General features: G+C 38.3%; 20 protein-coding genes across 29 annotated transcripts; 14 read left to right on the forward strand and 6 right to left on the reverse strand.

Annotated features, from left to right (window-relative positions):
• Positions 1-2,734: 2,734 nt before the first annotated feature.
• Positions 2,735-8,130, reverse strand: LOC126785883 (nuclear transcription factor Y subunit A-7). Its single transcript, XM_050511551.1, has 6 exons — positions 7,999-8,130; positions 6,713-6,779; positions 6,195-6,337; positions 3,711-3,812; positions 3,464-3,628; positions 2,735-3,368 (listed from the first exon to the last, which is right to left on the reverse strand). Exons 2-6 carry the CDS (start codon positions 6,738-6,740, stop codon positions 3,192-3,194), a joined length of 615 nt encoding a protein of 204 aa, XP_050367508.1. The 5' UTR covers positions 6,741-6,779; positions 7,999-8,130; the 3' UTR covers positions 2,735-3,191.
• A 10,632-nt stretch (positions 8,131-18,762) lies between these two features.
• On the forward strand, positions 18,763-21,944 carry LOC126786065 (ferredoxin--NADP reductase, root isozyme, chloroplastic). The gene is made up of 5 exons (XM_050511771.1): positions 18,763-18,989; positions 19,147-19,209; positions 19,919-20,251; positions 20,541-20,760; positions 21,172-21,944. Exons 1-5 carry the CDS (start codon positions 18,975-18,977, stop codon positions 21,669-21,671), a joined length of 1,131 nt encoding a protein of 376 aa, XP_050367728.1. The 5' UTR covers positions 18,763-18,974; the 3' UTR covers positions 21,672-21,944.
• A 4,918-nt stretch (positions 21,945-26,862) lies between these two features.
• On the forward strand, positions 26,863-31,369 carry LOC126786067 (ADP-ribosylation factor GTPase-activating protein AGD12-like). Its single transcript, XM_050511772.1, has 9 exons — positions 26,863-27,041; positions 27,797-27,901; positions 28,109-28,190; positions 28,410-28,485; positions 29,244-29,407; positions 29,499-29,646; positions 29,873-29,989; positions 30,271-30,366; positions 30,912-31,369. The coding sequence occupies exons 2-9, from the start codon at positions 27,850-27,852 to the stop codon at positions 31,191-31,193; spliced, it is 1,017 nt and encodes a 338-aa protein (XP_050367729.1). The 5' UTR covers positions 26,863-27,041; positions 27,797-27,849; the 3' UTR covers positions 31,194-31,369.
• Positions 31,370-32,282: 913 nt separating this feature from the next.
• Positions 32,283-33,143, reverse strand: LOC126788680 (uncharacterized). Its single transcript, XM_050514691.1, has one exon. It carries the CDS (start codon positions 32,955-32,957, stop codon positions 32,541-32,543), a length of 417 nt encoding a protein of 138 aa, XP_050370648.1. The 5' UTR covers positions 32,958-33,143; the 3' UTR covers positions 32,283-32,540.
• Positions 33,144-35,435: 2,292 nt separating this feature from the next.
• Positions 35,436-38,448, forward strand: LOC126787617 (2-succinylbenzoate--CoA ligase, chloroplastic/peroxisomal). 3 transcript variants are annotated; one of them, XM_050513483.1, is made up of 10 exons: positions 35,436-35,779; positions 35,877-35,949; positions 36,029-36,200; positions 36,317-36,415; positions 36,755-36,852; positions 37,017-37,210; positions 37,290-37,417; positions 37,491-37,849; positions 38,000-38,214; positions 38,312-38,448. In XM_050513483.1, the coding sequence occupies exons 1-10, from the start codon at positions 35,580-35,582 to the stop codon at positions 38,439-38,441; spliced, it is 1,668 nt and encodes a 555-aa protein (XP_050369440.1). In that variant the 5' UTR covers positions 35,436-35,579; the 3' UTR covers positions 38,442-38,448. The 3 variants fall into 3 exon arrangements, with proteins under 3 accessions (XP_050369440.1, XP_050369441.1, XP_050369443.1); XM_050513484.1 differs by having other exon boundaries at positions 37,500-37,849; XM_050513486.1 differs by having other exon boundaries at positions 35,714-35,779; positions 36,045-36,200.
• Positions 38,449-38,729: 281 nt separating this feature from the next.
• On the reverse strand, positions 38,730-44,153 carry LOC126787616 (WPP domain-associated protein). Of its 3 annotated transcripts, none has more exons than XM_050513481.1 (6): positions 43,968-44,153; positions 41,020-43,533; positions 40,367-40,493; positions 39,531-39,632; positions 38,955-39,030; positions 38,730-38,873 (listed from the first exon to the last, which is right to left on the reverse strand). In XM_050513481.1, exons 2-5 carry the CDS (start codon positions 43,521-43,523, stop codon positions 38,971-38,973), a joined length of 2,793 nt encoding a protein of 930 aa, XP_050369438.1. In that variant the 5' UTR covers positions 43,524-43,533; positions 43,968-44,153; the 3' UTR covers positions 38,730-38,873; positions 38,955-38,970. The 3 variants fall into 3 exon arrangements, with proteins under 3 accessions (XP_050369438.1, XP_050369439.1, XP_050369437.1); XM_050513482.1 differs by having other exon boundaries at positions 41,020-43,536; XM_050513480.1 differs by having other exon boundaries at positions 41,020-43,593.
• A 4,412-nt stretch (positions 44,154-48,565) lies between these two features.
• LOC126786890 (uncharacterized) lies at positions 48,566-51,145 on the forward strand. The gene is made up of 3 exons (XM_050512854.1): positions 48,566-49,399; positions 49,646-50,032; positions 50,981-51,145. The coding sequence occupies exons 1-3, from the start codon at positions 48,566-48,568 to the stop codon at positions 51,143-51,145; spliced, it is 1,386 nt and encodes a 461-aa protein (XP_050368811.1).
• Positions 51,146-56,274: 5,129 nt separating this feature from the next.
• LOC126789268 (probable receptor-like protein kinase At1g30570) lies at positions 56,275-59,298 on the forward strand. Its single transcript, XM_050515391.1, has one exon. It carries the CDS (start codon positions 56,617-56,619, stop codon positions 59,170-59,172), a length of 2,556 nt encoding a protein of 851 aa, XP_050371348.1. The 5' UTR covers positions 56,275-56,616; the 3' UTR covers positions 59,173-59,298.
• Positions 59,299-59,555: 257 nt separating this feature from the next.
• LOC126788099 (GDP-L-galactose phosphorylase 1-like) lies at positions 59,556-61,991 on the reverse strand. The gene is made up of 7 exons (XM_050514063.1): positions 61,548-61,991; positions 61,367-61,467; positions 61,220-61,279; positions 60,910-61,131; positions 60,438-60,614; positions 60,073-60,321; positions 59,556-59,938 (listed from the first exon to the last, which is right to left on the reverse strand). The coding sequence occupies exons 1-7, from the start codon at positions 61,597-61,599 to the stop codon at positions 59,741-59,743; spliced, it is 1,059 nt and encodes a 352-aa protein (XP_050370020.1). The 5' UTR covers positions 61,600-61,991; the 3' UTR covers positions 59,556-59,740.
• Positions 61,992-62,733: 742 nt separating this feature from the next.
• LOC126786244 (obg-like ATPase 1) lies at positions 62,734-68,592 on the forward strand. The gene is made up of 12 exons (XM_050512011.1): positions 62,734-62,928; positions 63,195-63,362; positions 63,820-63,943; positions 64,215-64,306; positions 64,541-64,639; positions 65,209-65,322; positions 65,602-65,666; positions 66,023-66,139; positions 66,319-66,394; positions 67,004-67,096; positions 67,637-67,687; positions 68,266-68,592. Exons 1-12 carry the CDS (start codon positions 62,842-62,844, stop codon positions 68,362-68,364), a joined length of 1,185 nt encoding a protein of 394 aa, XP_050367968.1. The 5' UTR covers positions 62,734-62,841; the 3' UTR covers positions 68,365-68,592.
• A 1,079-nt stretch (positions 68,593-69,671) lies between these two features.
• Positions 69,672-74,343, forward strand: LOC126786256 (LRR receptor-like serine/threonine-protein kinase GHR1). 3 transcript variants are annotated; one of them, XM_050512028.1, is made up of 5 exons: positions 69,672-69,703; positions 69,848-69,943; positions 70,312-71,564; positions 71,710-73,251; positions 73,474-74,343. In XM_050512028.1, the coding sequence occupies exons 3-5, from the start codon at positions 70,502-70,504 to the stop codon at positions 74,055-74,057; spliced, it is 3,189 nt and encodes a 1,062-aa protein (XP_050367985.1). In that variant the 5' UTR covers positions 69,672-69,703; positions 69,848-69,943; positions 70,312-70,501; the 3' UTR covers positions 74,058-74,343. The 3 variants fall into 3 exon arrangements, with proteins under 3 accessions (XP_050367985.1, XP_050367984.1, XP_050367983.1); XM_050512027.1 differs by lacking the exon at positions 69,672-69,703 and having other exon boundaries at positions 69,838-69,943; positions 70,285-71,564; XM_050512026.1 differs by lacking the exons at positions 69,672-69,703; positions 69,848-69,943 and having other exon boundaries at positions 70,182-71,564.
• A 414-nt stretch (positions 74,344-74,757) lies between these two features.
• Positions 74,758-78,028, forward strand: LOC126788124 (probable 3-hydroxyisobutyrate dehydrogenase, mitochondrial). Its single transcript, XM_050514090.1, has 10 exons — positions 74,758-74,960; positions 75,255-75,343; positions 75,532-75,646; positions 75,920-76,073; positions 76,250-76,332; positions 76,510-76,605; positions 76,736-76,878; positions 77,056-77,140; positions 77,391-77,470; positions 77,747-78,028. Exons 1-10 carry the CDS (start codon positions 74,853-74,855, stop codon positions 77,832-77,834), a joined length of 1,041 nt encoding a protein of 346 aa, XP_050370047.1. The 5' UTR covers positions 74,758-74,852; the 3' UTR covers positions 77,835-78,028.
• A 1,699-nt stretch (positions 78,029-79,727) lies between these two features.
• On the forward strand, positions 79,728-85,980 carry LOC126786238 (small RNA 2'-O-methyltransferase-like). Its single transcript, XM_050512002.1, has 10 exons — positions 79,728-80,059; positions 80,910-81,197; positions 81,381-81,470; positions 81,552-82,021; positions 82,125-82,367; positions 82,533-83,479; positions 83,895-84,046; positions 84,127-84,243; positions 84,675-84,812; positions 85,363-85,980. Exons 2-10 carry the CDS (start codon positions 80,925-80,927, stop codon positions 85,798-85,800), a joined length of 2,868 nt encoding a protein of 955 aa, XP_050367959.1. The 5' UTR covers positions 79,728-80,059; positions 80,910-80,924; the 3' UTR covers positions 85,801-85,980.
• Positions 85,981-86,809: 829 nt separating this feature from the next.
• LOC126786200 (putative germin-like protein 2-1) lies at positions 86,810-87,813 on the forward strand. Of its 3 annotated transcripts, none has more exons than XM_050511952.1 (2): positions 86,810-86,937; positions 87,097-87,813. In XM_050511952.1, exons 1-2 carry the CDS (start codon positions 86,817-86,819, stop codon positions 87,633-87,635), a joined length of 660 nt encoding a protein of 219 aa, XP_050367909.1. In that variant the 5' UTR covers positions 86,810-86,816; the 3' UTR covers positions 87,636-87,813. The 3 variants fall into 3 exon arrangements, with proteins under 3 accessions (XP_050367909.1, XP_050367911.1, XP_050367912.1); XM_050511954.1 differs by having other exon boundaries at positions 86,813-86,937; positions 87,106-87,813; XM_050511955.1 differs by having other exon boundaries at positions 86,813-86,937; positions 87,166-87,813.
• A 9,480-nt stretch (positions 87,814-97,293) lies between these two features.
• On the forward strand, positions 97,294-99,178 carry LOC126786891 (F-box protein At3g07870-like). The gene is made up of 2 exons (XM_050512855.1): positions 97,294-98,377; positions 99,096-99,178. Exons 1-2 carry the CDS (start codon positions 97,294-97,296, stop codon positions 99,176-99,178), a joined length of 1,167 nt encoding a protein of 388 aa, XP_050368812.1.
• Positions 99,179-100,337: 1,159 nt separating this feature from the next.
• Positions 100,338-104,052, forward strand: LOC126788133 (uncharacterized). Its single transcript, XM_050514101.1, has 5 exons — positions 100,338-100,622; positions 100,996-101,208; positions 102,147-102,295; positions 102,384-102,452; positions 102,564-104,052. The coding sequence occupies exons 1-5, from the start codon at positions 100,437-100,439 to the stop codon at positions 103,948-103,950; spliced, it is 2,004 nt and encodes a 667-aa protein (XP_050370058.1). The 5' UTR covers positions 100,338-100,436; the 3' UTR covers positions 103,951-104,052.
• A 583-nt stretch (positions 104,053-104,635) lies between these two features.
• On the forward strand, positions 104,636-108,619 carry LOC126786262 (histidinol dehydrogenase, chloroplastic). Of its 2 annotated transcripts, none has more exons than XM_050512034.1 (15): positions 104,636-104,707; positions 104,799-104,931; positions 105,239-105,360; positions 105,474-105,526; positions 105,627-105,699; positions 105,818-105,923; positions 106,013-106,110; positions 106,233-106,304; positions 106,382-106,444; positions 106,524-106,565; positions 106,831-106,890; positions 107,010-107,120; positions 107,473-107,643; positions 107,883-107,973; positions 108,136-108,619. In XM_050512034.1, the coding sequence occupies exons 2-15, from the start codon at positions 104,805-104,807 to the stop codon at positions 108,417-108,419; spliced, it is 1,473 nt and encodes a 490-aa protein (XP_050367991.1). In that variant the 5' UTR covers positions 104,636-104,707; positions 104,799-104,804; the 3' UTR covers positions 108,420-108,619. The 2 variants fall into 2 exon arrangements, with proteins under 2 accessions (XP_050367991.1, XP_050367992.1); XM_050512035.1 differs by having other exon boundaries at positions 104,799-104,907.
• A 919-nt stretch (positions 108,620-109,538) lies between these two features.
• On the forward strand, positions 109,539-114,694 carry LOC126786612 (coatomer subunit alpha-1-like). The gene is made up of 4 exons (XM_050512477.1): positions 109,539-109,694; positions 109,806-110,013; positions 110,325-110,819; positions 111,446-114,694. Exons 2-4 carry the CDS (start codon positions 109,806-109,808, stop codon positions 114,400-114,402), a joined length of 3,660 nt encoding a protein of 1,219 aa, XP_050368434.1. The 5' UTR covers positions 109,539-109,694; the 3' UTR covers positions 114,403-114,694.
• An 89-nt stretch (positions 114,695-114,783) lies between these two features.
• Positions 114,784-117,448, reverse strand: LOC126787794 (wall-associated receptor kinase 2-like). The gene is made up of 3 exons (XM_050513694.1): positions 116,360-117,448; positions 116,089-116,271; positions 114,784-116,006 (listed from the first exon to the last, which is right to left on the reverse strand). Exons 1-3 carry the CDS (start codon positions 117,243-117,245, stop codon positions 114,784-114,786), a joined length of 2,292 nt encoding a protein of 763 aa, XP_050369651.1. The 5' UTR covers positions 117,246-117,448.
• A 973-nt stretch (positions 117,449-118,421) lies between these two features.
• LOC126786096 (wall-associated receptor kinase 2-like) lies at positions 118,422-121,513 on the reverse strand. Its single transcript, XM_050511808.1, has 3 exons — positions 120,099-121,513; positions 119,775-119,957; positions 118,422-119,614 (listed from the first exon to the last, which is right to left on the reverse strand). Exons 1-3 carry the CDS (start codon positions 120,982-120,984, stop codon positions 118,422-118,424), a joined length of 2,262 nt encoding a protein of 753 aa, XP_050367765.1. The 5' UTR covers positions 120,985-121,513.
• Between the last annotated feature and the right edge of the window lie 6,194 nt (positions 121,514-127,707).

Genomic DNA, 127,707 nt, shown 5'->3' on the forward strand with positions numbered 1-127,707 from the left:
ATTATCTTTTTGTATTCATATTTACTATTAAAATGAGCTAACTTAAATTTGATATGCACTTTAATCTAGTGTGATTGAGGTATCATATAAGAGAGGAACCCATTTCGTTTTACGTCAATTACTGCTAGTATTCCATCCCGACCCCATCATCATCATGCAACCCAAGCACAGCAAGATTGAACTAGCTAGCTGGATTGATCTCCATCTCTATCATTGCCAAGTGCGAGTCAATGGTCTAAATATCGCTTATCGGTATCGTATCGGTTGATGGGTAAAACGATATATCGGTTTTATCGGATTTGCTTATTTTCAATAAAAGTTATAAAATTATACTTTAATATGTACCAAATAAACTAAAAAAATGGTACTAAGTAAACTAAAAAAAATAAATACTTGATTAGTTGATTTTGTGACAATTAAAGTACACGAACGACACATAATAATAAAAAATAGGTATTTAAGAATGATTATTTAGACTTGAAATTCATCATATATGAAAAAATGAAAAAAAATATGTAATTTTTTCAAAAAAAAGAGAGGAAATAAATATTTAAAAATTAAATAAAAATTGAAAAATAAAATAAAAATTAAAATTTGACCGATATTTGACCGTTGACCGATATAGTCAACCGATATGGCGATATCGTATCGTTTTCTAAATATCGCCGATATATCGGCCGATATTTAGAATACTTGTGCGAGATGGATTGCCGGATTGGATGTATTGGATACATTGATGGAAGTATGATGTATTATGTATAGCAGATTAAGTAAACGATTAGCAGATCATAATTAGTCGTCTAATTAACTAATTAACTTTGCTTTTCAATGACAAGCTTTACTTTCTACCAAACATTTAGAAGGAAGGAAGAACATGTCATGCGTTTCCCGATGTAAATGATGAAACTTTCTTTGTTGCAAATGCTGAGAAATCGATCAACAGTTTGATTTGATCGAAATTAACGGTAATCAGTGGATAAAGTTAACCAGTGTTTGAACCGAAATTAACTACTTTTTGTCTTTTAAAGATGTGTATCGATTGATCAAAAACCAAGGAACTCAGCAAAGATCATAAAAGTTTTCTGTTACAATTTTATTTCTGAACAAATCGCTTGACACGAGACATTCTCCTACAGTTTTTTGCATGACATATAACTATATAAGCATGACACGAGTATATGTAACTGTACAAGAACAACGAAAACTAAGTCCATATCCAACTAACCATACTTGCAATGAGAGGTGAACAAAATCTTGCAATTACACAAGACAATTTAAAAGGGAGAAGGACTAGACAATAAATTGAAATGCTTTTGTGGTAGAAACCATTGGGGGAATCAGAACGTATAAAACAAAACAAGGCAACAGTGATGGCGTTGAATATTAGAGAAGCCTCTTTGACGAACGGATAGTTGAATCATACTGTTTGAATGTCCATATCATTAACAAGGGTCAACATGGTAGAATCCTTTTCTTCATTGCATTTTCTCATATTTTCAATGATTTTCAACCAAGCTAATGATCGAGATACAACAAAGCGACATTGTTTTCCTTTGGGGCCATAATAAAATGAGCATATTAATCAAGTATGATTCCTTCAGTGGGATATCAGCATGAGAAACTGAAATCAGAATTGAAATAGACACTTGCTTTGATCAATCTGAATCTCTTGTATACACGACGTGTACAAGAACCGCTATTGGCGGCTTTAAGTCTTCACTTTGGGATTGAGTCAATCTGTAACTACACGATGCAATCTCAGTCGTTTATATGTTCACTATCATGCATTGTTTTTAAATTCATCAATTTAAACCATTTAAATTGCTTTGTATGAGTACACGCCGTTTACTAAATTCTCTATGTTGATCACTTACACTCTAATTGGTGACTTCATGCTAGAATTTATGTCAACTCCGTTATAAATCATTGTAAATAATGGCTATGGAATGAGAAAAACCGAGGAGTAATTATTCTGTGTACCCCGCCACACCACGTGGTATTGTCATGTTGTGTACCCAGCCAGTTATATTATGTCATGGTATAATTAACATGCACGTGGTAAAAATGACAAAAGTTTATTTACATATAAGAACCAATCAGAAACAATCATAATAAAAAATGAACCAATAACATTAAGAGGTACGCCACGTACGATATGTGGCGGGTATATACCTTCGTAATCACCGCATGTCAAACAGATAAAACTGAGTTCTATTTGGGTGGAGTTTTTTTTCAAGTTTCTCCAACTGATGACTTTGTTGTTTGAAAGTTTTTTTGTGCAAAATTCTCAAAAAAAGAAAAAAGTTATTATGTGCATACATTTTGGTGAGAAATTAAGAACGTGTGATTTTAACAAAAATCATGTGATATAGTCCACCACAATATTGAGTAAAATTATGGCATACAAATTACCAAGTAGAAAGTAACATATTTACCATTAGAGCTTTTAGACGACACCCCTATAGCTAACATTTTGTAATGTTACATGAAACATCAATGTCGTGTAGTCACAATTTGGCAAATTACTGTCACCGCTTGTTTCCAATTTTCGATTTATAATGCAATGCGTTGTACAAAGTTTCGACACTTTAGACGAAGAAAGTAAAGTAACAAAAGTTTCTCCCGAGTTTATGGACAGATTTCATTTTTACAGCAGATCGATCATTTTCTTCAAGACAAAAGATGTGGCAAGTAGCACCTTTCGCCTGATCCAAACACAATATGGTATTGTAAGTCTAATGTACACCAATCTCATTAACCATTAAATTTATTCTTCTGTTCATTAATCCAGCAAAACTACAAACATATAACAGCACTCAACCTAAATTTTTGCAATCTATTCAAACATTAACAACCAAACAACAGGGAGTCTAAATTCTGTCAGATACGTACTTAAGCTCTCATCAGGTTTATCTTTGCACTTATGCCCCCCACACAGCACACATAACCATCACTCACTTCGGGTTAAAAAGAAACCCGCCATAGAGTCAGCTACAGGACTACCTGATCTGTCTATTGCAACATCCCTACATTACTACTGAAGAGACTATACATGCTAAACCAGCTTTAACTGTAGAGACAAAATGAAGCACTACTCGGACTAAAGTATTGGTCCCTCAATTTTCTTGTGGTTGCCAGAGAATAAATACTTTATGCGGCCACTTGAATGAGTTGCAACTGCTTCCAAAGTATTAGGATGTTCTGTCTGAGGAAGAACGCTCACTTTTATCAGAGTTCAAGTTGATAATTGCCTGTGGATTGTCTCCTTCACTCTGTTCATTCTCATCTTTTTTGGCATTTAGAAACCGCCCTCCACATCCTCTAGCTCTTCTCAGTGCATGCAGGTGTCGAGACTCATGCAAGTAAGGCTGCTAGGAATAGTTTGAATTGGCAACGAACAAAGAAAGTCACATCTTTTCACTAAGCAAGAGATGTAAAAGGGTTTTATGGAGAAAAATCTCACCTTGCGATTTTTTAAAGCTTTGTTTTCAGATTCTGCCTTAGCACGAGACTGCCGACGTCGCAAGATGCCATGATATTGTTTTGCATTTACAAACACAGGTTCCTCAACTGCATCTGTTGGCAATGGAACTCCTGCTTGCTGAATTCCCATTAACTGAAGATGGACCTGAAAAGAACGTAGAAACATGTAATCTCAACTACCAGATTTATGCAACCAATTTATATAGAATAATTAGGGGAACAAATACCGTTGGTTGCCCCCCATACGGTTGTGGAGGATATGGTTGTGTGTCATAAGGAGCAAAGATGCTTCTGTAGTAAGGGTCCGGATATGGGTAGGCTCCTGGTGCCTTCAGTTACACAAGAAAATTTACATCAGGTACATAAGATAAACAATTTTTGCTATCTACCCCTCTTCATTGTAATTTTTTTGGGTAAACTAAAGCAGAACATACAAGCAACAAGAAGTCAGGTCATTCAGAAAGAGCCCTTCACTGTGACCAATTTGTCCAAAAAAGGCCAATAATTAATTATCAGTGCATAAATTGAAATAAATTAGCCAATCCAGAAAAAGCCCAACTAAAGATTGTTGGATGTTAAATCATACAGGAAAACAAAGGGAGAGAAAGTTGTACTGTTATAGGATCTGATTTTTTGGAGAAAGATTTAATTCTATAACTTACAGAAAAGAGTAAAAATCCTACTAAAGATCTTTATGGGCCTGGGATACACATAAAATGCCTAAATATTTGAATATCATTAACTTTATATGTGTAAATTTGACTGCATCTAACCTCCCTGAAGGAAAACTGACTTATAACTATTCAGCTACTCTGAGATCTGTAATCTCTAAAAAATAATGATATCAATATTAGCAAGATTAATCCCACTTTTAGCACAGCCATCAATCTAACCACATAACATAAAACTGAATAGTTCTACATACTCCTAGTGCGAGTAATAAAAATATTAAAAGCTTTATCCCCACATTACACTGATAGAGCAGAACTTTCCCCAACGATGCCTTAGTTTTCGAGGTCAGCCAGACCATGAACAAAATAACGATCAAAACTTAACAAAATCTGGAGTAAAATTCAGTGCATATAATGGGTGACAGTGATAAGTGGAGTAAAATCTGGAGTAAAAGGGAGGAAATAAAAGGGGATCAAAGAACGAACACAATCCCTGCTTAAGACAGTGCAAAATATCATGCACATCACTGGCAATACTATGACACCGCTTCAAAAGAAAATGCACTGCAGTTTCAACATGGTACAAATCTGTCTTGCTTTACACTACAGAAATGAAGGTGGGGAAGGAAAAGGAAGAGTAAATACTAGAGCTTCTTTGATTAAATTCCATGTGTATAAATGCACTGGTAAGCCATATATATTATTTCAATACAGTCAGAAGAAAGCAAACACCCATCACCACAAGTCCACACCACTGCAGTTTCAACATGGTACAAATCTGTCTTGCTTTACACTACAGAAATGAAGGTGGGGAAGGAAAAGGAAGAGTAAATACTAGAGCTTCTTTGATTAAATTCCATGTGTATAAATGCACTGGTAAGCCATATATATTATTTCAATACAGTCAGAAGAAAGCAAACACCCATCACCACAAGTCCACACCAAGACTTGCATAAATAATGCTAGTATATAATAATAAGCACCCTCAACAAAGAAGTAATCACCCAGACCCAGAGACACATTGTCCATTGCAACATGTCACTACTAATAAGCCACTGGTGTGATCACCAGTAGTTAGATCTGTACTAAAAAATACTCGCAGCATAGCTATGAAGACCTGAAAAACTACAGCAAAACCATGTCCCTAAAACAACTTATTCAGCTTCCACATGCCATCACCAGTAAGCATCTGCTACTCTCTCCATTAAATTAAAAAATAAATAAAGAACTTACACTCAACAATAGCAGAAGTTGTGCCTTAGACCCCTATAAACTCTTCATTACTAAATCACATGCTGGCAGAACTGCTCACATGAGCGCATTCTCTCCCACACAAAAGTGATTAATACTAACAGTTTGTTGCACAACAAAACGCACCATAAGCAGTTCTAATTTTATTCAAGAACTACGTACAATACGGCTTACCCTTCTCACAGTACACAGATCAATCTTTAGTTTCCAGTTCCAGCCAACAGGTGAATTATCCAATAATGTTTCAGGCTAAAGATCATCCTGACCTCACTCTTGCCCTATGACTGCCAATTACTTACAGGTCAAAGTCTCTAATTCATAAGCTCTCACATTTAGCCTTTTTTTTTTATTGCTCTTCTTCAAAGGTGTGTTTTGAAAGATTAATCTCCTTTCTCTTCCCACTATATCCACTTTGTGTCTTTGTATCCAGGTACATGTGCTTTCACATTTATTCTATGCAGTTATTCCCTTGAGCCAACTTTGAAAGCAAGCAACACATCTTCGAAAGTCATTTAAAACTAAGTTTTATGGTATATACATGCTTCGAGCAGTCCAAGTAAATATAAACATGATTTGTAAGATCACATCAACATTCAATCCTTTTTCCTACTACCTGGACAGATCAATAACTGGTGTTTGTTGCTCATCTTAACGAAGGCAATGTCTTTCCAATTATTACTTGACTAGGACTCTCCATATTCAGAAGTGTATATTACACATGAATACACACCCAACAAAACACGAAAAAAAGGGGTGAATGTTGAAAAAGTCTAAGTTCGAAGATAGTACCACCGCATGTGCTGCTCCAATCTGCGAAGGAGGTACATACTGCATAGGGCCTGGCATTCCAGGATGAGACATTCCAGGTGCAGTTGAGGAAGAAATCATCGGCGATTCTGAATGCTTTTGCCGATCATCAGATTCACTGTTATCTGTGTAACAAATTTAGTAAAGAGATTATAATTTTGCATTAGATAGAAAGTTTTATTGCATGAGTGATATGAAATAACAGGAAACTTGCAATGCCAGACTTTAAACACCAAATTGAATAAATATACTCTTATAATAAACTTAAGCACCAAATGCCAGACTTCATTTCTATCAAACCTTATAGTGCCTCCTCATCACCACTTACTTTTTACAGTAGCAAAGGAGTAACATATAAGAAACTGGAACATCATGAAGCTACATTACTTTGAGACATCTTAACAGTTTTTATAACAACCACCATTATCCAAGGACCAATTTTCTCAACTAGCTTCCATATCATTAATTCTTAAGACTGCAACCTCTTACAATAACTATACCTGAATGATCGTGAACAGAAGAAGTCATGAGGACGTCAAGAAGGCAGAGAGCCCCAAAACAATGTGGCTGCAAAATAAATATCAATTAGATCATTGACATTCCAAAAAAAAAAGCTAATTCGATCACAGTTAAAATAAAGTTGACAAGGTCAAAGAAGAAAGGTCACTTGATTGAGAACAATTCAATTACTTCAATATAATTCAAACATAACTGAACCTATTTGATATCCACTTGGCATGAAACAACATATCAAGAGGAAGCATCTTAATTAGATATGATGCTGCAAAAGTTACATAAACAGGAACATATTAAAAAGGCGTGGTTCAGAGCAGAGGGCTGTGGTTCCATCCAGTACAGAGTCACTGAGGATGATCAGAATTACAAAGCTTTTGACCCCGTTTACAAAGACAAAATTGCGAACCACCAAGACATGATGCGCAAACTTATCGTCACAACAATGCTAGAAATAACTTGATAAATGGACAGTATTAGAAAAGAAATGTTATATAATCTACATCCTTGCCACAACATAACTAAAAGTAATACTTAAATGATGGCCTACGAAATTATCACCAACACTGCAGTAAACACCAGACAAGTAGCATCCTTTTCTTCTCAAAACAATCAAATAGATTCTCAATTCAATTCTCTTGTTCACTACCGACGAATTAGTCTAAATCGGTTTCTCTCATCATCTACACACTTTACTAATATTTGATCCAGTCTTGCACGATCAAACTGATCAATACTAACGGCAACCAAAAATCGAAACACTCCGCGCTACAATTTAGACCATCTGATTGAACTTAATCCAACGCAACGATTCGAAAGATAACAATCACACCTATATTGCAGTAAAAAGCTACAACTCTTGCATCAAACCTACAGACTCACTAGACCGATATCCAGATTCAACTCGTCTTTCACCTAATCGCAGAGTAAACAAAACAGAAAAACTGAACACAAAACAGTTTGAATCAACCTCAAACCAGCAGTAAATTCATCCACAAATCCAATTCGAACCAAACAAAGCTCAGAAACGACATCAATTAACTCTATTTCACCTCCAGATTAAGCTCAAAAACTCAAAAAAAAAATCAGCAAAAAAGAAAAACGAAAACAGCTCGCGAACAGAAAAATCAAACAAAACCGAAACACTCGCACTCCAATACATTATTTCCTCCCTCCAAACAAAAAAAAACCGATCGGGTTCATCAAAATTTCGGAGTTGAAAAATAAAAAAGGAAAAAAGAAATTAGGGGTTTGAGAGGCTCGAAAAACTCACCTTTTTCTAAGTTCTGACGATACTTCCTTATTGTTGCTACTAAAATTGGTAAAATTCCTTTTAATTCTCGTCTGACGTTTTTTTGGGGAACTCAACCCTCTCTCTTTCTATTCACACACACACTCTCTGCAATTCCCTTTTTCTTTTTTATATATGTTTTTTTCTGGGGAGATTTTAAAATGGAGGTGTTAAGTTTCGAGCATGTTGGGGGTGGAGGTGAGGCGATCTGGGCCGCAGGATTGGGCGGGCCCGGGTGGGCTTGTGGTTATGGCATTGACGGGAGGGTTAATATGGACAAGGAATTTCTCTGTGGGGCCTACATGGCCTACAGGTGGTGAGTTACTGAGTCGGGCAAGAAAACTGAGAGCGACTTTGTGGTGCCGTCAGTTGCTGTATGCCCGCCACCGCACCACCTCCGCGGGGCCCACTCTTTTGGAATTTGGGATTTAATTATTGGGATCTCACTTTATTTTATTTTTTATTTTTTTAAATTCCCGGTAAAAAAAAATTCTGATTTTATTTTAGATTGTACATAGGGCGAACGCTACGGAGATTTTACCATTATAATAGGTCGTTTTCGGTTTGAATCTCAAATTTGTGAAAAACATCATTTGAGCGACATCTATATATATCTGAATTGCTCCAATGTACCGTAGTGGTAACTCATCAGGCTACAATTCATTTCTTTGTAATTGAAAAGAATATTAGGTCTAGACGGTCTAGTCAGAAAAAAAAAACAATTCGTTGTCAAATGATAAATGCGCTACTAGCTAGTTAACTCGAAACGAATTTGAGTTCACGAAAGTCTATACCATAGAAAATACTTCCGTCTTCATATGCAATTTATTATTACATTCAGCATGCAACTGTGAAACAATATCATGTAAATAAGAGATGACTCAGATGAGAGACCTTCGTTGTTGTTGGACGTGCCCCACAACCGAATCACCTCAATATATATTGACTTGCTTTGAGGAAACATATGCTCATTGATCCAAGTCATCCAACACATTGAAGTAGGCAACTTGGCATTGCTGATTGAATGATTTGGAAGTGATTAAGAACATGATAAAATTCTTTATCAGCAAACATATTGGTATGAAAGATATGTTTACCTAATTAATTAGCTAGCATAAATAAGAGCACAAGGGGATTAGGCACTCATGACCAGTAGGTATTAGATATCCAAAAATCTGGAGTCCATTTACTGTACTCAATGGTCTAAATAGCGGTTATCAGCATCGTATCGGTTTTGTAAAATAATGATATAACGGAGATATATCGAGATATATCAGATTTATCATTTTTGCTAATTTTTAATTAAATTTAATATATTTATAAACATATACATCAAAATATACCAAATAAACTTGAAAAATTAAAACTTATAAAAATAAATGTACTAAATAAACTTCATAAAAAAATATTTGATTGTTTTGACAATTAAAATATATAAATAATATTAATTAATAAAAATAGAGGTGATCATTTATCATAAACTCTCTTTTTATCGAATGCTATCGACGAAACTTTCATTTTCTTTAAATTATTTTTTTCAAAACGATGTAGTTTAAAAAAAAACACCGATATATCGGATCAAACTCAGTTTGACCCGATATATCATCATTTGATTTGATTTTTCGGGTTGACCGATATAATAGACCGATAAGCAACTTATCGTGTCGTTTTCTTAATATCGGGGATATATCAAAAATATATCAAGGATATATCGGGATATTTAGAACATTGACTGTACTGCATTCAAATCATATATACGAGAAGAACATGTACCCTTGCAAACATAGCATTGTGAATTTCGTTTATATAATCCTTGTTTCCCATGCTCTCATAATTGTTCGTTATTGCATGTATGTATAATGCCCTCTCCGATAACTCACAATTAATTTTTTGACAATAGCTAGGCCATGATCGAGCCCTTTCTTCCAAGTTTCGATCAATACGTTGTAAGTTTTCATTCTCATGCGCCAGAATGACATGTCTCAGAGAGGGCAGGAACAAGGAAAGATTCTCAAAGATCATCGATGAGCAATTATTTGTCTATTCTTTTCTTTCCAAGATCAAAATGAATATCACTGCGAGAATCTTCATCACGCACAACAATGTATAAATAAATTAAGCTATGAGGAATGACATTGCCAATAACATGATTATGTATTGCTAGTGTGATCTTATTTGGATGAACTTACAATTGCAATATGCAGTTAAGCCATCAAGGGAAAGGGCAGCCTCAAAATTTTGATCTTCTCCACCGTTCTTTTTCTCAAATCCTCTCTTACGCCTCTATGATTTTCAAAGAAGACAAAAAGCCAAATCAAGTGACTCAAGATGAGGACAACAATCAAGAATTTCCTTGATGACGTCATCAGTCAGATCAAACCATGCAAGAGAGAGGTGCTGTAAACCATGCATCGTTTCTGCTATAGCCCTTGCATATTGAACATCCGGTTCTAAACCATCACCTTTGTATTTGTTCCATTTGAATGATTTCAAAAGAGGGCATGATTGATAGGAGCACTTTGTGCGACGTTCTTAACATGTTTTTACCTCAATTTGTACTTTGCTTAGCCCTTATTGTTGTACTATTGAGTCATTGAGTCGTAGTAAGAGTCTTGAGCAGTATTGGATGCATTTTTGTGCTTACATGAGTTTAAAACGCATAATTGGTTTATATTCCTAGTTTGACTAGGAATCCTTGTTAGGTTTTGAAACTAATTATCTCTTACTTATGATTTTATTTTCTTATTTTCAGATTGGATTGAAGAGATAATTAAAAAAAAAAGATGGAGCCAAGTCATGCAACAATTAAATAGAAGATGATCATTAAAGGCATAAAACATGACATGTTTTAGGGAATAAAACATAACATCTTTTAGGGATTAAAGCATTCCATGTTTTAGGGAATACAACTTTCCATGTTTTAGGGATTAAAGCATGACATTATTATAGGAAGAAAGAAGCAATTTTAAACCCTCCATCTTTCCTCTATATATACATGGCTTCACCTCTCAAATATCATCACTTCTCATTTGCATTCAAGAGTCAAACCTCTACCAAAATACTACCTCAAACATCCTTTACCAAAACAGCAAGCCATTCTCCCCATATACAAATTCCATCTCCATCGAAATCACCATTGAAGACACACCTCCAAGGTTCGTACAACGTGTGATTTTCGCAACTCTTCTCCACGGGTTTGTTCGTTTTTGATTTTTTACAATACTTTGTCTATGAAGATTGTAGTATGATGTTTGTGTGGGATTATTGTTTTGTATTAAGAATCGAAATTTTCAGATTGTTTTATTGGATTTTTGGTTCTTTGCCAAATTATTGGTTTCCTATAATTAATGAGTTTGTATTTCTATTGTTGTGTTCTAATCATCTTTCTCATACTTTTAGATAATTTTCAGATATGTGCATATGAATTTAGTGCTTGGATGTAGTCCCTAAGATTGTGTTTGAGTGCTAGATTCATCAACCATATTGACACAAATCGAATCATGCCCTAAGTAGGTTCGGTTTGTGTTGATTAAAAGTGGTAAAAATTCTGGAAATTTGCATGTAAAACCATGGTGGGTGACGCCATACATGAAACATGTCTCCAACAAAGATTTGGTGCTTAAATGTAATTGAATTTGATTTATACTCTAAGTGTTATTGAATTTGATTGCATGCAAATTTAGATTAGGCCCTAAGTCAATCTAAATGTTAATTGAAATCTTGCATGATTAGATGATCCCCTAAGGCTCTAATTGTATTGGTGTCTAAAAAGTATGTAATTGGTTGAATTAGAATGCATGATAGGTTCGAACTTGTAATTATGTGGTGTAATGGTAAATTTGGTTTAAGTTTGTTAAAGAGAAGTCGATCATGTAAATAATAATTTAGGTTTTATTTTAGTAGTTAATAATCAATCTCAAACCCCCCATTCCCTTCAATTCCCCGGAAAGAACGATCCATGCTTATTCTATACTAACGATGATGTTTTACAGGGTTTATTATAGACGTTTTAACAAAACGCTTTATCAATGATCGCCCAATCAGTCTCAGAGTTTCAGGCGAGAGTGTTAAACCTTCAAACTTGAGGTCGAGCTCCTCCAGTAGCGGAAACTTGGAAGCTACTTCTTTGAGTCCTTTATCTGTTATATGATTGGACCTGATATAATGCATCATCATGTTAAGATCCATACTTAGCCGTCTGATACCATTGCATCTGTCAGTCATGTACTTAAGGAGATGATCGCTGCCGGATGCGCAATTGAACCTGATATCCGGCCACCAACTAACCAGAGCTTCGATCAATGGCGTTGCGGCACATCTTCTCCATGTCCATCTCCTCCCTCCATTGTACGTCAATGGTGTGCCATAGAGGAGGGAAGTTGCACAGGGATCTGTGCCATGTCTTGCATACCATCTGATGCTTGGTTAGGATATCAAACGCTCCGGGATTAGCCAGTAGTAGTATTGTCGCCATAACGTCATCCGGGAGTTCCGTCCAGTCTCGGCGGCCCTGGTTTGTTGTGAAAGAAGACTCTGATCCCATTAGGGTTTGCTGATTTGACCAAATTCCCTTCTCTAATTCAAAACCCTCTTACCCAGCTAAGTTTATGCGTTGTAATTTGTTTTCCTTAAATTCGCATTGCTTTTAGGATCTCGATCGATCATCTCATCACAGCCATAGCTAGGTTGCTAACATACGACTGTATATACTGTATAGCGATACAGTTTTCTTTTAGGTTAAAACAAGCCACTCATATGCGGCCGGTTGGTGTAAAGATTGGGATTTCTGTGGGGTTTATATATTCACTACAAAAAAACTTAGCAAAAAGGCACGTTGAAGTCTTATGCTAAGTTTTTTTTGTAGTGATTTGCCGGCTTGTTCTGAAAGAGAAAACGGAAAACTACACTAGCGTAGTCCTTTGGAATTAAGGAAAATCTCATGTTGGATGAAAATAACAAGTCCAATAAGGCAATAACAAAAACGACCGATTCAATACAATGGCTTGACTGTCGATCACCTTTGATTAGTTCTATCACTAGTGCTGAATCCAAGTAATTAAAAAAAAAAAAGGAAAAGAGAGAACAAGCTTGCTGTGCTAGCACGAGGCTAAGCATACTCATCTATTTCTGAAGTGGGCTGACTAATGATCAATTGGTACTTATGACCAATAATTTAGAGTTTGTTCCGGTAGAATTATTATTCTATAATTTTGTGTATTAGTTTATTTATGTTTTTTTATTAGAGTAGATTATGCTTTACATAATAGATATAAATTCATGATTCATCGAGATACTCCGTATGTAATGCATATATATATATATATGCCTCATTATTAATCAATAAAGAATTACATTATGTTTCATTACGTTGTTATTATTGTCGTTTTATTATCCTGCAACACGTTATCAACACTTTTGTTCTTAAGTGTCTGAGCGACGAGGCCACTACTAGAAAAATAAAACTCTAGTCCTAAAATCTTTCCCCCGGCAACCTACTTACGTGTATTGCCGGAAAATTAGATTAGAAACTAACAAATTATCGTCGAAAAAAAAAAATTCAGATATCGAATCTGCTATGAGCACCCAGTTTTCTTCTCTGGGCACCCTTTGACCTGCAACAGCACCCCGTGCTGGCAACCCGTTATTGTTGCTGCTCCTACGTACGTCTTGTTGTCTCTGACGCCTTGTCCTTGGGATCCAAAGTCAACATAGCTCCTTCAAACCGAAGCAACCCAGCGCGTCTTGTTGGACCCGGAATCGTCACCACCATCAAGCAGACCGATGATGCCCGTTTCTGGCATCCTCCCCAGTCGTCTCCCTCTGTCAACGGTCGTCCTTGTATACTAACGTCGTTTTTGATGTCACACAGCCTCAATGACTTTTCTGCCCCAAAGTCGACTTAGTCTTCCCAATAGCAACTTGCACCGGACGACGCCAGCGACGACCTCCGTATGTAGCATCTAAAGATCCGCGTCTGCACTGCCCCAACCCAAATCGTTTCCTCGACCCGAATTTTTAAGATCTGCCTTGAGACTGAACCCGACCCCGCCCAGCAACCTTTTGGGCATCAAGACCTCAGAACCATATAGCCTCTCCTGGCTCTTTTTTCTTTTTTCTTTTCCTATTTATTTATTTGTTTCTATCATGTTTTACCTACGTTTCCGGCTGTTTTGGCCACCTTCCGGTTCATTTCCGACGTTCCCGGAAACACTGCCCGGTTCTTGCCGGCGATTCCTATCGGATATGAAGTCCGGTCTCCTAATCGGCCAGATTACGGCTGCCGGCGGCTGATTTTCGATCACCGACGCCACTGGTTTTCCATAGAGTTTTCTGGCGATTCTTCGCCGTTTTGTTTTTGTTTTTCCGGCATATTTCCAACATTCTTTGTTGAACTGTTTTCTCGCCAAAGTTTTATTCGGTTTTGAGTTATTTGGACATGGTTATCTGGTTTTCTTCAAGTCGTTTCATAGTTCAAACAATTTTATTATTATTGGTGATCACCCGCACCAATTGGATGGTTTTTACCACCCTCATTGTTTAATATTCAACTGCTCCAATACCATATTTTTCCAACTCTTAAGTTGAAGAATGTAATTCTATTGCCATGTGATAAATTCGATATGGTTATACTATTTGTTTTCAATCCTCTTTCTGACAATGTCCTATGGGGTATTGCTTGGAATTGTTCCCCGTGTCGCTGACTCTCTTAATTTATTTTGATGATGTTCTGCGGCGAAGTCGAGTGTCTTGCTGATTGTGTAACCACCCACACTGTTCCACGGGAGAGGTAGTTGTTTTACGAATCTCGTGCGGAGATTGTATTTTATATTTTCGTGTCTTGCTAAGTTTTAAAGGCCATACATGCCAATAATTTTCATCTGCATATGTATTTTGAAAATGGAGAGGAATATCTTTGTTAAAAATTCAGAAATTGGTTGCACGCAACCCGGCAGCTGCTCCCACAGCAGCCCTTGTAGCTGCCCGCAAGCTCCCCTGCACGGCCTCCTGACAAAACATACTTAATTGATGACTCTTATTGTCAATTTTCTCACGTGAAGACTCCAATTGAGCATATTTCATTCTTACAACGTATTTAAGATGTCATTTATGGACTTATTCAACCAAGAATGCGGACCTTCTAAGTATTTTAGGGTATTGGTTGATGCAACGACGCGTTGGTCACACGTCGCTTTGCTCTCAACAAGGAATGATGCATTTGCTAAGTTTTTAGCTATGATCATCATACTAAGGGCTCACCACTCTTCTTATTCTCTCAAATCTATTCGATTGGATACCGTTAGAGAGTTTACCTCCAAGACTTTTGATGATTTCGTTTTGCATATCTACTGGGATCATCGTTGAACATATAATTCCTCATGTTCATTCACATAACGATCTAGTAGAGGTTCGGCCTTGGTTATGGGTACTAACCTACCGGTCTTTGCATGTGGATATGTAATGATGTTGCATGCAGCGACACTTATTCGTGTCAAGACCCACAACTCAACAAGCGTTTAGTGCGTATCAGATGGTTACTGGATACGGTCTCAACATTCTTTTCACTAACGCCTATTTGGTGACGTTGTTTATGTGCCTCCATTTTAATATCTCAAATGGGTCTACATGAGACGATTAAGTATTTTGGTTGGTTATGAATCACCAACATTTGTTTGTTATTTCCAATGTATAACCGTGGATCTCTATCCTGTGATATTAGCAAACGGTCATTTTGATGAGACATACTTCTCGTCGTTAGAGGAAGATATAGAATGCTCACATTCCGGTTTAACGTCAGGAATTGACGTGGTGTGGCACTATGTCTCATTAAGATCCCGCACTACTCTAAATTAGCAAGAAGTGCAACACATTATCGTCCTCCATAAAGTCAAAGATTCGATGCTCGATGACTTTACCGATATTACGAAAATGACGAGATCACACATGAATGTTGTGATGTGTTGGTAAGATTGGAACGCTCAGAATATGAAAGATTTTCATATGACCTGGTCCTAGCACTGTTGGCACCATCTCTGACAGTGGGAATGAAGTCGGCGATGACACCGTTGTACGATGGGGTGTTGTCGACGCCCGTGGTATTGCACCACAAAACTAGGGTGACAAATACAAATATGGACTAATAAGGGTCATAACTTCGGTCTTGGCTCCTACCTAGATGAGGGGGAGACCATCAAATTTTTTAGGATTAAAACTAGAAAGAAGCGAGGTGCGTAGGCACAAGTATTTCGCCAATCATCAAGAGATATTCTCTAAACATGTGTATCAACTAAGTTTATGTGGGACGCTACAAACTCCTTTTGTTGATGTTAGAGAAGAATATAAATCTCTCAAATTGATCGTATAAGCGTGCACGTGTGTTTAATGGATTGATCTTCCATGATTAATGATGTATTCTCTTATGCTCTTATTCCGTTGTAAAGTAACAACAATGAGCATCTTGACCGAAGTGGAAAGAATCAATACATGCTGAACTAGACTTGTTATGTTAGTCTTTATTCGTAAGTGTAATGAGAAGATGAAGTCATGCGATATTTGCAGGACTTATGGTGCAAATATTGTCTCATTATCCTATTATTAATTACGATGAGTTATATTCTCTCGTAATAGACATGATTTTTTTTCGTTACTTAATCAGTAGTAGTATCCATGAAAACTGATTTACAGCATATAATAGTGATCATAGCATATCTATAAAAATGGATCTTGACACAAATATAAAAGTGCATGTAGGACCTTAATTGCTTAATTAAATGCCTCCAGACCACGGAGAGCTTATGCAGCCAGATTGTTACGTTCGAGTGAACGTAGTACAATCGGTTATAAGAACTTTTACCCATACATGTTCATATGGAAGCCAATTCTAGACTCTCTATTCCGTCTAAGTAAAGATGATGAAGAGATTCAATGAGCTATATATTCATACATGTAAGTGTTGTTGGGACACTATTGCTTTCATCATGATGTGATTAACTACGCGTTAGTGTTATTGTTGACACTGGTAGCGTATAGGATATGTATGATTCCGTTTCAGACCAATATCAGTCATTCATTGGTCAATTCCCCCATTCCTTTATGAAAAACACATTGAATGTGACAAATCATAATCTGTCCAGTTTCGTAGGTCAACTTCATCGAAACCTACAGAATAACTCACTCAATGAAATATGGTAAACTTGGTACTGTTGAAAAGGTCTATGTGTCTACTTTCTAGGCACACCAACCATTCGTTCATAGTTATCATATTGAGTGAGTTATGGACTTTTTAGAAAAGTATGACAATTCTGTCCGAGAATTTGCAAGTCAGTCAATTTCGACAAAGCACTGTGAACTGCTCCGATCGAATTAGGTTGTGAATGTTTTTGGAAAGTCACGGGTGTCTACTTTCCAGAACATTTTACGGTTCATTGATACCTATTGTGACGAAGAAGTTATGGTTGTTTAAGTGAGTGAATGTCAGCACATAATCTGATTTTCATTGCAAACTTTTGTTTTGAGTTGTTATGCAATCTTGTTTCCTAAGATATAAGTTTGGCTCAGTATAACATGTATGATCTAAGGATATATGGCTAGATAAATGATTAATCATTAGTCCAAGACTACTTTTAAGAAGCATGTAATGAACGTTGTATGCGTTGTTCTTTGTACTCCAAGATTATGACATTAATCAGGGGGAGTTGTTTCGTAGACTTTAGGGAGAGTTTACCTCACATGATGCTATCAAATGTCGATGGTGCGTTGTGCTCTTTTTCTCCTTCGATCAACCTTTTGTTTTTCACCCAAGATGTTTTTATTTTTCCTGACAAGGTTTTTACCAAGGCAACGTTATGTGCACCATGAAACCTAGACATGCGACACAAATGGGAGTGTTACGGGATAATTATTATTCTACCCTTGTGTGTGTCTTAGCCTATTTAGGTTTTCTTATTGAAGTAGATTATGCTATATGTAATAGATATGAATCCATGATTCATTGGGATACTCTGTAAGTAATGTCTATATATATGCCACATTATCAATCAATAAAAGAGTTACGTTATGTTCAATTACGTTGTTATTATTCTCGTTTCATTATCCTACAACAGAGTTGATATTGTCACATTCAAATGTAATAAGATTATCTTTGCCTGCATTGCAATCTGAAAAAAAAGATCGATTATCAACCATTACGTACGTACATATGAAAATCAAATTGGTGCACATGCAACAAGCAAACTTCACTACAACAATCTTCCTCAATATCACCCCCTTATTAACTACTAATGTTTATCAGTGTCTATAAGCTTCTTGACCTCGGTAGATGTGATGTACAAGGAAATTAACGTATAGTACACTCCAAGTCCCCAGCTTCACCGACTCTATAAGAGGTAGCATAAATCTTCTATTTTTTTGGTGTTAAAGAGTGTGCTTTATAAATTGAACATTCTATCAGCTTCCATCTAATTTATCTTATTCATTTAACCCTCCATTACCAAAGGTGTTCATTCGACGCAATTCTTAGTTGATTGAATGAATCGACTAATGACACTCTCATTTTGTTCTATCATTAAATCTCTTCCCACATAGAGTTTTTTGTTTGTTGCTTGTATGATTTTTCGAGCAAGAAAATTGAAGGGGGAATATCAAATATGTACACTTGTATACAACACTTGCCGAAGGGTCACTGGCTTGTGCAGAGAATCAATCATTTAATTATTCCAAAATGGTCAGCTCTAGACTCGTGAGAGACCTTCACAAAGTTCAGTGTAAGAGAGTCCGAGGAGCCAAACCCAAACTCCAAACCCGTCCTTTCGACCACTCCGAAGGATCACTCAAACACCCATTTCGTCAACAACTCGTCTCCTTCGATTTTGCATGATCTAAGTTCCACCCCCAACTCCTCCTTATATTAACTCCTTGTTGGTCACCCAATACCATTCTTGATCCAATCATTGTCTCATTTGATGGCTCTCTCTCAGGTAAAGTCAGCCCCTATGTTTCAGATTTTTGGGTTTTGATTGATTGTGCTTTTTGATGATAAAGGTTGAGGCTTTGAATGATTTTTTGCTTACCCAGTTGGCAATAAGATTGATTATGGTGGTTCTGATGTTGGGTTTGTATTGAGTTTGGTTGCAGGTTTCACTTGGTGCTACTGTTCCTGTCGGAAGTGATTTATCTCTTAGAAGATCTGTGTTCAAGGTTTGATTTTTCTCTTTTGTTGGGTGTTTGTGATCAACTAGAGCTGTTTGTTAATTTCTGATTGTGCTAAACATTGAGGCTTTTTTGTGTTTCAATTGCTATGAACTGTGAAGTTGGAATCTTGAGGCTTGTCAATGTGGTGTTAATTGTGAAGGTTTTTCACTTTGTATAGTTTCATTTGTGGACATAATTTTTGGGTTATCACTTATCAGCAGATTTGGAATGCTGCATACTGCTTCTTGGTTTCTCAGCTGGAAACATGAAAGCTCTGTTATAGATTTCTGGGTGCCCAGACTTTATTTGTCTTCAGCTGTTAATTTGCTCTTTTGTCTCACAATCTCAAGTGTGCTGTAGCATAAATTTCATAGTTTCCCAAGTGTAAAACCAATTGCAGATGTTGCTTTCGACTGTGATGTTAATGCTCTCTTGGGTGCTTTTAGCTGTCACTTTCAAAGTGCTTGTTTGAAATACATTAATTGCTTAAGATATCTTTTTTGTAATACTTATGGATGACATTTCTATTGAATTAGAAAGTTTCATTAAGTTTTTATCACACAGCTTGCATTCTGATGCTTATTTTGAACCAAGGTTTATAGTTCTTGTTTGTATGTTATTACAGTTTACCTGAAAATTGAGTTCCAATTTATCACGTGTTGTGGTTTACTCAGGTATTGGTTATTCTCTAAATCTGCTTGTAATTTCATTGCAGGCACAAAGCGTAAACTTTAGTGATAAATCATGGGCACCTGTTTTACCATTGGACTTGAAAACAAAGAGTGGGAGTCTACGAAACCAGCGCATAATATGCATGTCAGTGCAACAAGCAAGTGCACCAAAAGTTGCTGTGTCTCCCTTAGAACTTGACAATGCTACAGAACCCCCGCTGAATTTATACAAGCCTAGAGAACCTTATACCGCAACCATTGTTTCTGTGGAGAGAATTGTAGGCTCGAAGGCTCCTGGAGAAACTTGCCATATAGTGATCGATCATGGTGGTAATGTTCCCTACTGGGAAGGACAAAGTTATGGTGTAATTCCTCCTGTAAGTAACTAATTGCATAACACTTATGGCTTAATACAATCAAACATTTTGGAAAAATTTAATTGAGAAAGATTTAGTTATGTTGCTTTCGTAAACCAACTTAGTTAGGTGATCTGGTGATGAAATGTAATACTGCCCTTCTCCTGTTCCATTCCCTTGCCTCTGGATCTTCAGTTCAGTTATGATTTGAAATATAAAGGCTGTTGGTAGAATTTCAGCCCCATCGACAGATGGGACTACACCAAATACCGTGCTTTGTAGTGTCTAATTGTTTTAACTTGAATAACAGGGTGAAAACCCAAAGAAACCTGGGGCTCCACACAATGTCCGTCTTTACTCAATTGCATCGACAAGGTATGGAGACTATTTTGATGGCAAGACAACTAGTCTGTGTGTCCGTCGTGCTGTTTACTATGACCCAGAGACAGGGAAGGAGGATCCCTCCAAAAATGGAGTATGCAGCAATTATCTATGCAACTCTAAACCCGGAGATAAAATTAAGATCACAGGTAAGAACCTGATCATTAGAGATAAATTGGACTATTATTACTCTTTGCATGTGAAAAAGAGCCTCTGGCATTGCTAGTATAGATGTCAGATTTGGCTTCATCAGTAACTGTGGTGTGAGTGTTAATTTATGTATATTGCTTATTTTCTGAATAAGTAATTAAGATAACCAAATTGAAGATTTAGAATGATTATATCCTTTTTCTCTTTATTCCCTGATTAGGCAGAGTTATCCCTGGAGTTTGTTATTGTCCTAAACTAATATTCTGTGTTCCGTTAATTATTGATCTGAACATCAAAGAATTCATTTGGTGTGTTCCTTACCTTTGATGAATTTAACACTGTTAAGTGTTATTGTTACTCTAGAGGCACTCACTTAATAATTTTAATAACTGTAAAACTGTATATGGCAGGTCCTGCTGGCAAGATCATGCTCCTTCCTGAAGACAACCCAAATGCCACCCACATTATGATTGCCACCGGCACCGGTGTTGCTCCATACAGAGGTTACCTTCGTCGTATGTTCATGGAAGCTGTACCTACATTCAAATTTGGTGGCCTTGCATGGCTGTTCCTTGGAGTGGCCAATACTGACGCCCTCCTTTATGATGAAGAGTTCAGCAAGTATCTCAAGGACTACCCTGATAATTTCCGGTACGATATAGCACTTAGTAGAGAACAAAAGAACAAGAGAGGAGGAAAGATGTATGTTCAGGATAAAATTGAAGAATACAGTGATGAGATCTTCAAACTCTTGGATGGTGGGGCACATATTTACTTCTGTGGGCTCAAGGGTATGATGCCTGGGATTCAAGAAACCTTGAAGAGGGTTGCAGAAGAAAGAGGGGAAAGTTGGGAGGAGAAGCTTTCGCAACTGAAAAAGAACAAGCAGTGGCATGTTGAAGTTTACTGATGAATTGAAACTGCAATACTTCATTTGTGTATGTCTCAAGGAAAATGTTATAGGCTCCTCTATTAGACGATGTGTTTCTCTTTTCTTTTGTTGTTTTATGTTTTATTGGAGATTTGGGTTCACCCATTCCTTAGCTTTAGATAGGGAACTTGAGGTAGCTATAGGTATTCATCTGTAACCTGAGCCATTTACTGGTTGCTTGATGTTTCATCCTCTGTCTATGTGGCATTTAAACATTTTCCATTGAATAAACGAAAAGATCTTTTACTTTTACATATAAATTCTGTGCCCCTTGTCCTGTCAACCATGGAATCGCATTTGCTGTTAGGTGGTTTAAACTTGTACATGCCAGACAACATTGTTCTGAATCAAATGATTCTGTTCTCCTAACTTAGCCTTTCGTTGCATTAAATTTCTGTTAAACCATAAATGGGAAGAATACCAAAATTTTCAGGTCACCATCTTCTGCGTCTCATAAATACTCCCTCAGTCCCTCTTGCTTACCATCGTCTTCTGAAGTCTCAAACAAATTGGCATCTGAAATTTCAACCGTGCCATCTGGAAATAAAGAATTTGCAACCCATTGCTTCACACTCATCTCTCCACCAATTTATTAAATTTTTCTACCAGTATACTACCGAAGCTGTAGACATCCTCTCTTCTTGAAACTATAATTTTCTATTCCATACTCTGCAATTTATAGAACTAAAGATAAAAGAGTAAAAAGACCTATATTGAAATTATTGTGGACGACACACATAATCTTTAGACATGGATTGAGCAATAGTGTATCACCTGGAGCCATATAACCAAGGGTGGCTAGGCTAGGTCTGAGTCATAAAAATGTAGAATGTCCACCACCTAAGAGCATTGCCATGCAACTCATCAACCAAAAAAAAAAAGAGCATTGCTATGCCAAAATCAGCAACATGTGAAACCATACCATCATCTAATATTGTGTTGCTTGGCTTCAAATCAGTGGCTGATATGCCTTCCATGACCATGATGAAGGCACTCCAATGCTGACGCAACATCGATCACTATATTCAACTACTGCAGGATGTTTAAGAAAACGTTATCGGAATACAACCATTTTACAAGACTCTCACATGTAATTCAGTACCACCAAATCATATAGAGAACTTCCCATCCGACAACATGCCTACATATACTGTGCCAAAAGCCCAAAACCCCCCGAGCCAACTAACTTGCTTTGACTGTTCCCATTTGTTGCCCTCAGATATTCCAATTGTGAAACTTGTCACCAAAGAGGATTAGTTAATTTCTGTTGTAGCTTCCACATTCCATTTTCTAAGTAGCATCCTCATCGATCCGATGCCTACTACGGGTACTATTGCAGAAAAGATGCCTATGATAATTAATATACTTTGAGAAAGATCTTCCAGGTGCTTTAGTTGTGCAAGCTTGCACCACAGACTGCACCATTTAGGATGAACGAATTGGAAGAGAAGTTTGCAAAAGGTCCTCCAGTTAAAATTCCTCCCTGGAGTTTGTTGATAGACATGCAAATTCAGGAGATTGGAGATGCGAGAAAGCTTCTAGCTAGAGACTTCGGAACGACTGAAAGATTGTTGTTGGATAAATCCAGAAATTATAGCCTTCAGGAGTTCCCAAATGAACTAGGAAGGTTGCCTATAAATTTGTTGTTTGCCAAGGGGAGTGACTGAGTGAGACCAAATTTTGAAGACCCCCAAAGCTGCTCGGCATAGAACCTGTTAAATGATTAACTGTTTGATAACCCTATATCTGCCAGAACTTCCTACTTGCCAACATTTTTTTGGGAGAGTTCACTTAAACTATTGGATGAGATCCTTTACAACAAGATGTATTTAGGTTCCCACAAGGAAGAAGGTACTCAAGGTAGTGTGGAAATCAACATATTAGCCTTTTGGGTATACACACAGATGATCTCTGTACAATAGATTAATGTGACAATATATATACCTAACAAAAAAAGATAATTCAACAAAATAGGAGTGAGACTCTTAGAAAGTTGGCATAAAAAAGCTCCCAAAATATCGGAGCAATTTTCTCTAGGTTTTTTTGAGTAGGGCGGCAATGGCTTTCGTCCTCGTCACTAGGCGGACTCTCTCCCGTGGGCAGGCGGGGCTATGGTGGTTTTGTGTTCCTTTCCTCCAAATCGGAAGCGGCGGAGTTTGATCCTTTTGTTATCCTGCACAGCGACATTGTTTGGGTTGGAGGTGAGTCTTCTAGGCTACTCTCTTGTACCCTAATCGCACCTTGTTTATGCTGGCATTGGAGGCTGGTTTCAATTTGCCCAGATCTCCCGTCCTCTGTTTCCAAGAAGCGGTGACTCACTTCTCAAGGACCTTGGGGAACGCTGATCAATTTGCATCGACTGGTTTGGTGATAGGCGGTGATTCCGCTCAATGGTGGAGGGTCGGGTTAGACCACCGGTGATGGTTAGCGGAGAATTTCTCTGTTAGGCCATATGGCTGGCTTAGGTGGTTGGGTGGGCTTAAGATGTGGGCTAATCGGTTGGGGTGTATTGTCCCCTTGTTTGGCCATTTCCTTTGTTTCATCTATTTCACTTGGGCCATGTACGACTTAAGTCACTCACAGTCATAATTTGAAGTTGCTTGTGGAGAATAAAGGTTGTGCGGTTCTATTGTCTGCATTTAGTATTCTAGCTTTGTTAGGAAGATCCTCCTCTAAACCTAGCGTTCTCGAATTAAGCATGGTCGAGTACACAATTGATGTTCGGCTTGGCATTTTGTTTTGATTCGTAAGACATGTTTAGTGGAGTTTATTTAAGCTTTGTTGTTTTTTGAAATATTTAGTTTGTGTATGTGTTACGTGTGCCGTTATTTCCTTTTTTAGATAAGTAGCTTGGGGTGGTTTGTCACCCTATTGCTTGACCCTTGTGGTCGCATGACATTGTCGCCAATGAATTCGATTCATTTCCCTAAAAAAGTAATAATAATTCAACAAGAACAAGATACCTCACGACATGAAACACTTACTAAATTAAGATTTTTTTTATAAGTTAAAAGGGTAGATTAGACTTATACAAAAATGAAAATTAATAATAATAGATGATTTTTGGTGTAGAATGAAAGAGAAAATAAGTGTGGACTTAGATTCAAAGAAGTGTTTTTTATTGGGTTTAACTCTAATTTTCTCGTGTATTTATATATATGGAGATTCTATTCATACCTCCTAAAATGGTACTTAGACCTTCTTTTGTTCCTAGATAGTTTTGACTTTGTCAATGCATATGAAATTACCAAAAAATAATTCTTAACTTATCTATTCTAAATTACAAATGTATATAATTATCCTTTTATATTTATTGCTAGAAAATCCCAAAATGAGATATCAAATTGCATAAAAAGATTTAATTGATTACCTTCTTTTTTGATAAACATCATAAGTCAAAAATTAAATGTAGATGATTAACATCAAATTGAATGTAGACGATTTAATGTATAAACTACATGAGTTATAAACTTTGATTTGAGTCAAAGAACAAAATTCGTTCATTAGAAGTTAAAATATTTCACATACGTTGATATTAATTCTTGGTGAGTTGCATATATATATATATATATATGTGTGTGTGTGTGTGTGTGTGTGTGTGTGTGTATATATCAGTGAATGAAAAAAATTAGTCTACCAATTTTATTATGAATTTATAAAATGAGTGAAAAAGTGAAATAATTTGAGAAGATAGTTTGTGTGATTATTATATATTTTCCAAGTTGTATATAATAAATGAATTTGAAATAGAATAGGAAAGAAATTAATTGATAATAATCTGATTTAATATACCAAATTAGATATTGGGCATTTTAAGAGAACTATAGAAGTCTAAATATCATTTTAGGTATTTATAAAAACAAAATGGAAGTCCACTGAGTAAGGTCTAAATACCAGTTTTAAAGGTATGAATTGAAACTCTCTTATATATAAGCATACATACACAAGGTATATGCTACTACTGATTGAAGAGTCAAGTGCTTAGTATAGAAATTAGAAAATATATTGAAGATTTAATGTGCATCTTCTTTTATGTCAATAGTCAATACGATTTGATCAATTGTACTTTTGATGCTATGTCTAATATAATGCCGTCTACGTCTACGGTACCTTTATGCGTAATTCTTGTTTTTATTTGTTTAACTAGCCGATAAAAATAAAATCTTCAAACGTAGTGAAATTTTTGGATCAACAAATAAACCTGCATGTGTGTGGATTCAGTATATTTTCTTAAATCTTCAAATAAGTTTTAGAGATGAGATATATTGTTACTATATATATTATGTTACGAACTACAATTGGAATAGGGTGGATGCATATGTTATCCTTCTCTCTCATCTAGGTTGGCAATGAATTTCTTAAACTTATCAGTCTTGTCCTCAACTCTCTAATGATGGTGATTGGGGCTGTAAACCCATTATTTGATTCCTTATATTTCATGAGTCTGTTTGCCACATTCATCCATTTAGTGCAAGGGTGTCACTATGATTGATTGCACCCTTGAATTTCAAAAGCTAATGCAAGCCGTTTCATCCAATGTAAGTTTTTAAGGCTTGGCCAGCTTGGAGAAAAGAAAAACCGTGTAATAGGGATACAACTAATAGGTGGATAAAATCTATTTCAATAGTGGTAGAGCTATGTGAAACTGTGAATAAACTTTGTCAACATAGGCAACCACCACCCTGCTTTCAGGCTGGAATTTATAGATCTTTTTTTTTGAAGCACACAAATTGAAAGCAGCATTGTTTTACACTTTATTTCATCAATGAAGCATTGACATTTCCTCTAGATAAACAAAGAAACAGGAAGGAAGAAACATATTTAATCAATTAGAGATTTGAAAATGTTTCTTATAATGTCTATCATTTACAGAATTCCTAGAAGGTCAATGGTATACATTAACATCATGATATGAATAAACTTTGGGATGACCAAGTAAAATGTTTCAGAAAAATCACACCTTCTATTTCGAAATGAGGACATTTACAGTTAGAAGAAACTTCTTCTCACATGTTTTTGTAGTTGGCAGTTGGAAGCAACAGTGTTTTCATAACATCAGAACTGAGAAGAAGAAAGGTACGGTCTTATTTGGACCGCGTTTAATTATGCGCGACGTGGATGTCCTTCCATGTCATCATTTATCAATTCCAATTTTAGAGAAAATAATTAAAAGTAAAACAAGACGCGCAGTTGTAATTTGTATCATCAAAGCATTCAACAATCATCTCCCACCTCTCTCTCTCTCTCTCTCTCTCTCTCTCTCTCTCTCTCTCTCTCTTCATAGCAAGTTTGTTATATCATCTCCCATTCATTTCCATAAAGGGCCTTTATCATTTCCTCAATCCACTGGTAAGAATGTTTTATCTTTCTTTCATTGTTTATCCAATCCAGATATTAGTTTCATTGTCAGGTTAGATTTTTCTGTTGAGTTTGCCTCTGTCTTTCACTTTCTGTTTCTGTTTGGTCCTGCGCGTGTCTGCTCGTACAAACCTTGGATTGAGCCAAGTTCTGTCCTTTAACTGGTTTTGAATGAACCCATCATTGAAAAACAATCGTTTGTTGATGAAATCGTTAAATTTGGTTTTGTCGATGTTTTATGAAGCTTTCATTTTGCAACTTGCATGTCTATGATTATTTGATCCCCTCATTCTGTTTTAATTTGGGTAGCCAATAGTATTAGGCAAAAGTAAAATTTTTGGAATTTATCTATATGTCAAGTGTTCAGAATTTTTTGGTTTACCCATACAGCTGATGTATATTGTGCCCCACTACCTATGGATTTAGTTGAAATTTGATGTGGGTGTTGTGATAATTAAACAGCCATGAATGGTGATTGCATCATATGCATGTTTCTAGTGCTTTTGGAAAATTCATTGTTTTCTCACTGAACTTGTAACCACATATATGTGGCAATTTGCTTAATATGAGCTTACATAATTAACTTGTCAGGATATACGTACAGAAACTGGCATTTGTCTTTGGTTTTTTTGGGTTGATAGCATATACTTAATCGTGTAAAGTTTGAATCTTTTATTTGGCTGACTAGCTTTTCTCTTTTAGCATCATTGATGCGCAGAAGGGTTGTTTAACGTTTCCTTTTGCAGGGGTCATTTTGTATAGACTGGAAGGGAATTCCTTCGCTGGATGATAGTAGCTTATGAGTAGAAATATGAATCACCGTCCAATGGAACTTGGGAGGCCTGCCTCAGGTATGCTTGTAAGTTGTAATACTGGTAAAAGAAAAGGAGGGGAAGAAAACACCGGAAAAGGCATTGTCAGTACTTTCTAGTGCATCTTTGTGTGGATAATTTGCTGAAGATACTCTTTTCTTCTGCTTCCTGGAAAATTATGTACATTTGCAATCTAATAAAAGCGACACTGTACTAGAACTGAGTGATATATTTGTTGCTCTACAGGTAAAAGAAAGTTGAAGGATTTATTGCTGCAAAAAGATAATCGCTCTTGTGCTGATTGTGGTGCTGCTGATCCTAAATGGGCGTAAGTTGTTTCCTCTTGTTACCGTAGTGCTTATATACTCTGTGTCAGTGTTTGTAAATTCCTATGTCTACTGTCCAAGAGATGCCTGTTTTATTTCTGTTTAAGATTAAGAGTTTAAAGATGAGTAGGTTCTGCAAATTCAATACTTATTCCGGAAAATTGTAGTTTACCCCTCTCACTACTATGATATAAAGATTGTGTTTGTAACTGCATTTGCAGGTCAGCAAATATTGGAGTTTTTATATGCTTAAAATGTTGTGGCGTGCACAGGAGCCTTGGTACACACATATCAAAGGTAAGTGTTTTTCTAATTTCTGGATGCCATCAATTTAATTCTTATAACAGATACAGAAAATTAACATTTATGTTGCAACATGTACTTGCAAATCATGTGCTAACAGAAAATATATCAGAAAGATATGACAAATGACATGTTTGTTGGACATAGAATTCTTTTGGCCATAGCAAAAGATAGTTGGTGTTTTTCGTCAGTACCCATTCCCCCGGCTTCTTTCAAAAATAGTTCTAAGAACTTACTGACCAGTAAACTTCTCATTGTAAATGTAAATTAATATTCAGAACCATGGATATCATTTACAAAATATGCAAGACTTAATTGTCAAGGCACAGAAACGACACATGTGCATAGTTTTGACTTGTTCTTTGGAGTATGACAAGCTTTTTTCATCTCTAGTTACATGTTTCCATATAAAATGAAAACTGTACTTCATGAACAAGATGTCAATAACATTGATTGATTCCATCTGCTTTTAAAATAGTTCATTAAAAGTTTGCTACAACATTCCTCTTTTTGTAGTTTGATTTGCAAGAATTTATTCCAAATTTAAGGAAATTGAGGAAGTTATTTATTTTTATTCACCACGAATATTTCTATCAGACCAAAAAAAATTCTCTAGTCGTAGCATGGTATAAATTGAGACTATTCAGTCTGACCATGAGCTAGGCTCAACTTTGTTAGCACATAGCAGATGCATAAGCTTGGCTCAATGAACTTCATATGTATTATATGTCTCAGCATAATTTCAATGTCAGGTTTTGTCCGTGACACTGGATGAATGGTCTGATGATGAAATAGAAGCTATGACTGAAGTGGGAGGGAATTCTTCTGCTAACTCAATCTATGAGGCTTTTCTTCCAGAAGGATATTCAAAGCCTGGACCAGATGCTGGTCATGAGGAACGTTCAAAGTTCATCCGGTCAGTTATGACACAGAACTTAGCTTGAGCATTTTAAGGTTTGTCTCATCAGTCAGATTATTAAAGCTGTTGTATGATATTTCATACGTAGGTCAAAGTATGAGCTCCAAGAATTTCTGAAACCTAGCTTGCGGATTAACTCTTCGAATAAACCTCAAGAAACTCCAAAGATCTCAGTCCAAACAAGTTTTTCTAGAAAGATCATTGATAGTTTTCGTTCAAATTCGTCAAAACCAACGGTAAATTCTTTCATTCCTTGTGTTTTTCCTTCAAATTATGCAGTCATGCTGAAAATACGTATGAGTGAGGAGAGTGGGATAGACTTTTGTTTCTTAACATATGTGGCATCTGTCCATGTTTATTTTGGAATTAATACAACACAATTACTTCATATGAGTGCCATTTGCGTTGGGACTTTCAAGTAGTATCACAATCTTGCTTCAATTTATTTGAAATGTGTTACAGGATGGCATGGTCGAGTTTATTGGATTATTGAAGGTAAAGGTGATCAAAGGGACAAATTTAGCTATCAGAGATATGATGACAAGTGATCCTTATGTTATTCTTACTCTTGGCCGTCAGGTTAGCCATTTTCACATTTGCTTTTCCTTCATACCAATCCTTTAGAGTCCTGTTGTCTATTCCATGCATGAAAAAGTAATGAAGTTTATGTTCTTACTATCTTCCTGTCTCTAGATGTTACATCTTGCTACTCTTTGAAAGTGGCATCACTTCAATACATCAGTGGTTGTCTTAAAGTTCTTATAGACTGAACTGATATATTAATCAATTGATTTAAGCTGCGATGCACATCAGGCTGACAATTTTTTTTTGTTACCATGACAATGTTGGTGATGATGTAGACTCTTCAGACCACTGTAGTAAAGAGTAACTTGAATCCGGTCTGGAATGAGGAGCTCATGTTGTCTGTTCCTCAGCGATATGGCCCTTTACAGTTGGTAAGGATATCTATGCCTTTACAAATGGCTCATTTTTCAGTCCACGACAGAAATACTGGAAAGATATGGAAACCCATGTATTACTGAGTTGGCATCTTGTTACCCTACATTTTGTTTTATATTGTACCCACAAAATGATCTACAATGATCTTGTAGGCTCATCAGTCCTAGTTTCCAGATGGTTCTACAACTGGATAGTTTATAAAACTGTGAAAGCACTTCATATCCATCCCCTTTTATTCCTATGTTAACATGAAGTTCATATCTTTCTGGAGATTAGTGTTAATGAAAGCTTGTGTCAAGATTACAATATATACACCTACTCTAAAAAGCATCAGACCTTTTTAATTCTTTTTTTTTCCGAAAGATGCATAGAAGTTTACATACGCGCAACTAGTTCAAAGATATGCTAAGTGAATGCCTTGTGTACGTATCTGCAGACAGTGTCTTTCTTCTCGTTTTCTTTTCACTTGTAAACATGAGAACATATCGCTTATTTTGTGTAGTTGAGAAGGAAGTGCCTAATATTATTTCTCACATTACAGCGAGTGTTTGATCATGACTTGTTCTCGGCCGATGACATAATGGGAGAAGCAGAGATTGATCTTCAGCCATTGATAACATCTGCAATGGCGTTTGGGGATGCAGGAATGTTTGGGAACATGCAGATCGGAAAATGGCTCAAGTCAAATGACAATGCGCTCCTAGATGATAGCACTGTCAACATTGTTGATGGTAAGGTAAAACAGGCGGTGTTCCTTAAGCTGCAGAACGTGGAATGTGGAGAACTAGAGTTAGAACTAGAGTGGATGCCTCTTGAGCAATAGGTAAATATATTCATCATCATTCGCCATTTTTCTTTATAGGAGCTGTAATTTTGGTTGAGCTGTTGGTTTGGAATGACACCATAGAATTGTGTCTCCATTCTCTCCTGTGTTTGTTTATATAAATGATTCGTCCTCCATTTGATTGACAAAGTTGAAAGCACAAGCCTCCTTGTACACATAGCATTTTCTTGGTTCCCATGACTGTTGTAATGCATGATTGAACAGAAACGTATTTTTCAAACTCAGGACTTCTCACTTGTATAGAAGAAACTGTCATGTGAGTTTTTGCTAAATGAGAAATGGTGGAAAGGATTGTTTAACTGTTGTTGTGCTTTAGGAGCAGTGAATCCGATTCTTGTTCGAAGATTCAAAGCTATCAACCATTTCTGTTTTCGTTCTTTTTCGTTCTTTGGTTCTTCAATCTATCATTTATGTGCATGCAAAGGACCCCATCATCAAGAAGTTTATGGATTAAGTTCGTCTTTAAGCACTGTACGTTAGACTGGTCCAGAATCTAATGCGTCAACAATGTGAGCTGGATTTAAACAATTATTGTGTGATTTAAGAATCATATCCTAGCTTACATATAACTAGCACTTAGTCCAGAACCCACCCACCCTCTTATAGTCTCCCAATCCAAATAGTGGTTGGAAATCTGCCTAGATGTAATTGCATCACTATGCAAAATTAAATGAGGCACTGTTGCCTGGAAAATAAAAGATTTGAAAGTGAACTTAAAATACTTTCGACTCTCATTGAACTCAAAACTAACCCATAATGGATAAAGACATTTGAAATTTCATGAAGTACGTATACAGGAGAGTAGGTGAGTAACATCGTATGTGGTTATCAGTGCACATATTAACTACTGAACTAAATATTTTTGACATCGTAGTTTAATATTTCGTCGTACATAATCAAGATGAAGTTTATAATTCGCCAGAAAGTATAGAGTAGTGCAAATTTCGATCCTAGATAGTGGTTTAGTTTAGCTAAAAACATTTAGCTACCTAATAAGGTCGAAATTTGCAACATTGTTCAGTAGTACAGTATATGATTACATAGATTGAACAACATATGGTTTAGTGATGAAGCAATTTCTTTCCAACAATATATTAGTAAAGATTTTCAACTTCAGAAAACTTTCCCTGAACATCAAACTGATGTGATACATACCAAAATTCGAAGAATTCATCATCAAATGGGACATAATCAAATGGCTCAAAACCTCTTCTACCCATTAACTAATTAATTTACATAAGTTCATAGCGTACGTAGAATTAGCAGAGAAGAAGAAGAAGAAGAAGAAGAAGACAAACCCGGTTGATCATCATGATCAATAAGGTTTCACAAAGAAGGTGAAGAAGAAGCTTCTGGTTTCCGGCGGTACCTTAATACATAAACAAACGCCGACGCCACGAAGAGCACGACACCTGTAATCCCACAAACCAAGCTCACCACCACCAGCACATCCCTCACGTGGTGATCCCTCTTCCCGCCACCACGCGCGTTGACTCCCTCCCACCACGACGTCGTCTCGTTCGAGTTCATCGCCTTCGGCAGAGCCACACTACTACTCCCCGACTCTCCTCCTCCTCCTCCGCTGAAGAACGACTTCGCCTCCGCCGGCGCAGCAGATGTATTCCCCGCCGGCGTGTACTCCAGACCGTGCTCCGACGGCCGAAGCTCCCGGGCTTCCGATACAAACGCCATCGCCGCCACCATCACCATCACCAAAGCGCCGAGTTTTAGTGAAGGCGCCATCTCTCTCTTTATTCCTCAGAGGAAAACAAATACGTTATAAAAGAGTGGTGGGGAGCTGAGAGTGTGGAGTGTGTTTTTGGAGAAGCTGTGGGCTATAGGTTGTGGTCTGTTGTCGGAGACCGAAAACCAGTGGTCTAGCTGGAGAAGAAGACGGAAGAGAGAAGTCTAAAATCTAAATATTGATTGAAGTGGCGTCTGTTCTTTTTCCTAATGACGCCGTTTGGTTCTTTGTCGACTACTACGAGTCTACGAGTCGAGTGAGTAGAAGACTACAGACTTCTGCTTGCACCAACAACCATTGACGTTGAGCTTTCACACTCCACACCAACCTGGAAAGCACGTACGCGTTAGGACATATTTACTATTTACCCTCGGTTGAAAGTTGAGAAATTCTTGTGATTGGAGTTATTTTTGGTGGGAATTGGGAAATGGAAAATTCGTATAGAGATATGAGATTATGATCAGTGACTTCTTTGAGGTTTAGCCGTTTAGGGATATGCGAATATTGATCATTTCTTTATAAATTGCAAGGATAATGCGTATCTATGAGACGGCTTGATTAGTTTCGTATTATGATCACTTGTTGCTCCAAATGAGAGGATTGCTCGCTCTGAAAAGAGATTTTGGTTGTTGTTTGCTGAAAAGGAAGGTTTCGAGGGTGCTCAAGGAGAGTTAATTTGGTTGCCAAGGATGTTTCAAGGTTATATATATATATATATATTTAGTTGAAAATGTTAGATATTGGAGAAAGTACACTATTGGAGATGATAACCTTCTTTTGGAAATGAGGGTAAAATGTTAATTAGTTACTCCAATAGAATAGGCCACAGGGCCAATGGTGGGTGCATGATTTAACACCATCATGCTACTTTGTGCTTGTGTTACAGTGAAGCTTGTGTTACAGTGAAGCTTGTGCTTTGTATTTTAGAAAGGTGAGTGGTTCCTTTGGGACTGGTCATATATATATATAGCTGAGGTTTAGATGGAAAGAGTAGTAGTACGTCTTATTTCATCTGTGACCTAAAAGTAAACCATCATGTGACTCATCCAACAATAGTTCAATTATTCATGTGAATACACATATGATAGAGCATATGAGTTATGGCGCTTTATTCCAGGCCTAACTAACTTATATATTAAGTTACACAGATCTTACAATTAATATTATCTCATTGGATTCTCAGATCAGATTCAAATTCGAATAACCAACACTTGACCTTCTGGAGTCGGGTATCTAACGTCATGTTCAACTTCAGTAGTCCACGAATTAAGTTAACTACACTAAAAAAAATAGTCAAATACTAAGCTACGTACCATTAAGGAAATATATCATGTACTCAAAGCAGCGATACATAAAAGAGAAAACTTAGATCGACTCTAAGTTGAATCATTGATAGTTTACATTTGATCGATGTTAGCCAATTCTCTCCTGTTAGAGGTTGTTCTCGATTTACTATCCTGTAATCGAATAGTAGATCCAAGTCACTTTGTTGGAGATGAGAGATCTCACATCTAATAAGTGACAAAGAAAATAAAACTTATAAGTGAGTGGATAATAATTAATTGTACCGAGGCATTTTGTGATTAAAACCCAACACATGTGAGTTGGCTAAGTTGGGACAATATCGGTACAGTTGGTCCACGAGCCACGTTTGTCGTTGTTTAACATAGTATCAAAGCGGGTCCCTCTCCAGTCAAGCCTTCAATCTGTCGTGGGCCCGAGTTGGGTGCCACTTTGTCATGAACCCAAGATGTGTGTCATTATCATGCTATCAGAGAGTTTCCGATTGGATGGTCACCAAGTGTCGTTGGTTACTAGACCTTGGTTTATTTCGTCCCAGTATGTGGGATGTTAATCTGTCACATGCAGACCTAAAAATTAGGTTGCACGTGAGAGGGCGTGTTGGAGAGGAGAGATCCCACATTTAATAAGTGACAAAGAAAATAAAACTTATAAGTGGGTGGATAATAACCAATTGTACCGAGTCTTTTTATGATTAAAACCCAACACCTGTGAGGTGGTTAAATTAGGACAATATCGGTACAGTTGGTCCACGAGCCACGCTTGTCGCTGTTTAACACACTTCACTAACTATAACTTGGAGATCACTAGCTAGTACGACCGAACTCAATATGATTCGGGTCATCTTCTATTGTCTAAACGAAAAAAATATTTACAAGAAACTTGTTAATCTGTTTGTGCCATAGTAACAAATAGATATCACTCATATCAAATGACCAATGCGACGATCTTTCAATTGTCTTAGATGTTACAAGAAACAAAGAAAAAAGGTTGAATCTTAGCCCTGCTTACATGTGCTTTCTCTAGTTTAATTATGATCAATCCCATCTTGACTCGATCGTTGCACAAAAAGTCAAAACTCAACTGTTTCAAATTTGGTTTTTGAGCTCGAACACGATAAGATGATAGCTTGTCTTGTGTGTATTTTTTTTTTTCTGGGGTCGCAAATATTTCATGTTAACTTGTCTGAAAAAACTTAGATCACGATAAGAGATAATTGGATATCTCATCTGCCAATGACATTTCGCTCTCTACAGCTCCATAATCACAGAAACACAGAGCTTAGAGTTTCAGAAGTTCGCAGTTGACTCTCCATAAAGATGGGAATTTACTCAGAAGCCCACATTTGCCACTGCCTGAGCCTCTTATCCACTCTCAGGCGAAACTCCGTGGTTACTATAGCCGGAAACCGGCGAAAGACCGGCAAGGAGTTTGTGGACGGCGTCACGGGCCTGGCGCAGGGCCTGCTGCAACTGGGACTACAGTCCGGTGACGTCGTCTCCATTGCTGCCTTCAATAGGTGGTTTACGTAGTTTGCTACCAAGTATTAAACTTCTAGATTAATATCCAAAAAAAACTACTGATCTAGTGATCTTTGGTTTTTCTGTGACCATTAGTGAGTTGTACTTGGAGTGGTTACTAGCAATTGCATATGTTGGGTGTATAGCTGCTCCACTTAATTACAGATGGGTAAGTAGTAAATTTGAGGCTTACCATGTTGGTTCTTACTATTACAGCATTTGGAATACACCATATTAACCTTTTGCAGAGTTGTGAAGAGGCAGTTATGGCAATGAAGGTGGTGAGGCCAGTAATGTTGGTTTTTGATGATAGCTGTGCATCATGGTATTCTAAGCTTCAATGGATTGACATTCCTTCTTTAAGGTGGCATGTTTTGCTGGATTCTCCTGCAGAGTTTGTATCGACCTCATATGATAATGGTGTGTTACTAACTTACTATATTATACAGTTTCACATTCTCCCAGAGCCTTTGTTTGATTTTGAATTGCTTACTGATATTGATGAGTGACTTACTCTAAATTCCTTGTTTGGTCAGTGTTAACAATTGAAACAATTAGAAAGCAATCTGGGAGGGATGCATCATTGGATTACTGTTGGGCACCTGAGGGTGCTGTGATCATTTGCTTCACTTCTGGTATGAGCTCTCTACTTTCTAACTTGTCCTCTTGCATTTAGATCCAGTTTATGAGATAGTATGGCATCAATCACAATGATACTACTTAAGTAGATACTTCTTTCATAACTTGATCGATGGTTTGATGCTGGTTAGTGTGGTTTGAAGTTTAAAACTTTGAATGCATATTTACATGACTTGAACCTAACTGAAATTCATCAACTCGTGAGGAATATGATAGCATATCAAATGCTAATCATGCAAGAGGGCGTTTTGCTTACTTACTAATAGGTCTTCCACGATATATTAGAAATGAATTTAGACGAGAATTCTCCTTTGATTCGTTTATGTCTTACACAGGAACCTCAGGAAGGCCAAAGGGAGTTGCCATAAGCCACTCAGCCTTTATAGTTCAATCCCTTGCGAAAATTGCAGTTGTTGGCTACGGTGAGGAAGATGTATGCATCGTGTGCTTTCTATAGCTATGTAATATCAAATGAGCGTGAAATTCACTGATTTTTGGATTCAAATTCTGCATAGAAGCAGAAGAGTTTAATTACTGATATGATTAGCTGAAAGAATTGAATGAGCTATAAATGTATAATGGTGTGGTTATCTGCAGGTGTATTTGCATACTGCTCCACTCTGCCACATTGGTGGCTTGTCATCAGCACTAGCGATGCTCATGGTTGGAGCATGCCATGTTTTTATACCCAAGTTCGATGCTAAATCTGCCCTCGAGGCCATCGAACAACACAATGTGACTTCTCTAATCACTGTGCCTGCCATGATGGCCGATTTAGTTTCCAAATTCAGGTAAATGAAATCAGTGTTCATGAGTAGCATTTGAAATCACTGTTGAAAATTTGAAATAGAGTGATTTTACTTTACTCAGAGGAAAGGATACATCTACATGCATAGAGAATGTCAAGAAGATACTAAATGGAGGTGGAGGTTTGTCAATTGAGCTCACCAAGGCTGCCACCAAATTGTTCCCAAAAGCTAAGCTTCTCTCAGCTTATGGTGAGTCCCTCATCTGTAGTCTTTTGATCGGCAAGAATCTCAACCAGTGTTACATGCTCTTATGGTTTGTTAGGGATGACAGAAACGTGCTCTTCACTGACCTTCATGACCCTGTATGACCCGAAAATGAATCACAGAATATCACACCCAGTTGATCAAACAAGGGGCATTTGTGTTGGCAAGCCTGCTCCCCATGTAGAGTTGAAGATCTGCGCCGATGGGACTTCTTATGTGGGGAGGATTTTAACTAGAGGATCACATGTGATGCTTAGATACTGGAATGGAAGTGCAGCAAATGCAGCTGCAGCTGCAGATGGAGTTTGGCTCGACACAGGCGACATCGGATCAATTGATGACTATGGTAATGTCTGGCTTATAGGACGAGCAAATGGTCGAATCAAGAGCGGAGGGGAGAACATTTACCCTGAAGAGGTGATGATCACAAATTGACTGCACAAATTGCCATGCTCAGAAACTAGAAAAATCATCAAATGCAACCCTTGTATATTATGTTCAGTTTGGAAGATTTCATGTTCATTCTTTACCAAATTCTGATGCAGTAAATTTATGTTCATGAAACAGGTAGAGAGAACCCTATTACTGCATCCAGGAGTTACCGGCGTTGTTGCTGTGGGAATTCCAGACGCTCGTCTAACGGAAATGGTCGTCGCTTGTGTTCAAATAAGAGAAAACTGGCAATGGATGGATACAAGTACCAAAGACTCAGTTGCAGAGCATATGCTTCGGATTTCAAGTGAGATTCTTTCAAGATACTGTAAAGAAAAGAATTTGACAGGGTAACGGTCTCCTGAAATTTTTGATTCTTTGCTATTCAGATTCCTGGAGTCCATGTACTAGTATGGTGGTTTACACATCTTTTTCAATCTCTTGCAGGTTTAAAATACCAAGAAAGTTCATCCTATGGAAGAAGCCATTTCCGGTCACAACAACAGGAAAAATAAGAAGAGACCGAGTCCGGGGAGAAGCTATGTCGCATCTGCAATATTTAATTAGTCACTTATGATCCTATTTCGACTCTAATTGTTAAATGAAAGTGATAAAAACACTAGTTTCGGTCTTTCATGATGTTTGGAATCATGACCTCACTCAAAAGTCGGACTTTTTTGTGTAACTAAAATGAAATTAGAAATTACGGGGAATTAAGCTGCTAAGATTAAACCTACGAAATGGACATGTAATGCCATCTAAAAACTAAAAAGGCAAAATATCTATTGAACTAGCAGCCTGGCACATGTACAAATTCCTAAATGATATTTTACATGAATGAGGGTTTTACCTCAGCTCCTAGACAAAAAGGATTCCGGAAATCCTATTATATGTCACCAAAACCAAGCTCACCAGATACACTGCCTGTACAAGTAGCAATCATTTGCATCTCTTAAGGTTTGGCATTCACATACAGTGATTATATTTCTCATCAGATTCCGGCTATTCCCTGTAAAATAAAAAATCCCAGAGCGATTAAGATCAAGAAAATCAAGGAATGGCATGGTTAGAAAAGAGGAGGAAACATTACCAAGGCGAACGTCAGGTCAAACAGATCTACTTTCGGCACATAATTCCCTTTTTACCAGCTTCAAGATCTCAATTATCTGCAAACGCATGAGAAAAGGCTAGATCAATACAGAGCTTTTGTCTGTACTAGTATACACACATTTGGGACTTTAACAAAGCGGACTAGTTTGTTATAGATTGGTCTAGATTGATCTACATTTAGTTAAAGTTAATCACCATTATTTAGTCTGCATGGGATCAATATATCATATATATGTAGTGAATAAAGGTGATTTTTAGTCTCAAAGTCTGTTATCAGGCACAAACATTTACCTTATGTCATATGTTTTGATCTGTGCCTACTGAAGCAGCTGATGATATACTAATTACTTAACTAGTAGTTTTAAGAGTTTTTCTTTATCAAGCAAGTTTACGTGGTTTCCGTTGTTTTTTACCATTTTTCTATGGATATCAATTACATCCAATAGTATCCCCACTATCACTTACATATTCATCCTTGCACTAAATCCCCTATACTTCTAAAGCATATAACACATGGAGCTTATATGATTCCAGGAAATGGAAGAAAGCGTCTTACTCCAGGATAATGCTTCAATATTGGTGAATAATGATCAAGGGCAATGTATATTTTCTCAACAAGATTCAACAGAGTGTCCACTTCATCCCCCAAAAGATCAACCTGAAATCCAATGATATGTACATTACATAAACACTTACAAAAATAATATAACATGGCATATATTTCATAGCATAAATAAGTGAATTACAGGACCTTCACATATAAGAGGCAAGCATGCAGATAATAGGTGGTTAGGTATACAGAATTCAGTCTTCTTAATCTACTTTCATCCATCAGACAGAATGATGCCAGCAAGGAGGAGATGTAAAGTTCTTCAATTGGTCAACATGGATACTATCTATTTTCTAACACTGGACAGTGTATACATATATGTTGGTGTCCCCACATAATCACATATATCACTAAGAAGTTCCTAAATGCTTATGACAAGTAAATAAAAATAGCCCAAGCATAGTACATGTTCAAAGATAACTTGTAACTCGTTCAAAATATAGCTCAAGACTGGTAAAGAAGGCTAAGTATGTGTTTATGTAAACTTTGTATAATATACCAATAAGTTACTCGATGGAACCTAAGAGAAGTATCCAAAAGTTGGCCAAGTGATAATAAAGGTTCAAACTCGACCGCATTGAACTGAAATTAGGGCCTTACAATGAAAGGAAGGCACAGAGTGGCGAATGAGGAAAGGTAGCATCCAATTATATATCATACAATGCATCTCAATTATATGCAATCAATTCAGTTCCAAGAATTACATAGTATGGAATACGTGACAACTGACAAGAGATACAGTTAATATTTATACGTGCATGTTTTCTGTCTACTTTACATACCTCAGATTCTGCTTTCTCGAGGTCAGAACATTTTTTTTCAAATCTCTGCTTATACAGAAATCCTCGTCTTACTATTACATCAGCTTTTTGTTCAAGCAACTGTGATTGAGAAGTCAAACTTCTCAACCTGAAAAGATGTCCATGCAAAAAAAAAAACAAAATTAGAACTTAAAAGATAAGCTCTAAAAGACAAGCAGAATTTCTCCAAGTCAAATTCAAATTGAGAGAAGACACAGTAGGAGAAAGAGCCTAAACTGCGGGTACACTCAATTTAAAACTTCTCCAATGAACAGATTGAAATATCATACCTTATTATACTAAAGCCTATCAAAAGAGGCTATCCATAATTAATCTACCCGAGCAAATGAAAAAGTTGTCTTAACTTTTTGGATTGCATCCATAAAACATTATCTGATTGAACAAATTGGCCTGCTACATGACAGTTCAATCCACTTACCAAACTCTTTCCAGGTACACAAAAAATATCAAAGCATAATTTGAGATACATGTATGGACATGTGGCTTCGGGTGTACAGAAATTTCAAAAAACATGAAAGAAAACAACGATAAGGCTTTTAAAAAAAACAATTTACAGCACAAAAGACACAGACAAGAAAGCATTGAAAGATGGCAAAAAAAGCTGTGCAACATACCTCGAACATTTCCCTGATATATCTTGTGTCACTCTACATTCAAAATCAGTAAACGATTTCAATAAGTCACTGACATGGACAGCTAATGATTCAAATTGCTTCATGAATTCCTTCTCTTTTGCTTCGAACAAAGATACAGCAATCTGCTTTTCTTGGTTGACATCAAGAAGGATCCTTCTATCTTCCTCAACTTGCCTCAACTCTTTCACTGCTACTTCGAGCTTTTGTTCTAACTTGGATATGTCTGTCTTCTGTCTATCATTTTGCCCCAACGCCTCAACCAAATCACGCTTTGCAGCTTTTGAAACTTCAACGCTTTCTGAAATCAATTTCTGATGTTGACATGTCTCAACCCTTAAATTTTCAACCTCTTGAGCAGCTAATTCATACCGTTCCCTTTCATATGCCAATGCAGCCGCTGTATCTCGTGCCAACTGCTCCTTTTCTTCTACCATACAAAGTACTTCTTGCTGTAATCTCTCCTTGTTTGCAACCTCTGCTATTAATTGTTTTTCCTTATCTTGTTTTTCAATCTCGTGCAAAACCCTAAGTTTATATTCGTTGATATACTTGAAGTTCAGATCATTGAGTTTCTCCTCAGCCTCCTTCAAAGCATCTCTGAATATAACGTCACACAATTCTTGCATGATGATGGACTCCATATTCAAATCTTCCAATTCACATGTGGTAGAAGGTTTAGCATCATGAATAGCTTCTTCTAAAATGCTTTTGTAAATTTCATGCACGATACTATTCTCCACCCATGACTCTTCAGCAGCACATTTGATCTCATCAACTACTTCCTTGACAATACTGGCAAATAAGTCTTCACCAATCAAAGCTTCAATGTGCGCATCTTCCATACCTGCTTTAAGATTTTCAACAGTTTTAAACAAATTTGCTTCAGCCACAGTGTGTTTTGACAGGTTCTCTGCAGCTTCAGAAAGCTGTAGTGAAAGGCACTTAATTTCCCTCTTCTTATCCTCGAGCAAATGTCTGAGTTGGTGGTTTTCTGAGAAGAGGGAATCCACTTTATCTTTCAAGCTGCTGATACTTTCTTCACAGCCGCCAAATGTTTGAGGAAACAATGAAGTGACTTCCTCCTTCTCTGCAAGAATTTCATCCACTTTAGAAAGCACCTCAGAGATTCTATTTCTCAACATATCAAACTCCTTATTCTTCTTCACTGTTAGAGAGGGTCCCCTTTCTTTCAACAATTCTCTCATGTGGCTGAAATGCTGCTCGGTCATATTTTGTATTTTTAACTCATGATTTCTCTTCAATTTAGTGATCTCATTCGTACAATGACTTATCAACTCTTCTTTACTCATATGCTTAAGCAAACCAGGATCCAGATGTTCTTCCATATTTATTTCCAATTCTTCATGTATACCATTTTCTTCCCAATGAGATGAAAATGATGATGCTGCTGTTGTTATTGTTGATGGTAATGATGTTGATGATATAAGATTGTTCAATATCCTGCGATGTGTACTGGCGCCCTTTAGACCATTGCTACTTTCTTCTTTACCTTCCAAGGATCCATGAGAAGATTGCTGCCCATTGTCAGAAACAGATAGTGATCTAGCAATAGCATCTAGCTCGTCACGTATACCTGATATCCTTTTCATCCTTCCATCACAGTCCACATTTTTTGCACCATAAGTCCACATCTTTCCCTCAACGCTCCAAATACAATTCCTAATCACAAGCGCTTCAATGTCTGCTTCAATTTTTGTTCTTAAGTCCTGCTCCAGCTGCCACTCATATACTGATGACTTTGACAAGCAGACCATTTCTTCCACCTGTTGATAGACACTTTCTACAGTAGTCTTTAGACTATCCAAGGTTCTATCCACATCCCACCTGTCAGCTACCTTATCCTGCAGCACGTCACCCAAACCAAAACTGGAACTAATCCTCTTAATTAAATTACGCCCTCTTATGCTATCAATTTCTTTTTTGAGCTTCTTGAATTCTTCATTAGTAGTCCCTCTTAAGTGGACCAAAGTTTCTGCTATTATATCATGCCCAGAAACAGCTTCAAGGGAACAAGGCTGCAGTGTTCTATCTCCACTACCAATATAATTAAGTCTACGTTGGGTACCTGTTGACTCTTGCAGCATTACTGAAGATCCCAAAAATTGGTTCTCATCAACACCCACATGATAAATATGTAGCATTTGCTTCAATTGAATCACCTCTTGGTCTTTCTGAGCAATCTCCTCAGCTGCCTCTTCTTTCACTGCTTTCACCATACCCTTGACGACCGAGTCACTCACCATCCTCGATATGGTTAACCGGTCATTAACATCTTGCATATAAGAATCCAAATCCTCAAGAATGTCAACATCCAGAGTATCACTTTCTTCCACACCATTGCTAAGCTGTACCGACCCACCATTGCCACAGTCAACACCATTAGGCACGACCTCCAAACTCTCCATTGCCATCCCACCATTGCACAATCTAACACCATTCTCCATGGCTTCCAAACTCTCCATAGCCTCTAATCTTCTTCACATATATCGAACAAACATCACCAATACCCAAATTGCAAAAAAACAATCAAAACTGCAAACATTCAGAAAAAATAAAAATAACAATATCATAAGCATAACCACAGAAATTCATAAATCACATTAAACAACATAGCCACAATAAGTCTAACCCTTTCAACTCAAAAATGTGAACTCAATAACTCCTAATTCATACACAATACTAAAAAAAAAATTATCCTATTAAATTTCCTCACCAATTAAACACAGCACCAACATTAATTGAAGCTTTAAACACCAAATTAAGCTATAAATTACATCTCTTTACTACTTTCTCTAACAGCCCAACTTGAGCTTCCACTAACCCAATTCCAATTTCCATGCAACATTAAAAAAAGCAAACTTTAATTCTAAACAGCCCAAAATGCCAAAACCCAGAAAGCCACTTACTTGCAGCAGTGAAGGAGCTGAATCAACTGATGCAGCTACCCTCGGACAAAATCAACGGTCAGGGCTTGTTTTCAATCACAAAACGACCGTTGGATTTGGGAAAAGGTGGTTCCTTTGCAGAGGAAGGTGTTGTGATTTTTCTGGGGATGTCTGGTAAATTAGGGTTTATGGAGGAAGAACTGAAGAAATTTCGGAGCTATTGGGATTTTGTGAGCGGGAGAGGGAGGATTGAAAGCACTTGGCCCCCAAATGTTGTTAGAAATTACGGAAAATGCCACTGCTCTGACCCAGCCTTGAAATTGCTGCGTTGATTTTGGCAAGTCTTGTCCCGTGACGTCAGCGTATAAAATATTTGTTTGTATTAGTATTCACCTCTTTATCTCTATTATTATCCGAAACAAAAAATGGTACATTTGTCATTCTCTATGTACCCATTCCAAACTGACTTATACATAGAACGTCATAGGAGGCTGTGGACGTTATACTTGCAAGTGCTCCCAAACCATTGGTATGTACATGGTTTGATTGCAATGTTGCAAACTCTTTTTAATTTGAGATTTCAATGTTTTGAATTAGCGTAAAGCGATTCTCTTTGAGGGGTGGAAAATGGAAAAATGAAGAAAAGACTTTTGAGTTTTGTGAATTGAACACTAAAATGAGTAAGAATTACTATCAGATTAAAATGAGGTGTTGTTGGATTAATCACTTATGAAAAGCAAGGTATGTATTACACATAAAGGAGATTAAAAAAAACCTTAGGAGCGTCGTTCTCCTTTGGCCGCTCGAAACCTAACTTGTCTAGATAGCATTCAGGTGGCAATTAGCCTTGATATCCTTGATCTCTCCCTTTGTTTCCCCTCTCCATGGAAAACCTAGACACTATCACCCACAACTTTTCCCAACAACTCACTATTGCGAGCCAGGAAGTATTCGACATCTCCAAGTTCATGATGATGATGATGACGAAGCGGTAGGTTTTGGTCGTTCCTCTTGGTACGGTCGTTGGCTCTAAAGAATGCCTCTTCTTTGGATCTTCGTTCGCACTTCAAGAGACTCAAGACGCTTGAATGTTCCTTCCAAGTTCAAGCTCAACCACCGGATCGCCTTATATTTGCATTTAATCACGGAAAAGATGCCAAGAGAGTGAAGAAGGGAGGGCCTTGGTACTATGGCAGGGCACCAGTCGTCTTCTAAGATTATGGTGGGGTCGCTAACATCCATTCCACTCCAATGGATATCCTATACTTTTGGGTTTTTCTAAAAAATATTCCTCCCTTATTTGAGAAACCAAATCGGATAAAAAAATGGCCATGGTTGTTGGCAATTTTCTCGATTGGGATGACAAAGAATGGAAGACATCGCGGAAGACAAAGGTTAGGGTTTCTCATAGTTTAGCTTGTCCTTTTGTTATGAAGAAGCTGATCAAGTTCTCAGATCAAGTTGAGAAAGAAGTGTCATTCTATTATGATAAATTGCTTGGGCATTGTCACAAACCTAATATGGCATGAGGAGGGACAGTGCTTCAAATTACCTTTTGCTACAATGTCGTCCACTCATCTCAAGGCCGACTTGCCAAACCTCAATACCTTGGCGATAGTGCCAAGTTTGGCTATTAAACAAGGGTGCATTCTGGAATGAGCCCGACCTCCAAGAGCCTAACCCTTTTTGACAAACGGCGTCAGTTTATTCGTCACGGTTAAATTCTACGTAAAAGTTCTCTTGTGAGTTTCACTGTCTTTGACCAAAGCACGTGTTATGTTGCACGTGAACATGAGTTGGGATCAAAAACCCATTCATCTTTATCCGAATCAAAAACTTGATGAAAACCCAGGTGTTCTCCATCTCCCTCTCCCTCTCCTCTCCTTCACCCATCCTCCACCTCAATCTCCCCCATATCCAACGACCCCTCTGCATCTTTGACACCATCCAATCACTTCCCTGATGCTCCCACTATGTTAATTATCCTATAAACCTAAAACTTGAAACCGTGCATCCCACCATCGTAAGTCTCTTGGGTGCTTTCGGGTTGATACTTACAATCAAATTATCTTCAAAACTGCAATAGATCCAACAAGTAAGAATTACAGAAGGCCATGAAACCCCATTTTGTATATTGAACAAGCTTTCCGGAGTTAAACCCAAAAGAAGAAGAAGAAACGGCGGTGCTAAACCCAGAAATTAAAAGCTTAGAGCTAGTTAGACACCAATCCGAGAAGTTGATGATAGAATCGGATTGGGCTCACCAAAACGTGGTCTAGAAAATCGTCGGAACCTTGGGAAGTCGGCATATACTACGATCCCCAACGAGACTGTGAATTGAATGGAAACAGTGATCGATAAGTATGGGCTTGTACGGGAGAGGGAGTAGAGAACAAATATGTTGATGCATGTACCAGACCTCACCGGATGGCGGCGGCGCGAGGTTGAGAAGGAGGCGGGGGTGGTGACCGAGACCAGACGATAGAGAGAGAGATCTCTGTTGAAACGAGAGAGGATGAAATTTTAAAGAAAAGAGAGATTGGTCTCGGGTCTTGGGCTCAAGCCTTGGTAAAAAAAAAAAGGCTTTTGGGCTATTTAAAAGTCAGACTTACCCAAACTTACCCACCCCCACGTGCCTAACCTGTGTAGAAAAAAAATTCAGAAACGTCTGAGCGTTTAGCGGACGTCTGCGAGACAGACCAATCCCGCGTTGCCACGTCATCAAAAAGCCTTTTGGGCTCTCGGAGGTAGGGCGCATAGCAGACTGTTAATGAGGTTGTCAATTCATATGCGGGATGATGAGCCAATGCAGTCCAAGCGTATGCGGGATGCCATTCCATCACCAAAGAAGTTGTTGCGCTCCATTAAAGGTTTCATGGCAAATACTCAAATAGATGCGCCTCCAAGAAACTAAAAATGACGAAATTTCCAACAAAGCTTACTCCTAAATCGTTTGGACTTGTTGAGAACCTGGATGGTGTGTTTGTGCAAACTTCTTCTCTTCCAGCTACAGTTCCTCATCCATCAAAGAAGCGAGGACCAAGCAGCCCACCATGACAAAAGAACAAGACTCCTCCTCAGCCCAAGATGAACTATGGTGATTAGGTTCTTCCATACATGTATGTCGGTGCACCTCCTACTCCTAGCTCCAAGGGCAAGGAACAAATATGAGACTAGGGGCTCTGTTAGTTGCTTTATTTTTATTTTTTTTCAGTTTGTTATGTTTTGCTTTGAACTCTAGTTTTTTCTTTTTGCTTTGCTTTGGTTTCTTATTGTTCTCATGTTGATCATGGAGTTGTCCTTGTGCAAGGTGTTTATTGCTCAGATAGGTGGACAAGATATGTATTTGTTGGTGTTGTGTCATGAATCCTTGACTACCCTAAAAAGGTAGTAGTGGGTGACATATAAAGGTCTTCCCTTAACTTTTGCGTATTCATCATATTCAAAAAAAAAATCACTTGTGAAAAGCAAATTGTGAGGCAATTGGTGAATATTTAATCAAAAGTCAATACTTGGACCGAGATTTAATTTAAGAATCTCCGAAAGTACTTTGTCGAAGTATACAATGTAACTTGTTTAATAAGCAATCATATATGTGATCATCAATACTGCTATGTCTTTATGTCTTTTTGCTTATAGCTTATTGCTTTATTTCATGTAATTGATGTCTAGCGTGTAACAAATTTGTAATATATGGTCCCATGTGAGATTAATTTATAATTAGGAATGAACTTGGTAGGAGTAACATGCATGTCTGATAATAAAAATGAATTGATGCTATCATTTCGTATTGAGTAGTCATAGTGATCAGAGTAACTATACTACTATAGAGGCGTGACAGGAAATCAATCAGCCTTCTGTCTAGCCCTGCATATCATTACATGAGGGGACGCTTGTATAGAATGCGAGCATATACAAATAAGTACACATATTGTACCATATACACCTCCACACTATTGTCACACACAAAGAAGTGCAGTCGGTGTTAGACAGTGACAAGTGTGGACCAACTGTACTGATATTGTCTCAACTTAACCACATCACAGGTGTTGGGTTTTAATCACAAAAGGTCTCGGTACAATTGGTTATTATTCACTCATTTATAAGTTTTATTTTCTTTGTCACTTCTTAGATGTGTGATCTCTCCTCTCCAACACGTCCCCTCACGTGCAACCTAATTTTTAGGTCTGCACGTGACAAATTAACATCCCACATACTGGGACGAAATAAACCAAGGTCCAGTAACCAACGACACTTGGTGACCATCCAATCGGAAACTCTCTGATGGCATGATAATGACATCCATCTTGGGCCTATGACAAAGTGACACCCAACTCGGACCCACGACAGATTGGAGGCGCGACTGGAGAGAGACCCGCTCTGATACCATGTTAAATAGCGACAAGCGTGGCCCGTGGACCAACTGTACTGATATTGTCTCAACTTAGCCACCTCACAGGTGTTGAGTTTTAATCACAAAAGACCTCGGTACAATTGGTTATTATTAACCCACTTATAAGTTTTATTTTCTTTGTCACTTCTTAGATGTGAGATATCTTCTCTCCAACAGTAGGATCTCTCTCGTACACAAACATATTCCCACAATTCCCGAGATACCTATGGAATGCCCAGAACTAGAGATGTTATATGTTCATAGAACTACATACCATGGACAGTCGGTGCAAATCCCATCCGACTGTTTCAGAGAGATGCTCAGAGTGTTGAATTTAACCAACTTATACGTACCGTCATTGCCTTTATCTCTTCAATACTTGAAGGAGCTTCAAACTTTGTGTTTGGATGATTGCGAGTTGGGAGATATAACTTCCCTGGGGCACTTAAGTAGCTTGGAAGTTCTTAGCTTATCACGATCTGATGTTAGAGAATTGCCTAAAGAAATAGGGCAATTGACTCTTCTTCGGTTGTTGGATCTATCTGATTGCAGTAGCCTTGAAGTGATACCACCTACTGTTATATCCAGCTTGGTGAAACTGGAGGATTTGAATATGAGAGATAGCTTTAAGGATTGGGAAGTTGAAGGTGAAGGGAGTAATGCAAGCCTTTCAGAGCTGAAGCATTTGTCTCAACAATCTTCATTAGAGATACATATTCAGGATGATGACGCTCTTCCAGCAAACTTGTTCTCCAACAAGTTAGAAAGATTCAACATATATATTGGGGATGTGTGGGATGAGTGGCATGATGAATGGGATGCAATAAGTTCTCCATGGGAGGACATACTTAATAAAACTATGACCCTGAACACATTGAAACTCAAGCTTACTAAAGATTTAGATGAAAGTCTAAAATGGCTAATAAAGAATTCCGAATACTTGTCCATAGATGAGACAGAAATTGTTGTTGTCCAGGAGTTGAATGCCGAAGATTTTGAGAATATTATACATCTCCAACTCCAAAATAATGTTGATTTTATGGCTATGGTTAACAAGAAGGTATGTTCCTATATTGTTATATTTCTTTTTCTGTGATACCAGTCATACCACTATTATTGACCAAGTAGCTAAGCGAATAAAATGTTAATATGTTGATTGATCAAGTAATAAAATTTTAGTCGAACATTCAATGAATACGTCAATGACTGTATATTTTTTTAATTTATAACTATATAAGAAAAGCATGTGTATATATTTATTATATGAATGTTATGGTAATATACTTGAATTGTATACTACATGCAGGTTGTGTTCCCCAACCTACAAACCCTGTGGGTGCATGGATGTGATAAATTACAATTCTTGTTCTCATTTTCCATGGCTAAAAGTCTTGTACAACTCACACATCTAATGGTCTCCGAATGTAAGCTCTTGCAAGAGATTGTATCATCAACAAAAGAAGACGGTGTAGAAAATATAAGTGACATGTTTTTTAAACTTAGAGTATTGAAGCTTGCAGAACTTCGAGACCCCGCTAGATTCACTACAGGAAATTATATAGAGTTTCCGTCATTGGAAGAATTGGAGGTAAAGAAATGTGATAATATGGGGGCATTCATTGGTGGTAAGGTTTCTATGAGAACTAAAGGCACTAGAAGCTGCAAAGAAATTGAACAGAAGATATTGGAAGAGGTAGAGAGAACATTGATGTTAAGAGCGAGACTACTGCAAAAGACTTCCTCTTTAACGAAAAGGTAATCTATAATATTGAGCTATGTGTTCATCTTTGTGTGTGTGGGTCATTGTCTATTTTTGGATATGCACATGCACTTAATTGAAAAGAACGAATGATTTTGAACGAGTTTCTAAATTAGATATGTATGGTATATGTATGTAGGTAGGTTTTCCATGTTGGAAAGATTGCGGATCAAAAGGATAAGGGAGTTGAAGGCGATATGGCACATCCAACTATCTCGAAACTCTTTCCGGAGGCTCAAAAAAGTTGATGTTGGCGCATGCCATAATCTAAAGAGTTTGTTTTCGCGTAGTGTCATGGGAAGAATGAATGCACTGGAAACCTTGAGTATATGGAGTTGCGATTCAATTGAAGTGGTGTTTGAGGAAATTGTTGGTGCACAAGAGGAACAAGAAGTTGTAGTAACATCTCCTCTAGTTGTATTTCCAAAAGTAACATCGGTGCTTCACAGTGGCCATCACTCAAGCAATTGAATGTGGATCGATGTGATAAAGTGGGGATTTTTTGCCACAGAATCATCTCATTTTGGAAAGAAATACGAGATGGAAACTCAAATGACGTCTCAAAGGCCTTTATTTCTGACCAATGAGGTGCATACACTTTTACACTGCTAGTTTTCTTATAAGCATTAAACCATGTTTACAGTTTTCCTACGTCAAATGAAGCTTCACAACTGTTCAACTATCATTAATTTGGTTGAATTCTTTGAAATGTTACTTTTGGTCCGATCAAACTTAATTTCTCATGTATATTTGCTAATAATTGATGCAATTAATTGACATTCGGGATCAATGATTGAAGTTACAGTTAGCTAGCCCAAGCAATATTATTACAATTTATCCCACTCTTGTTAGCATCAATGTTTTGAATTTGCTTGATCTCAGGATTCGTTCCACAATTTGGAAGGCATACAATTGACTGGCATGGAAATTTGGAATGGACCACTCCCAGTGGAGCAGTTGGTGTTTGGCAAATTAAAAGTCATTAGCGTTGGACGGAATTGTGCACTTCTGGCCAAGCCTTTTCCTCCAGAGATTACAAAATCTTGACGAAATTCATGCGGCGGATGATGATTGTGAAACAATATTTAGCGGGAAAGAAATACATGATGATGCAGTTGTGAGTGCCTCCCTCTCCCGTGTAAGGATTTTGAAGCTCCTCCGTATGTACGAACTGATGCATCTTGAGAATGGCAACTCCCAACCGCTACTTTTTCCAAATCTGGAAACCCTTGAGCTGTTTGTTTGGAGTCATCTGCAATATCCTTCCGGAATTTAACATCTTTGAAAGTGGACGCTTGTCATGGATTTGAATATGTTATAGAGTTTTCCGTGGCAAAAAGCTTACTGCAACTGAAGAAATTAGAAGTGAACTCTTGTCATAGTGTGGAAGTGATAGTGGCAAGCAATGTTGGAGACGATGACACAGATGATGCAGCAGAAAATGAGATTGTTTTCAGCCACTTGCAACATTTGTTACTTGGTGTTAGCGTGAGCGTGATTGAAGGAGAGAATTACAGAGTGATTAGTAGAAATATGATAATTGTACACTTTATAGGGTTGTAGGACATTTTCGGTGTAAGATTGATCAAACAATATTGATTTCTTCTTAGTATCAGAGCACGAAGAACTTGCTCTGTTTTTTTCTGGGATTTTTCTTTTTTTTTTTCCTTTCTCTGGAAGTAAGCCCGCCGACGAGGTCCTTCTCGTCCAACATTTGGTGCAAGCCCGGCCGACGAGCTCGCTGTCACCGCCAGCTCGAGAGCTTCTCTCCGACGTACTCGGAACCGCCTCATACCGGTTGTGAATACTGGAACCGCCTCATACCCGCATCTTCTCCTACGACGGTGCGGGGTCCTCTCGGCGGCGTAGCGACTCCACGACAAGCTTCTCTCCGACGAGCTCCTCCTCGTCGTCCTTAAGGCTGGTCTTGAGAGGGACTGCTCATCTCCAACAAACTCCTCCTCCTTGATGAGCGCCGGTACCCTCTTGCGGAGTGCTCCACATTTTCTCCTCCGCCGCTGCAGCCGCATCAAGCTCTCCATCGCGCCGGATACATCGCCGCCGTTGAGCTTCTCCTCGTCCCAAGCTCCGAATTTCGTCCTCAAAGCTCCACATTCGACCCGACCCGGCCCGTAGCCGACCCGACCCGGACCATATTTGACCAGACCCGACCCGGTCCAGATTCAATCCGACCCGCTCCGGCCTAGATTTGCTAGTCTTGGTTGTCAGTGCAGGTTCATATCAGTTTTTTGGGGTTTCCGCTGTATAATTCCTGATTTTTAAAATTGCTTTTAGACGAAGCTGTGAGTTCTCAGATCAGTGATGTTTCAAAATTTGAAGTATCTGTCAAAAATTCTGACAGTGGTTCCTTTGGGGGAACCAAACTCAATGAGACCAATTTTTGTAAATGGAAGAGACTTATGGCAGCTTATCTTCGAGGAATGTACAAGATGAGGCATGTAACCGGAGTAACTACGGCTCCTAGTGCAGATGATATTATTGCATACACTAAGTGAGACGACGATGATGGTCTTGTGATGTCAGTCTTGTGGAAAGTTATGAATGATGAAATAATTGATTTGGTGGAGGCATGTGACACTGTGCAGACAATATGGCAGACACTGGAAGACTTATATACTAATGACTCTGATTTCATACAGGTTCATGAGTTAATGTGCACAGCTTTGGCGATGCAACATGATGAGCAACCGGTGGTGCAATATTTCACCAAACTAACAAATATTTGGGCTAAGATTGATATGAAACATCCTTGCATGATCAAGAATCAGGCGGATATTGTTTGGTCCCAACACGAGAAGGAGCTTGAGCGAGTTAACCATTTCCTGAAATGTCTTGATGCAAAGCATAACAGTGTGAAATGATAATTGCTCAGAAAGACCAAACCCCTAGCCTAATTACAACTTTCACATATATCCGTAAGAATGAATCTCAACATGAGAGTCTTCATCAGACACAAGTTGAAGCTTCCAGCCTTACTGTTCGTGCTACATCTCCAGCACCACCCCTCAACAGGCCACTTCAGCTCCCCTTCATCAGCAAGTACCACCACCAGGCTTCGGGAATCAACCCCGCCCTCCTTGCTCTTATTGTCATGATACTAACCATTCTCGTGCAACCTGTTGGAAGTTGTATCCACACCTTAGAGGACGTGTGATGGTTCTCTGCTCTTCCCGAGTGTGCCTCTGGTCCAGCCCATCTTAGACAGTGAGTCAGCAAGACCCTTAGTGATCAATCCTTGGAACTCCTCTCTTGTTCGGATTTTGAATTTCCCTTATGTGCCTTCACTTTGTGAATTGTGTTTACTGCTTGTAGTGTTGTATTTGGTGTTTCTTTGTATCACGGTTAACTGATTGATGAAGCGCTTCACCAAATATCGAGTACTCTTTTTTCCCTCTCTTCTTTAGTGAAATAGTTCATTATGTAAATGGATTTTCAGGTTTTGATCATCCTAAACTTAAGATGAGTTGCACTTCAGCACTTCAGTCTTTCTTGTTAATACGATCATCCTAACGCGGTCACTTAACTCCCAACTTGTTTGCCAGAACGTAGTATTCTTAATGAACCAGCACATTGTGTAAAGCTATGAAGGGTAAGCATTGCATGCATGCTATAGTCTCCATTACCAACAAACTTCACATTACCAAATCACTTCCGATCGAGTTGCAACTGGCAACTATAACTCACATGGAATTTCGGACTAAGGCAGCAGCTTAGAAGTGCAAGAATCCTGTAAAAGTTTATAGACTTTAATTAGAAGAATATGAGCTTAAGCAACCAAAGTTTATTCTTGGGTGGCCAAAGAAGCATTACTTGAAGCCTTCTGCGGCGCCTGTGTGTATCGGGGAGGGCTAGCTAGTTTTGTTCATTTCGTCTTGGTACCTCTTTGCTGGTTAAATTGAATTTTCTCTACCATAAGAAAAAAAAGCAACATACTGAGAAGAAATCATGTAGTTGGACAAGAATCAACAAGAAATCAATACCATAAACATTGGCTACTGATTTGTCAACCACCATCCAATTATCTTTCTCCAATAGTTCTATGAACCGGGCTGCCCTTTTAGCAAATAATAAGAGACAAGAAAGATTGATAAAATCAGACGGCAATTAATCTGATATATTATTCAAAGGTTGGTGCTATATCAAATCTAATTTATACATATTTTATGAGTTGTTTTCTCAAGTCACTTTCATTTGGATTTCTTTTCTAGTATTAAGGACTTTGTGGGCTTGGACCTAAAATAATACTACAGAGCCTTTACAATGATGGATTTCAACAAATTTCATGTACTTCAGTCCTAAATTACAAGCACTGAGAGTCTGAGATGGAGAGGGATCATAAAGTCGGTGGCAGTTTTGCACTGTAATGATGGTAAAACGTGATTTTGAATTAGGCTTTGAATTATGTACCAAGTTTCAAGACTAGAATAGTTTTCTCTTTTCCCACCAACTTAATGATTCAAATACTACCAAAGAAACAGACTATACAGAAGACCATCCTGCTAATTCTGGTGCCCTCATTTGATGAAATAATTAGAAGGCGTTCGTCTTGTAGTGATCGATATCTCCATTATAGGACTGAGATCTGGTCTTCATTAGGAAATTCAGTCAATCATTACTAGATAAATATATAGTTTAAGTTTTTCTAAAAGGGTGATAGTTGGATACAGATTAACTAACATGCAGAACTTATCAATTTGTTGCATAATGGAATTTCTGTTGTGTAAACTCATTGGTGAGATCTATCATTTTTGGTGTTTTTTTTGAATGAGTGGGAATGGTTCCTTTTTGGATCTTTGTTTCTGGTGCATTGAATCTACATCAATCTCAGTTTGGATGTAAGAGAAGATGCAATCCTACATAGAAATAAGGCCTACAGAATCTGTTCATATACCAACTTGCACCTTGAAGCATTTGGCCTTTGAGAGCTCATAACACCAATTTATTCTGGCAACTTTAATTATCAATTGATGAGTTGTGAATCAGGTTGTTTGCTAGCTTAACAAGTGGCTTTGCATTAGGTTAGCTGCATCACTTGGTTCTACTTTTTCTTGATTTTCAGTTTATTTGCCAAAAATAATTATTCACAACTATTTAGTCGCACTCTTGTCACTGAAAGTCCTAAATTGAGTAAGTTTGTCTCATGCATGAACGTTGTAGATAATTAGGTTAACGAACTGTAATTTATGTTTTTTTTCATGTGTTTACCAGTGGAATAATAATGAATCATATACAATTATCAATTATCTTTTTTTTGATGCATAGTAACTTCATTGATAAACAAAGAGTATATTAGATTTAATAACCAAAGTTACAAAGTAATCTGAAGGCAGATCACAAAGTTCACAGGTTTGCAACACAAATTTGACACAAAGAAGAAACAAGCATATTTCCAAACCCAAGCACAATCATCAGACATGTGTGCCCCTTCAAAGCTACATTTGGCAAGAAATTGAGGCCTATACAATCTAGCATAATATTGTAATCGGATAAGGAAGGTTCATAGAGCCAATAAGAGAAAGAGAGACAAAGAAACATCAAACATGGCTGGAATAATGGCAAGATTCACTGCTGACCATAATTCACAGAGCTCCTCATCACAAGTCACAAGGACTATTTAGGGGGTACTCTTGGTACGGAAGAGAAGTACAAGTTACATTTGTTCCAATAATTGGATGAGCAGGGGTAGAATTGGAACGCCACAAAGAATAATTGCATAAACAAAACAAAGGATGACACTAATATTCCACTGTTGATCATCTTCAAGACATGAGCATGTGACCCACCTCATAAATAATGGAACCCCATTTCATTCACAGCCAACAGCTGCCATTTGCCATTCTCATATTCATAAATGTTTGGTCTTGAATACAAGAGAAAAAAGATTATTGCTTGAGAGAAAATGAAATTGCAATAAGAAACTCCCACCTGTTGCAGCAGTTTCTTTGGAGTTTATAATAAAGTACAGAGAAACCTATTGCTGTCATTTGTCAGATGCTTGGCTCTTTCTGAAAAGAAAACAAAAACAAAAGCAGGATGATATGAACATAATTTTTCCAATCTGTTTTCACCAACAACCCATGTTCCCTTTTCCTCATTTCTCAAGTTCAATTCTTTTTCAACTTCTGCCTTCCTGGTTTTCTTGAAGAAAGTTGCCATCTTTCACTACCCAATTTACCCAAATCTTCAATCTTTTCATTACCCAGATCTGCAAGTTGATTGTGTTTGTGGAGTTTAGAAGAAAAAGTCTCAGGTGGGTTTCAAAATCCAGTGTTTGTTGATGTCTGATATCGGTGAAGGTAACTGTGTGTTGCTGCTAGTCTGAATGCACATGCTTCCAAGTTATTGATAGACCCACAGTTCTTTATTGAACGTATGAGTGTTTTGAATGAGGCTTTGATGATGGTGTAGTTTGGAGTTGGGTTTTTCATTTTCTTAGCTCAAATTGTGTGTTCTTGGCGGATATTGAGTTGGTCTTGTTTGGCCATTAGAAACTGTTGATGGAGAGCTTTAGGCTGTTTCTTGTGGTGTTAGTCTTTGTGTTTTCAAAGACTTGTGAAGCTCAATCAAAGTCTTTTTTGATAAACTGTGGTTCAAATTCTAGTGTCACTGTGAGTGGTAGGAGATGGGTTGGTGATTCATCCCCTAACAACAACATTACTCTCAGTTCCACTGGAATTGCTGCTTCTACTGATATCAATGGTGTTGATGCTTCGACATATGGAGAGCTCTATAAAACAGCTCGAATGTTCAGTAGTAGCTTGAACTACACATTCCAAGGTGTTAGGGGAGACTATTTTGTTAGGCTGCATTTCAGTCCTTTTTCATTTAAGGATTACAATGTAAATGTGTCTTCATTTGGAGTTGTGGCAAATGGTCTGAAACTGGTTGAGAAATTCGAGGTTCCGGGTGAGATATCACAGAAGAATGCCTTCCTGCAGAGTGCAGGAAGTAATTTGACTTCTTCATTAGTCAAGGAGTATGTTTTGGCCATCAATAGGGATGCACTAGTCATTGAGCTCATTCCAGATAAGGAGAAATTCGGGTTTATTAATGCAATCGAAATTGTTCCAGCTGTAGGTGAGCTCTTTGCAGGATCAGCTAGTAAAGTGGGCGGAAATGGTGCAAATGTGAATGTACGCTGGCAGGGGATCGAAACTATGTACAGGTTGAATGTTGGTGGTTCTGAAGTTAGTCCTAGTCAGGATTCAGGTCTTTGGAGAAAATGGGAGGTGGATACTAGCTACATGATCACAGCTAATGCCGGGTTAGAGATCAAAAACAGTTCCAACATCACCTATTCATCTGTCAACGATTCCTCACTGGCTCCTCTTTTAGTCTATGAGAGTGCAAGAACTATGTCCAACAATGAAGTTTTGGAGAAAAGGTTCAACATGTCATGGAAATTTGAAGTGGATCCTGATTTCGATTACTTGATCCGGTTACATTTCTGTGAGCTAGTTTTTGACAAGGCAAACCAGAGAATATTCAGAGTCTACATAAACAACAGGACTGCGGCAGATAATTTCAATGTGTTTATCCGAGCAGGAGGGATGAACAAAGCATATCATCAGGATTTCTTTGATGTGGTGTCTTCAAAGGTTAAGACATTGTGGATTCAGTTGGGACCTGACACTGCTGTTGGGGCTGCAGGAACTGATGCTCTTTTGAATGGCCTGGAGATTTTCAAGATCAGCCGGAACGGGAAGCTTGCTTATGTGGACAACTATGAGTCGAATGCCAACTCATCTAAAGCAAGTTCGAAGAATGCAATTCTTTGGGGGTCAATTGGAGCTGGTGTAGCTTCTGTTGTCATTCTAGCCACTCTAGTTTTTTGCTTCTGTACACGCGAAAATGGAAAATCAAGTGACTCCAAGACCAACCCCCCTGGATGGAGGCCATTGTTCCTTGTAAACAGCACTGTCAATGCCAAGGGATCAGCAGGAAGCAAAAATCAGCATGGTTCTGTGGTCTCTACTAGAGTTGGCAAGCGGTTCTTGTTACCTGAGATCCGTGCAGCAACTAATAATTTTGATGAAAGTCTAGTGATTGGAGTTGGAGGCTTTGGAAAGGTCTACAAGGGTGAGATTGAGGATGGCACTCTTGTAGCAATTAAGCGGTCCAACCCCCAATCCCAGCAAGGCCTGGCTGAATTCGAGACGGAGATTGAGATGCTCTCAAAGCTCAGGCATAGGCATTTGGTGTCCTTGATTGGTTTCTGTGATGAGCAGAATGAGATGATATTGGTTTATGAGTACATGGCAAATGGGACTCTCAGAAGTCATCTCTTTGGAAGTGAACTACCACCGTTGACATGGAAGCAACGTGTCGAAGCATGCATTGGTGCTGCTCGAGGACTACATTACCTTCATACTGGAGCAGATAGGGGGATAATCCACAGGGATGTTAAGACAACCAACATACTGCTAGATGAGAACTTTGTAGCAAAGATGTCTGACTTTGGACTGTCGAAAACTGGTCCTGCTTTGGACCATACCCATGTTAGTACTGCAGTAAAAGGAAGCTTTGGATATCTAGACCCTGAGTATTTTCGAAAACAGCAGTTGACAGAGAAATCGGATGTCTACTCTTTTGGTGTAGTATTGTTTGAGGCTGTTTGTTCTCGGCCAGTTATCAACCCAACCTTGCCAAAAGATCAGATCAATCTTGCAGAATGGGCAATGAGATGGCAAAGACAGAGGTCGCTTGAAACCATCATTGATCCCAATCTTGAAGGAAACTACTGTCCTGAGTCCTTGAAGAAGTTTGGGGACATAGCAGAGAAATGCCTTGCTGATGAAGGGAAGAGCCGGCCAACTATGGGGGAAGTTTTGTGGCACTTGGAGTATGTCTTGCAACTCCACGAAGCATGGATCCGGAAAAATGCAGGAGAATATTCTTTCACAAGTAGTCAGGGATTTGGTGGTTTAGCTGTGGATGAAGCAGAAGAGATGGAAGCTACCAGTTTTGATGAAGAGGCTGGCTGCAGTAGAGAGTCTACTAGTAGAGGGTTAAATGAATCTACTGCAGAAGGGGTTGAGATGGTGAGGAAGTGAAATGTGTTCATTATATTGCATTACAGATTCTTTCAAATTTGTTTTACTTAATTCAATCGATATGAACATTAAGTTGCTGTTGCAATATACTGTAGGTTTCAACTCATTCATTGTCAGATAATCCTCCTTATACCAAGTTCTTGGCTAGTAGCTTTCATTGTTTCTCAAAGACTAATCTGCAGTTGCTAACTGTGTTCAAAGAGGTGACAATTTGTTATTATTTATAGCTAAAACGGTCTCTATACAATAAGATAACTTACTGGAAAGAAAACTTATCTTGCTGAAACGAAACTCCCGACTGTTTCTGGCAAAGGAAGAAAACCAGTTGAGTTTGGCAGTTTGCTGGACATGTAATGGTTGTAAGTTATAACCAGACTTTCAGACTAGGGATTTTCAGAACCCAATTTTTTTTTTTTTTACCCCAAGAAACAGTTTACAGGAGTAAGGTGGACCAAGTACACCAAATATGAACAAATGAGTGTACATCACATTTTACTCATTTTAATATTCACTTCGGACATAAAAGCAGCATATCTTTCATGATATATATACAGCAGAGCTCCCAAATTCATGAAGTAAACTTGCTTGCAATGCTCCGACACATCAGCTTAACTGCTTCGAAACCTTCCTTATCAATGGAGACAGTGCTCAACTGCTTTAGCAAAGTCATCTCAGTAGCTTGATCATATGCAGATCTTGATTTAAACAAGAAGTAGCCACCACATTCCCAAGCTGAAAGGGTGAACGAGGTTTTTGATGTGTGTTGCTGCATAAAACAAATTCCTATAAATAAGAAGAATGAAAATCATATGCAGCAGAAAAGAGAATGACAACAAAGCTAATTGTTAACCCACAAATTACACAAAGGCAGTTCGTAGCTGAAATAACCACGTCATTCACCTGAAGAAATAAAAAGATCTTTCTGCCATTATCAGATACAAGCAGATTATACAGTATAAGCTTTCCCTGTAGACAAGAGCATATCTCAGCAACAACCTCTAACATCGGCTCAAAGTGGTTGCTCTCAAACACAAGGGTCTTAATGGGGTAGTCTACAACAGATGAAATGCACATCTTCTTTTGCCCATCAATGAAGAGTGTATCAGAAGGCATGAACTCAACAGGTAAAGGGGATTGAAAATAGCAAGCCTGCAAACAAGTGAACGGTCAAGTTACTTGCAAGAACAAGAAGATTGGAGACATAACTACAGTTATGTCTCAAACAGCTGACTGACAAAAAAGAACCAATAAGTTAAGTTCTATGCCTGGAAATATATATGAGAAGCACCGGGTGAAAAGTCATAGAACAGGCGAAACGAGTAATTCTTCACTTCAACAGCAACACGCAGAGCCAATTCCAAGGATTTTGCATCCAGGAACTGGTAAAGAATGTTCGAACAATATGGTATCAGGAAGACATGGCCATATTCGATCGCGGAAACCTGAAAAAAGAACAGGTTATGAATCACTTAGGGTGCATGTTTTCAGCATATCTAGAAACATAGTCTTATAAACATGAACACACACACACACACACATGATCTTATCAATCCATAAAAATATCTTCAGCAACTTGGAGCTTCAATGTCTACATATATGTATTCAGAAAACAAATTTTAACACCCACATTTCACATGAGTATCACAATTCACTATCTCATGTCACTATCATAGAGCCATAGAGATCATTAATATAACACCACCCATGATACTTAAAAAGAATCAAACACGGCCTTACATTTACAGTAATCAATAAGGCAGAATCAGGGACATCAGCCGCAAGAACAAGCTCCGGGCTCGACTCTGCACCCCTTGCAACTGAAAACAGTAACTCCTCCTGGCAGTCCATCCAAAGCTCAAAAACTCCACGGCCGATTTTACTCCTACCCGGTTTGGGAACACAATCCGCGCTCCACCTCTCATTGAACTGCGCAATAAACTTTCTCCTTCCACCAATAACCTACATTACCCATAAAATTACCTACAACCATAAGCCCTTTTAACCATCTATGCCAAAATAAAACATCAAGCAATGCAACAAACCAAACCTTAATCTCAGAGGCTGTCACATCATATCTAAATAAACCTTTCCACATTCGATCCTCCCACTGCAAGTAGTCCAAGCTGACATTATAATGATTATATCACTAACACAATCAGTAGCAATGTAACTGGTTTTGAATCAAAACTCATACATGGGCAAGAAGCACCGAATCCAATAAACTCTGCTCCTCTGCAACAGAGCCATCATCCAAACCAGAATTGCTACCAAGTCGGTAAAGAGGGACACTAACACCTGATCGAAGTTCCAAACTTTCAATCAAAACCAATCAAGAAAACTCAAACCAATAAAAGATGAGCTATAAAAAAACCAACCTTTCAGAGAGAATCGTGAGCATTGACACTGTAGCTGATCCAAAGAAACCATGGTTCAAAACACAATCAAGTTTTTTTTCTTTTTTGAGAAAAATAAAGGGGAACGACGTCGTGTAGCTCAGCAGCAGCCGCCGCCGGCGAGGAAGGTGAGATCGGAGGGATGTCCGCCGGCGGAAGGGAGGGCACCGCGTCCGCCGTGGAAGGAAGGGCATGCAATCAAACACGAACTAGCCATGCATTCTGTTGTGATCTTGATACTTGGTCTTGTTGGAGCCGTGGTTTGCATTCAACGGAGGCTAGTGCTTGCCGGAGCAGTGGTTCTAGAATCAATGGGAATGAATGTTTAAAGGGAATGCGATTGCTGTCTGTGCCATGTGACGTGTTTTCTTCTTCAGAGGGATTGGAAAGTGATTGTGTTTGGTTTTGGGTGTTGACCAATTTCAGCCGTCGGTAGTTATAAGCTGTTCCACGGTTCAATTATAAGCATGACGCGATACGTTTGATTCATCAACTGTAAGCAGCTTGTGTGTGTTGGCCAGCGAGATAGAAATGCCACTAGTTCGAAGTTCCGACCTTTGTTTTGTCAAATATACATTCTTAAACGCACCATTTTTCATTCATCGCCTTTGAAGTGGAGCATGTTGTGCGAAAATTCTTGTATCTATTCCCTGAATTTCACTTGCCATTAAAATGGATTTGTTTATGCAACTCTCCACACCATGTAACACATAATCATCACCATTTAAATATAAATTTCTAAAATTTTGTGGTTTTCATACTATCTTAAGGTCAATTTTTTGATTGATTTTTTTTTACACATATACACAAAATAATGTGCATGTATTAACTTCATTCAACGCTTCTGAAGTGGAGTATGTTGTGATTATGAATCTATGATCATGTAAGTTGTGAATTTGCATAGAAAATGATCCACTTTCATGTGAGTGTGGCTTCAAATCTTACAAATCGACGAAAGAAGTTAATACATGTATTACGAGTTGACGTTGTGTAAGCTAAAACAAGCTCGAACCTTTTTATTTTTAAATTATTCATATCTTTGAGTGAAGTGGTGTAAGAAAGAAAAGAGAAAATCAGAGACACTGAAATTTATATTGGGCCTTGGGCTTTGGCAGATTTTTCAGTTGGCAGTGCGCCGTTTCTAGGGTTGGGTATAAATACAGCTCAGTACTCACCGGCGAACACTTGCTCACTCTCTTCTCTTCGTCTCGCTCCGCTACAAAAACCCTAGAAAAACTCATCGGAGCTCAGACTTTGTCTCTCTCGGAACCCCAAAATGCCTCCCAAGTCCGCAAAGGGAAAAGAAGCCCCAGCTGAGCGACCCATCCTCGGCCGATTCTCGTCTCACTTGAAGATTGGGATTGTAAGCTTCCTTCGCTCTACTTCAGTATCTAATTCTGCTATAAAGTTTCGATTTTTAATAGGTTCATGCACTTATTTGAATTTGAAGTGGAGCATGTTGTGATTTTGATCAAGTTTTTAGCTTTGAGTTTTGTTCTGCAATGATCACTGTACTGTGAGAATCTGAAAGATTGTTGCTTTTTAAGGTTTTGGGTTAATGAAATGGTTGAAAAATGTTGGGATGATTGTAATGTGTGGTTTTGGGTTTTTTATTTATTTTTTGGTTAGGTTGGATTGCCAAATGTTGGAAAATCTACTCTGTTTAACACTCTGACCAAGCTGTCGATTCCGGCGGAGAACTTCCCTTTCTGCACAATTGAGCCCAATGAAGCCAGGGTCAACATTCCTGATGAGAGGTTTGACTGGCTCTGCCAGTTGTACAAGCCGAAAAGCGAGGTTTGTTTCTTTAGGTGGTTAGAATTTAGAAAAGCATTGTGTTCAGATATTTACAGGTGTATGCAACTTCTGCATATAATTGGTTTACTGCATTATGCTTTTATTAGGGTCTTTCATACTTTTTGGCATCTATGAGTTTAGTTTATATGGTTTTGTTGTAACTGGTAAGATAAGATTTGGTTCGTACAAAGCAATGAAGGATAAGAAGAATTGCCTATTTTGTCAATGTTGTGTTGAAATTATAAGGGACCAAGTACCCACGTTATTAATTTTAATCCCTAATTCTGAAACAATATAATTGTAATCTTAAAATGATTTTGTGATACAATCATTTTCATCACCATTCTGCACAAAGTCCATGTTACTTCTAATATGGTAGGCATGCTTATTTTTACATTTAGGAGTGCTAACGGTTACTAAAATTTTCTTATCACGTGAAATTGTTTACTATATATAGGTCTCAGCCTTTCTGGAAATTCATGATATAGCTGGACTTGTTCGAGGTGCTCATGAAGGACAAGGGTTAGGAAACAGTTTCTTATCCCATATCCGTGCAGTCGATGGCATTTTTCATGTGTTACGTAAGTGGTTTGTTTATGCTTAAATGTTGTTAATTTAGAGGACATGTGACATTTCAAATTATGAATTTGTGAGTCTAATAGTAACTTGAAGAATCAAAAGGAGACTGCTAACCTTGGTTAAGTTGAATCAGTAGTACCCTTTTTATTTCATATTTATCTCGAGGATGATGAAGAAAATGGGAGGGGAAAGGAAAAATCTTATTTTCTTGACTTAATTATTTTAAACGATTGTACAGTTACTTACTGTTTGCCGTTAACAATATCTCTGTAGGTGCATTTGAAGATCCAGATATCATCCATGTTGATGATACTGTGGATCCTGTGAGAGATTTAGAGATTATCAGTGCAGAGTTGCGTCTTAAGGTATGCTTTACTTCTCTATGGTTTTTATTTTCTCCCTTGCTATGGTTAATTGTTGGTTGTTGTTATGGACTTTTGTAAAACCTCTTCTGGTTCTGCGAGTTTTAGCAAAAATATCGATGTGTAGCTCTACCTGAAAGCTTGACTCTTCCCAAATTTCCAGAGATGGTCATCTCCAGGGATTTTGCAATTCATTTATCTATGTAATGTAAGAGAGATATATTGTATGTTTTGCAGGATATTGAATTTGTAAAAAAGAATATAGAGGATGTTGAAAAGAGCATGAAGAGGAGCAATGACAAGCAGTTAAAAGTAGAGCATGAACTTTGTGGAAGGGTATGTGCTTGAATGAATTACTCCTACATTCTTTCATTCTTTGACTTTGTACAATCTTTTTTGCATTTGTGTGAGGTTGATATGTGCAACCTTTCGTCGAATGTATTATTGTCATGTACTTTATCTGTGGTCTGGTAGAGTATGATATTGATTTTTTACATTTGTGATGCTTATTTTCAACCGCGATTTTGGTTTATAAGGAACTAGGATTGTTATAAATGGTTGGTTTGACAATATATAGATGCCCTACATGCTTGGCAAAACTGTGTAGCGTACTGAACTATAGGAGTGGTGTGCATGTGAATTAGGTTTTGCTACAATCAAATGATACCTAATGGACTGACAATTAAATAAGTGGTGGCAGTACTTTGGACTCTTAAAAAACATAATTGATTAGTTTCAAAACACTTCTGGTCCATATGTTATCTGATTCAAGGAAAATCTATTTGTTAAATCACAACAATGCAGATGTACCTTTGGTTGATTTGACAGAAAACCTTTACAATTTGCTTTAAAAAATGATCTTATTTTTCCTTTATTAATAGTGATCAATTATCATGAATCCACAGCTCTTAGCATGGCTTGAGGATGGAAAAGATATCCGTTTAGGCGAGTGGAAAGCTGCTGATGTTGAGATCCTGAATCCCTTTCAATTGCTAACGGCCAAGCCTGTTGTTTACTTGGTAAGTATAACACTTCTAGGAATAATTTTCAGAAGTACACATGTAATATTTTCATCCCTTATATATGCTATTGAAATGTTTTCCAGTTTTCCTTGTAAACGGTAGAAAATGCTTTTAAAAGAAAATGTGATGAAACTTGTACAGAATTTCCTATTCAACAAAACCCCGGAGGCTTGACTGCTAATTTGGAGGACCCTGCATGTTAGTCTAGGACTATCAATTATTCCTAGACTATAGCTGGTGGATGAGGATTTGATCAGTGTGTATCTCTTTCCACAGGTTAACATGAATGAGAGAGATTACCAAAGGAAGAAGAATAAGTTCTTGCCAAAGATTCATGCATGGTATGCCAAGAAATATTTCGTGTCTCTATTTATTGTTTCTTGTTGTTATTATTTGTTTGTAGGTTGCCATGTGTTGTCAATGTGTTATTTATGCTTCTGCATATTTATTTTCATCTCACTCTGATAGTCTTTTTTATTTCCACAAATTTTACTCGCCATCTTGCCTTGCTAGAGTAAGTCTACCCGATGATTCGATCTACCAGTTTATGTAAAGGAAGGCTTTTGCTTTATGATATAGTAGTATCCATGGTCTTGTTTCCTAGATTGATTTAGTTCATTACAGAGAAATGAGTTATTGTTATCTCTTCAGTGAGTACTAATGAATGGGAGTGGCCTTGTTCTTTTCATGCTTTTAGGGTGCAGGAACATGGAGGTGAGAAAATTATTCCCTTCAGCTGTGCACTGGAAAGGAATCTTGCTGATATGCAACCAGATGAAGCTGCAAAGTATTGTGAGGAGAACAAAGTGGAAAGGTATATAAATTGAATGACTGCTGTAACTCTAAATTAATGTGACTTGTGTCCTGGACCTATATATGTTTGTATATTCTAATTTGCCAATATTATTTTAATTATGTGTGGTTGGAGTACTGGCATTAAGAATTTATAGTAATATCATGTAATTATGCTGACTGGATTAACTTTCCCTACAGTGCCCTTCCCAAGATCATAAAGACTGGATTTGCAGCCATTAATCTCATATACTTTTTCACAGCTGGTCCTGATGAGGTAGAGTGATTTGATACTCAATTCTTGTTGCCATCACAGCTTTTTTTGTTTTTATTTTTCATTGTTTATGTTACTCATGGTACTATCACTGCTTCATTTTCTTTTGACAATGGTGTCCCCTGCCCCCCCCCCCCCCCCCCCTCCCTCCCTTCTTTCCTGTCATGTGATTGTATTCTTATAACCTTGCTGAATAAATAACAAGGTGTATCCATTCATACATTTCAAAAGGATTAAATATTATAATTGACATACTAAAACTCGTAGGATTCCACCAGAAGGTCCTACAGAACCATTAGTTTGTATGTTTTTTTGGTAATTAAGGTTATTTCTTTAATTTGATGTTAGTATGGTTTGCTATTTGAGAATGTCTATGTTATGATCTTGGCAGTTTGTCTAAAGCAGCTCAGCTTCAAGAGGGCTTTAGTTTGCTTTTGACCGGTTATTTTCAGTTCTTCTGAAAATTATGCCCATATAGTGGCAACACCTATCATGAACAATGCAATTAATTTTGTGTTCTAGTAAAAGAGAATTTAGTCATTGTAAGAGATGCAAAAGGTTGCAAAATTCCATGTTCTTCCATTGCGTCTAAACTACTATTACATTTGGCAGGTGAAATGCTGGCAGATTAGGCGGCTTTCAAAGGCTCCTCAAGCTGCAGGGACCATTCATACTGATTTTGAGAGAGGATTCATTTGTGCTGAGGTAGTTCCTAGCTTACATGTTAACTCTTGTGACACAAAATTTTCTTTAGTTATCGTGTCTATTAGCTCTAATTCCATAAAGTTCACAGATATTAAAGTTTTCTTTTCCTCGTGTTATGTGTGGGAAAAGAAATGAATTAGTAAAAGAGGCAGTTGAGGGGGTGAACATTGTCGTATGCCTGACTGTGGTCTTTTCTTTCTTGCTCTTAAAGTACTCTTCTTTCCCATCGCCTTTTTTTCCCTTTACCCTTTTTTTTATGTATGTCTGATGCCTCAAAATTCTGACCTTTCCTTTTTCAAAAATGCGTTTTAACATAATAGTTTCTTGTACTAACATCCAACAGCCAATTGTACAATTTATCACTCCCCTGGCCCTATTATATCCAACTTGATATTTCCATACTGCCAGGAGTGTCAGCTAGCATTAGTAGTTAACATGACTACCTGCTTATATACCATTGCGTTACTGATTGTTTGGAGCAGAGCAATTACTAGATGTCTAAATGTTGTTTTCTTGGCTTTTCTTCCCTGTGATTTACAGGTCATGAAGTTTGAAGATCTAAAGGAACTTGGTAGTGAACCAGCTGTTAAGGTATGCACTAAGTTCTTACTAGAGTTATATTTCAATCATTATCATTGCTTCCCTGATATAGTCTTAATTCTTAAAGTTCATGTTTCAGTAAAGTAATATGTTGCCATGAATTCCAGACCTTATTTATTAAAGTCATCCAGTAGTTTACTTGCTCAGTTCCTCTGTAACCTGTCAGAATTAGAGTAGAAATTTAGATGACAAGAAAAGGAGTAAAGAACAGAAAGCTAGTGTAATCTAAGAAAATTATATTTTTTGTTGATGGCATGGTATATATGGACTGGTAATAAAAGTTGGGAACAGATGGTGGAGAGATCTGATCATAATTGGGGGAGCTCCCAAGAACCTTCTCTTTTTGTTTTTTTCGGTTAATATGCCTTTAGTCTATTACCAAAGGCTGGCACATATATGCATACTTCAACTGTGGAAAGGTGGATGTCTCTTCAAGGCATTTAGCATCAGTACCGAATTTTAGAAGGATTAGTTTGTTTGCTTTAGATAGGACCTTCTGATGCTTTGGCACATTTCTGCCTTGAGGAAGTATCTGCTCTTATTTGATTTCTTGTTTATTTTGGTTACAGGCTGCCGGTAAGTACAGACAAGAAGGGAAGACATACGTAGTCCAAGATGGAGACATAATCTTCTTCAAGTTCAATGTTTCTGGAGGTGGGAAGAAATGAGAATCACATATCCAGCATACATGATCATTCAGATTTTGGGAGTATATGTTTCGTTATGTGATTGTATACTTGCATTGTCAAGATGGTAATATACCTGTAGCATGTTTTGTTTTGTCTGGTCAAATTTTTGGTTCCTTAGTTCAACTGCCCCTTCGACATGTATCCTAAGCGTTGGTTGTAGACTCGTGGAGAATGAATGGAGAATACAAGCATTACTCATTTATCAAACTAATTCTAAATTAGACTTCCTTGTATGGTCACCTATAGGCAAATCTATGTCAGAAGTATCAAATTTTTTGTTGGGATTTCACCTGAATCACATGTTTTGCTCCTTCTAAAGAACTAAGTTCATGAAAGGTGAAACATCCTTAAAAGGTTAAAGCAACTGTCATGAAAAGCTCTTGATCAACTAGAAACACTGAAATGAATGAATTTGCGCGACGCTGGTGAATTAAGTATTATCTTGTTAAATCCCATATGTAATTATTATGTATTATCTTGTGGCTTTTGCCATACTAACAAGTTGAGCTTCTTGGTCCCTCAACCTTTCTGGTTCCCTATCCTCAAATGGTTAACATAATTATTGAGTTGAAATGCAGATACTGATAAAGCAAACACACCATTTTTGTTATTTAGTGGAAGATGAGAAAGAAAACAACAATATACCACTGAGTGAATTTGTTGGCAGTTGGATTTTTCCTATCAACACCTTCTGAATCCACTATTCTATACTGAAAACTCTTGGCTTTGTCTAAGAGAGGACAAATTCACCATGCAAATGTTGAATCCATGACCACATTTCTTCATCTACTTTGGTGAGTTCTTGTGGTCCAACTGATCTACATACCCGCAAGTCACAGAACCCCTCTTTGTACTATAACAATCACAAGATGGAGACTGTAGATCAATGTAGGTTCTCCCCACGTGTCATGATCACGCGGTCCCCTTGCCACACCCCATCATTATGCTTCTACCAACTCCACCTCTAAGGGTCTTATCGGAACTCGAAGAATTGAAGACTGAAGAGAGACCCCCGGTCAAAAGGGAAGTGGTGGAGCCCCCTCAGTCCTACATGGCACTGACCTCACACTCCTCAATGCCCTTCTCCTCCTTAACTGGATTGAACAAACCTTTGACGTCCACCAGGAAAGTGAGATTCTTTTTTTCCCTTACTTTGGCGGGTAAGACCCTAATTTTAGCCCCAAAATCCCACTACATTTTCCCGCTTACTTTCTCAATTGTTGGGACAAAGCTTATTAGGGTTTTTGTTTAATCACCCAATACACAAAGTTTTGGTCTTTACTGTAGTGTCCTCACATGCCCCTATTAAAGCTCAAAGGTTTGGCCTTTTTCAGGGTTTTTGTTTTTCATTTTTCAATAAAGAAAACAGAGAGGGGTTTTGGGACTGTTAATAATCCAAAGGTACTTTCTTTAGGGTTTGTATGGTGAGATTGTTCATGGGTCCCCTTTACTTTTAATGCAGCCTGGTTGGTAATTTTGAAAACCCACTTTGAGCTTCTTCATGGGTTTTGCTGTAGCTGAACACTACTGAAGCTCTGTGTGAAGGAATGTGGAGGAGGTAAGGTGTTAAAAGCCCCCTTTGTAGATTTCATAGCTGTTTCAGATTTTGTTGCTATAAAGGTTGAGTTTTTATCGAGTGATAGGTTGAAAAGGGCCACATTGCTCTTAAAGATGGGATCTTTGTAGGGAAATGCTGTGTTTGTTGTAGATCTCTTAGGGTGACTCAGCTTGTTTTTTTTTTAATTTCTTACCATTTACTGCTTTGAGTTTCTGTTAGTCTGTGAGTTGGGTTTAGTGTGATATTGTTTTGGGGAAAGGAGAATCAGACCCTTATTGCTCTACAGCTCAAAGATTTGGTTATGGTTTTATGTGTGATTCCAAGTCATTGTTTTGATTTAGGAGCTGGGCCTTGTTGTTTTGGAACAGTCTGAAGATTTGTTGGGTTCCATTGGCTGTTTGGATTTCATAATTGAAAGTTTACAACTTCAGTAGCTGTTTCTCATTGTATTGAATTCGAAGGAAGCATTCTGGAAGTGTTGTTGTGCCTACTTGGATTGGTTAGTTGTGGAGAGTATCAAGTTTTTTTTTTCACTCTGTTCTAATTGATAAGACTAGTATGAGGCTGGGTGGGATTTTAGTGCTGTCCATATTTTTCGTTTCTGCAATGGGACAGCTTCCATCGCAGGACATATTGGCGCTGCTCGCATTCAAGAAGGGTGTCAAACATGATCCTACTGGTTTTGTGCTCAGTTCTTGGAATGATGAGTCCATCGACTTCAATGGTTGTCCTTCTTCTTGGAATGGGATTATATGTAATGGTGGAAATGTTGCTGGAGTTGTGCTTGATAATTTGAGTCTCTCTGCGGATGTAGACTTGAGTGTGTTCGCTAATCTGACGAAGCTTCTGAAACTTTCCATGGCCAACAATACGATATCTGGGAAAATTCCTGACAATATTGGAGACTTCACCAGCCTTGAGTTTCTTGACCTGTCGAACAATTTGTTTTCTTCATCCTTACCACCTGGAATTGGTAAATTGGGGAGCTTAAGGAACCTCTCATTAGGTGGCAACAACTTATCGGGCTCCATTCCAGATTCCATTTCAGGGCTTTCCTCAATCCAGTCGTTGGACTTAAGTCACAACTCCTTCTCAGGGCCGCTGCCATCTGCATTGACAAAGCTGTCCAGTCTGGTATCTCTAAATCTTTCTTCAAATGGATTTACCAAGAGCTTACCCAAGGGGTTTGATCTACTGTCAAGTCTAGATGTACTTGACTTGCATGGAAATATGCTTGATGGTCCTCTGGATAAGGTGTTTCTGATGGAAGCAACTGTCACTCACGTTGACTTTAGCGGCAATATGCTTACAAGTTCCGGTTCGCAGGAGCAAATGTTTCTACCTCGTCTTTCTGAGAGTATCAAGTACTTGAATCTATCCCACAACCAGCTTTCTGGGTCTCTAGTAGGTGGCAGTGAGCTTCAGATATTTGAGAACTTGAAGGTGTTGGATCTCAGCTACAACCAGCTGTCAGGAGAATTGCCTGGATTTAACTTTGTATATGACCTCCAGGTCCTCAAACTTAGCAACAACAGATTTACTGGAATTGTTCCTAATGGCCTTATAAAAGGAGATTCTCTTGTTTTAAGTGAATTAGATCTGAGTGGCAACAATCTCTCAGGTAATTTAACTGCCACTACTTTTGTTTCCGTGTTTACATGAAGTATTGCTTTACTTTCAATTAAAATGTAGTCTTTTTGTTCTGTTGTAGTTATTCTGGCTTATTGTGTTTTAGCATGCCTCTTATGTTGAAGTTGATCTCTCAGGATCAATCAATATGGTGACATCAACACTTCTGCGCAACCTTAATCTCTCCTCAAATGGGCTTACTGGTAAGTTGCCATTGCTTACTGGAGATTGTGCTGTACTTGATCTGTCCAAGAACAAATTTGAAGGAAATCTAACCAGGATGGTGAAATGGGGGAACATCGAGTACCTTGATCTGAGTCAAAATCTTTTGTCAGGACCCATACCTGATGTTACTCCACAGTTTCTGCGTTTAAATTATCTCAATCTCTCCCATAATTCTCTTAGTAGCTCTATAGCGAGTGTTATAACACAGTATCCCAAGATTAGTGTCCTTGATCTCAGTTCTAACCAGCTAGATGGCACAGTTCTGGCTGAGTTGCTAAGCATGCCTACCCTGCAAGAGCTCCACCTTGAAAATAATTTACTCACTGGGTCAATTAACATCTCATCTCCTTTGTTCAACCAATCAAATCTTCAGGTTCTTGATCTTTCTCAGAACCGGCTTAGTGGCTATTTTCCTGATCAATTTGAGTCACTGAATGGGCTTAAAGTGCTCAATATCGGAAGAAATAATTTTTCTGGCTCTCTGCCAACTTCCATCTCTGACATGAGCGCATTAAGCACATTAGACATATCGCAGAATCATTTCACAGGTCCTCTTCCAAACAACTTGCCAAACAGTCTTGTATTTTTTAATGCTTCATATAATGATCTCTCTGGGGATGTCCCAGAAAACCTGAGGAAGTTTCCAAGTTCTTCCTTCTACCCAGGGAATACACATCTGCGGTTCCCAGATGGTGGTCCTCCTGGGTCAAACAGTTCTGAGGCTAAACATTCAAAGAGGAAACCATTCAGCACACTTGTCAAAGTGATCATTATAGTTTCCTGTGTGGTTGCTCTCTTCATTCTTATTCTGTTGGCTATATTCGTTCATTACATCCGCATGTCAAGGAGAGTCCCATCAGAGCATACTGCAAGCAAAGATATCCATAAACGTGCTCCACCAAACCCCTCTGGCGCTCGAGGAGTAGAGAGTGCTGGTGCCTTGGTTGTTTCGGCTGGTGATCTTGTGGCTTCGCGGAAAGGAACATCATCTGAAGTTATCAGCCCTGGTGAAAAGCTCACAGCTGTAAGTGACTTCTCCCCTTCAAAGTTCTCTTGGTCCCCAGAATCTGGAGATTCCTATACTGCAGAAAACCTTGCCAGACTGGATGTGAGATCACCAGATAGATTGGTGGGAGAGCTTCATTTTCTTGATGAAACAATTGCATTAACACCTGAGGAGCTGTCAAAGGCTCCTGCTGAAGTTTTAGGGAGAAGCAGCCATGGCACTTCCTATAAGGCAACACTTGAAAACGGGCTGTTCTTAACGGTTAAGTGGTTGAGAGAAGGGGTGGCAAAGCAGAAAAAGGAGTTTGCCAAGGAGGCGAAGAAATTTTCCAATATGAGGCATCCAAATGTTGTGGGCTTGAGAGGATACTATTGGGGACCTACACAGCATGAGAAGCTTATTCTTTCAGATTATATCTCACCTGGAAGTCTTGCGAGCTTTCTTTATGGTAAGCAGCTTTCCGTTGCTGTCTTCAACCTCTATGTCATGCTATTATAGGGAATGAAACTTAATTAAGACTAATAGTGCATCCAGTAAGTTCCTGCTAAAATTGCATGAATTGTATTATAGATTTTATTCTGGATGTATAGCTAAGGTATATTTGTGTGTGCATTTTTTTATGTGTAATGCGCTCCAGTTTCATTTCTAATGAGCCTAAATTATTCTTCAGACCGACCAGGAAGAAAAGGTCCTCCATTGACCTGGGCCCGAAGGCTCAAAATTGCAGTTGATGTCGCACGTGGCTTGAACTATCTCCATTTTGATCGTGCTGTTCCACATGGTAACCTCAAAGCAACAAATATTCTGTTGGATGGGTCTGATCTGAACGCCCGAGTTGCTGATTACTGCCTCCACCGCCTCATGACACAAGCTGGCACCATTGAACAGATTCTTGATGCTGGTGTCTTAGGCTACCGTGCCCCGGAGCTGGCCTCTTCCAAGAAGCCACTGCCCTCCTTCAAGTCTGATGTTTATGCCTTTGGAGTGATTTTGTTGGAACTTTTAACTGGAAGGTGTGCTGGTGATGTGATCTCTGGTGAAGGAGGAGGGGCAGATTTGACAGATTGGGTGCGGTTGAGGGTCGCAGAAGGTCGTGGCTCAGATTGTTTTGATGCTACATTGGTGACTGAGATGAGTAATCCAGCTGCAGAGAAGGGAATGAAGGAAGTCCTTGGGATATCATTGCGGTGTATACGTTCTGTTTCTGAGAGGCCAGGTATTAAGACTATATACGAGGATCTCTCTTCCATATAGTGTAGTTTGTCCTAAAGTTAGTTTATCTGAACATGTTCCTTTCTCGGGAGGTATATAATATCTCATTGGCCTCCATTTTGTAACTTTCGGGGTTACTAGTTTGATCGGCTTATTGAATCTACCATTGTACTAATGGTGCATGATTCAAAGGGTGCAATTCTTTTTTTACTTTGTATGCCTTCCATGATTTTCACTGCCGCATCTTTGCAAGGGCCTAATGAAGAATGTGATTGTAGAGAGGCCTTGCAAAGTAGCGGATGGTTTTGCATTAAATAGATTACAATGTTTATGGTCCGTTGGAGCATACTTTTTGATTGTCCAAGTCCTACTACCATTGTATCTGCTATTGTAAGCAACTTCAGTCCAAACTCTAAAAGTACACCATAAGCAGCAATCTTTGCCCGGATATCTATGATTACAAAGTGAAATTTCATATGTCCATCATGGAGTTGCCAGAGAGTAAATCTGCAATGCTTCCTATCAACATAGACAGAAGCGAAAGTTGTATGGTATTTCTGAGTATGAGATTATTACATTATACGGTGTTTAAAAAAAATACAAAAATAAGTACGCTCTATGTCTACAAAGCATACATAGCTGGATGAGCATTTCATCTGAAAAGAAAATGCTTCTTAAGATAAGGGTAATATTTAAACACGTGACAGAGACAAAGATTTCTTGTTTGCTTTTTCATTCTAACCAAAGCTCATAGCTGTCTGTGTTATATCACTCCATATGATTAGCACGTTTTGCAAGTAGTGAGTGATCATTAGACTGAGATACTGCGAGGTAAGCATGGCAGTCATGTACAAAGTGAGGTCACTGCTTAATCTATCCAGATGTATTTGCAGAAGGATTCTACCGAGGAAATTTTACTCGGCACAAGGCTCGTCCCAATTTGAGGTAAAGCTTCGATCTTTATCGTTTTTTAACTAGTAGATACAGTTTCTCTGAAGACCAAGACCCAGTATAGTTTTGACTAGAAGTGCTTTAAGGTATCCGATGATAATTCCTTACTGGGTATGTGAGAGAACTGAGTTGCTGGGAGCATATGATATATTATATATCTGTTGTGACTTGTGAGTATTCTAAGTCTAACATAGATTCAAGTAATTGATTATGTTTTGGAGATTCCAACTGTTTTTGAACAATTTTGTTGCTCCAGTGAGTTGATAGTGCTTAAATGATGGTTTGCAGACTGTCGGGTTTATAGGACTGGGAAACATGGGATCCAGAATGGCAAACAATCTAATAAAGGCGGGATATCAAGTAGCTGTTCATGACATGTAATCTACTTGAATCTATTCTACTAAATCTTTGGACCTCATATATCCAATTAGTTTAATCTGCAAATTATTAGTATAATAACATGTGAATCACTATAAGTTGTATACATTTATCTTCAAGGTGACCATTGAACGTACTAGGTGTGAAGTAATCAAGTAATGAGGCCACTTTGCATTTGTGTTTTCAGAAACTGCAATGCCATGAAAAAGTTCTTTGATATGGGAGCTGCAACGAAAGATACACCTTTTGAAGTTGCAGAAGTTAGTGATGTTGTAATCACGATGCTCCCTACCTCATCTCATGTGAGTTTTGTAATCCATACAATCTTATGGAAACACTGTATTTTGCCTATGATGTAGTGACATGAATCACATGATCTTCCATATATTAGGAAGCTTGAGACAGACCTTTGTCAACTTTTTATTCAGTGCCACAAAAGCATCACCTTTATATTTCATCTGTGATGCCTTGTAGACTAACATATGAGAGTATGAAAGAGTAGTAAAGCCATTTTGAGGTGTTCAGCTTCCAAATCTGTGACTTCATAATGGACACTTTTTTGTTTCCACATGCAGGTACGGGATGTTTATACTGGACCAAATGGTTTACTTTATAGGGAGAATTTGCGGCCACGGTTATTCATAGATTCATCAACTATTGATCCACAAACATCAAGAAAGCTTTCTACCATTGTCTCTCACTGCACTCTAAAGGAACAGAAAGGAAAAGGTACAATATCAGATTCTCATTTGACTATTTGAATATATAATTTTAGATATTGAATGGTTGAAGTTGCGGAAGGCAACGGTTTTATGTGTTGATACTTGATAGTTGATACATATGAAAGAGCGTCTTTTATGAGTTCAATTGTATCCTCTATATAACCAGACTTGTAATTTTGTTAGATCATTGGAAGAAGCCTGCCTTGCTGGATGCTCCTGTATCTGGAGGTGTCCTTGCTGCGGAAGCTGGGACTCTTACTTTCATGGTATTTTTTATATATTGCAATCCCATTTTTGTAGACTTGGATGCAGTTTGGGGTTCTGCTTCGTTCAGTGATATATGTGTATAGACTAGATATATGCTTCCAGAAGGCAACAAGGCTTGTGATTAGATTGATGTTTTCTAAGCTGTGAGTATTGATGAAGAGATGACATGTGTCAAGGTTGGTGGATCCAAGGAAGCTTATGCGGCAGCTACACCCTTGTTCCTTTCAATGGGGAAGAACACAGTTTATTGTGGTGGAGCAGGAAATGGTTCAGTAAGTTACATCATTTACTACATCAAATATACAGTATCTTCAGCTCATTCTGAGCAATTCATACTTAGTTCTTAGACGACCTGGATAATCTGCGGAGTAATTGAACTCTTTATCTGTTTGCTATATATAGGCTGCAAAGATCTGCAATAATCTGGCACTGGCTATCAGTATGATTGGCATCTCAGAATCACTTGCTCTTGGTCAATCTCTAGGAATATCTGCCAGTACTCTAACAAAAGTGTTTAACTCTTCCAGTGCTCGCTGTTGGAGCAGGTATTCTTGAGTATACTGTAAATTCTGGTTTAGGACATTCCATTCATTTGTATAATGTCTCTCCCGACACATATATATGTAGCATCTTCATCTTTTTAGCTCATATTTGGGAAAATTTGTGTTTGCATCTGGTTTATAATGCCTAATATTACGAATATGGCATTCAATGCATGACAGCGATAGTTATAATCCAGTTCCAGGAGTGATGGAAGGGGTTCCCTCATCGAGGGACTATGACGGTGGATTTGCATCCAAACTTATGGTAAGTTAACTAGTTTGATCGAGTTCATAATTTTTTCTCGAGTTAGTTTAGGGCCTTTGTAGTAGTAGCATAGTACAGGTGTGTGTACCTGCTCAAACACACATTTATGTAGGAACAGGTTTTCTGCCGTTGTAGAACCCATTATTACATACATGCATGTGCCCACTTGAAGGTCCCTGTAACACTTCTACAGTGTGTTGCTTAATCATTTGGAATAGGGTACTGAGGTGAGAGCTTATCGTGATTGCAGGCTAAAGATGTAAATATTGCTGCAACATCAGCCAAAGAGGTTGGTCTACGATGCCCGTTGACATCCCAAGCACAAGAGATGTAAGTCCCTCTTCTTTTCTGAGCCTAAATCACAGTTATCAGTCACTTTGTCTTCGAAGTTTGCATTTCATCGTTACATTGGTGTCTAGTAGCTAAGGTTTAAATTGTAGCTTTTTCTTGAATGAGAGTCCAGCCAAAGATTGATAAAAGCTTTCATTGGCATCCAGAATTCAACTTAGGTGCTAAAACTGGTAAAGGGGATAGTAATGGACGATAATTACATCCTTTCTCTATCAGATAGTAATGATATAATTTATGTATTGATGTCTTCTGCAGATATAGGGAGCTCTGTGAGGATGGGCATGAAACAAAGGACTTCTCCTGCGTATTTCGCCATTACTACTCTGGCAAGAATGATGCTTAATCTGACTGTTGTAAATGTATGGTACTTGGTATTAGATAAATAGAGCTGTGCTACTGTCAGTGGAGTAAATGAACGAAAGATCTTTTATATTCCTTTGGGATCAAATGATCAATGCAATCACAGTTTATTTTCCATGATTTACAGAAGAAATGCACATTATGCAATGCATGAATCAAGGTTTTGGAATTCATCTTCATTTTGGTGCAAGAGGTTCTTGATTCAAATTTTCTAGTCCCAATGCACATTGGTGTCCCCGGATGAACGGAAGAATGAAAGAATAAAATGATGACTCTTTATAGAAAACTTTTTAAACAAGTGGAATGATCCTGGTAAAATCAAACACTTGACCTATTTCACACAAAACAATTTCAATTTGAGATTTGTTTTCTTGCGGTCATCGAGTAACGTCATTGTTTCCTTGCAGTCATCATATAACGTCAATAACCTATTTTTTCACACATACCTTATCAGTAGAAACACCCAAACTTCACATTCATTGAATCATTGTCCTTTACAACTCTTCATTCTCAATTCTAATCCTAGTGTGCAAATGCGAGCTTGTCAAATATAAATTACCTTAAACTGCACATTCACTGTGTTCAACGACTATTCATTCTCTAGTTATGTGGTTACACACTATTGTAAATTTGTAATGACTTTTCGATTTCCAGAGTTCAAATATGCGCTTTGTGCCATTATATTAAGAGAAGTAGACTTATTGAGAAAGTAATTACCCTATAACTCTGTTTTTTTTAGAAGAGTTTTTTTCACCAAGAGTCCCTCAACTCTGGTGTACCTACCAATGTGATACATCAACTCTTAATCGTACCAATGCGATACCCAGACTCTAGTATTGCTATCATTGAAATACTTCCATCAGTTTTTTTCAACTTCTCCGTCATCTTGGTGACGTGGCAAGTACGTGAGGCCCACAAAGAGGGTTAAAAGATAAAATTAACCTCATCTGAGAGGAGCAATGTTTTTCCCGCCCTTTATCTTGAGAAAGACACCCAACAATTTCAATTTTGGCGCCAATTTTCCCTCCATACTCCTTAATTTGTGTCTCTTATCTAAACTAAAGAACTACCACCAACCAGTCGACCACAATCTGATAAAACCTAGATCAATCTCATTTTCTATTTTTACCCTAGCACTTGTTAAACTAACAGAATAAATATAGAAATTTATATGGAACATCTCATTTCCACAATCTCATAAGAATATAGAAACACATAACTTAACGAAATTCAAATACATGTTTAAGTACCATTAGTTGCCACTTTTTATGTTGATCTGCCATGATTTTTGCTTGTAAGAACTAATGGTACTTAAACATGTATTTGAATTTCGTGAAGTTATGCGTTTCTATATTCTTATGAGATTGTGGAAATGAGATGTTCCATATAAATTTCTATATTTATTCTGTTAGTTTAACAAGTGCTAGGGTAAAAATAGAAAATGAGATTGATCTAGGTTTTATCAGATTGTGGTCGACTGATTGGCGGTAGTTCTTTAGTTTAGTTAAGAGACACAAATTAAGGAGTAGGGAGGAAAAATTGGCGCCAAAATTGGAATTGTTGGGTGTCTTTCTCAAGGTAAAGGGCGGGAAAAACATTGCTCCTCTCAGATGAGGTTAATTTTGTCTTTTATCCCTCTTTGTGGGCCTCACGTACTTGCCACGTTACCAAGATGACGGAGAAGTTGAAAAAAAACTGACGGAAGTACTTCAATGATAGCAATACTAGAATCTGGGTATCACATTGGTACGATTAAGAGTTGAGATATCACATTGATAGGGACTATTGGTGAAAAAAACTCTTTTTAGAATTACCTATAACTTAACAAAGAAGCTCCTCAGACCATGATGATTTTTGAAGAGGGTCAAAAGTAGAATTTAGCAAAGAGAAGACTCCTCAGACCACAAAACAGCAAAGAGAAGCTCCTTCCGAAGGAAGTCGGGACCAAACGAAGAAGGTTCGACTTAGACAGTTCTTCGACCCCACTATGTCCAAAGTTTCATGTTCATGATAAACAACCACTTTCCCTCCTTTCTCTTTATATATTCACAAACAAAAACAATTCCCCAACAAATTCCACCAGAACACACAAAACTCGCTTCCCCCCTTAGGACAACCCCACACTGACCTAAACTACCCCCATAACCCACTTCTCTCAGTCTCTCAGTTTCTCTGTCTAAAAACTTTGAAAGCTGTTAGTGCAGAAAGGTACGACCTTTACTCTTCTCTTTGATTCTATTACCATTATTCTGGTGTGTTTACATTATCATCAGCATTTTCTTTTGGTTTTCTGATTTGGGTTTGTCTTCAATTTGTGAACTGATTTTTGGTTTTGCTTGGTTTTTCTGTGTGAACTGGATGCTTTATTTACTGGGTTTGGCTCTTGCTTCGAAACCCATTTCGTTTCACTGCTTAGTTTCACTTTTCGGCTACTTTTTGATCGAATTTCTTCCTGCATTGCTTTGTGTTCTGTAATGGTTAGTTGAAAGGTTCAACCTTTTTGTTATGTATTTCTTATTCGATCATCATGGAGGGACCAAATATTTTGGAACCAAAAAAAAAAAAAACAAACTAAATTGGGTGATCAGAAGTTGGGATTTGTTGGAGTTCAAGTTGGGAACAGAAAAGACTGTTCTTTTCTTATATTTTTGCTTGTTTTAGTTTTGATATAGAGTTATTTGTTATTGGTTACAATTGATACAGAGTTATTTGTTTTGGGGATGATCGTCATTCATATTGAAAGCAATGCCATTTTAAATTTCATTCACGTTTATAAACCTGTAGCTTGATCGGCCGTGTTCGAGTTTCTTTTTGCATATTTTCTATATCCTACCTTGTTTATCCTAAAACTTGATCGTCTTTTGAATGGCTTGAATGAGTGAGATAAAGTGCCAATCGAACAAGTACATGGACGTTTGTTTTTGGATTATCTAGTTGTTTTAAGGATCATATAGTAATATAGTGTCGTGTACACAATTATTAACATAAATGGATACGGTTTCCTCCGAGTCTTTTTCATATAGGAGTCCATATCTAACACTTTGGAAGCCTTTTGTAGATCTGTTGGTTGCTCATGGAAACTGAAGGAGCCTCATCTGTCACAGTTCGAAAGAATACACAGACACCTAAGGCTATTATACACGAAAAGTTTGGTGCCAATGCTTGCTATACACTTGAGGAAGTGCATGAGTCTGCTGAAAATGGATGTCCAGGATTAGCCATTGTGCAGAAAGGCCCTTGCCTTTACTGCTGTACCTTGAAGCTTCCGGAAATTACTGTTGTATCTGGGAAGTTTAAAAAGAAGAAGGATGCTGAACAGGCTGCTGCTGAGTTGGCTTTGGAAAAGGTGTGGTTGAATATAAATTAATAATCATTATGTTCGATGTCAGTGAATATGAATATTATCGAACGATGTCATAAGTGTTGCTTCCAAAGTTGTCCCTGTAGAAGTACTCTTAAAAACTTTTTTTTTTGGGTTTTTTAACCATCTTATGGCTATTGTTGGTAATCATTTATTCCATTTCTGCAGCTGCGCTTTAATCCTGCCGCAAAAAGGTCCTCTCTTCCAGAAACATGGGATGGCTTAGTTTCCCAAGTCAAATATCTATTTTCAGACGAGGTTTGTAGTCCTTGAGCACATACATGTTCAAACTTTATAAATTATGGCTCAAACCTGCCCCTGTATGTTTCATTGTTACAGTTCCTTTCATCTCTTCATCCGCTGGGAGGTCATTTGAGAGCAGCTTTGCAAAGAGAAGGTCATCGCGCTGGCTTCGTCCCTGCTTGTGCCTTAGCCGTCTTTGACGCAACACTAAATAATTTGTGCAAATCCATTGATCCTAAGGTGGAATTAGATCCCTTCTTAATTATATCATATGTTATAAGGGCAGCTGCTAGATTATCTGGATATATTGCTAGTTCAGAGGAAGAGCTCTGGATTAGGAGGGAAAATCCATACCCTCCTGAAATTATAGAGTTATCTTGTATCCAGCCAATTCCAAACAAATCAGGCTGCCCTGAAATTCTTATGGTTGAAGCCATAATTATACCCTGTTCACTGGAGAAGACTGTTGAAAGGGTTATCCTTAATCTTACATCTTCTGGTTATTACCTGGATGCTATTGCTAAACAACTTGGGTTGTTGGAAGCTTCAGACCTTATGATCTCAAGGTATACGGGCGGTTAACCCTGAAAATTTTGGAAGACATAGATCTGTAATTGTCTGTGCTAAATGAGTGATGCATATTTTCATGGATTCTTTGACAATTGACAGGCCTATAGGTAAGGCTTCTTCTGAGACAAGGCTGCACTTTGCTGCTCCAAAGCAATCTCTGTTGGATATTTCTTCAGATGCTCATTCCAAAGAAGTTTGTAGCTTTGAAGGATCTTCAAATGCAAGAGCAAGTTACTTGTCTGGTCAAAATATATATGGTGATGCTATATTGGCAACGATTGGCTACACATGGAGATCCAAGGACCTTTTCTATGAAGATGTATCTTTGAAATCATATTACAGGTCTTCTTTAACTTTAGCTACATCAAAGTCTGCTTTTTATTTTTTCACCCCCCAATAATTTGAAAAACACATAGCAAATATGAATTACTCCCTTTCGTGCGTCATTTTATTTTTAGGTGCAAATTAGATTGTATAATTTGGTCTTACTTGGATGTGGTTCGGCAGGATGCTTATTGGCAAGACACCAAGTGGACTTTACAAGCTGTCCAGAGGGAAAATACTTGCAGCCGAGTTACCTTTGGCATTTACTACAAATGCAAAATGGAAAGGTTTGTTACCAAGGGAGATACTATGTACATTCTGTCGTCAGCATCGGCTTTCTCAGCCTATCTTCTCTACTTTGAGTCTAGAAGAATCATCTGACTCGTCACAATCACACAAGAAGTTAAGGGTGACAGACTTGGGTGTGAAAGACACAGAACATGCAAATGGTTGTGTTGTTGCTACTGGTGCAAATGAAACAGTAAAATCTGGAGGTAGCTTCAGCTGTGAACTAAAAGTACATTCGAAATTTCAGGATTTGATTTTAGAATGCTCACCAAAAATTTCTTTCAGAATGCAGAATGATTCTGTCCAAAATGCTTCTTTGAAAGTTCTATTATGGTTAGATATATATTTTACGGATCCAAATGTGTCGTTTGAGACATTAAAGGCTTCTGCTGATGACCTTGACATTAGATTTGAACCAAATTTTTTTGTTGAAGCATTTAAGCTTTGCCAATTTTTTCGTAATGTTGGTCATAGTGAGATTGAAGAAGGCAAATTAGTAAATTCGAACTCAGTGAATGTACCAAAATCTCTCTCTGGACAAGGACTTCATTCGCTGATTATAGAAGGCCCTGATTCTGGTGTTTGTCCATCCAATGGGTCCTTATCATGTGTGAGTTATTCTGCATCTCTTGTGACTGAAGAGCATATGAAAGAACAACTGGAAAGCAGTGACGACTTTGAGTTTGAGATAGCATCTGGAGCTGTGAATCCGCATCTTGAATCAGTTCTCATTCAGATGTCTGTCGGTCAGTCTGCTTGTTTCTTTATGGATCTGCCCCCTCAAGATTTGATTTTTGCTGCAGCTGATGATTCTGCAAGAATGTTTTCCTTATTGTCTTCAAGTGAGTTGCTTATTTTCTATGTTAAATGTCTATAAAGAGCACCCAAATAGCCAGATTCTCCCAGAAATTTATGAAAATAATTCTAGCTTAAATTGAGGGTTTCTTAAATTTTGCATTATGTGTGAGAAAAACATTTCATGGAATAGAGAGTGAGAGTTATTTTATCAGCATTAGCCATGATCAGTAATAATTAAATTCATGATCTTAACATTGAGCCGCTATCAATAATTTCATCAGATCTGTTGGACGTTTTGGACCTGCAAAGACAAGTAATTAGGAAAGAGTAAAACCTTGTTATTGATTCTCATTATAGGTATCAGTGCTTGATTTTTGTTCATGTTACAATTCTTTTGGGAAGAATTTATGTTTCGAGATATGAAAGAAGGTTCATTTGATTGGTGTTGTTGTTCTTCAGAAACCTGCTGCTTGGAGTTCACTATAAGGTTGTTGCGGGTAATAGAACCTTTGGAGGACAGAATGGAGCACGCCTTTTTCAGCCCTCCACTATCAAAACAGCGAGTGGAGTATGCAGTGCAAAGCATCAGAGAATCTTGTTCTGCTACTCTGGTGAATGGGTTGCTATTCTCTTTCGACTTTACACTAATTAAACGGGGCATTCAGTTTTATGTCCTTGTTGGTTGTTGCAGGTTGACTTTGGATGTGGCTCTGGTAGTTTGTTGGATTCCCTGTTAAATTACCCAACTTCTCTGGAAAAAATTGCTGGTGTGGATCTTTCACAAAAGAGTCTTACCAGTGCAGCAAAGGTCTGAACCATAATACAACCTTTGATGTTTTCATATATAAGATTTATTTGCTTACTATAATACATTCGGTGTATCTATCTATTCATTAATTAGCTGCCTGAAATAGAAAATAGTATTATGCTTGATAGATTTGGCTGCCTAGTATATATGGATTCTAAATATTATTACCAGAAAGCTTGGTGTTTTTAAGGTACTCAGGGAATGTATGCTTTCCCAATACACATAATAAACACTTTGTCAAAACTTAAAAAAATTGATGTGTATTGATATTGCAAGCTTTTAGAGTTGTTTTACTTAGGCTGTAAATGATCCTTTGTTTATATTCTAGCTGGTTTCACTTGTTTGTTTGTTTGTTTGTTTGATGTTTCTACAATAAAGTTCATCTAGTTAACTACTTGGCGGTGATTCTTAATTTTCTATTATCATTGCAGATACTTAATACCAAATTAAGCTCAACTTCAGATGTTGATATCTCATCTACACCCCTAAAATCTGCAATTCTCTATGATGGTTCAGTTACAGATTCTGATTCTAGATTGTGTGGGTTTGATATCGGCACTTGCTTAGAGGTAATAACTTATGCCCATTCTTCTATGATCTTGTCAATGTGGATTGTTATCTACTTTGCACTGAAAAAAGAAACAACATATCAAGAAATGAACTTCGTTTATTGAAAGCCTTGTGGTATTCGGGCCTCACTCTATATGAAAGTTGTTTCCTCTTATCTCTGCCCATCTGTACTTTTTAACTTGAACATCTGTCCTCGACTTATCTTTTCATTACAACTTGAAGACTTTAGATATCTCTATATTCTTTCATGTGCATATGTATATATGATGATCCATATTGTGGATGTGAATTGTGATATGTCCACCAGACCCAAAGTTGAGGGGAAATATCTAACTTGAAGAAGAATAGATTCTTGAAAATAATTACTTATATAGAGAGGAGTTCAAAAGTTATCTTTATGCGAATTTCAAATATTTGTTTATAAGAATAATTTCGGTCACCATGTCCATTAATCACTGTATTTGTGAAGGATCTTGTTTGTCCCGAGTCTTAAATCACTTGTCCTGTTTTTTAGCAATTGGTTATTGATATTGACTCTGAAAACCCTAGGTAATTGAGCATATGGAGGAAGATCAAGCGCATCTCTTTGGCAATGTGGCACTCAGTTATTTTTGTCCTAAGATACTTATTGTGTCAACTCCAAACTATGAATATAACGTCATACTACAGAAGTCTACTCTATCAACCCCAGAAGATGATCCGGATGAAAGAAGTGAATCACAACCTTGTAAGTTTCGTAACCATGATCACAAATTTGAGTGGACGAGAGCACAGTTCAATTGCTGGGCAACTGAATTGGCCACAAGGCACAACTACGATGTTGAGTTCAGTGGGGTTGGTGGATATGGTGATGAACCAGGTTTTGCTTCCCAGATTGCTGTTTTTAGACAGAGAACCATACCTCAGGAAGATCATCCTGAAGAAATCCCAGATTCAGAACATCCTTACCAAGTTATTTGGGAATGGACTAGTAACGATAGGTCATGATCTGCACTGTAAAAGAGAAGTCTTTATGTAACATATTATCCCATGAATGTGAGCTTTATCTTGGCTGCTGCCTTTCATGGATCATAGTTTTAGTTAAGAATCATAGAAAGTGGAAGTTGCAACAGTATCAACTAGAAATAGTTCAAGGACTCAAGTTATTGATATCCAATCTCATGACAATCGTATGTTTTTATTACCTACTGAATGTGCCCTAAAACGTTTACAGGTTTTCTTATGTAGAGTAACTTTTCATCTTCTGTGTTTTGTGCTGGTAATGATACGGAACATGAACTAATGAGTTTCAACTTACAAAATAAGAGATTGTGTAATGCAACTCAATGAAGTTCTCACGAGTATATTCACCGATTTTAGTTTTCATATAAGAGACACTTCCATTCCTTCAATTACAAATGGACACACCTAAAGACATAGAACTGATAATCTGACCATATCAGCTCTAGCCGGAGCAGTGTGCAAACAAATAGAAAGGGGTTTGCGTTCAGTGAGTTCTTACTAGAACTTCAGAATCTGTCAAACGGCTACTGATAGATTTTCATAATTTTATAACTCTCTTTACCATTTTCATACTAATACATATCCTCAGTGAACCCAATCAGTAAAACTGCACGTACACATATATATATATATATATATATATATATATATATATATATATATATATATTTTAGCATGAGGCTTTGGCTTGATGTGTTTAAAGTATGCAAGATGAGTTTCTTAATGCATATTCAGTTATTCACATGGAATAGAAAAGTAAGAAACATAATTTGGACTTGACGCTAAATTTAGCTCCTCTAAAACTTTCAGAACTTTTCTATTGTCTATAACTCAAGGCCGGCAGCTAAATCTAGTCAGTGTTTGGTTCACGTTCAGAACTCATTAGCTACTTCTACTCATCTCTATAAATAACCAAGTCCCTAACCGATTAGTTCACACTCTCAATCCTCTTAATCTTTCAATAGCAAGTAACTTCATCATCTGTTATATACAACTCTATAATGGCAAACCAAATTTTGGTATTGGCAGTCTTGACCATGACATCATTGACATGTACTCTGGTCATTGCATTTGAGCCTAGTCCATTGCAAGATTTCTGCGTAGCTGACACGACTAGCTCAGGTTAGTTTCAAAAACTGGTTTTCGTTCGTTCATGAATGCTGAACTGTATGCTGTAATTTGCATATACTAACATGTATGTTCGTCGATCCAGAGTACATCCTACTGACCTACTGTACGTACTTAACTTTTATTTTGGTACATATATTTTGTGCATCACAGTACCAAGAGTGAATGGCCTACCTTGCTTGGACTCCAAGCTAGCGCAAGCCGACCATTTCTTCTTCGGAGGGCTTCACATTGCCGGAAATACCTCAAACCCTCTCGGAGTTAGAATCACCCCAGTCAATGTGGCCCAAATTTCAGGACTCAACACCCTCGGAATCTCACTGGCCCGCATTGACTATGCACCGTGGGGTGTTACCCCTCCTCACACCCATCCTCGTGCCACCGAAATTCTAACAGTCTTGGAGGGCACTGTTGCTGTTGGGTTTGTGACTTCTAATCCTGACAACAAGCTCATTTCTAAGGTGCTTAACAAGGGTGATGTGTTTGTTTTCCCTGTGGGACTAGTTCACTACCAGCAAAATGTGGGTAATGGAACTGCAGTGTCACTCTCCTCTCTGAGCAGCCAAAACCCTGGAGTCATCACAATTGCTAATTCAGTTTTTGGAGCGAATCCTTCAATTTCGGATGATGTTCTGGCCAAGGCTTTCCAGGTGGACAAATCCATAATTAGTGATCTTCAAATAAAATTTTAGATGATCTTGTAGAAGAGAGATTTGAATTTGTATCATTATTCAGTACTATGTAGTACCTACGTACCTACCCTTTCGTTTATGTCTCTGATTTTGCTTTGATGAGTACTCAGAAGTCAGAACTTAGATTAGTAATAGTCTGTACCCTAATCTCCTCGAAAATGTGTGTACTGTACTTTGAAAGAGTCCTCAATGAAAAGTAGTTTGTGTATAATGTGCTCATTTTTCGGGTATAATGTGCTTGCCTTGCCGAACTTAATTAATGGTACTAAACTTGACCGTGTCATCAGTTGAATTTGAGGATTTTGATTCATGATTTTCTTCTGTTAATTTAAATAATTTCTAGTTTACCAGAAGATGGTTCTAGTATTCACACAGTGCATATCATTGAATCATTGATGCACGTGTATACGTACGCCAATTGTTTAGAACGTTAGATTACAGGGACTACAGTAAAATTAAAAACGGCCGGATGATGCTACTAGTTTACATAGATATGACAGTTTAAGAGAGAACATCAGCATGCTAACTTAATTTGGTTTGGAAGATCAGAGGCGTTCTTATGTTATGTCACACGTCAATTATATTGATAAGAAAATAATCTATGCCGTACCGCATTGTATTTTTCATTTTCACAAACCTCAAAATTAAGGACAATTTCGTTTTGGTTACTATTCACTTGCCACATAAAAAGTCTAAAACAAATATTATAGTAAAGTTAATTTACTAGCTTTGGATATACAACTGAGCTCTACAAGGGCCGGCCGGCACAGCCTGGTTATTGTTACTTTGCATTAGTTCACCAATGTCAATCTGTAAATCACAATGTCAAGTGTACTATATATATATATATATATATATATATATATATATATATATATATATATACACGTGTGTGTGTAAGTTCACTAAGTTGCTGGTTAATCTCTTCCTAGAAACCGGCCAACTGAATCCTTAGCTAGCTCTCTCTCTCTCTCTCTCTCTCTCTCTCTCTCTCTCTCTCTCTCTTGATGGATACATCAATGGCGGCACCCTCTGAAACGTTCAGTTTGAAGATGCACTCTTTCAGCAACGACAACACGACGCAAAGCACGACGGCGACCCTCCAAATCCGAATTACACATAAGAGCCTTGTCCATGTCCAAACTTACAAAAACGTTCTTGTTGGTGGTGGTCTCACTTTTGTCCACGAGGTTAAAGTATCTCCGGTGGAGACCAGCGACCGCTTTGCAATGCCGCCACACGTCATAGCTTTGTCCCCAATGCGGCGGCGCTGCATCCTCAAGGCGCTAGCGAGTGTAAGCATTGACAGGTCCCTATGCGAGTGCTTGGCACCTTCATTGGAGAAGTACATCGTTCAAGAGGCGGAGAGTAATGGATACAAGGGCTTTGGGGTAGTGGCTGAGCTTGAAGTCACAAAAGTTTATGGTCATAAGCATAAAATGGCGGCAAAAACTCCATCTCATTTACTACGGCGACGTCAAGTTTCTAAACTTGATGTCCATGATCGTGAAATGGTATGTGGTATGATGGCTGCTTCTGATCACCCAAAAAAGATCGTATGATAGCAAGTAAATTAACTAGAGCATATTTGCACATTTATGTAACAAACGTTGTACTGGCTAGTAAACATAACCCAATAGTAAACGAATTCGTGGGACTTTGCAAGTATTGAGTTTGTTTCCTAGCGGAACATCATTTAGATTCTTAATATACTAGCCTCATAACATACTTTGTGTGTGCTATATTTAGTTCTTTTTGTTCTAACAGAAATTGTAAAAAAAAAACATGATAGTTATGTTTCTCCTTCTATTTTTTCTTTTCACTTTTATATTTTTCAAATTACAATTATATTCTTCAAACTATAGTCAGATAGATTTTAGAGTTTAATAAACCCCAGATAATTTGTGTAGTTCAAAAATTTAACCAGTTAACATGTCGACTCTCCTTCTTATTTTATTAATAGAAGATATATGAGAGCTTTTGCTCATAGCCTCATACAAATATAAGTTAGAGAAAATTAACATCTTGCAAACTACAAGTACTGCTCGGATTTGTTAGTATTTTGATTTAAATCAGGACGTGAGGTTTATATCTAAATATCACTTTTTCATTTCTCCTTGTGCTTGCTCTTGTTTTAATGGGAGTATTCTACTTTGTATTAAGTGATTTAGGTTTGTGTTCATTTCAACTTCGATGACTTCCAAGTGTGGTGTGAATTAGGGATCTGAGAATTAACACAGAGTGTGTGTTAATCCTCCCTAACATAAGCTTACTTATGTGCATCATATAGTTATTCTCTAAATATCAATGTTTTAAAAAAAAAGTGCCTAAGACTCTATGCGTAAAAGGTGCAAGGCGCAAACGAAAAGGCCTTAGCCTTAGTTGCCTAGGAGTAGAGACGCCAAAGGCGTAGCTAGGCGCGTTTTGAGGCGTGAAAGACCAACATCTCAAATTTATTTATTTATTTATTTATGAATAGAAAATATATTTTTTTTAAAGAAGACAAACTTTTTTTAGAAAATATATAATTTGGAGGTGATGGTGGTGCTACTTTGGATGATGATTTTGGATTGTGATATTGATGACGATTTTAAATCTTGAAGTTAGTTCACCATTGTTCTTGTTTTTTTTCATATTTGAATATTAGTTAGTACTTTGATATTTGAATTTATGTTATGCAAGGTGATTTTAGATGAATTGTAATTTTGGATGATGATTTTGGATTGTGATATTCTAATTGATGATAATGACGATTTTGAAGCTTGAAGTTGATTAGTTCAAACACTATTCTTATTTTTTAATTATATATTTAAAGACTAGTTAGTATATTGATATATGAATTTATGTTATGCAAGGTGATTTTGGATGAATTACAATTTTGGATGATGATTGTGGATTGTGACATTCTAATTGATGATGATGACGATTTTGAATCTTAAAGTTGGTTCAAACACCATTCATTTTTTTATTTGAAAACTAATTAGTACTTTGATATTCGAATATTATGTTATGTAAGGTGATTTTGGATGAATTGCAATTTTGAATGATGATTTTGGATTGTGATATTTAAATTGATGATAATGACGATTTTGAAGCTTGAAGTTAGTTTAAACACTGTTTTTGTTTTTAAAATTATATATTTAAAGACTAGTTAGTATTTTGATATTCGGATATTATGTTATGCAAAGTGATTTTGGATGAATTTCAATTTTAGATGATGATTTCGGATAATGATATTCTAATTGATGATGACGGCGATTTTGAAGCTTGAAGTTAGTTCAAACATTATTCTTGTTATATATATATATATATATTTGCAGACTAGTTAGTACTTTAATATATAAATTTATATTTAGACTAGTTAGTACTAAGAGGTTTTCTTTAGTGATGGTATATGTAAAATTACTAGAAAAGTAGAGAAACAAAATTACCACACTTACCCATGCTTAGTCCTCTCACAACTCCTCATGGTTTGTTCATTAATCTAGCCTATTAGCAGACTCGTAGTCCATATCACACCCTCAGGGTTGGCTTCATTAGTGTGAAAATCTCTTGGAGTTAAGCATCAACAATATCAACTCCTTCAACTTGTCATTTAGGCCCTCCTTGATAGCTGCAACACTGGCCAGAGCTTCGGCGGGGTTGTACGGTGTGATATCTCCATCCTCGGGGTTACACAGATGCAACATTGTCTCTGATTGTAGTAGGGCTTTGAGAGCCTTTACAAGGTTGTAAATTCTCACTCTTAGGTTATTTTTTATCAGAGAATCCATGAAAAACAATGGATGTAAGCAACGGGAAAAACTAAAGAATCAATATGTATTTCATGTAAACAATCAACTTGAACCAACAATGCACTATCATAGTTCATATCTCTCTCTGTTTTTTCTCATGGACAAATAATCTGGAAGAGTATATACAGTATATGAAAAAAAACTTGAAGTAAAACTGCACGATCATACAATTAGACCATCAATTTTGTACTTATATTGAACAAAAGGCTTTTCACTCCAAATACATTTCGACTATGATACAAAGTAAAGTTTATTACTTAGTAACTCTGACAAAGAAAGAGTGAGAGATTTATAGTTCATGCTCATTTGCCTGGACATACAAAACGCACATAAAATTTCAAAAAAAAAAAAAGGAAAAGGAAAAGTCCATGGATCCATGTAAAAATAATCTCAAAGAGTAAATACAGAATATGAAAATTAGCTTGAAGCAAAAGCTCCAAAACTCAAGTATCATACGAGACATATATCATTTTTGAACTAAAATTGCAACAACTTGATAAATATTATTCAAATTGAATCTTGATGGATGCAAATTATACAAGAAAATGAAGCTAAATTTTAGAAGAGCTATAGTTAGTACATTCGTACCAAAATTTATGCAGAGACTAGTTTCTTGATCAAATCTCCTGAAATTGTTCACCAAAAATCCAAAAGAAGAAGAATTAGATTAGAAATCCAAGCAAGTGCAGATTCATACAAAACATAGAGAGAGAGAGAGAGAGAGAGAGAGAGAGAGAGAGAGAGAGAGATGAATACGTATTGAGTGTCATAGTGAGAGTGTGAGGAGGCGAAATAGAGAATTTTCGGTTTTATAGGGGAATCAGAAGCTGACAAAATTAGTCCATTGCTTATGTCTATGACCTTGCTGCCCTTTTTGTCCCATTTGTTTTTGGGTAACACCGTCTATTTCACTATTAATGACACATTTACTTACCCAGAATAGAATTAATCTAGAATAAGAATCAGAAGGAATTTGAGTCGAAATGGAATAATACGGAGAAATGAGAATGAAATTGATTACGATTGTTGTTGTTTACTTATGATAAGAAATCATAATTAAATTTAAGTTAATTACCAAAATTGTTTTTTTACTAATCGGATAAAACTCCATCTCATCAGTATTTTCTTTATTTTCCAGTGTCACATTATAATCATTTTGTGTACTTTATGAACATTGAGACATTGATGAAGAGCTTCACTTATAACTAATGGAATACCCTAGCTATCTTTTCAATTTACTTAGATCGCTTCAAGTATTATTGTTTTCATACATAGGATTAGAAGCAGTTTCAGTTTTTGAAGTTCAACAACACTTGCTATCAAATACTTTGACAATGTCTAAATGGCGTTTGCGTTCATCATATGCTAGCAAATGAGAACTTCCCAATATGATTCTGGTTCTAATTGCACCGAGGATATGAGTTTGTTTAATTACTTGCAAGTTGCAACATGAATAGGATATAAATGTTGGTACATATATTAAGGTATCAGTCAAAAAATGCTCCACTAATCAAGTTTCAGGGAAGAGAATGAGATGGGTGCCGAGACCATTAGACTCTAGGGTTGGGTTTTCATGAGGATATTTTTAGAAGAAATTTTCATTTCCTCTCATTCCGACATTCCCCTTAGTATTACAAATTTGGAGCTTTTTTAGAATTCATTCTGGGTTTTGATGGTGTAATAACCCTAGATTTTTAAAACAATATGTCAATTGATTTGAATTCTATTAAGTTTTGGGAATTTCAAATAAAATGAAACTTATTGTTTACGATGCTTTGAAACGAAAAACGGAAACGTTTTCGGAACGTTTATTAAGAAAAACGTTACGTTTCCGAACGAAATTATCGACTTTTATTCCGTCGCTCGGTTGCGAAAACTTTCTTCACGAAAGTTGTAGAGCTCGTCAATACGAGTTCGTGGATATGTGACGCGTTCGAATCAGACGACGTACGTAAAAGTTATTAACGACGGAAGTTAGTTTCCGATTTTGGGAGGGGGTATATAAGGAATGGTTTAGAGCTAGGGTTCCCATAATTGGAAACCCCCTCTTCAGCCCGCCTCCCTCTTCCCTTTCTCTCTCTCTCTCTCTCTCTCTCTCTCTCTCTCTCTCTCCCCGACCTTCACTCTCTCTCCTCGATCTCCGGCCTCCAGCTCCCCGTGGCCTGCACCGCCCCGCCTATCGACGTCGCAAGGACCTAGGCAGTCACCCTCCAGCCTGCCAGCACTTGGTTCGCCCCCGTGAGGACCCCCGACGTCGCCACAGTCGCTGCAAGCCGCAGCGCCGATCCACCTCGCCACCACCGAGCTCGAGACGAGCTTCCCACCATCGATTGAGGTGAGATAGATGCTAGGAATGATTATGTGATTGTTGTGGTGATTTGTTGGTGTGTTTGGAGTGAGATCGGAGGAGGAAGAAGGGGAGGATCACCGCCGCCTAGAGGCGGCGCGTGTTAGAGTGTGGAGTAGCCTAGGGGCGGCGTGAGCCCGTGAGAAGGGCGGAGGTAGAAGGAGGATGATTTTGGGCCGGCGGTGGCGTCACACGCGCCGTGGGTGGCTTCGGCAAGTGAGCCCCACGCGCCGCCTGCCGGCGGGTGGCGCGTGTGGCCCACGCGCCGCCACGTGCGGTGGTGTGACATTGTTATCCGATAGGGGTATTTTGGTAATTTACTGTGTATGGTAAATGTAAATGTAAATTTTATTTACGTATGGTAAATGTAATTAAGTTTTACCTACGGTAAATGTAATTATAAATTACTTTCAGTAAATGTAAAAAGTAATTTGTAAAAGGGTAATTTAGTAAATTTTATTTACTGAGTTTGTATTTACATTTAAATCGTACGTATACGTACAAAAATACGTATTAATATTTTTACGTACAGAAATACGTATTAATATTTATACGTACAGAAATACGTATTAATATTTATACGTACATAAATACGTATATAATATTTATACGTACAGAAATACGTATATAATATTTATACGTACAGAAATACGTATTAATTGAGTATTGTACAGTAACCGTGAATAGTGAATAGTGAACAGTAACTTCGTATAAACCAAAATTGCTGAACAGTAACCGTTTATTACTGTTTTGGCATTTAAAGGTTTACGAAACGATTCTAAATTCTTTTCTTATTCTTTTAAGGTGATCGTTAAATCGAGGAAAGGAATTAGCATCGGGAATTGTGGAATTACGCTCAAGTCAATAAGGTGAGTAAAATCTCACTGAATTACGAATCTACCCTCGTGGTGATTCAACATTTTTGCAAGTGTGTTTATCAAATGAATTACAACATGTATATAATTTAGTGGACTACATATATACAGTATAATGGTAATAAGTACATATATATATATAGTTCATTAAATTACGTACTGTTATTAATTCATTAACAATAGTCATTTTCGGTGACGGAAAATTGTGCATGAGTATGTGATTTAAATGGTACAATATGATGTGAGAATATTGTACGTAATTCTTCAGGTGTTTATGAAATATGACATGTATAGGATATAGTGGACTATGTATATATTGTATAAATGGTAAATAAATACGAATATATATAGTTTGCTATATAATATACTGTTATGATTTTTATTGTGGTGATATGGTGAAAGTTTTAAAACGTACAATATGATGAGTGATTATTGTACGTGATTTTAACATTGAGATTGTTAAAATGTTGATTTGTCTTCGGACGTGATTTGGTACAATATGATGTGAGATTATTGTACGTGTTTGGCAAGTCGGAACCTAGCCTTTGGCCGGGCGAAAGTTACGATACAGTTAGAGCTCTAGTCTGTCTGCCTTAGTACTGCATGTGAGGTAACGGGTGTTTATCTGCTCATGGGTACTCAGTATTTTGGATGTTGGGTAGCGGGTGGCTATCCAATATCAACGGTGTATTACGAGAGGGGTAACAGATGTGTACCAGCGTTCTTGGTACCCGTATTATAAATGCTTTGGGTAACCAGAAGGGTTACTTAATTTCCTCATGAGCGTTTTGTTTCACATTTCTTTGGGTCAACCAGATGGGCTGACCATTGACTCATGAGGGCATTTATATTTGTTGTTTTGTGATCATTCGTATATTTTGATATGCGAATTATATTTTTGATTTTACTCATACGAGCTATAAGCTTACCGGGTTTGTGTTTACAATCCCGGTGCACCAATTCGATGGTGTAGGGGATAATTCCGCAGGTGCTGATTAGTGGAGGTTGAGTGACGACTACAGAGGCTCGAAGTCGTTCGGATCCTACTTGTGGTGAGATTTTAGCATGGATTCGTGTGTGAGGATTTGTGTATTTTCATTTGTGAGATTTGTGAGTGACTTGTGAGGATTATTACATTTCCATTTTGTGTATGGATTATAATTTGGGTTGTAATAATTGGTTGTCTGAGTTGTATTGAGAACTCAGAATTGATCCGCTGTTACACTTTAATGATTTCGATTTATTTGAGATTATTTGTGTTTAACGACTTTAGAATTTTGAGTTTTTAGGCTCGAAATTTTGGGGTCGTTACAGATGGTGAGTCCCACCATAAATTCCATTCCCCTTGACAAGTAAACGCTGGAATGGAATTGATTCCGGGGGGAATACAACTCTATTTTAGGTAAGTAAACAGACAGTAAACTTTACCGCGTCGCGGAAACATAACGTTTTTTCAATTTAAATTTCCGAATACAGTTCCGTTTTCGATTTGACATCATTGTGAAGCGAAAAATGAGATTTATTAAATTTTTCAAGTTTAATAATTTATAAGAATTCATACAATTTGAACCCGAAAAATCGGGTTATTACATACAGATGGCAAGGATCTAAACACATTGATACTGATGGAAAGACAAGCTAAAACTATCTATACATACACATGCTTGATTCTCAATACATAACTGCTCAAAGCCTCAAATAAACGCGACGTATCTGTTTGTTGTCAGGATAGGGTACAAGTGAGGATCAAGGAAAAACAAATGCTGGTGAACACATTCTTCCACATCCAGCAACAAAGACAAATTTGTAAATTGCAAACTAAATGCAATGTTCTAATTTTCCATTACCTAGTTCTGATTGTAGCATCATTATTTCATGTATCGGAAATTGACATAAAATCAACCTAGAGTAAAGTAGTGCCCAAAATGTCTTTTACACATAGTAATTATTACGCACATACCCAAATAGACGCCCGGAAATTTCACGGCCATCACCATCACAAGGAGGAACGTGCTGATGACGATGCACGTGTCACAGAAGGACGTCATCGCTTGACCACATCGGCCTAACAGCCCATCTTCTTCCTCCCTCTTTGCCCGTTCTTTCTCAGATGTCGGTTCGCCTCCTTCGGCTTTAAGCATCAATGATGTGAGGTCCAAGTTCTTATAAAGCCCCTCCTTTGCTTTTGCGACGTCGGTCAGATCTCCGGCCGGTTCGGACCTTGGGCCATACACAGAGTCAATCTTCTCTCGGATTCCTGAAGCGCCTTCAGAGCCTCAAGAACGTGCGCAATTCTCGCTTTCAGTATTGCCGTGGTTGAAGAATCCATGGTGGACACATTGTATGATGGCTGCTTCTGATCACCGAAAAAAAGATCGTATAATAGTTAGAGCATATTTGCACATTTATATAACACTAGTAAACATAACCCATTAGTAAACAAATTCGTGAGACTTTCCAACTCGATCATGAGTTTGTTTCCTAGCCGAACATGATTTTAGATTCTCAATTTGCCTATGCTCATACGAATTGAAGTTTTCTGCGAATTAAAACTACAAGTACCATTAGGATTTGGATATGTTCCACGTATAGTATATGAAAATAAAATATATACAGTACCAAGAGATGTCACATATTATATGATGGATATTATTGACCTCACTAAGGCTATTGTCTCTAGTTTCTGGACTAGGGCAAAACATTCAAACAGATGCGTTCATCGTTTTAAGCCTTTGGCACCGTATCTTCTCTTACTGGTTTCAATCATAGGATGGAAGAAGTATCGCGATCGGATGAGAAAGGCAAACTTAAATTCCAGAATGATGGATCTACCTGACGACGTCATAGAGAGCATTCTCTTGAGGCTGCCCGCCAAATCAATATGTTGCATGCAATGTGCCTCCAAAGCCTTCTCAAACATAATCGACAACTCTTTGTTTGCTTCGCTGCATATATCCACAGTACTTAACAATGGTATGAACTCTGCTACTGAAGTACCTCAATTCATGCTTTTTGATCGATCTAGGCCTATCACCGATGTATATCATATACAGTTGCATCCACTAAAGTACATTGGCAAGTCCAACTTTAAAAAACTCAACTATGGTTTTCTTGTTTCAAAGATTTTGTCAATTAATCTCTACGATGTAGAATTCGTTTTTCGCAACTTGTTATTCTTTAAGTCGGAAAGCATATTCGGAGGTCCGTCCTACTTGCTTAATCCTTTCAAGGGAGAAGTTTTGATGATCCCAAATACAGAAACCAATTCAGAATATTACACGCATCTGTCAGATTGGTATGGCATGGGATTTGATAGTACAACCAACACTTACAAAATTGTTCATGCTTACAAAGATTCAAAGAATCATCAACCAGTACTGGCGGCCGAGGTCTATGTTTTGCGACCAAGATCATCATGCTTATGGAGAGTAATACAATCAGTTCCCTCTTGTGATTTGAGCAGAAAATGTGTGTGCGCATATGGAGATATGCATTGGTTGGTTGAGAAAGGAAGTCACAGGGACATCGGAGGTGGAAGAAGTCATATAATTTCTTTTGATTTCAAGAAAGAGGAGTTCTGTTGGACTCCTCACCCTACCTTACCAGAGATGTGTTATAATAAGCTCTCTGTTAGTGACTACTACTTTCTTAATATGAAAGGATCTCTGACCATTGTGGATGTCTCATCGGGAAAGTTTATCGAGATATGGGTGATGAAAGATTATGGTAAGAAAGAATGGTCACTAGATTACAAAATAAGCATGCAAAAGTTTGTAAAACATCCATGGGATGTTTTTGAATATTACACTTGCATCGAGTGGGAGAAGGGCATATGTTTCGTACTAGGGGAAATGGGTTGGGATCAGCCTCGTTCTATTGTATACTACATTTTGGATCTACAACACATTTCTATGAAACGCATGGAAAAATCATGGAGCGGAGAGAAAATTTTTAGTTATAGGGGAAGTTTTATTTCCTTAAAAAATTATGGTGATTTAAACAAACCTACAGCACAACGAAATGTATGGAATTTTATTTGAATACCTTACTTATCCAAAAATATATGTACATTGAAAGATAATAAAATTTCATTGCCTATGTTGAAAGAAGTTCGCAACGCGAGTTTGCTTTAGTGCTAAAATTCACTTTTAGTGCGTGTTTGTTTATCATATGTAGTACATCAATTCTTCAAAATAGACAAACTTTTAATGCTAATGATATTGTTGTCCTGTTTGTGATCCCTTGGTTTATTTGGATTTTTTTGATGCCCTTTTCTGATTGAGAAATTTGAAGGAGAAAGAAATGTATGAGTATTCAACAGTACCCTAACTTGATAAAAAATTCTTATGCGAACTTTGACACACTAAACATAACTACATAGGCGTTTCAAAAAACCATAACTACATTGGTAAACGTAACTTTTTTTTTTCACATACAACTACAGACATGCATGCCAGCATGAGGGAAGTGAAGAATTACCCTGTTACAAAGAATTTCACCTTCTGTTCATGGGCCGAGGTGAAGTAAAGAATTAACCCAGTTACAAAGAATTTCACTTTTTGTTCATGGCCCTGCTGTGTTCTTTGGCCAGTTGACCTGGTGAGATAAAAAAGCAAAAAGTAAAACAAAAATTAACCAAAGGCAAAAGTAAGGATGTAAAAAAAAAAAAGCAGAGAAAGTGGTAATTTTGTTACCCATATCGACGGTAGAGAAATTCTCTATCAGCTTGACGACGAGCAGAACGGAGGCTATTCCAAGCCACAAATCACAGAACGCGGTGGCTTCCCGGCCACAGACGGCGGCACGTCCAAGAACCCAGTTGCTGCTTCGCCTTAAAATTCCAAGTTCCTCCTCACGCTTCTCGGAACGCTGTCTGGCGCCGTCGCCGATGAGAACCTCCGCCACCAGCTTCAACATAGCCCTCTCTTTCTCGGACTTGGGGTCTTTGACAGAAAAGCATTGCTCTGCTTTCTCCGCTTTAATCAACATCGTCGTCAGCTCTGCAAGGTGTCGATACAGCAGCCTTCTTCCGCTCGCTGCGTCGGCCCTAACTCCGGCAAGGTCGTGGGTTGTGAGTCCCATGTCTTCTGCAAGGCAGAGACCAACCTTCATCTCCAGTTCTTGAATCGCTTTCACCGCGTCAAGAACATGCTGGATCTTCACCCTCAATCTCTCTTTGCTCACCATTGAGGATCGAACTGGAACGACCTACTTACACTCTCTGTGATGGAATAAAGATTCGAGAATGAGGTTAAGAAGAAGGAGGAGGAGGTGTTAGTGTATTGGGGAATCAAAGAACTGGTACACTCTCAGCAATGGAATAACGATTTGAGAAATGAGTTCTCTGGGTTTTGATGGAAAGAAATGAAAGCAGGGCTGCAGGGGTTTGTTTAATCAAGAAAAAAGATAGTGATTGATGAAGAAGAAGAAGGCCGCAGGTGTTGGGGAATCGGAAACAGAAACCGTCTTTTATTCTGTTAAAACAACAGATTTTCAGGTGCTCAACTCAATTTTCAGCTCATTTCTTTATTTTTTAAAATAAAAATACTGAGGTGGAAATTTTGGCACGTGCGAGCTTCCAACTCAAAACGGCTACCGATCATTTTCACCTGCGTCTAGTCTAGTCTACTGTGATCACCAAAACCCCCAACTTCTCATAAACCCCATAACAAAAGCTCAGAGCTTTTCTCATACCACAAACCCTAACTTGAAGATTCAAGAACAGGGTCTCAATATTTCACTGAGAAATTCAATTTTCGCCGGAAATTCTTCATCTTTAAACGCAATGTGGGTCAGAGACCGGAGCTTTCAACGCGCCGGGTTCTTCACGCCGCCGCCGCGGAAGTCAGGGCCGGCGAACCCTCCTCCGATGTCGGAGAGGAAGAGAGTGTCGCCAAGGTGTGATCTTTTTCACGTTGCGCATAAAGTCCCCGCCGGCGACTCGCCGTACGTCAGAGCCAAGCAAGTTCAGGTAATTGGGGTTTCTGGTTTAGGATTTGAATTGTTGGGTTGGGGTTGGCTTTGATCTGGGTCTTGTGTTTCTTGTTGAAATCTGGGTTTGAATTGGGTTGCTTGCGCTGCACACCAAGTGTTTGTTGTAATGATTTTCAGTACTTGTGTAAGAACAGTTTGTATTGATTGGGATTTGTGATTACTTAAAGCATGGATACGATTTAGGGCTTAAACAGTTTATGATTAGTAGAATCTGATTTGAATTCAGTAGTTTTGGCATTCATGTTTGTTTGGGACTTTGGGGTAATCTCTTTCAAGATGGTAAGGATTTAGGAATGTCCCCATTTCTTGCTTATGGAATTGATTTGGTTTGTTCTGTGATTTGAATGCAGTTGATAGACAAGAATCCCAGCAAGGCCATATCCCTCTTTTGGGCTGCAATAAATGCCGGAGATCGAGTTGATAGTGCATTGAAAGACATGGCAGTGGTCATGAAACAATTGGATCGAGCTGAGGAGGCGATTGAGGCCATTAAATCCTTTCGGCATCTCTGCCCCTATGACTCCCAGGAGTCTCTTAACAATGTGCTAATCGAACTGTACAAGGTAAAATGAGCTCCAGGTTTTTGTTTTCTTGTGTTATCTTCTTTGTCATGTGCTGTTTTAACTCGGTCACTGTAAGAGGGGTATCACTACAGTAGTGTAAGCATGATAAGTAATATTTATCTAGTGATTTAGAAAGATTAATGCTCACATGTGACTCAGGGGGGTAGGAGTGGTTAGGGGTCACAGTAATCTAATATACTAAATTGCAAAATATGATCTGAACAGGAAAACAGAAAACTTTATCTCATTTACAGGGTTGAGATTTGTATCTGTTACAGAGTTGGTTTTGCCAGTTTAAGAAAGCACAAGCATGAGCAAAAAGCATGAAAGTTGTATAGTATGAGAGTGAAGGAGCTATACCATGTCTTCAATGCATATATATTCTAATGACTACACGTCACCAGCAATTTATTTATTGACTTAAGAGGGTATTTTCTTCCCTAGCACTTGAGGTGTTTATCTCATATCTGCATAAGCAACCGTTTTGTTGGTACATACCTTTTGCGAAGGCTCAATTTAAGATTATCACCACAAGAACATGATACTAGTTCATAGATAATGATAGCAAGGGGAATTGATTATGGGATGTAATTTATATTGGAGTTACTTTGGGATCTGGATTGAATTGATGTTTTGCTCAGCTTATATATAGGGACAATGATGTTACATTTCTAGGTAGACTTGAATTAAAAATGGAAAATAAAAAAATCGTACCTTGTTATATTTCATTTTGTTTATATATTTCCCTTGGTTGCATACCAGTAGTATACAGTCAACCTATCTAGATTTTATAATGAATTTTTATTTTTACAAGTACGTATTTCCAAATATATACTATCATGGTAAATTATAACTCCTCTTCAATCCTGGTCTAGATTGTATCTATTCTTGCGCCAGCATGTTAATGCACTTTGAATTTACAAGTACTGGTTTTGCAGAGGGCAGGAAGGATTGAAGAAGAGATTGAAATGCTTCAGTCCAAACTGAAACGTATGGACGAAGGCACAGCCTTTAATGCAAAGTGGACAAAGACTGCGAGAGCTCAAGGGAAAAAGGTTCAAATCACTGTTGAACAGGAGAGAGCAAGGTGTATATCACAGCTTCTTCTTTCTTCTTGTTTAATTGACCTGAATTTCTGCAAGGTTACAGGACTTTTATGTCTTCTATCAATGCAGGGTACTTGGGAACTTGGCATGGGCTTACATGCAGCAAGGCAATTACACTACTGCCGAAGAACATTACAAGTTAGTTTTGTATAACTACAGTTGAAACCATATATTTTTTATTCGTTCTTTTTCTTGATGAAATGTTTTCAGTATTCATGATATGCTCCGTTCTTGATTTTTTTTTTTCAGGAATGCTCTGGCACTGGAGCCAGATAAGAACAAGCAGTGCAACTTAGCAGTCTGCTTGATGTGCATGAACAGAATAACAGAAGCAAGACATCTGCTTCAAGCTGTAAGAAACTCATCTGGAAATAAACCAATGGATGAATCTTATGCCAAGTCCTTTGAACGTGCCTTTGAAATGTTGACTGAACTAGAGCAGCAGTCAGTATTAAAAACAATTCAACCGAACGAGAATTACTGCACTGGAATTTCAAGAACCCCCAATCATTATGTTTCTCGTTATATGCCTATGCCTCCCAGAAGGTGGACAGATGGACCTGAATGTGCAAATGTGTTAGCTAATGAACAGCATAGAGGATCATTGAGACCTGGAAGCTGTGCAAAGTCTTTTGATAAATGGAAGAAAGATCATGGTGTCGAAAATGCAGGTGATAGCAATCCTAATTTTTCCAGCAATATGAAGGAGAATCGGGGTGGTATGGGTGGAACAGAAGTGAATCCACATGAAAACGCATATGTTTCTCCGGTTATATATACACAGCCAAGAAGGCCTTGCGGATTTCATGATGGACATCAGAGAAGGGAGATATGGGGAAATGGTGTTGGCAGAAATGTTCGAGCACATGTTGTTAGAAATCTGAACGCAGACTTGCGTGGTAACATAAGAAGAGTTTCTTCGGATAATGATGGTATAAAGAAATCTGCAGCAGGATCACAAGTGGTTGATGAAAATGGAAAAGCACTGCTGCTTTCTATTGATGAAGGTGAGAGTCAGAGTTCTGACACAACAGTTTTAGAAAGCATGAAAAATATGAATGCTTCAGTGGAAGATGATTGCTTGGGACACAACAGTTCTAGTACAGTAGAAAATGTCCATCAGTCCCCTGCAGAAAATGAAAAGGCAACACATCATCAGTCCGCAGCAGAAACCCCCCATCAGTCCCCAATAGAAACTGAAAAGCCAACCCCTGATTTTTGGAAGTACAGTGGTAAGAAAAGCTGGGCAGATATGGTGGAAGAAGAAGAAGAACTGCGTAGTGGAAGAAAAACAGGGTATTTTGATAATGGAGACGAGTCCGATGATGAAAATAGGAATCCTAACATCATGACTCCTCAGAGTCTGCAGTTTCAAACTCAAGTGAAGGATATGAGTAAAAAGGCTGAATCAGTTGATGTAAAAGGTGTTACATCTGGAAATGCTAGCTCACCAAGGAAGCCTACCACAAGCCGCTCTTTGGTTTTTGATAAGCAACAGGAGTCAGAATCAGTAGATTACTTCAGTACATCACCTATTGCAAAGGAGGCTTTAAATGGAAAGAGTTCTATTTACAGCAATAATTTGAAGCTGAAGAGAAGAAACAGGCTGCAGAGTTTCCAGGATATAACCAATTGATGATCACAGAACTTGGGGGATATCTCATCTCTCTATATTGATTCTTTTCTGTAAATTTTTACTATCTCATTTGTCAGTGCCTCACTGCCTCAGTGGTGCTTCAATTTTTCTGTATATCTGTCATATATGCTGTTAACACATTGCAAAGTCTACAACTCATTCTTTGCTTGTTGGAAGGAATCAATGTCTTTTTGGTTCCTCAGATACTTTGTAATTCATGTTGATCAATGAGTAAATTCCCTGATTTCTCCCTAAAATGTGAGTTAACAAAATCTTGAGTGCTGTAACATCTTTCTTTGCTATAGATTGAAGGGCGAATGCTTTCAAATTCATAACTGTCCACAAATATTTTCATTCTTTTTCTCATCACAAAACTAGTTCTGGTGAAGATGGAGTTTCAACAGTCTGTGGCAGGATTTGAAGCAGACATTAGAAACTGAAATCACTCGTTTTCAAAGTTTATCGACATTTATATCATAAACATACTAATTGATCACATAACTAACCAATGTTTAAGGACAGGAAGAAATGTGCTACCCTCCAAACTACAAACGTCTTCAAAACAAAAAGAAACTAAACCCGGTTCAGGATCGTTAGACCCGTTTTGTTGACATTGGACCGGGTTTTCCTAAATCAATTGAGCCACAAGAAGTGTCAGTCTTGTCTTACTTAAGACGCCGAAGAACAAAGGCACTCCCTACTGTCGGACTCCGCAAGCTTACGTCGCCGCCGTCGTGTTCAGTTTTCAGATTTCCAGGTAATCTGAACTGGGTATCTGTATAAAAAGTAAAACTTTATTGATTAATTAATGTAGGTTTTGATTAATTTGGGGTTGGGTCTGATTGAAGGCGGTGATGGACAGTCAGGTTCTGTGTTTTAATCGCAGCATTCACTGCTTTGTCAGAACGGTTCCGCTTCAGGGTCTCCGATATCATCCACTGCTTGCTGCTCACGAAAGTTCGTCTCTTTCTTTTCGACCAGGTAGTAATTAGTGACTGTTACCCACCATTTGTGTTAAGTTCTAAGTAAATGCAATGCCCTTTAACAGTCTCATGTGCATTGTGTTAAAGTTGGTTTTTTTTATGATATGTATTCGTTCTAGAAGTTGAAGCATTAGACTTTTAGGAATAGGGTGTGTAAGAATGTGCTGTTGAATGTAGGAATGTGTGTGTATATAGGCTTGTGATAGGTGTTTAGAGATTTCCATGGGGTGAGGCAGTTGAGCTTTCGAATTTTATAAGTGATAGGATTGGAGTTATGTTTTCTTATTGATAGTTTGCTGTGTCAGGGTTTGCTTGGAAGGGGACGAGTTGCGCGATGAAGTCATTCAGGCTATCTGAACTTACGCCAGCTGAGGTTCAGAACCTCAAGGCTCGTCCGAGGATTGACTTTTCTTCAATTTTCAGCACGGTGAGCATTTGCCTGTTAGTGTGTCTTAGTTGTTCCTTGTGAATCTGAAACTGTTGTGGTTGTGTATTAATGAATGAGGTAACTCATTGGTTAAAGATGCTATACTTTATCAGGTCAATCCGATTGTAGATGATATTCGCAATAGAGGTGATGCGGCTGTAAGGGAGTATGTATTACTACTTTACTAATGAATTTATGTTTTATATTTTCACTGTTTTTTCTTTTTTGCGTTAGATTTAAATCTTGTATTCTTTCTTCTCACACAGCTATACTGCAAAGTTTGACAAAGTTGAACTGGATAAAATAGTTGTTGAAGTATCTGAGCTTCCAGATCCAGAGGTATATAAATGTAGGCATGATTTTAGATACAAGATATCCTTGGTTGCATATGTAAGTGTATAACTATGGAGAAATATATATTTCTGAATTGATGAAACTAATAGTTTCCTCATTTCAGCTTGATCCTTCTATTAAAGAAGCATTTGACGTGGCATATGACAATATATATGCATTTCATTTTGCTCAGAAGTCAGATGAGAAAACTGTTGAGAATATGAAGGCAAGTCAATGTTTTAGTTTAATTTTCTCTCTGTACACATTTCTTTGAAGTATTTCCACAGATTTTTGATGTATCTCAAAAATTTTCAGGGAGTCAAATGTAAACGAGTGGCAAGAAGTATTGGTTCTGTAGGTCTTTATGTTCCAGGAGGAACTGCAGTTTTACCTTCTACTGCTCTGATGCTGGCAGTTGTAAGTGATTGTACTTCTTGAAAGTTTTCTTTTCATACTGGATCTTCCTCTGATGTTTGTCAGGATTATCGTTGATAAGGTTACAATAATTCACTAAACATCTTCTTTGTTATGTCCACCAGCCTGCGCAGATTGCTGGATCTAAAACCGTTGTACTTGCAACTCCCCCAAGTCGGGATGGCAGTATATGCAAGGTGTGATTAGTTACTCCAAGGGATATGCACTATGAGAACATTCTGATTTGAGAGCTGATTTTTTTTTTGTCTCTTAGGAAGTACTCTACTGTGCTAAGAAGGCTGGTGTTACTCACATCCTTAAAGCTGGTGGTGCTCAGGTATACAAAAACTGCACAATTCCCTAGCTATTCATTACATTAATTAGTACACTACTCTGAACTATTATCTTCTTTACAGGCAATATCTGCTATGGCTTGGGGTACAGAATCTTGCCCAAAGGTATTACCGCTCTTGTCCCAATATCTTTGTCCTCAGAGTGCTACTAAGTTGTTACCTGATATGTTCTGAGCTCATCTTGGTTTTATCAGTGATTTATGATTTCTAATTACAAAGCTGAGGATCAGTAGCACAACATAACTGCATAACATACCATCTATTTTGTTGTATTTTTCCTTGTTTGTTTACCTTCTAAATTTCTTAAATTCATTGTAGTTTAAAATGTGTCTTCCTCTTTATCTAATTTTTGTTTGCCCATGATTTGCAGGTTGAAAAAGTTTTTGGCCCTGGAAATCAGTATGTCACAGCAGCGAAAATGATTCTCCAAGTATGTATACCTGTAATAAATGTTATTTCATGTAATATTTGTAGAGATGAACTGATGGAGTGAAAAACATTTTGTATCTCACTGACTACACCCCCTCCTCTATCAAATTTTGTTTACAGAATAGTGAAGCCATGATTTCCATTGACATGCCAGCAGGACCTTCAGAAGTTCTGGTCATTGCGGACAAGCATGCCAGTCCTGTTCATGTAGCTGCAGATTTACTTTCTCAGGTCCTATTTTTTTTCTGTATTTCTTTGATACACTTGTGATGAGTCACTTTCGTAGTGAAAGGTTCAGGTTGTTCAGCTAAGACTCAAATTAAGCATTAATGCATTATACTGTTTTGAAGTGGCTAAAAGCAGGAGCGCACGAAAACTATTTGTACTTTTATATTTCCGACCCTTATTAAATTCCATTGCAGATGATATCTAGTGTATTAACTATGTTAAATTAATACACTGGGGAACGTATCTAATTTGTTGTTTTCAGAAATTTTAGCATACTATACGAATTTGAATATTTGATATTTGGGAATGCTTGTGAGAAACTGATGTATTGGGTAAATGCGGCATTTCTTTTCAGGCTGAGCATGGCCCTGATAGTCAAGTTGTTCTTGTAATTGCTGGTGATGGTGTTGATATTAAATCTATAGAGGAGGAAGTTAAGAAGCAGTGCGACAGCTTACCAAGGGGAGATATTGCCTCAAAAGCATTGAGCCACAGTTTCACAGTGTTTGCTCGTGATATGGTTGAGGTGCGTTCCTCCATTATAATACTGATATGTCTATCACCAAGCCTAGGAAGTCAATTTCTGTGTATCGCTGGACTGACAGGGTCTATGGGTAAAACAATATACTGATTAATGGTCAAAGGAACTAGCATGCAATTCATCTAGTCAGATATATTAATATTAGAACGCATTCTTGTTACTTGTTTGTTCTTGTTGGAGATTCTTTGTGATTCTGACACTAGACACGATGATGTTTGTCTCAGGCTGTGTCGTTTTCAAACTTATATGCACCTGAGCATCTGATCATCAACGTCATTGATGCAGAAAAGTGGGAGAGTTTCATTGAGAATGCTGGTAGAGTTCTATTAGACTGTTCCCTGGATATATCTTGTTATAACTTACAAGCATAGTTTACCTGCCATGCCTATCATAAAGTCTGTTGCTACTGATATTTTCTCAGCCGAATATCTGAACATTGATTTCTGAAGTTTGAACTTTGGTATATTTCGCCTGCAGGTTCTGTGTTTTTAGGGCCATGGACTCCAGAGAGTGTTGGAGATTATGCAAGTGGGACAAACCATGTCCTTCCAACATATGGCTATGCACGGATGTATGGTGGTGTGTCTTTAGACTCCTTCCTAAAGTACATGACCGTTCAATCTCTAACAGAGGAAGGTCTAGCAAACCTTGGCCCCTATGTAGCCACGATGGCTGAAGTTGAGGGATTAGAGGCCCATAAGAGAGCCGTAACCCTTAGACTCAAAGATATTGAAGCCAAGCAGGTACCAAATAGCAGGTGATTGTCACACATCCTTTTACGAAATTTGTTCTCCCCTTTGGAGGAATGAATTGCCCTTTTTCATGAGCCTAAAGCTACTACCGGACCGAATTTTGGTTGTAATCTATATCAGAAAAGGGTCTTGATTCTTGAACACATCTGCTGTTAAGGCATATGTATCATAACCTCGGTTGAATATATGATCCCAAGTTTGATTGGGTCTCTTACAATGTATCAGCAGAAGCAATCAGGTTGTTGAAATGGTGGGGACAAAATAGGTTTATCTGTTAACACTACAAATCATCAATCTTTTCTTTCTTTTGAAGCTGTTTCCTTTTGCTCAAAAGTCTACAGTAGATGATCATCAAGTTCTTGGAAACTTATTCTCATTTTGACATTTTACCCTAGTACTCTCTATCTTGATGCCATATTGTTTGCTACCTGGAATGCATTGACTATTTTCTGGATCATGTTGACCCTTCTTGTTTGCGAAAACAGATCTCAAGTCCAACTGTGTACAAGTTTTTTATGTTATTTTAGAATTTCAATCTAGGAAAAAAGCTCTATCAACCTTTTATTATATAGCAGGCACTAGATCTATGAATTATAGCCACCACCGACATCAACAATGCAAGCCCTTGTAACAATTGCAACATGAGCAAGAGAGACACTCAAGGTAGTGCTGGAATCTCTTTTCTACTAAATTTAACTTACTTGCAAGGCTAATAATCAAAGTTAATCTCAGCGCCCGACATGCTCTAATTATGCATTACAGTACTGAATATTTTTTTTGACATTACATCATAGTACCGGATAAATTTTGACAGTTTCATCATGATTTAAACCTATGCTTGAACCACTAGGCCATTTACAGTAGTTCCACCTTAAGTTAGGAGAAATAATAGTTTGATTTTTTTGTCCCAGAAAATCAAAAAAATTTCATCATTTCTAAGAGAATTATTTATAATATTTTCTTTTATATCATTTCCTGAAAATTGTTACATTACAATCGGCTTCAAGAAAATAAATTGAATAAAACGTGACCAGAATATGACCTGTAAAAAAAAAACCCCCCAAAATGAAATAAAAATGAGTGAAACTCCTACAATAAACGCAACGTAACCCACCAAACGCGAAAGAAAGAGCTCTGCTTTTGCTTGGAAACATGAAAATAGATCTGCAAGGTCACCACTGACTTGGTGCCACTCTCTCTCTCTCTCTCTCTCTCTCTCTCTCTCTCTCTCATCAATTCAATTCCCGATCTGAAATCCCTCTCCGGCGCGTTGTCAGATCCAAGGTAAACACTCTCCCGCCCTCTCTTTCTCTTCTCTCATATCTAATCGGAATCGAAATCCTCAATCAAATTCCGATTTGATCTTGAAACCGCGTGCGGTTGTTTCTGTTTCAGATGCTGACGAAATTCGAGACCAAGAGCAACCGCGTCAAGGGGCTGAGCTTCCACAGCAAGCGGCCATGGATCCTGGCGAGTCTCCACAGCGGTGTCATCCAGCTCTGGGATTACCGCATGGGCACTCTCATCGACCGCTTCGACGAGCACGACGGCCCCGTCCGCGGCGTCCACTTCCACTCCTCTCAGCCTCTCTTCGTCTCCGGCGGTATGAATTCATTGCGACATTGTGGTTTTTACTACAGATGATTGAATTGTTGTGATTCTTCGTGATGAATTAGATCTAGAGAGACACCTGTGTTGGTGTTGATTCGTCGTCGCGATTTAAAGCATGTGCTTAATTTGATCAAGTGTTTGTGAATGCAGATCAAGGCTTGTTTAAGATTGATGCTAAGATAATGACTTAAAATAGCAGAAGAAAATGTAGAGTGTTTTCGATGATGTGTATGAGGGCTTTTTGATTGAGAGAAGAATTTGCTTTGGGATTTTTATTGTTTTTTTTTAATGTTGAATTGGCAGGGGATGATTACAAGATCAAGGTGTGGAATTATAAGTTGCATCGGTGCCTGTTTACTCTTCTTGGACACCTTGATTACATCCGTACCGTGCAATTCCATCATGAGTACCCTTGGATTGTGAGTGCTAGTGATGACCAGACGATCAGGATATGGAATTGGCAGTCCCGGACTTGTATCTCTGTGCTCACTGGGCACAATCATTATGTCATGTGTGCCTTGTTCCATCCCAAGGAGGATCTTGTTGTCTCAGCATCATTGGATCAAACTGTGAGGGTTTGGGATATAGGCGCACTCAGGAAGAAAACAGTTGCCCCTGCAGATGACATCCTGCGACTGAGTCAAATGAATGCAGATTTCTTTGGTGGAGTTGATGCTGTTGTTAAGTATGTCTTGGAGGGTCATGATCGGGGTGTTAATTGGGCCTCGTTCCATCCTACACTCCCGCTGATTGTGTCTGGAGCTGATGATCGACAAGTGAAACTTTGGCGAATGAATGGTATGCCTTTCTAAATCGCTTTTATCGTGTTTTATACTTTTTCGTATCGGTCTGTCCGAAGAAATAAACATTTATATTAAGCATACAGTAGAATACACATCAACAACTGGTTTAACAAAAAGAAAGATGCCATGCTGCGCCCGTATGGTTCTTGTTTCCTTATGCAAAAGTAGGCGAGAATACAAAACCAATCAGTTTATAGTTTATTCTTGTTCTTTCGAAACAGTGCCAATTGATGTGAGAACTGTAACTGAACCTATTTATGTTCTTGATTCTTTTGAGAAGACATAAATCAAATCTCTTTGAGGCCAGTGTAATTAGCCTACTTAAGATCTTCCTGCCTCTTGCGACCTCCTCGGCTACTAGATAGGGCATGCTTTCTTTTGATTTCATGTGGAGATTCGCAATTAATATATGTACAGTTCAATCGTAACAATGTAACAGCTTTTGCTAAACATGCTTCTATATTTGTGAGTAAGTAGTATGTAGTTCTTTGTTAAGCTCTTATTATCTGACTCCTTTCGCTTTTAATAAAGAAAATCTTGGTGTTCGTAAACTAGAATGATGTGAATTTTACAGTAATAAGATCTTTTATATTTGAACTAGCATTCTTTCCACATTTTCAGATACAAAGGCTTGGGAGGTGGACACTTTAAGGGGGCACATGAACAATGTATCATGTGTTTTATTCCACTCGAGGCAGGATATTATTGTTTCCAATTCAGAAGATAGGAGTATCCGAGTCTGGGATGCCACAAAAAGAACCGGTCTTCAGACATTTCGCAGAGAGCATGATAGGTTCTGGATTCTTTCAGCGCACCCTGAAATGAACCTTTTGGCTGCTGGTCATGATAGTGGCATGATTGTATTCAAATTGGAGAGAGAGCGCCCTGCTTTTTCTGTCAATGGTGATTCTATGTACTATGTCAAAGATCGTTTTCTCCGCTTTTATGAGTTCTCAAACCAGAAAGACACTCAGGTTATCCCTATTCGAAGGCCTGGTTCTTCCACCTTGAATCAAGGGGCGAAAACTCTATCTTTTAGCCCTCTAGAGAATGCTGTTTTGATATGTTCAGATACAGAAGGGGGTTCTTATGAACTATACATAATTCCCAAAGACAGCTATGGTCGGGGTGATACTGTGCAGGAGGCAAAAAGAGGAGTTGGAGGGCCAGCAGTTTTTGTGTCTCGAAATAGATTTGCTGTGCTTGAGAAAAGCACCAACCAAGTCTTAGTTAAAAATATGAAAAATGAGATTGTCAAGAAGAGTGCCCTTCCTTTTGTTGCTGATGCAATATTTTATGCTGGAACTGGAAGCTTGCTCTGCAGGGCAGAAGATAGAGTTGTCATTTTTGACCTGCAACAGAGAATTATTCTTGGAGAGCTTCAAACTCCTTTTGTAAGGTACATAGTTTGGTCTAATGACATGGAGAACGTTGCTTTACTCAGCAAACATTCACTTGTGATAGCCAATAAGAAACTTGTTCATCAATGCACTCTACATGAGACCATTCGTGTGAAGAGTGGAGCTTGGGATGATCATGGTGTCTTCATATATACAACTTTGAACCACATCAAATACTGTCTTCCTAATGGGGATAGTGGAATCATCAGGACCCTCGATGTTCCTGTTTATATTACAAAGGTGTATGGAAGCACCATACACTGCTTGGATCGTGATGGGAAGAACTGTGCTATTGTTGTTGATGCAACAGAATATGTTTTCAAGTTGTCCTTACTGAAGAAGAGGTTTGACCAGGTTATGAGCATGATTAGGAGCTCTGAGCTCTGTGGCCAGGCAATGATTGCATATCTACAACAGAAAGGTTTCCCTGAGGTTGCCCTTCATTTTGTGAAGGATGAGAGGACTCGCTTCAACTTGGCACTAGGGAGTGGAAACATACAGATTGCTGTTGCTTCTGCTAAAGAAATTGATGAGAAAGATCACTGGTATCGGTTGGGAGTTGAAGCTCTTCGTCAAGGTAATTCAGGCATTGTAGAATATGCATATCAGAGGACAAAGAATTTTGAGAGGCTATCGTTCCTATATCTTGTTACTGGAAACTTGGATAAGTTATCCAAAATGCTGAAAATTGCTGAAGTGAAGAATGATGTGATGGGCCAGTTCCACAATGCTCTATATTTGGGTGACGTTGGGGAGCGTGTTAAGATCTTGGAGAATGCTGGTCATTTACCCCTTGCATATGCTACAGCTAAAGCTCACGGCCTCCAAGATATTGCTGAACGGTTGGCAGGTGAGCTGGGAGATAATGTTCCTATTTTACCCGAGGGAAAGTCTCCATCTCTTCTGGTACCTCCTAGCCCATTAATCTGTGGTGGAGATTGGCCCTTGTTGAATGTTACAAAAGGAATATTTGAGGGTAGTCTTGATAATGTGGGCAGACATGATGAGGATATATATGAGGAGGCTCCAGATGGTGATGATTGGGGAGAGGAGGGGGGTCTGGGTATTGTTGATGTGGAAGAGATTCAGAATGGAGCCAGTGGACCTCTGGGAGATGAGGAAGCGGATGAGGAAATTGGAGAGGAAGGGTGGTTACTTGAAGATCTTGAAATTCAAACTGAGCATGATACTCCCAAAACTGCCAACAATGCTCGTTCCTCTGGGTTTGTTGCCCCAACTCCAGGTATGCCTGTAAGTCAAATTTGGAGTCAAAAATCTTCTCTTGCTGCTGAACATGCAGCAGCTGGGAATTTTGATATTGCAATGAGATTGTTGAGTCGGCAGTTGGGAATAAAGAATTTTGCACCCTTAAAACAATTATTCCTCGACTTGCACATGGGAAGTCATACATATTTACGCGCCCTAGCAACAGCTCCTGTGATCTCCCTGGCTATTGAGAGGGGATGGAGTGAATCAGTTAGCCCTAATGTTAGGAACCCTCCTGCATTGATTTTTAAATTTTCAGACCTGGAAGAGAAGCTTAAGGCAGGTTATAAGGCCACAACTACAGGGAAATTTACTGAGGCTTTACGACTTCTACTTGGTATTCTTCACACAATTCCGCTTGTTGTAGTTGATACAAGGAGAGAGGTTGATGAAGTAAAGGAATTAATCATCATTGTAAGGGAATATATTCTGGCTTTGAAGATGGAGCTTAAGAGGAGGGAACTGAAGGATAATCCAGTTCGTCAACAGGAGTTAGCAGCTTACTTCACCCACTGTAACATCCAGATGCCTCACTTGAGACTTGCATTACTGAACGCCATGACTGTTTGCTACAAGGCTGGAAATCTCAACACGGCTGGTAACTTTGCCAGACGACTTTTGGAGACCAATCCCACAAATGAAAACCAAGCAAGGACAGCAAGGCAAGTCCTACAGGCTGCTGAGAAGAACATGAATGATGCCACCCAGCTCAATTATGATTTCAGAAATCCATTTGTGGTTTGTGGAGCAACATATGTGCCTATTTACCGAGGACAGAAGGATGTATCATGCCCGTACTGCAGTTCTCGGTTTGTTCCCACTCAGGAAGGGCAGCTTTGTACTGTTTGTGATCTTGCAGTTGTTGGATCTGATGCCTCTGGGCTACTTTGCTCTCCGTCCCAGATAAGATGATCTATGCTGCTCCATTAGGATCCATTTTTCAATCTTCAGCTACACCGGCGATAATGCTAGTATTTTTCACCTCCTTGAGCAGGGCTTTTTTATTTTGAAGAAAGGGATTTGATTAGGTTGTGTTTCTCATATTTCTATTTCAAATTTGTTTGCGAGGTTCATGAGCATATGGTTTTCACTGTAGTGAACTTGAGCATTTTGGTCTAGGTGATTCTTGTGACTTTTGAGAATAAACAAATTAGATTGAGATAGCAAAATTTTCCTGCTTTCATATTAAACTTTGCTTTGTATTTGATTCATCCTTGTTTTCTTTTTCACCATTTTACACACTCAATTTACATTTCTCCTTATGAAACATTGACTATTAACAAGACTTCTTATTTATCGCCCGTTATCATATGCCATTAACATTTCGACTCTCATACTTTCATAAACACTAGCTGCACTGATTTTTGCACTATTCGGAGCACAATCACCTCTAAAAGAGGAAAGTGAAGGTGATCCAAGCAAGTGCCGAGTGTCTTCTGTGCTGAAACCAGTCTTTTCCCATGGATGCTTTGCAGTAGTGATCCTCATGCCCTCCAGTTCCATCCACACTTCTTTCATGGCAGGTCTTTCCTCCCTTGTAACCCTTAAGCATCTCCTTGCCAGGTTTGCCACTTCTCTTAGTGTCTCGTAACTCACCTCATTGACTATGTTTTGATCAAGAATTCGATTCAAGCGACCATCTTCCACTGAAGAAACGAAGAAGCTTGCTAGATTTCTCTCCGCCTCAGGCCTTGTGAAAGAAAGTGCTAATTTGCTTGTGAGTAGCTCCACTAGGACAACTCCGAAGCTATAGACATCACTTTTTTCTGTTAGTTGGTTGGAATGGAAGTATTCGGGGTCTAAGTATCCAAGTGTGCCTTGTACCAAAGTTGTTATCTGAGTTCGATCTAGAGGAACCAGCCGTGAAGCTCCAAAATCCGACACTTTTGCTGTGTAAGTATCATCTATAAGTACATTTGTTGCTTTCACATCTCGGTGTATGATTGGCATGGAAATGGAGGAATGCAAGTATGCTAGTGCTCCTGCGATTTCGGCTGCTATCTTCAATCGTAATTCCCACGGAAGAGATGATTTTTTGCCCTCTCCACCATGTATGTGCTCAAAAAGAGTGCCATTGGTGATGAACTCGTACACCAGTAGAGGCACTGGTGTTTCGAAACAACAACCTAATAGCCTCACCACATTTCTATGGTTAATTTGAGAAAGAACAATCACCTCATTAACAAACTGTTCACTCTGTGTTGGGGCTCCAATTTTTGACTTCTTTATAGCAACCAATTTGCCATTTGGTAATATCCCTTTGTAAACAGTTCCAAAGCCTCCTTCGCCAACGATTCTATCTTCGTGGTAGTTGTCTGTAGCCTTCTCAAGTTCTTCTGCAGTAAAGATTTTTGTTGTCTGCACAGTTCCTTCGTGATTAGCCAGTTTCTGCTGCAGCAGTAAGCCACCATTCTCTCTGAAATACTTCTCTTTCAGTTGGATGAACTTCCTGTTCTTCACTCCTAAATATGTCCATGAAGTTCCAACCGTTAAGAACAAGAAGGCCACACTCATACCTGCAATCCAACATAGTTTAATTTGTGCATATTAATTCTTCGTAAACAAGTTGCAAGTTTCTCAGAAGATAAATGTACATACTCAGCGAAATAATGAGAAGGCGAGAAGTGTGAGAAGGATTGGTGGGGTTGTCTTTGCTGCAACCCGTTCCAGCTTTTTTTCCATCCCCTTTGAACCCTTTTGGACATACACAAGCATAAGTTCCTGGGGAGTTTACACACGCCCCTTCATTACAGATGTTGTTATTCTTGCACTCATCAATATCTGAAAATTCAGAATATATAAACAGAAATAAGCTACTAGGCACATATGTCAAATTTGTCTAAAACTTTTTCTTTGAAAAAATACTCACCATGGCAACCTTCAGGTAGGTATGGATTCCCTTCATAACCTGGCAAGCATTGACAGAAGTAACCAGACTGATTGATGGGGTTGACACATGTGCTGTTTCCCTTACAAGCATAACCTTGCTTCTTTTGAGCTTTATCACATGTCTCATCCCCTATTTGCCAATTCAAAACCATCGGAAGCCGGATTGTGTTGTCTAGTTCTCGAAAACTTTTACTAGAGAATTCAAACTGGCCGTCTTCCACAATGAAAGAGTAGCTGCAGGGGTTGAAGTCCCATATGAAGGCATGACTGGTGTAACTAGCCATCTTCACCGTGCGATTTTGTAGTCCAGATGGGATTGAAGTTTGGCAACACCCTACACCAGAACAAGACTCATTAACACTGCCAAGGCTCTCACAGAAGGACATGCAGCCAGTTATATACCTTTCTTGTCCTCGATAGCCTTCGAAGATTGCATAAGTGTCACAACCAACAGCAAAGAACTTGTTTTTGGTGCCAGATATTGTAAAAGGAGGATTGAGGCTCAATACTCGTACCCTGCTGAGATTCTTATCCAAAGAACCATTGATGTCATAACAGTCTCTAGCTACAAACTGCATTATTTGTAACTCACCTTGATCAAGAGAAAAGTTGGAAACTGGGATACCAGTTCCTGCCAGATATGGTGTTAGGGGTATTCCTTTCACTTCAGTACAGTTGATGAAGAACTCGTCTTCCAAGTGACAACCTTCAGCTATGCCAAAAGGGTAGGGAATTAACAAATCGCCACAGCGGTCAGGGCACCCTGGCAAAGCTTGACCTGCTGCTGGTATTAGCAATTGCAACATTACTGAAAATACTGAGAACTGCAAGATAAGCATATTCTGAAGAAAGGCCATTAAGTTCATTCATGTGTTTCTAGCAAGAGGAATAAGGAGTGATGCCAATACTTATTTGTATGTTAGAGACAGCAAACATGTTGGCTCCAGCTGTTTTTCAAAGCAGTACACTAATACCTAGCCATTGACATGATCAACTAGAATGAAAGAGTTACTCCAAAAGAAAAGGACTCAAAAGAAAGTGCACAATGTTTTTCGATTTCCGGCCGGCGATAAAATCAAATGTATTATATGGGAGGTAGACTAGATATGATTGGAAAAAAAAAAACAGCTAGGTTGTTTAGTTCAATTAGTAGTTTTAATTACAGACATTCAGGAGCTTCCAAGCTCAAATGTATATGTCAAAATCTTACTTCCAAACACTAAACGTGTAAGTAAGCAGAACCTAGCTAGTTCCTGCTTTGGCATCCTCTACCATTTCAAATAATATTGAATTATTGATGCAAGTAGTTAATTATGGTTACCTTGTGTTGAGAGAAAAATAGAGCCTACCAATTTAATTGGGGAAGCCGGCCTGGCAAAATCACAATAACATTCAGCTTGGATTCTACTCATCAGCAATATTCATCGTTTTTAACATTAATGGCCTGCTGGAAGACCAGATCAACATTAATCGGTACGTTCAATATACTTGTTTAATTACAAAAAAAATCACATTAATCAGTACTTTGTTGTTAGAGCAAGTCCCTAAAGTTTTGGACTTGAGGCAAAGTATATGTATGGCGGTTATGGCCTTTGAGACTAGAGACTTCAATACATACACAACGAAATGTATAGCAGAGTAGATGAGTGATTGTATGATTTGAACGATTGTACCAAGTTAAATTATGAAAATTGCGATGATAAGAAATGAAACTCATAAGATACTATTCAAACTTAACTCAATTCATGTTGGAGATGTCTTTGTGAGCTTGAAGTTAGTTTCTTAACTTTCTTGTTTTCTACTTGTTAACCTAGTTTATGTTCTTGGGCCTATCCCCTATCCCTAATGAAGTTTATTCACTTATGTTCGTATATTATTGCAAGTTTGGAGCAATAAATTATAAATGTTCGCCAAGAACTTCAATACAATTATGCCAAAATTATCGTACGAGAGGTATCAACACATAGGAGTAGTGCAAAATCAGAGAGCTTAACCTCCCTCTTTATTATGGCATTATATACATGCAATCAGCTAGTAATTACTTATCTTCCATCATCATATGGCATCAACATTTGCTTTTGCATGCTGTCATACCAACTAGTTGTACTAGTAATTGCACTACTAAGACCATAGTTACCTTCACCAGTTTCCAAATTCTCAGTCTCTTCTGAACCGAAATCAGCTTGACCATTTAAATGCATTATTATAGTTCTCATTCCATCCAGCTCTGTGGCTACTTCTTTCATGTTTGGCCTTTCTTCCCCTTTTAGTCTCAAACATCTTTTCGCAAGATTAGCCATACTTCTCAGTGTTTGAGTAACATTTTCATTATCAACTATGTCATCATCAATAATTTCTTTCAAGTGATCCTCCTGTATTGAACGAACAAATAAGCTTGCTAGGCTTCTTTCTTCCTCACGGCGGTCCAAAGTAAGTGCGACTTTACCAGTTATCAGCTCCACAAGGACAACTCCAAAGCTATAAACATCACTCTTTTCTGTTAGCTGATTTGTAAGCAAGTACTCAGGGTCTAGGTATCCAAGTGTCCCTTGCACTAAAGTTGATAGTTGATTTTGATCGAGAGGAACCATTCGTGAAGCTCCAAAATCTGACACTTTTGCTGTGTAATTTTCGTCCAATAGTATATTCGATGATTTAACATCTCGGTGAATGACTGGCATGGAAATGGATGAGTGTAAGTATGCTAGTGCACCTGCTGTTTCTGCTGCTATCTTCAGTCGTAAATCCAATGATAGTGATGCTCCTTTGATTTCCTTATGAATATGCTCAGAAAGAGTTCCACGGCTGATGAACTCATAAACTAGTAAAGGCACTTCTGTCTCTAAGCAACAACCTAATAACCTCACAACATTTCTATGGTTTATTTGAGAAACAATTATCACCTCATTGACAAACTGATCGATCTGTGAACGAGCACCAATTTTGGACTTTTTAATAGCGACCTCTTTGTTATCTAGTATTCCTTTGTAGACTGTTCCATAGCTTCCTTCACCAAGGACTGTACTTGCATGGTAATAGTTTGTGGCCTTCTCGAGTTCTTCTGCACCATAGAGTTTTGCTGTCTTCATTCCTTGGCTAGATAGCTTCTGCTGTAACAGCAGACCACCATTTTCTCTGAAGTAATTCTCTTTCAGTTTGATGAAATCTCTTTTCTTCATTGCCCAATATAACATTGAAATTCCGACTAGCATAACCAGGAAGCCTAGACTTACACCTGGACATTGACAGATTACAACCAAATTGGTAAGTATGTGATGTATCACTGAATGTTACATGGGTCACTGGGTCAGGATATTAGAAAGTAGAAGAAACAATGAGTAGCTCAGTATACTTTGATGCATATATGTAGTGAATAGTGATACATAGTTACATACTCAATGAAATAACAAGCAGGAGAGTGGTCTTCGATTGGTTTTTATGATTTTCTTTGATGCAGTTCTTTTCATCCATGATGTCGTTTATGTATCCTTTTGGACAAAAACATGAGTAATTTCCGGGAGGTGAATTTACACATTTTCCAATTTTGCAGGGGTTTGAATCCTTGCAGTTATCAATATCTGAAAGAAAGGAAATGATAGGAAAGGAAAGGAAAGGTTAGCATGGTAAAGAGCAGGTAACATCACACTGTTTCTTCTCTCCTGTTCGAAAATTAGAAACGAAGCAAAATAATGTATGTAAATGCTGAGACCATAGATTACCTTGACAACCATCCGGGAGGTAAGGATTGCCTTCATAACCTGGAAGGCATTGACAAACATAACCATTCTTATTGTTATGGTTAACGCACTTGCTATTTTTCTTGCATGCAAAGTCCTGCTTCTTTTCAGCTGCATCACATGAGTCTGGTTCATTCCCAATTGCCCAGTCAAGAACCATTGGCACTTGTTCAGTGACTTTCAGTTCTTGAAAACTTGTATTAGAGAAATTAAAATGCCCTTCTTGCACAATGAAAGCGTAACTGCAGGGGTTGAAGCTCCATATATCAGAGTGATTATAATAGCTACTCAATGTGACAGTACGGTTTTTCATTCCACTAGGGATGGAGGTTTGGCAACAACCGACGCCGGAGCAAGAACCATCAAGGCTGCCAAAGCTGTTACACAAGGACATGCACCCGGTAATATACCTTTCTTCCCCTCGGTATCCTGTAAAGATTGCATAAGTGTCGCAGCCGACGGCAATGAACTTGTTTTTGGTAGGGGAGATGGTGTAAGGCGGAACCAGTGTTAGCTCCGGGCTGTTTTGGTTGGTTCCCTTGCCTTGCTGGTCATAACAATCTCGGGCAGTATAACTCATTATTTGCAACTCTCCTTCTGCTAGCCAGAAGTTAGTGATATGGACATTACTATCTGTCCAGTTTGCCGATGGGGGTCGTGTCGATCGGTCACAAGTGATTTGAAATTCCTTTCGAAGGTAACAACCTTCACCTATGCCGAATGGGTACGGAATTACAAGATCACCACAGCGGTCGGTGCAGCCAGGTAGAGCTTGAGGCAGAAGAGCTTGATCAGCTGCTGCTAGTATGACTGGTAGTAGTAGTGCCATCACTGAGAGTTGCATAACGAGCGTCACATGCACGGCCATGGCACCACTGTTCAAGAAAGAAAAGAATTATACACTGTTATATGTGAGGTAGTGTAGAAGACTAGAAGTAGAGAAACTGAAATACTGAATGTTACAGCATTTTACGTGGTCATGGATTTGATATTACAAGCTTTGATCATAGGGTCTAAAGGTGACTTGGATGAGTAAGATACCGGATGAAAGAAAACATGCACTTGGAACTTGGTAATAGTCCATATGTGACGGTGTGCCCAAAGTTGAGCAAATATACAAGGTAGAAAATTCTTTTGCCGAGCAGGGTTGCCGACCAAGAGACTTCTGATTTATTCATTCTCAGTAGGTCCTGTTTAAGACGACTTGGTCATTTCTCTTATGGCAGCACCTTGGTAGAAAGAAAGCAGAGAATGGTAAATTCCATGTCATCTTTTACTTGTTACTGGTATATGATTTGTAAACAGGCTAGGAGTGATGGTCAAGAAGTATGTGAGGGAAAATAAATCATTGAATGTAACACTTATTTATGTTTGAAGGTTTTCGAATGCAAGTTCGATGACTATTTGCCATGCGTCCATACTCCATATTCATACTAAGAATTGAAACTGAAAGCAAGTGATTTAAAATTGAAAGTGAGGAGGGAGATAGAGAAATGGGAAGGTTGGGCCGTTAATTTGACGATGAGACCACTCTTTTGATCCAATTAGTGAAGTATAGGAAAACTGGGCCTAACAGAAGGGACTGAAAAACTAAAATCACACGCACTCCCACCTCTGGCCGTTTTCTCTCATCTGTCTCCGGCGTCTTAAAGATGTTCATACCAAATGCTTAAATTACCAATTACAATTCGCAACTTCACTGGATCCACAATGACGGTGCGTTTCATAGCATTAAACAGTTAGTCAAGTTGCTATTGATGCCTCTCAATCTGACAATCTCCTACTATAGAATTGAATGATCATCACCCTAGTGTCTTTTTTTTTTGGTCGAAATCACCCGTGTCATTACCCATAGTTCTTTATATTCTTTGGTTTAAAGATTGTTCAGGAACCATCATTTTTGCTGATTGCCAATTTAAATTTGTTTGCGTCTTTTGGGTGAATGCATATATCGATCATCTGATACTATAGAGGTTGTCAAGAACATGTTTTATACTCACTTTTAATACTTTGGCTTTAATCCTCACGTTGTCTATTACCACTTCCCTGCATATTATTTTCTTTTATGCTTGAAATGGAAAAATTTCATGAACACAACCAAAGTTGTACAACTTCATTTGTACTATCAAGTTGGTAAGCATGATTCAACATTGCAGTTTTGAATTTGCAAGTGATCAACTTTTGTGCAATTCAATTTCAAGAAGTTGGATTCTTATTTACTTTTGAGTAGGTGGTAAAAACTAATTAAGTAGCTCTATTCGAGTAGCTTCTTTTTTATCATACTATATATCTGCATTTCAATTCCTGCATTCTAGATGTGTTTGTAATAACCCTAAAATTTCAAACAATATTAGTTTGATTTGAATTCTATAAAATTTCGAATTTTAATTAGAATGAATGTGTTTGGTTGCGACGTTATTAAACGAGAAACGGAAACGTTTTCGGAACGTTTAATTTGAAAAACGTTACATTTCCGTAACGTTTATATCGACTTTTATTCTGTCGATCGTTTGCGAAAACTTCCTTCACGAAAGTTGTAGAACTCGTCAATACGAGTTCGTGGATATGTGACGCGTTCGAATCGGATGTCGTACGTAAAAGTTATTAACTTCGGAAGTTAGTTTCCGATTTGGAAACTAGTATAAATAGAGTATTATGAGATTAGGGTTTCCATAATTGGAAAACCCTCTCTCTCTCTCTTCCCTCCACCTCCATCATCTCTCTCACTCACTCGGTTCTCTCTCTCTCCTCGCGATTCTCTCTCTCTCCCCTGACCTCCGCCCTCAGCCCTCCGTGGCTCACACGGCCACACTCTAGGCCACTGCGAGCTCGACCCATCCCTCTCCTAGGCAAGACGCGATCTCCTGCTTCGCCGGGAGGCTACACCGAGCCCTACATCTGCTGCGACGAACTGCCGCCGCCCAAGCTTCCTCCGATCGAGCTAGGGTTCAAGGCAGGTACATCACCGCCGTTCTTCAACCACGGAACCACCTACGCTCGGAAGGAACGCGACGCCGCACCGCTCCTCACCACGAGTCGAGCACGGTCGATCCGACGAACCCTATTGCTTCCAAGACGACGAATTAGGTGAGGGTTTGATTTTATTTGGATGTGATGAATTGTTGTTGTGATTTTGGGTTTGAATTGGAGAGATTTTGGAGGAGATCGGAGGAGGGAGTGGAATGGTGAACACCGCCGCCTTAGGCGGCGCGTGTGAGCGAGTGGGGTGGCTTAAAGGCAACGTGAGGCCGTGGGAAGGCCGGAGGAGAGAAGGGGGAGAGATTTGGGGTGGCGGTGGCGTGCCACCCGCTGGTTTGGGTTCAGCGCGTGTGCCCCACGCGCTATCACAGTGAGTGGCGCGTAAGCGCCACGCGCGGCCTGCCGGAGGTGGCGCGTGTACCCCACGCGCCGCCACGTGCGGCGGCGCGTGAACAGTATTCCGAGAAGGGTATTTTGGTAATTTACTACGTATGGTAAATGTAAATGTAATTTTTATTTACGTACGGTAAATGTAATTAAATTTTACCTACGGTAAATGTAAATATAAATTACTTTCAGTAAATGTAAAAAGTAATTTATAAAAGAGTAATTTAGTAAATTTTATTTACTGAGTTTGTATTTACATTTAAACAGTACGTATACGTACAGAAAATACGTATATAATATTTATACGTACAGAAAATACGTATATAATATTTATACGTACAGAAATACGTATATAATATTTATACGTACAGAAATACGTATATAATATTTATACGTACAGAAATACGTATTAATTGTATATTTGTACAGTAACCGTGAATAGTAACAGTGAACAGTAACACTAAACAGTAACTTCGCAAAACCGAAAATTGCTGAACAGTAACCGATTATTACTGTTTCGGCATTTAAAGGTTACGAAACGATTCTAAATTCTTTTCTTATCTTTTCAAGGTGATCGTTAAATCAAGGAAAGGAATTATCTTCGGGAATTGTGGGATTACGCTCAAGTCAATAAGGTGAGTAAAATCTCACATATTTACGAATCTACCCTCGCGGTGATTCAAGATTTTGCAAGAGTATTTAATAATGAATTACAACATGTATACAATTTAGTGGATTACATATATACTGTATAATGGTAATAAGTACATATATATATATAATTCATTATATTATATACTGTTATTAATTCATTAGAAATGGTCATTTCGATGACGGAAGTTTGTGTATTGAGCATGTGTAGTGAAATATGACATGTATAAGATATAGTGGACTATATATGTATGGTATAAATGGTAAATAAGTACGAATATATATAGTTTGCTATATAATATACTGTTATGATTTTATTGTGAATTATATTGAGCATGTGATTTGAATTGTACAATATGATGGGAGATTATTGTACGTGATTTTTAACATTGATATTGTTAAAATGTGAATTATCTTCGGACCTGATTTTTGGTACAATATGATGTGAGATTATTGTACGTGTTTGGCAAGTCGAAACCTAGCCTTTGGCCGGGCGAAAGTTACGATACAGTTATAGCTCTAGTCTGTCAGCCATAGTACTTCATGTGAGGTAACGGGTGGTTATCTACTCATGAGTACTCAGATTGTTTTGGATGTTGGGTAGCGGGTGGTTACCCAATATCAGCGTAGTACTGCATGTGAGGTAACGGGTGGTTATCTGCTCATGGGTACTCAGTTTATTTTGGATGTTGGGTAGCGGGTGGCTATCCAATATCAACGGTGTATTACGAGAGGGGTAACAGATGTGTACCAGCGTTCTTGGTACCCGTATTATAAATGCATTGGGTAACCAGAAGGGTTACTTAATTTTCTCATGAGCGTTTCATTTCATATTTCTTTGGGTCAACCAGATGGGCTGTCCATTGACTCATGAGGGCATTTATATTTGTTGTTTTGTGATCTTTCGTATATTTTGATATGCGAATTATATTTTGATTTTACTCATACGAGCTATAAGCTTACCGGGTTTGTGTTTACAATCCCGGTGCACCGATTCGATGGTGTAGGGGATAATTCCGCAGGTGCTGATTAGTGGAGGTTGAGTGACAACTACAGAGGCTCGAAGTCGTTCGTATCCTACTTGTGGTGAGGTTTTAGCGTGGATTTGTGTGTGAGAATTTGTGTAATTTCATTTGTGAGATTTGTGAGGATTATTACATTTCCATTTTATGTATGGATTATAAATTTGGGTTGTAATAATTGGTTGTCTGAGTTGTATTGAGAACTCAGAATTGATCCGCTGTTACACTTTAATGATTTCGATTTATTTGAGATTATTTTGTCTTTAACGACTTTAGAATTTTGAGTTTTTAAGCTTAAAATTTAGGGTCGTTACAGTTGGTATCAGAGCCTAAGTGCGTATTTGGCAATTATCAATGTCATCCGGGAGCGATGATCCGACTGCAGGCGGGCACCCATCACATGCTCCTCGGTATTGATATGTCGTCGGGTACGCGAGAGTGTTTTAGGAGCCATACCTAATGGTTTGGTCCTCTGAGAAGTATCGTGATGATACTTCGATGATTCATCTTATCCTGAAATTTCATGTTAATACCTATTGAATCTGTTTTAGTTGAATTCGAGATTTCACAAGTATTGACTAAGTATTTCGTTGTTTGAAGGTGATGAACGCTGATAAGGGCCGAGGACGGGCGAGAGGCCGAGGTCGAGGTAGGACCACAGGCCGAGTCCGCAACGTGGAGAACCTTTATGAGGAGGCTGCTTCACAGGAAGAGCAGGTAGGCCAAGGTCGAGGTAGGACCACAGGCCGAGTCCGCAACGTGGAGAACCTTTATGAGGAGGCTGCTTCACAGGAAGAGCAGGTAGGCCGAGGTAGGACCACAGGTCGGGTCCGCAACGTGGAGAACCTTTATGAGGAGGCTGCTCCACAGGAAGAGCAGGATGAGCCTGCTGCTGCGGTTAGAGATGATGGACGAGTGTTGAAGCTGATCAAGGATATCAGTGCACTGTCAGCACCTACTTTTCATGGTGGACTAGATCATATGGTAGCTGACCATTGGATCGAGGGCATGGAGACATATTTTGAGATGATAGAGTGCACATCGATTGAGAAGAGAAAGATAGCTACTTTCTTTCTAAGAGATGATGCTCTAGACTGGTGGAAGAGCATGAGATAGACAGTTGATGTGACTACATTCACATGGGAGGGTTTCACTGCTCTCTTCCGAGAGAAGTACTTCCCAGCCTCCGTACAGGAGAACATGGAGCTTGAGTTTCTGGCACTGGTACAGGGAGACATGACCGTTAGAGAGTATGATGCTCGATTTTCGCAGCTGTATCGGTATGTCAGGCCTATGATTGCGACCTCTTTGGCTCAGAAGTATCTACGTGGGCTGAAACAAGAGTACAAGACCATGATATCAGTCCTTTGCTTGACTACAAGGGAGCAGATATTTGAGAGTGCTATGAGTTTGGAGCAAGCAGAGAAGACTCAAGCAGGTGATGTGGGGAACAGAGATGCAAAGGGAAAAGGCAAGGCAGTCTACACAGGCAGCGAGCACTCAGGGCCGAAGGATAGGTCATGGAAGAGGCCAAGACCCCACTATCAGGCCCCGACAAGGGCACCACCCCTAGCTATCAGGGCAGCACCAGTCAGACCATTAGCAGCAGTGAGGTGTTATGGCTGTAATGAGATGGGACATTACGCCTCAGCATGTCCGAAACCGAAGAGAGCAGGCTGCCACCAGTGCGGGCAAGTGGGACACATAGCTCGAGATTGTACCCGACCACTTCAGGGTAGGCAGGAACGGCCGCAGAGACAGCTACTAGCGGGCCAAGCTAGAGTGTTCGCAGTGGGTCAGCGAGACACAGGGGTGGAAGGTACATTATCACTTTTTGACTACCTTGCTAGAGTACTGTTCGATACGGGAGCATCGCATTCATTCATAGCTAGTTCGGTATTAGAGATGCTAGGACTGATTCCTACACCTCTTGGGAACGCCTTATGTGTCACTTCACCCCTTGGAGTGTCACTTGAGTTAGAGACAATCTGCAAAGCTTGTCCTATTTTGATTGGAAGTAGAGAGTTCTCTGCTTCGTTGATTGTGATTCCGGACCACACTTACGATGTGATCTTGGGGATTGATTGGTTGAGACCACAACATGCTGTGATTGATTGTTTTGACATGGTAGTGTCCTTTCATAGACCCGGAGAGCCAGTGTTTCGCTATCGTTGCCTCAAGTCTGATAACGCCATGAGATCAGGAGTTTTGGCACATGTGGAGTCAGTGGATCAGAAAGTAACTATCGCAGACATTGTGGTAGTATCTGAGTTTGGTGAAGTGTTCCAAGAGATACCAGGGCTACCTCCTAGAAGGGTGGTAGATTTCTGCATTGATGTGGTACCTGGTACAGCACCTGTGTCAAAGGCGCCATATAGAATGGGGCAGAATGAACTTAAGGAGCTGAAGGTGCAGATCGATGAGCTATTAGACCAAGGGTTCATTAGACCTAGCGTTTCACCTTGGGGAGCACCTGTTTTGTTCGTGAAGAAGAAAGATGGTTCTCTACGGTTATGTGTGGACTACAGAGAACTGAACAAGGTGACCATCAA

The sequence above is a fragment of the Argentina anserina genome, chromosome 3, assembly GCF_933775445.1.
Source record: "Argentina anserina chromosome 3, drPotAnse1.1, whole genome shotgun sequence".
Lineage (NCBI taxonomy): Eukaryota > Viridiplantae > Streptophyta > Magnoliopsida > Rosales > Rosaceae > Argentina > Argentina anserina.

Coding starts and splice junctions, on each gene's coding strand:
- LOC126788133 (XM_050514101.1), top strand. CDS start 100,437: ATGTGGGTCAGAGACCGGAGCTTTCAACGCGCCGGGTTCTTCACGCCG. Junction 102,296..102,383: donor GTTGAACAGGAGAGAGCAAG/GTGTATATCACA, acceptor CTATCAATGCAG/GGTACTTGGGAACTTGGCAT. Junction 102,453..102,563: donor ACTGCCGAAGAACATTACAA/GTTAGTTTTGTA, acceptor TTTTTTTTTCAG/GAATGCTCTGGCACTGGAGC.
- LOC126786891 (XM_050512855.1), top strand. CDS start 97,294: ATGGATATTATTGACCTCACTAAGGCTATTGTCTCTAGTTTCTGGACT. Junction 98,378..99,095: donor ATGGGTGATGAAAGATTATG/GTAAGAAAGAAT, acceptor ATACAACTACAG/ACATGCATGCCAGCATGAGG.
- LOC126787616 (XM_050513481.1), bottom strand. CDS start 43,523: ATGGAGAGTTTGGAAGCCATGGAGAATGGTGTTAGATTGTGCAATGGT. Junction 39,633..40,366: donor TCGAGAAAGCAGAATCTGAG/GTATGTAAAGTA, acceptor ATTGGATTTCAG/GTTGATCTTTTGGGGGATGA. Junction 39,031..39,530: donor TATTGAAGCATTATCCTGGA/GTAAGACGCTTT, acceptor ATGCGTTTGCAG/ATAATTGAGATCTTGAAGCT.
- LOC126786065 (XM_050511771.1), top strand. Junction 19,210..19,918: donor TTAGAAGATCTGTGTTCAAG/GTTTGATTTTTC, acceptor ATTTCATTGCAG/GCACAAAGCGTAAACTTTAG. Junction 20,252..20,540: donor GTTATGGTGTAATTCCTCCT/GTAAGTAACTAA, acceptor CTTGAATAACAG/GGTGAAAACCCAAAGAAACC.
- LOC126786067 (XM_050511772.1), top strand. CDS start 27,850: ATGAGTAGAAATATGAATCACCGTCCAATGGAACTTGGGAGGCCTGCC. Junction 28,191..28,409: donor GCTGCTGATCCTAAATGGGC/GTAAGTTGTTTC, acceptor CTGCATTTGCAG/GTCAGCAAATATTGGAGTTT. Junction 28,486..29,243: donor TTGGTACACACATATCAAAG/GTAAGTGTTTTT, acceptor TTTCAATGTCAG/GTTTTGTCCGTGACACTGGA.
- LOC126786262 (XM_050512034.1), top strand. CDS start 104,805: ATGGACAGTCAGGTTCTGTGTTTTAATCGCAGCATTCACTGCTTTGTC. Junction 106,891..107,009: donor CAGCGAAAATGATTCTCCAA/GTATGTATACCT, acceptor TTTTGTTTACAG/AATAGTGAAGCCATGATTTC. Junction 107,974..108,135: donor GAGTTTCATTGAGAATGCTG/GTAGAGTTCTAT, acceptor TTTCGCCTGCAG/GTTCTGTGTTTTTAGGGCCA.
- LOC126786612 (XM_050512477.1), top strand. CDS start 109,806: ATGCTGACGAAATTCGAGACCAAGAGCAACCGCGTCAAGGGGCTGAGC. Junction 110,014..110,324: donor GCCTCTCTTCGTCTCCGGCG/GTATGAATTCAT, acceptor TTGAATTGGCAG/GGGATGATTACAAGATCAAG. Junction 110,820..111,445: donor GAAACTTTGGCGAATGAATG/GTATGCCTTTCT, acceptor CCACATTTTCAG/ATACAAAGGCTTGGGAGGTG.
- LOC126786096 (XM_050511808.1), bottom strand. CDS start 120,984: ATGGCCGTGCATGTGACGCTCGTTATGCAACTCTCAGTGATGGCACTA. Junction 119,958..120,098: donor CCTCCCGGATGGTTGTCAAG/GTAATCTATGGT, acceptor CCTTTCTTTCAG/ATATTGATAACTGCAAGGAT. Junction 119,615..119,774: donor CCTGCTTGTTATTTCATTGA/GTATGTAACTAT, acceptor GTCAATGTCCAG/GTGTAAGTCTAGGCTTCCTG.
- LOC126787794 (XM_050513694.1), bottom strand. CDS start 117,245: ATGAACTTAATGGCCTTTCTTCAGAATATGCTTATCTTGCAGTTCTCA. Junction 116,272..116,359: donor CCTACCTGAAGGTTGCCATG/GTGAGTATTTTT, acceptor CTGAATTTTCAG/ATATTGATGAGTGCAAGAAT. Junction 116,007..116,088: donor CCTTCTCATTATTTCGCTGA/GTATGTACATTT, acceptor GTTGGATTGCAG/GTATGAGTGTGGCCTTCTTG.
- LOC126787617 (XM_050513483.1), top strand. CDS start 35,580: ATGGGAATTTACTCAGAAGCCCACATTTGCCACTGCCTGAGCCTCTTA. Junction 37,418..37,490: donor TAAGCTTCTCTCAGCTTATG/GTGAGTCCCTCA, acceptor ATGGTTTGTTAG/GGATGACAGAAACGTGCTCT. Junction 37,850..37,999: donor AGAACATTTACCCTGAAGAG/GTGATGATCACA, acceptor TTCATGAAACAG/GTAGAGAGAACCCTATTACT.
- LOC126786256 (XM_050512028.1), top strand. CDS start 70,502: ATGAGGCTGGGTGGGATTTTAGTGCTGTCCATATTTTTCGTTTCTGCA. Junction 71,565..71,709: donor GAGTGGCAACAATCTCTCAG/GTAATTTAACTG, acceptor TTGATCTCTCAG/GATCAATCAATATGGTGACA. Junction 73,252..73,473: donor TCTTGCGAGCTTTCTTTATG/GTAAGCAGCTTT, acceptor ATTATTCTTCAG/ACCGACCAGGAAGAAAAGGT.
- LOC126788680 (XM_050514691.1), bottom strand. CDS start 32,957: ATGGCGCCTTCACTAAAACTCGGCGCTTTGGTGATGGTGATGGTGGCG.
- LOC126788124 (XM_050514090.1), top strand. CDS start 74,853: ATGGCAGTCATGTACAAAGTGAGGTCACTGCTTAATCTATCCAGATGT. Junction 76,333..76,509: donor CTGGGACTCTTACTTTCATG/GTATTTTTTATA, acceptor ACATGTGTCAAG/GTTGGTGGATCCAAGGAAGC. Junction 76,879..77,055: donor AGTGCTCGCTGTTGGAGCAG/GTATTCTTGAGT, acceptor AATGCATGACAG/CGATAGTTATAATCCAGTTC.
- LOC126786890 (XM_050512854.1), top strand. CDS start 48,566: ATGGAATGCCCAGAACTAGAGATGTTATATGTTCATAGAACTACATAC. Junction 49,400..49,645: donor TGGCTATGGTTAACAAGAAG/GTATGTTCCTAT, acceptor TACTACATGCAG/GTTGTGTTCCCCAACCTACA. Junction 50,033..50,980: donor AACAGAAGATATTGGAAGAG/GTAGAGAGAACA, acceptor GCTTGATCTCAG/GATTCGTTCCACAATTTGGA.
- LOC126789268 (XM_050515391.1), top strand. CDS start 56,617: ATGGAGAGCTTTAGGCTGTTTCTTGTGGTGTTAGTCTTTGTGTTTTCA.
- LOC126788099 (XM_050514063.1), bottom strand. CDS start 61,599: ATGGTTTCTTTGGATCAGCTACAGTGTCAATGCTCACGATTCTCTCTG. Junction 61,468..61,547: donor CTCACGATTCTCTCTGAAAG/GTTGGTTTTTTT, acceptor AACTTCGATCAG/GTGTTAGTGTCCCTCTTTAC. Junction 60,615..60,909: donor CCTTATTGATTACTGTAAAT/GTAAGGCCGTGT, acceptor TTCTTTTTTCAG/GTTTCCGCGATCGAATATGG.
- LOC126786238 (XM_050512002.1), top strand. CDS start 80,925: ATGGAAACTGAAGGAGCCTCATCTGTCACAGTTCGAAAGAATACACAG. Junction 82,022..82,124: donor TCAGACCTTATGATCTCAAG/GTATACGGGCGG, acceptor GACAATTGACAG/GCCTATAGGTAAGGCTTCTT. Junction 84,813..85,362: donor ATATCGGCACTTGCTTAGAG/GTAATAACTTAT, acceptor TGAAAACCCTAG/GTAATTGAGCATATGGAGGA.
- LOC126785883 (XM_050511551.1), bottom strand. CDS start 6,740: ATGACTTCTTCTGTTCACGATCATTCAG. Junction 6,338..6,712: donor TTCTGTTCACGATCATTCAG/GTATAGTTATTG, acceptor TTTGTTACACAG/ATAACAGTGAATCTGATGAT. Junction 3,629..3,710: donor CGTATGGGGGGCAACCAACG/GTATTTGTTCCC, acceptor CGTTCTTTTCAG/GTCCATCTTCAGTTAATGGG.
- LOC126786200 (XM_050511952.1), top strand. CDS start 86,817: ATGGCAAACCAAATTTTGGTATTGGCAGTCTTGACCATGACATCATTG. Junction 86,938..87,096: donor AGCTGACACGACTAGCTCAG/GTTAGTTTCAAA, acceptor TGTGCATCACAG/TACCAAGAGTGAATGGCCTA.
- LOC126786244 (XM_050512011.1), top strand. CDS start 62,842: ATGCCTCCCAAGTCCGCAAAGGGAAAAGAAGCCCCAGCTGAGCGACCC. Junction 63,363..63,819: donor TGTACAAGCCGAAAAGCGAG/GTTTGTTTCTTT, acceptor TACTATATATAG/GTCTCAGCCTTTCTGGAAAT. Junction 64,307..64,540: donor GTGCAGAGTTGCGTCTTAAG/GTATGCTTTACT, acceptor TATGTTTTGCAG/GATATTGAATTTGTAAAAAA.